The 122,507-nt window shown below is 49.2% G+C and overlaps 1 protein-coding gene and 1 long non-coding RNA gene across 4 annotated transcripts; one reads left to right on the forward strand and one right to left on the reverse strand.

The window, feature by feature from the left end:
- Window positions 1-6,209: 6,209 nt before the first annotated feature.
- NLRC5 (NLR family CARD domain containing 5) lies at window positions 6,210-99,718 on the reverse strand. 3 transcript variants are annotated; one of them, XM_027516488.1, is made up of 50 exons: window positions 99,515-99,716; window positions 66,633-66,742; window positions 66,195-66,518; window positions 64,315-64,621; window positions 63,433-63,492; window positions 57,288-57,356; window positions 54,423-56,097; window positions 53,089-53,172; window positions 52,860-52,943; window positions 51,433-51,516; window positions 51,214-51,303; window positions 50,490-50,549; window positions 48,813-48,878; window positions 48,244-48,327; window positions 45,870-45,953; window positions 44,812-44,901; window positions 42,866-42,934; window positions 42,006-42,074; window positions 41,071-41,154; window positions 40,567-40,650; window positions 38,681-38,770; window positions 37,433-37,477; window positions 36,297-36,383; window positions 35,406-35,489; window positions 33,018-33,101; window positions 30,211-30,300; window positions 29,957-30,019; window positions 27,058-27,141; window positions 25,195-25,278; window positions 24,288-24,377; window positions 23,838-23,903; window positions 21,811-21,894; window positions 21,653-21,736; window positions 19,068-19,154; window positions 18,261-18,338; window positions 17,374-17,457; window positions 16,985-17,068; window positions 15,354-15,437; window positions 14,619-14,702; window positions 13,868-13,951; window positions 12,419-12,502; window positions 11,950-12,033; window positions 11,589-11,672; window positions 11,372-11,449; window positions 10,573-10,656; window positions 10,414-10,485; window positions 10,076-10,159; window positions 8,586-8,669; window positions 8,180-8,263; window positions 6,210-7,233 (listed from the first exon to the last, which is right to left on the reverse strand). In XM_027516488.1, exons 4-50 carry the CDS (start codon window positions 64,607-64,609, stop codon window positions 7,119-7,121), a joined length of 5,604 nt encoding a protein of 1,867 aa, XP_027372289.1. In that variant the 5' UTR covers window positions 64,610-64,621; window positions 66,195-66,518; window positions 66,633-66,742; window positions 99,515-99,716; the 3' UTR covers window positions 6,210-7,118. The 3 variants fall into 3 exon arrangements, with proteins under 3 accessions (XP_027372289.1, XP_027372288.1, XP_027372290.1); XM_027516487.1 differs by having other exon boundaries at window positions 27,058-27,144; XM_027516489.1 differs by lacking the exon at window positions 8,180-8,263 and having other exon boundaries at window positions 27,058-27,144; window positions 99,515-99,718.
- Window positions 99,719-105,514: 5,796 nt separating this feature from the next.
- Window positions 105,515-108,551, forward strand: LOC113875771. The gene is made up of 3 exons (XR_003506345.1): window positions 105,515-106,194; window positions 106,511-106,741; window positions 107,219-108,551. It is a non-coding gene; the product is annotated as an uncharacterized LOC113875771 (long non-coding RNA).
- Window positions 108,552-122,507: the final 13,956 nt, after the last annotated feature.

The following is a 122,507-nucleotide window of genomic DNA, read 5'->3' on the forward strand; positions in this document are numbered from 1 at the left end:
GGGAACTTCCCTGGTGGTGCAGTGGCTAAGCCTCTGCACTCGAGTGCAGGGGGCCCCAGGTTCGATCCTCGGTCAGGGAACTAGATCCCACAAATAAGAATTCCTGTGCCTCAACTAAGGATCCCACATGCCACAAAGAAAATCAAAGATCCTGAGTGCTGCAACTAAGACCTGGCTTAGGCTAATTAGTTAAAAAGTATAAAATTATAGTGATGGTTACACATCTGTAGATATATTCAAAACCACTGACTTGTATACTTTAAAGAGGTGAATGTTATAACATGTGAATTATATCTCACTTTTTAAAAAAAATGTCAGGAATTAGGAGAGCATAGAGGTCAGTTGTTTAAGGCCAACTGTCCATCATGGTGGATTCTACAGTCTGTCTTTGATCCACACACAATGCAGGGCTGTTACTACAAAATGTTGAAGTCTTTTCTTGCCCTGATAGAGACTTCTCTGTGCATAGTTGGGAAGCCTCTATTTCCCTAAAAAGGGCTGATAGAAGGGGGGGTGTGTCCACGTGCACCTATGGCTCGTGGATTAGACTGACCTGAAGCAGCACCACCTGTGTCGGAGGCCCTGGCTGGCCTCAGGTGTGTGTAAGCAGGGTGAGAGCGTGTCCAGTAATCTACACTACCTCTTAAATCACCCCAGGCATCATCATCTCTCATGGCTCTGGAGGCCTGCTGGCTCAACTAGGGCAGTTCTTGCTCAGGATTTCTCACAGATTTGCAGTCAGGCCATGGCCAGGCCTGGAGTTACCTAGAAGTTTTCTTACACATTTATCTGGCAATCGATGCTGGCTGCCAGCTGGGACTGCAGCTGGAACACCTGCCTGTGACCCTTCCATGTGGCCTGGGCTTCCTCGTAGCATGGCAGCTGGGTTCCAAGTGCGAGTATCCAAGGGAACCAGGTGGAAGCCTTATTATCTTTTATACAATTCAGCTTTGGAATTCGTATAACGTCACTTCAACTATAGTCACTGGCTCCTTCCATAGGCCCCGCCTTGAGGTGAGAGGAGTTTTTAGGAATCATCTTTATCTTTAGGTAGAGTATGTGGGAGGGGAGATATTATGGTGACCATCTTTGGAAAATACCATCAGCCCACAAAGGGGGTTGATGTGGAGACACATTAGTTATAGAGACATCCCACTCCAGGATCTCATTGAGAGGTGGGTGTGGCTCACCCCACTCCTACATCTCAGGCACGGAGTTGTGGCCCCCGGTTTGAATTCCAGCCTGTCCAGTGACCGCCTAGGTGAGATCACTCAATCCTCTGGGCCTCAGTTTCCTCCTCTGTAAAATGGAAGGACAGAGTTAGTATCTGGTGTCTAGCCTGGTACCAGGCATGCCTGGACAACGGGGCTAGCCTGTTGTTATTACTACTTTTAAGATCCAGGGTTGTAGTCACTCTAATACAGAGATATCTCCTTCTAGGGTCAGGATGCCCAGGACTGCCCCCACTTCCTCGGGCTCGCCCTTTATTCGGTCCCAGACATGCCCATCAGCCCAGGTCTTGTCCTGCAGTGTGCAAGTGTGTGCAGGGGTGGGGACTACGGGCACCAAAGACTGAGGATTCTGGCCTCCAAGACTCAACCTGAGGACCCCATCTGGCCTTCCTTCTCTAGTGAAAGTTCCTCTTCTGTCACCTCCTCCTCAGGGCAAAGGTCAATTTCTGGGCAGCCAGGGCAGGGCTGGGGCTGGTGTGGGATGAGCAACAAGGTGTGGCTTCCAAAGGCCGAAGGGAGGGGTGGGGGGGGTGAGGGCCCCAGCTCTGGAGCACACTGGGTGGGGGTGGGCTGCTGCGCTGGGGTGGCTGAGGGAAGGAAGACCAGCTGCCCCGGGCCCAGTCCTGGGAGGATCTTTGCCAAACCAGCCACTGCAAGGTCTCATCCAGGAAGCTCCGGATGTGTCCAGATGGCACACACAGTTCTGTCTGGGGCCACCGCCCTCAGGCCTGGCCTTGGCCACATAAGGGTGCGGCTGAAGGCCAGAGGCAACGCTAGCAGGTCATAGAGCCCCCGTGCCTTCCTAGGGCCCTTCTCTTTGAGGAGCACACACAGACCCCAGCCAGGGCCGCCCCAAAGTCCTCCCTCCTTAAATGCTCCAAATTTGGAATTGGAGCTCCCCTAAATACTTGCTGTGTGACTTTGGGCACCTCTTGTGCGTCTCTGGGCCTCATGTGTAAAATGGAGGACATCGTCACGGAGACTGTGGCTAAGGGTCTAGAGGAGTTTCCAGAGGGTGAAGTCCTACAGAACTCTCACCAGGAGGGGCAGCCAGCCAAGGATTCAGACCCCACCTGAGGGGGTGCATCGAGGAGGCATCAGGTCATCTTGGCACCTGGAGAAAGTAGGCCCTTGTGCTTTGCCTCATTTTGCTCATGCCCTCACTAAACAGATGCAGAAACTGGGGCAGCGCCTGTGGGATTCAGAGTCACCAAATTTGAAAGTTGTGAAGAGAGTAGATCCTAAGAGTTCTCTCAAGGAAAAAACATTTTTTTCTTTTATTTGTATCTATAGGAAATGATGATGTTAATAAACTTAGCATGGTAATCATCTCACAATGTAGGTGTTCATAAGTCATTTTATCATATATTTTAAATTTATACAGGGCATGCGTGCTCAGTCGTGTCCGACTCTTTGCAACCCCATGGACCGTAGCCCACCAGGTTCCTGTGTCCATGGGATTTCTTGGACAGAGATTGGGTTGCCTGGAGTGGGTTGCCATTTCCTCCTCCAGGGGATCTTCCAGACCCAGGGATCGAACCTACATCTCCTGCATTAGCAGGCAGATTCTACCATTTACTAGCTTTCACACCCAATGCTTACTAGGCTGCCTTTGGGCAAACTAGGAAGAATCTCTGGGTCTCAGTGTCCTCTTCTGGGGAAGGAGGGTCACCAGGACCTAACAGGACAAGACAAGGAGCATACATGCAAAGGTTTACCTCGCCTGAGGGGCAGCGTACTCTAGTGGGTCGCCAATGTGGCTGCACATCAGAATCACCTGTGGAGCTTTCGAAGTACGGCTCCATTCTTAGGAGGGAGGCTAACAAGCTCCTCAGGTGATTCTAACATGCAGTCCGGCTCGAGATCCACTCACTGGTCTGTGGTTTTACTCAGTGCAGCCAGCAGCACTGACATCACTCAGGTGCTTCTTAGAAATGCAGAATCCCAGGCCCCGCCCCAGACCTGCTGAATCAGAATTTGCAAGTTACTGAACTCCTCAGACGGTTCAGTGCACACGACGGTGTCTGTAACAGTGATTTTGTTTTTAGCTCGAGAGGTACTGGCTTGTAGCGTGAACTTCAGACACGTGTTTAGCAGAAGGATGGAGGGGGCAATTTGGGAGGATTTGAGACCTAAGGGAGTGGGAAAGGGCGATTCTGTGACTCCCTTCAGAAAGGCAGTCTGTAAAACCATAGGATGGAGGCCAAGAGACAAAGTAGCAAAATGAGCTGATCCTAGCCTTGCAGTTAAACCTGGGAACTCACCAGCCTGGTCCATTCTTCATGAGAAGACTCAGGCACAGAAACGCGGAGCACCTTTTTAGTACATGTGCTCTGGAGTGAGCACATGGAGCACCATTTTGATTACTGGCCCAGAGCCTTAAGTTTCTTTGAGTTTTATCTGCTTTCATTTATCTGTTTAAACTGAGGCTTACTTTGGGAAGGAAAGAGACAGGGAGACTGGATCTCATCAGTGTGGGGTAGAAAAATAGTCCCAGCCGGGAAACAAGTTGGTTGCGGGAAAGGTAGTTTCTTTTTTTTAAACCAAGTGAGTGTGCTTCATCGCTCAGTCATGTCTGATTCTTTGCAACCCCATGGACTGCAGCCCACCAGGCTCCTCCATCCATGGGGATTCTCTAGGCAAGAACACTGAAGTTGCTATGCTCCAGGAAACCAAGTGTGGCCATTTTAAAAATATTTATTTATTTGGCTGCTTTGGGTCTTAGGTTGTGGCACGCGGGCTCAGTAATTGTGGTGCATGGGCTAAGTTGCCCCATGGCATATGGGATCCTAGTTCCCCAACCAGGGATGGCACCTGGGCCCCCTGCATTGGAAGGAAGATTCTTAACCACTGGACCACCAGGGAAGCCCCCGGAGAGTAAGTTTTTTAGTAAAATGAGCATCGTGACTGTCCCTGACGTCAGCCTGGGTAGCTCTTCAGGGCTGACAGTGCTGAGGTTTATTTCAGGGCATTTGCTGCAAGTTTCTTGGAGTTTAGAACTTGGACAGGGACACGACTGAGCGACTTCACTTTCACTTTTCACTTTCATGCGTTGGAGAAGGAAATGGCAACCCACTCCAGTGTTCTTGCCTGGAGACTCCTGGGGACGGAGGAGCCTGGTGGGCTGCTGTCTATGGGGTGGCACAGAGTCAGACACGACTGAAGCGACTTAGCAGCAGCAGCAAAGGGGAAAGAAGAAGGGAAAACGAGCAGCAAATGAAGAGTGGCTCTGAGCTCTGGTTTCTGCTTGGTGTGCAACCCACCTGGCCTGGAGCTTTCGATCCAGGCTGTTCCTTCCTCAGCTGTGACCTCCATGGTCAAGGGCTCCTCAGGCTTTGAGGAATTTATCCTCCAGTCTTGGACAAAAGGAGAAGGCAGTACAAACCCCCTCAGTGTGAAGGTGCACCATGATGGCCTTGGGGTCATTTCCCAGAAGGGAAAGACTAACTGGGGCTCAAGGTTTCCAGGTAAGCTTCTTGAATCTTCTACCTGCCCACCCTTTCCCCCATAAGCAGGCTGCTGGCCCCACTCCAAGCCAGGGTGCCCTGATCCTGGCCCTGCCCAGACTTCTTGTATTGACTGACTAATGCTGACTCCAGGCAAGTATTCTTGCCTGGAGTCCCAGTGTAAGGTCTGGGTGCTTGGCACTTTGGCCAGAGGACTTTCTCCTCCCACTTGGTGGGGGACCAAGGACAACATGACGGATGGCAAAGGTCCAGGACGGAGCCATCCAGGTGAATCACAAGCCGGCTGGGACATCTCAGGTTCCCAAGCCAGGCGGGAACAGCCTCCAGCATCACCACCTAACTTCTGGATACAGCGGTGAAGCACTCTCAGGACTTGCCAGTGGGCCAGCCTGCCCTCCAGTGGGGCTCATCAGTAACTGCACCCTCCCTGCTTCACTTTTGACAAGGGACTGCAGCTCTGGATGAAGGCTCCCCAGATATCAACTTGTTCAACCTACAGGTGGGTGATGGACAGGGGGTGCTCTCCACCTGCCACTTCAGACACCTCTCCACTTCATATGACATTCAGCCCTAAAGGGGGTATGTAATGAATGAGCATGTAACAGATACTTTCTTCATTCTAGGGACTCTGTGTTCTTGCTCCCTGATCCCTCCAAAAGTCCTGGGAGGCCAGGGGTGTTACTCACACGTAAAGGATCAGTTCCTGGCCTTGAGGGCTAGTGGCAAGGGGTCAAGTCACATTCCTTTCCATGCCCATCTGACTTCCAACGCCATATTCTTAATGTACCACCTGCCTGTGGAAACCTTTTAGCCAGGAGTTCCTAGGCTCTTACCAGGTCCAGGCAAGTAGCAAGAGGGAGGGGAGTGCTGGGCATGGTGACAAACTAAGGGACGTGCACCACATCTAAAGGACACACTCAGATGTCCCCAGCAGATTACTCTTGAGTAGGAATGCTGGACTAGCACCTAAGAGAAACTGAAAGGTAAATCGGGGGTATGAGTTCCCAATTTAAAATATCCACAAATCAGAGAAGAGTGTAGATATATCGCAAGCCAAACAAAGACTGTTTTTAACACTAGGAGCTTTTACAATAGCCTTATGGTACAGGTAAGCTTGGGCTTCCCTGGTAGCTCAGATGGTAAAGAATCGGCCTGCAATGTAGGAGACCGGGGTTCGATCTCTGGGTTGGGAAGATCCGCTGGAGAGGAAATGGCAACCCACTCCAGGGTTCTTGCCTGGAGAATTCCATGGACAGAGGAATCTGGCAGGCTACAGTCCATGGGGTCGCAAAGAGTCAGACACGACAGGTAAGCTCTGGAGAGAGGAGGTGACTTACCTGTGATCACATGACCATGACAGGGTCTGGACCTGACCCCGTGTCTCCTGACTCCTGGGCTCATCTCAGTGTGTTTCTCTGTGTTCTGGCTGCTCTCCAGGCCCCAGGGTGTGGTGTGAACCATTTCTGACTTTGGCTAGGTGGTAGAACACATCAGACTAGAGACTAGAGGCTGGAAGATCACCCACATTTATTGGTTGAACTAGGCTTACAGTGCAGCAGGACCACCCTTGGCCGCTCTTGGAAGTAATGCGGACGCATGTAGCCGGCAGCCCCTGGGCGCTTGTGCAGATTGCGCTGAGGTAGTGGCTGGATCCAGTGGTCTTTCCTGACGGTCTTGACAGTCCCTGCCCCCTGCACCCTTAGGCCTAGCTTCGTCCCTTACACCACACAGACTGGGCCCGCCCAAGGTCATGCTGGCACGACCTGGAGCTGAGCCCAAAGTCCTTGGAAATTAAGGGAGAGGGGGTGATCCAGTTTACAGATGGGAAAACTGAGACTTGAGGCAGGAAGACACTCATTCAGAAGCCTCATGGCTAAATCCCTGGCTTGTCAGTGCTTGGACAGTCTCCCCAGCCCATTCTGGGCAGAAGATGGTCCCTGGTTTAGCTGCTCTGGAAATGCAATTTATAAATACAGATTTGGTCTTAAAAAGTAATAAATTAGATCTTGTACCCGCCTGAGGGAATATATGGCACAAGACCTGGACATTTGTCACGTCTCATATATGCACCACCCATCACATGCAGTGCCGGGACGCATGCCATCGACCCCCAGGCCACGTTTCAGGTATCGTGCAAGGTCACATGGAATGTCGCCACGTGTGACCTTCCACATCACACACCACACCATGACACGCTCATTTTGCTTCATGTTCCTGACTGGTCATGCATGTCCCAAGGGATGTAGGGTAGTCATACTCCGCTCTTTGTCACCAAAAATGTCCTCCCTGAAGACTGTTGCAGGAAAAGTGTGTTTCTCCCTCTTGATCCAGGGACAGCCAGCTTTTTTCATGAGCCCTCTATCCTCATGGATGAAAACTGGCATCACTCGGCTGGATTCAAAGGGACTTGAGGGCACCATCAGGTACCCCGAGGGATGACCTGTGGCTGGTTGTCAAAGAAAGCAAAGTCCAGCCTGGGCTCCTGGTTCTGCAGATGCTGGGCCATGTCCGGGGGAATACGGTTATTCCAGAGGCTGCCGGACACAGAGACAGACACTTAGCACTGGGCGCTGCTCACTTACCCTCTTCTCTCTGCCCTCTGTCCTACCTACAGATGGGGAAACTGAGGCTCCAAAGAGGAAGAGCTGCTGTCAGAGTTAGGTGGCAGGCAAGAGCAGGTGGAAGGCCAGCATGGCTGCCTTCGGGAGATGGTATCCCCCACGCTCACCCTAACTTCTTCCACTCCATTTTTTTTTTTTTTTTTTTGCTGCACTTTGCAGCATGCAGGATCTTAGTTCCTGGACCAGGGATTGAACCTGTGCCCCCTGAAGTGGAAGCATGGAGCTGTAACTACTGGATTACCAGAGAAGTCCCCTCCACTTTCTTCCCCAGAAGCTAGCCTCTTCCCCAGAGCCATGCTCATATGACACATTGTATAAATGAGAAAAAAGCTCCCCTTCTTTATGACACCACTTCCATTGTCTGAAACTGTTGTAATATATTGAATTTTATAGACAGAGACACTTCACTACCACTAGGAATGTAATACTTCTACTACGTGAGTGGTGTCCCTTAGATGCTGTGCCCTGGTGCAGTACACAACCTGTACAACTGGCCCTGATTCCAGCTACCATGTTATGTGCTTACTATGTGCCTGGCATTGTGCTCGGGGCTTAATCTGATCATTTAGTCTGCAGAGCAGCTCTCGGAGGTAGATACTATCATTACTGCCATTTTACAAATGAGGAAACTGAAACTCAAAGAGGTTGAGTTATTGATGTGAAATTACACAGTTGGTAACTGACAGAGCTGGGGTTTGATCCAGGTCTGCTTGCTGCCAAATCCCTGATGAGTGGGTCCAAGTCTCCTTTGATAACCCCCAATCCAGGTCCTGCCTCCTCCTACAGGAAGTCCTCTTACACTGAAGGGCTGGTGTGCTCACCCCACCCCCACCAGCCCTGCCCCCACAAGCCCTGTTACCGAATGACTTGGATGCCAGATCCCTGTGCCAGCCCTTCAGCCAGGAGCCAGGCTCCATAAGCTGTGATCTGATTTTTCTCCAGGCTTCCGGATGGACAACAAAGGGAAAGAGATTGACATGAGATGGGGAGGGGATGGCCTAGGGGCCTTCTCTATGTCTCTTCCCCGGGGCAAGGCTGGGGGACACAGGCTCCCCACACATCTGCTTAGAGAACTCAACATTCAGCAGTCCAGTGGGAAGGCTGAAGACTGGGACACAGGAGAGCTAATGGACAAAGTGGGGAAGTCCAGGAGGGCTTCCTGGAGGCAGGGGCCTGACCCAGTGGCCTCCTGGCTTTCCCCAGGACACAGGGCCCGCTTTGGTCCTCTCACTCCTTTCTGGCTTCCCCAAATGTGCCCATCATACTCCATTCTCTTCAGCCGGCCCATCTGCGGCAGGACCCGGGCCAGCTCAGCAGCTGCCTCATCCCCGAGCAGATTCCAGGACAGCCTGCAGGGTGGGGAGGGGTCCAAAAGTCAGCAGAAGAAGAGCCGTGAGGGGGAGACAAGGTGGCAATGGGGAGGGCTAGGGGGTGCTGTGCAGGCACCAGAGAGGTGCCTGATGGGGACCTGTGTGCCCTCCCTGAAGACTGTACCAGGCACAGAGGGCTCCTCCCTACTCCCCCAACCCCATTCCCGAGCTGGTCATCCCACAGGAACCCAGACAGCTTAGGAGCTGGCTGTCCTGAGAGTTCAGGACACGTGACTGTGGAAACATCAGGATCTAAGCTTCCACCATGCACCTGCCTCCCTCCTGACTTTGCCACATCCATGCACCACCTGTATTATTATTTGTTTCACATTCTTCTTTAAATCAGTCCTCTATCCCCTCTTTTATTCACTTTAAGAAATTCATCTTCAGAAACATCTATCACTACTATGAATGAGAAGCCTGTGTTGGGGACCCTAAACAGAAAGTAGTCACAAGGATAGCAAGAGGGCAAACAATGGCATTCACTCCTAACTGGAACCTGGGTCCTTCCGGAAGTGCTGACCCTGTAGTCTGCCCCCTGCTGGCTAAAAGGGGCAATCACCCGTGTTGGGTGAGTTAGCACTGATCTGAGACTTTCTCTTTGTTGTATAAAGAAATGAGAAGAATTAAAATCTTCAGGATGCAAGCCTAAAATCTTATAAAATCTTATTTAAGGAAATCGCATTTTCTTCTGCCATGCTCAGGGGTCCAGGTTGGCCCTGGCAGTCTAGTTTATCTCTGAGGCAATACTGCCAGGCCCCAAGGTCCAAGCACCTCTGATTGCCAAGGGAGAGGTGGACACAGTCAGGGGGAAGGTCAGGGGGCCTGCTGGTTCAGTCACTCTTCACTACCAACAGGTGGTTTGAAAATCAAGACTCCATCAACCAGGTGGGGTGGTCCATCCAGATGCCTCCCAAAGGGAGAGTCAGGGGGAATGGTCCTGACCATCTAGCTCATCTCCATCTGGTCCACCTTCCCTTCCACCCTCCTTAGCTGGGGAAACAGGGGGAGAGGCTGAATGGCTTAGAGCAGGGGTCCCCAGCCTCCGGGATCTAATGCCTGATGATATGAGGTGGAGCTGATATCATAATACAAATAAAGTGTACAATACATGTAATGTGCTTGAATTATCCTGAAACCATCCCCTGCCAACCCCCACAGTCCATGGAAAACTTGTCTTCCAGAAAATTGGTCCCTGGAGCCAAAAAGGTTGGGGACCTTTGTCCCCAACAACACTTGCAGCTCAAGTGTTAAAGCTTCTTCGAGACGAGGTTTGAGCAAGAATGACCTTCCCCATGCAAGACGGGAAGGTCTCCAGGGAGGAAGGAACCAGGCCCCCAGGTGGCTGCTCTTCCCAGCTCTGGGCTAGCCCCCCAAGCACTCACGTGATTTCTTCCAGGGCCAGACAGAGCACGAAGCTGGCGGCGAGGGGCTTGGCGGTCTGGTTGTCAATCTCACACGACACCAGGCTAGAGAGAAGAAGGGGATGGGATGGAGGTGTCTGAGTCAGGGGTGCCCCAGCCTGCAATCAGAGCAGGAGGGAGCAGAGTGGCTAGGGGCTGGAACATGCTGGGAGTCTTAAGAAAGTGCCCCCCCCTTTTTTGTCCCAGGCTCCCCCTACACCTGAGGTCTCTGTCACTTCGAAAGCCTTCCCAGATGTCAAGTTCAGCCAAAGAAGGGCTGCCTGCCACAGCACCCCAGCTGGTCAGAGCAGGCTACTTACTCAAGCTTCCGGAGCACTGGGAACCCCTGATGGAAATGCGGGACCCCTCCAGCCAGGCTGTTCTCTGCCAAGCTGCAGGGCAGGGGAGATAGCCTTGAGAAGAAGCCCCAGACCCTCCCCGGCCTGTCCCTCTGCCCAGGTTCCAGGGCACCTACTCACCTGATCTCTTCCACGTGTGGGCATCCATCCAGGGCCTGGCCCAGACTCAGCACCCCCTCTGGGCTCAGATGGCTGGATGGCAGGCTGGGGAAAGGGAAGGGGTGAGGGCAGCCTGGAGGGGCAGGTATGGGGATTGGGAGGGGTTGGATCCCCCCAGCCTCAGCCTGTCTCAGGCTGCACTGCTAGACCTTAGACCCTCTCTGGGTAACTGCCACCCCAACCCCCCTCCCCCAACACAGGACATGGGTGGGTATCAAGGGGCCCTGGCTTTGGGATCTGAGATCCCAAGTTCAAGGCCTGGCTCCTCCATGTATGAATAGGGTAATAGGGTAAGCTTTCCATACTTCCCCTGGCTTTAGTTCCCTTGCCTGGAAAATGGAGCCGGTAGAAATCGCGGTCTCACAGGGCTCAGATGAGACCCTGGACATACACTGTAAAGTGCCGAGGCCATGCTGTGGGGTGCTTTGCTCCTGCATAGCCCTTTGCTGGCACTTCCTCCTTTACCCTCAGAGATTGGCTCACAGGGTACACCAAGCTGGGATCCTTGTTCTTTTACAGACGAGGAAACCGAGACGCAGAAAGGGCAGGGGCTTGGCCAAAGGCTGGTGGCTGAGTCTGGATTAGGCTGGGTCCCCTGATTTCCCGGCCTCAGAGGTAGGGCAGCTAGCCCCAGGACACATCCCAGTTTCTCCTACGGCAGGGCCGTTCAGCGATGGGGCCTTGATCCCCTAGTGCTCCTGGCGGGGGTGGGGAGAGCTTCCCGCTAACCCTGCACACACCACAGACAGGGGCCACTCACTGCAGGACCCTCAGGTGCTGGGGCAGCCCCTTGGCCAGACCCAGGGCTGTGCAGTCTCCCAGGGCATTGCAGCCAAGCCTGGAAAAAGAGAGGGGAGTAAATTGAGCACCAGGCTGGCCCGCTCCAGACCCCTGCCCTGTGCCTAGTGGGGGACCCGAGCGCCAGGTGGGCCACAAGGACAGAGGGCAGAGGGCAGCCCACCCGGGCAGACACTCACATCAGCTCCTCGAGGTGCCTGCAAAGGGTGAGAGATTCTGCCAACCGCGCTCCGCCTGCTGGGCCGATGCCATTTGCTGAGAGGCTGAACAGGGGCAGATGTCAGACTCTCGACTCCCTTATCCCTCACCCCACCACATCCGCTGGGCCCCCCACCACCCACAGCACCCCCATCACCCACTGATGTGGCAGAGAGACCCAGAGAGGAGCAGGGGCTTGGCTGGCTCAAGGTCCCTGAATCAGTAGTGCCAGGAGGTAACCAGCCCCACTGCCTGAACACTAGGGTTAGGGGAGGAAGCCACAGTCTCCCCAGACCATAGCGTGGTTGCCAAGGGCCCCTGTCTGGAGGGCTGGCCACTCACTCTATCTTCCTGAGCTCAGGGAGCCCCGGCAGGACAGCAGCTAAGTCCTGGGCACCGATGTTTCCGATCTGGTTGTGGCTCAAGCTTGGGGAGAGAACAGCAGGAGAACCGGAAGTGTTAGCTTGCCACCCATCTCATCTCCATCCCAGAAGAGGAGGCTGGAGTCTAGAGAAAGGGCCTCAAGCCACACTGGTAAGTCCCCTCACCCTGTGTTGGATGAGGATTCCAAACTCTTGTCTTCTGTTTAGGATGATCCCCCTGGTGTCTGACCTAAATCCTTCTCGCTGCAATCAATATCCTATATCCTATCTTTGGGTCTCCCAAGATCCTGGGTCTGGGGTTATGCAGTATAGAAGTGGGTGAAGGGGACAAGACTAAGAAGTGGAGAGTGTCCTCAAGGAGCCCCTTACTTTTGTCACCTGCCCCTGCCAAAGTTGTCTTCGGTCTGGGGGAGGGACAGGCAACTCACCTCAGCTCCTCCAAGCTGGTGGCAGCTCTGAGAGCCTTCGAAAGGTGGCAGCAGCCGACGTCATCGATGTTGCTCTTGCTCAGACTGGAGAAGCAGGGCCAAGAGGCCTCAGTCAGGAGTAAAGGCACTTGCAAGTGCTGTGCTAAGCACTCTACAGTCTGCAAAGCCTTTACACATCCAGGAACTCAAACACCAGTCATAAAACTTTCAGGGGATGGGAATGGGCAAGGTGGGCAGACTGTACCCAATATCCAGATGAGAAATCAGAGGCCCAGGGACGAGCTGTGATGGGCCAGACTCCCAGGGACTCACAGGCAAGGTGGAAATGGAAGCCCAGAGCCGTTGGCCTGGAACAGGAGCCTCATTTTTTGGTTTGGCCAGGCTTCGCCTCAGCACTCAAGTTGGGGATCTTGGCCTGAATGTCAATATCACGTGTCTCTCACAACTCACCCTACTCTAATCTATACAAATAGTGGGCTTTTCCTTTAACCCACTCAATTTATGGTCTTTTCTGCACTTGACCACACCCTGCCTCTGTTGAGTAGCAGGGGATGGGGGTCGGGGGTGGGGGAGGGTAGATGGGGGTGGGAGGGACAGTGGGGAACCAAACGAAACAGCTGACTCAAAGTATTAGTCTGAGGGTTGTTTTGCTGTCTTTTGTTTTGCAAATTTTTAGGGAGCCTCCTTTAGGTGAATTAATTTAGGGTGAAATGACCTGGTCCCCCAAACTCTCTGAGCTCATATCCTACGTGCTCCACCCTGTCTTGGGTTTGTTTAGAGTTACAATATTTCCTGTTTTGAAAGACTACACAAAAAGAACATGGGCTATTTGTTTATCAAAGTGGCCAGGGGCACAGGGTAGAATATCAAGGTCATCAGCTCTGAGACTAGACTGTCACTGCTCAAAGTGGGGTCAGTGGCCCCCAGAATGGGCATCCCCTGGGAGCTTAAAATGCAGAATCTAGGCCACCCACATCATGAATCAGAAACAAGAACAAGAACACAGGATGAATTTGTGCACATGGAGGGCTGTCCTAGGACTTGGGCCCAGCCCCTTCTGGCCATTCTCTAGGAGGAGGCTGAATGTGTGTGTGCTCAGCCGCTCAGTCATGTCCAACTCTTCGCAACCCCATGGACTGTTACCCGCCAGGCTCCTCTGTCCATGGGATTCTCCAGGTGAGAGTACTGGAGTGGGTTGTCATTTCCTCCTCCAGGGGAACTTCCCAACCCAGGGACCAAACCCACGTCTCCTGCATTGCAGGCGGGTTCTTTACTCATTGAGCCACCTGGGTAGTGAAAGGCTGTGACACTGACCTGGGAGGGTACAGGAATGTCCTGAGGACAGGAGCCATGGAGTTTCTCAGGAAGGTGCCCCAGGGCTTCCCTGGACGGGTGGTCCCAGCAAAGCTGGGCAGCATGCCCCCCACTCACTCCCGTGGGGTCACTTACCGGAGGCTCTGCAGGAGTGTCATGTGGCCTAGTCCTTGAGTGAGCACAGCCAGGGTGGAGCCGCCCAGTGGCAGGTGGCTGAGGCTGGAGGAGAGGAGGCCACAGGAGGACTTAGCATAGTGGGCTTGGGTCCCCAACATGGACCCCGAGTGCTCGGCAATGACCTGTGATCTCCAAGACAGCCACACAGTATTTAAAAAATAACTGTACAAACAAAACTGCACTGGGAAATTCAAATGCTGTTTCTCTGTACAAATGATTAAGGTCATCCAGGCAGCAGTTCTATGCTGAATCACACTGGACCCAGACTACTGATTGGTAAACAGAGCAACCACATATCGAGCACATACTAAGGGCCATGTAGAGATGATGTGATACACAATCATCTCCGTTTTACAGATGAGGAACACTGCCTGAGGATGAAGTCAAGGTGGGGAGACAGAGAAAGAAAGAAAAAGAGGAACAAATACAGAACCTGGATCCAGCCAAGCCTGAAGTCAGTTGCCTTGTCATTTTCCATGATATGAGTTAATATAGTTCTGGGTTGGGTTGCTTTGAGTGAGTGTTCTGTTTCTTATGAGCAAGTATTTTAGTTAACACTCAAGAGCCAGGTAAGGAAGTAAAAAGGGAGGGTGTTCAGCTCACCTGGGTCCATTGAGGACAGTGACAATCGTGTTCATAAGAGATACAACAGTTTTGAGGCACGCTCCCAACACCCCCGCCCCCACCCCCATTAACCAGCACCACTTACTCAAGTCTCTTCAGCCTGCACTTGCCCTCAAGAGCCCCCAACAACACCTTGGTGCCCTCGTCTCCAAGTTGATTGTTAGACAAGCTGGAGGGGACCAAGCATGAGATATGGGTTAGAAAAGCCTGCCCAGCCCCTGGAGCTGAGCTGTCTCATCAGCACCTCCACACCCTCTGAGTCACCCCTAGGAGACAAGCTCTGGGTCTGCAGGTCCCAGACCATGCTTCCTAGCCAGGCTCCATGGGGGCATTCCTGGCCCCAAGGGTCAGGCTTAGGGGTCCCCAAGGAGGGGCGCAGTGTAGTTATAGCTGACCCAACTGAGAAAGGGTGCTTTGGATGATGGCTGTACCAGAGGAAGAAGCCAGGGATGAGGGACACGTACACACACACATTCAATGATACCTTCTGCCTCTAAGCTCTCTCTGTACCCAACACCACTCTAGGCAGAGAAAGCTGATGAGCCCCAGTTTACAGATGAGGCTGTAGGTCTACTCTAGTCTAAGTCTAGTCCAAGTCTAAAGAGGCACAGTTACTCGTTCAAGGTCACTGAGTGACTGATAAAGTCGGGACCAAGAACGCAGTGCTCAGCCTTCCCTAAACCACACTCAGAGTTGCTGGCCTTCATCAGGGAAAAAAGTAATAGTCTGAAGTCCCACCACCTACTTTAGCAAAGGCCCAACTGTCCTCTCCACCCCTTCCCTCAGCTGGGTTCCCAGACCCTTCCAATCCGTGACTCACTCTAGCTCCTCCAGAAGGTGACAATGGCTCAGACCAGATGTCAGGAGGGCTAGCCCCTTGGAGCTCACACAGCTGGAGGTCAGCCTGGTGGAGGTCAAAAGGCAGCAGGTCAGAGAGGAGCTCTGGGTCTGGGAGCTCTGATGGTAGTGGCAGAGGGCAGGGAGGTAGGGGTGGGGAGTGGTTCCTGGGGCAGTGGGAGGGGACCCACCTTCCCTCCATAAACCTCTCCCATCAGGCAATCATTAAGTCAAGATACAGGTTGGAGGCAGGAACATAGACAAGTTGAATAGTTCTTTAAACCACAGTCATTCAAGTAGCAACTTCACAATGTCTGCCATAATCAGGCATAGCGTGTAAAATCTAGCTAGTTACCCTCACTTCCCACGAGCCCTGCATCTTTACTTAAACAACAAAAAAGCATAGCAAGTACTGGAGAGGGTGTTTAAAGGTATAGTGGCACCAACAGGAGAACTTCCCCTGATGCAGTTGGTTTAAAAGAGAACTGACAGTTAGAAAAGCTCCATTTTGCAACCATTATACTGATATTTGATTCAGGCAGGAATGATCAATGCTTGCCAAAATTTGTGAGTGAAAGTTTGAGGGAGAACCGGATATTTACATCGTCTTCAAGTGTCTTCCTACCAGACAATTGGTTAATTACAAAGGGGAAAACAGTAGCTTTGTGAGCGAAGAAACCTGGCAGACATCCCGCCTTAACCAGGCGATCACAGTTAACATCACGGGTAAGGAGACAAGCAGACATCATGTGCTTCACAATGTGGCACACGTGATATGTTCCTGAGACGAACACAGCAGCATCTCTGTGATATTCCTGCCCCGGAGGCAGGAACCGAAGCAGGAGGAAACAGCAGAGAAACCCAAGCACAAGGGCGTTCTGATACAAAACATTAATAACTGGCGTAGAAATGTCGTGACAGTATCATGAAACACAAAAAAGGGCTGAGAACACATTCCAAATTGGAGGAGACTAAAGAGAGATGACACAGTGTGTGACCCTGGATGGAATCTGGGACTGAAAAAAAAAAAAAAAGCAATAAACATGACTGGGACAAATTGGCAAAACTGGAATATGAACTGCAGTTTAGGTAACAGTAGGGTATCATGTTAAATTGCCTGAATTTCATACTTTTACTGGATTAGGGGAGAGAATGTTCTTGTTCTTAGGAAATTCACTGAAATATTAGGGGTCAAGAGGCATGATTATGCAACTTACTTTCAAATGGTTCAGATAAAGAAAGTGGAGGCGGGGCGGAGAGAGGGGAGGGGTGAGGAGGGAGGAAGAAAAGAGCAAACGTGAGAAAATAAAGATGGAAGGCGAAGTTCGGAAAAGGGCCTCCGGGGCTTCTTCTCAGTCTTCTTGCAAATTTTCTTTGAGTTTGCAATTACTTTGAAATAATAAAAGAAAAAGAAAGAGCACAGACAAGGCACTGCTCCTCGCCACGTGGCCATGTTGATGACCATGCACCCGAGCATCATCTCCAGGGCTGTGTGGAGTCCCAGGCCATGGGAGGGGGACACGGAGCTCCTTTGAGCCCAGGGTTGGAGGGAACAGGAAGTATGGGGGTGGGGGATGAAAGAGGTGTTCCTGAGTGAAAGTCTTGTCCACATACCTGAAGTTCTTCAGCTCAGAGAGGGACAGCAGGAGGCTTTGCAGCAGCAGAGAGCTGGCATCGCAGAGGTTCACCTGGGACAAACTGAAAAGGTCCAAGCATATTCCAGAAGATTTCAGGCTGAACACACTTCAGGGATCAACATAGGGATGGGGAGGCCAAGCGAGGGGAAAGGCCCCACCAAGGAGCTCCCAATGGGGCAGGACTCCCCTCTGACACCCTGGGGCTCTCCCCCACTGGCCCAACGAGAGAAGCAAGAATGCCGGGGTTAGCATGGCCCCAGGCTCTGTTCATCCCCATCCTGCCCTGGCCAACCTCTCACCTATGGCCTGAAGCAGGCACTGGGGTCGACCAGAGAACTCAGGGCCTCAGTGTTTCAGGGTACTGACCTGAGCTGCCGCAGCCGGGCACATGTCTCCATCAACTTCCTGGCGAGGAGGTTTTGTTGGGTTCCCAGGTCACAGTGAGCCAGCCTGGAGGTGGAGAGGGAAGCAGCTGTCTGTAAACACCTGGGTCAGTATTGAGGACTCAGTCCCTGCCTACAAGGAGTGTGTCTGAAGGTGGTAAATAAACGCTAATCAAATAAGGTCCCACAATTTGCCGGTCGACCATGGGAAGTACTGTGAAGGAGAGGTCCATATGGGGGCCCGGCACGGCTGTGCAGGTTGTTCACTGCACAAGGGGGGTCCAACCAAGGAAGTGAGTCGGGGCTGAGATCCAGGCATGGTCTATGCCTCACAGTGTACACATGCAGGGCTGCACTCACCCCAGAGAGGTGACTTTTTAGTTTCCATAAATGTGCTATATGGATCAGAGGAGCTGTGAGCCCAGGCGTCTATGAGAGTGGATAAAGGGAGGACTCGACTAAGTCTGGGTGGTTGCAGGGACCTCCCTGAGATGGTGGCATTCAAGCTGAAACCTGAAGGATGGGATTGAGTTAGCCAGAGGAAGAAGGATGAAGAAGGAAAGAGAGGAGAGAGCATGCTGAGTTGGGGGGAACAGCCTGTGCAAAGGCCCTGAGATCAAAGGGAGAAAGGTGGTGTTTGAGGACTGAAAGCTAGCGGGGATGGCTGGAGCCAAGACCAGGGTTTGGGGTGGGGATGGACAGCATGGAGAGGCAGGTCAGGCTAGGTCTCATAGGCCACGGAGAGACTTTAGGCATCAAAGAATTCTGAGTAGGGGTATGAGAAATATTGGTAAGAAGCAGCATTGTCCCTCCTCTCCCTCCCCATCACCATTCAACCTCTTTCTTGGGGTCCCAGGTACTGGGTCCCACCTGAGGGCCACGGCTTCTGGGTTCTCCTGATGGGGAAATTCCAGCTGGATACAGAGCTGTTTCTGGGTCTCGGAGATGCTGAGGAGGGAAGGGGTGGTCAGCATGAGGTCCACGGGAGCTTCCCCTGTAGGCTGTGCTGGGACTGGGCCACTCAGCCGACAGCTCCCAGACCCAGTGGGGATCCAGACATAGGCCAACGAGACACCAAAGCCTTTGCTCTTGGCTAATCCATGGGATTCTGGTGCCTCTGGTCATAGAGCCATGGTGTTCGTTGCTGTCACCAGGGGCCACTTCCAGACAACCAGCATGGACTCCCAGCAGTGTCCATCTGGGACCTAACAGCTCATTGTCTTGGATCTAGGGCTACCTTCCTCTCTCCAGCACTGCTGCCTAAATACTGCACAAGTCCCAGCAAGTATGTGTGGTGGTGTTGTTTAGTCGCTAAGTTGTGTCCAACTCTTTTGTGATCCCATGACTGTAGCCCATCACGCTCCTCTGTCTATGGGATTCTTCAGGCAAGAATAGTCCAGTGGGTTGCCATCTCCTTCTCCAGGGGAATCTTCTCAACCCAGGGATTGAAACCAAGTCTCCTGCATTGGCAGGCAGATTCTTTACTGCTGAGCCATCTGGGAATATGTGTAGCCCCTCACATAGGTCCCAGGAGCTCCTGCCATCTTGGGGACCCAGAGAACCCACTAGGGACCCAGCTATGACACCAGAGGACAAGAGACCAATGGCTACATAAGGGATGATCCCAGTGGTCATGAAAAGATGAAAGAACCTCAGGGGCCTCCTTCCTGAACTTACCTTATTCCAGTGATGTTGCCTGAGGCCTGGGCACAGACTTCCAGCAGCGTGAGCACCCCGACTCTGCCCACCCATGGCTCTTCCACCCTGTCAGAGAGGTGATGGTGACAGTTGCTCAGTCCTGTCTGACTCTGCAACCCCATGCACTGTAGCCCGCCAGGCTCCTCTGTCCATGGGATTCTCCAGTCCAGAATACTGGAGTGAGTTGCCATTCCCTTCTCCAGGAAATCTTCCCGAGACAGGGATCGAACCCAGGTCTCCTGCACTGCAGGCAGATTCTTTACCATCTGAACTACCAGGGAAGTCATAGAGGTGGACACAGAGGTGTCCCTTGTGGGGCAAAGGTTCCCCCAAGGTTAGTGTGGGAGGGGAGGAGAGGGTTGGAGGGTTGCGGCTAGAGGCTTTTTGGGTTTTGCTGAATAACAATAAAATAAATTTAAAAATTAGGCATAAGCATAAAACAGAAAATTAACATCCTTGTTCCAATCATTCAAAGAGAAATTTTTTTTTTAAATAGTACTTTTAGGTTTAGAAAAAGTCTATATAACATCACGTTGCAAAGATAAGGAAATTAGACTATATATAAGACATGATCCCAATTTTGTATTTCCAAAAAGGGAAAATATATATAGAAACACATATGGTGAGGAAGAGGGAGATAGAGCTATGAGAAAAATATATTAAATGTTAATGGTGATGGTATCAATTGCAGAATTCTCCTGGATGGTTTTCTTTTGTAGTTGTCAATATTTTCTGAACTTCGTACAATGTGCACAGATTAATTTAGAAGAAGGAAAAAAGAGAGTTATTTAAAATATTGCTGCTTTTAAAGTTATGTTGAATTTTTTTTTCAAAGTACTATTTTCTTATGTTCTTCTGGATTTTCCACAAACTTCTACGAGGAGTACATATTATTTTTAGAGTAAGGCAAGTTTTAAGTAAAAATATTATTTGGGGTGATTCAGTGCTTCTGGGTATATACCCCAAAGAACTGAAAGCAGAGATGCAAAGAGATACGTGCACAGATACATCAGAGCAGCTTATTCACAACAGCCAAAAGGTGGAGGCAACCCAAATGGCCACGGATGGATGAATGGGTGAAGAATGAATGGGTAAATGAATGTGGCTTATATACATGGTGGAGTATTATTCAGCCTTAAATAGAAAGGGGATTCTATAAGAAGGTACAATAAAGATGAACCCTGAGGATATTGTGCTAAATGAAACAGACCCATCACAAAAAGACAAATACTGTATGACTCCACTTGGTTAAGTCCGAGAGGGGTCGGATCCATAGAAACAGAGAGTAGAAAGGTGGTTGCTAGGGGTTGGGGGAGGAGGCACGGTGGGGGCCTTAACGGGCAGTGAGTTTCCGTTTTCATGAAGTGTTTCGGTTGTACAACGTGAATGTTACTTAACACTACTGAACTGTCCACTTACAAATGGTTAAGATGGTAAGCTTTGTTATGTGTATTCTACCAGGATTTTAAAAAATGTCATGCTGGGGAACAACCAGACTTCATGTGTCTCATCAGAGGCGGCGCTGGGAAGTGCACAGCCTTGGCCGCCAAGTAGGTATTTTGGGACACATATATGTAACTGAATCTCACGGAGCCTTTCCAGTTCTAGGAAAGTCAGGGGTTAAGAGGAACAAACTCACTGACCTCACAAGAAGCACCAGACAGAGCCAGAAAGTGTCCCAGGGGACCAGTTTTCTCAACAAAACCAGACCACCAGGGAAGTGCCTGGGTGTCGAAGTTTCCTTTTTTTCCTGAAGTCCCCAAGTACAGATCACCCATTAAAAAAGTCCAAAGAGCTGTCACCTCTTTGTCACAAAAATGTGGACCTTGATGGGATCCTGGATCCAAAGAGCCAGCTGTCCCATATCGGGGCAGTGGGAAATTTCAGGCTGGCTTGGCTAATACCCGACACTAAGGACTTGTTACTCATTTTTGTAGGGGTCCTAATTCAACTGTGGTTATGTAAATAATGTCCTTATTTTTTAAAGACTTGAGGTGAACTCTTTGGCGTGATAGTTTATGAGATCAATAATTTATCTTAGTTAAAAAATACAAAGCAAATATGGAAAAACATGAACTGTCAAACCTAGGTGATGAGGAGTTTTCAAAATTGCTTTTCTACTTTCTGGAATCTTCTCTGTTTTTCTGAAAGTTTTCAAAAGATCAGAGTGAACATATTTGTTACATGTTATTTCTGACCTTGGCTGAGTGTCTTTTATTTTTATGGCCATGTGGTGGGGTATGCGGATCTTAGTATCCTAACCAGGGATCACACCTGTGCCCCTGCAGAGGAAGTACGGGAAGTCCCCGGGTGTGCTTTTAAGTCTCCTTTTTTTCTGAAGTCCTCAAGTACAGGTCCTGCCTTGGGCAGGGGTGGGGGAGCTTTTCTGCACCTGAAGGGGTTTCTGGGACTAATGGGGTGGGGGGGCCTCTGCATCCAGATGGCAGGGTTCTGGATGCAGGAAATGGCTAAGACTGTGACCTTGGGGGAAACTCTTCTTCAGAGCCCACTTCTGCCCTCCATTCCTACCACAGTCCCCTCCCAGAGTCACGGGCAGGCAGTACCTGAGAGTGAGCACCCCCGTTGGCCACGTTAGCAGACCCAGGAGGACAGTCAGCTGCTCCAGGCCCGGGAAACACCAGGTCAGCCTGTGGACAGAGGTCATTCTGGAAGGGAGCCCCTACCCCTCAGCTGCCCCCACGGGCTGGGCCCAGTCACTCACGTGAGCTCCGTCAGCTGCAGGGCCTGGCTCAGGCTGGCGGCCAGTCTGGGCATGTGCTCTGGCTTGAAGTGGCACTCGCTCAGCCTGAGGGCAGAGGGCAAGGGGCAGAGCTTGGGCAAAGCCTGTCGGGACTACAGTCCTGCTGTCCCCCAGCCTCCCCCAGGACCCATGGGGGAGCCCCCACTGGGTGCAAAGGCCTGGACCAGGACCTGAAAAAAGGCCCAAGTGCAACCTGTGCTCTGGGAGCTTCTCTTTGGAGAGAACACCGCCCAAGAAAGTGCTAGAGTCATCACTCACTGAGCCCTGACTCTAAGGCCGGCCCTGGCCCAGCCTCTGGGTGCACCCCATGAGCAAGCAGGCATGCCTGCCTTATGTGTGGCATCTCACTGAACCCCAATAGCATCACCTACAGGCAAAGAGACTGACCGACCCAAGGACGCACAGTTGGAAAAAAGCAGCGACAGATTTGGGTTTCAATCCAAGTCAGCCTGACTCCAGCCCCTAAACCTGTAACCACTTCTCTAGTCTCCAGGCCCACCCTACTCCAGGCTCCCTTGGGTGTGGAGGGTGGGGGTGGGGCTGGGATTCTTGCTATGGCCCTGTCCTCCCAGGGCCCGGCCCGTGCGGCTGGCAGACAGGCCCCGGAGCACTGTCTCACAGACGGGCTGAAAAGAGAGCCCAGCATAGCACAAAAGGGCCACTCCCTCTCACAGGACAGGGGCCACCGGAGGCGTCCAGGAAGGGCTGACATGTGAGCTGGGTCATACAGCATTGGGAGAATTTGATCTCAGAAAAGGCAGGGAAGAGAATGCCAGGCTGAGTGCCCAGAAGCAGGGATGCTTCATCAGGCAGTGCGTGCTTGGTGAACAAAGATCCCTTGTGGCTGAATCTGTGTGCACACATGCGGTATATGAGTGGTGTGTGTGATGTGTGCCTGTTATGTGTGGTGTGTACAGGGGATATGTCTGGTGTGTGTGCATGAGTGTGATGTATTATGCTGCGTACGTGTGTGTGTGTCTGTGTGTGGTATGTATATATTTGGTGTGAGGGTGGTGTGTGTAGAGGGGTGGGAGAAGTGAGAGAGAACACGGCAGGAAGTGGCAACCAGATCAGCCTCTGCGAAGACCAGGCTAAGGATTTGAACTTTATCCTCAGGGCACTTGGGAGCTACTGCAGGGCTCAGAGCAGTGGAGTACCACGGTCAGACGTGCATGCTGGGAAAGTCCCTCTGGGGGCTGCGGGGGGATTGGAGGAGGCCTGGTCAGAGGCAGGGGACCAATGCAGAGGCCACGATCACAGGTGAAGCAAGACATGTAGAGAAACTCACCCAAGGCTGAGCAAGACAGAGCCTGAGGCTACCAGAGGGGGATTAAATAAAAAATCACTGATACAGCACTCAAATAAGGCAGGTCGTTTCCAGGCACTTGAAACACATTTACTCATTTAATCCTCACAACAACCCTCATTTTACAGGTGAGGAATTGAAACACAGAGCAGTCAAGTCACTGGTCCACGGTCACACAGCTATTAAGTGGTAGAGTGGAAGAAGGGAAAGTGTTAGTCGCTAACTCATGTCTGACTCTTTGCAACACCATAAACTATAGTCCGCCAGGCTCCTTGTCCACGGGGATCCTCCAGGCAAGAACACTGGAGGGGGTTGCCACTCCCCTCTCCAGGGGATCTTCCTGACCCAGGGATCAAAGCTGCGTCTCCTGCATTGGCAGGTGGATTCTTTGCTGAGATCTACCCCAAGAGGGTCCAGAGTCTGGTTGTTTAACTCAGAAGCCTCCAGACTCAGTTAGGCTGTGGCTAAGGCGCACAAACACCACTCGAAGGCCTGGTCCAGGGGCTGAAGGTATGGGGAGACTGGGGGCAGGTGTAGGAGAGACAAACCCAGGTGGTAGCTCCAGGCAGGGTGTGTGGAGGAGGAGGGGACCCTGGGAGGAAGGAGGCATGGAGGCCACCACAGGGTCATCTGCCTATCCCTGGTTCCCCTGCCTTTCCCGTCACCCCAGACCACAAATTACCTCAGTGTCTTCCCAGTCTCTTCCTGTCGGGAGAAGTGAATCCAGAAGCTCTGCTTGGAGCCCAGGCTGCAGAGAGAAGGGTGTATGGAAGCCCAAGGCCCAGCCTTGCCAGCGTCCCTAGGACCCAGGTGCCAGGGGGCACAGGGAGGGATGGGGGCTGGGTCCACAGGGGCACGGGAGGGTGGAAGCCACGGCAGAGACCCTTGCTGACCAGAGGAGACCCCCACCTCCTCCTTCGAGGATGCTAAATCTGGCGTTTCCCCACCCGGTGGCCTCCCTGGGCCCCATGCGTGCACACATGGGCCTCAGAAGATGGAAACTGTGATCCCACAATCAGTGAACTCGGAGACTCAGAGAGGCTCAGTTGCCCTAAGTCACACAGACAGAGGGCCACTGAGCATGTGAGTCTTGCTTCCCCATCATCAGCAAGTAGCACCAATGTTTCCTTACTTCACTGAGGCCTCCCGGAGACGTGGACAGGAGGGGAGCGCCTCCACCAGGCACAAGACGCTTTCCTGAGACATACTGTTGTGGCTTAGACTAGAAGAGAAAAGAGGTTCAGGATAAGGGGTGAGGCAAGACCTCAGTGGAGCCCTGCCCAGGTCCTCACCTCCTCCACTCCAGCTGTCATCTCCTAGAAGGGAGTCCTCAGTGCCCAAGTCTCCATCCTCAAGGTGGAGACACCGAGGTCCAGAGATAAGCCAGAGGGACGCTATCGCCACCCTGGCAGGCCAGGCAGCATACTCTGAAATCTTTGAGAGTCGCCCCCACTGCTGCCCCTGTGGTCTGAGACCAGGGGTGAGGGCAGTGATAAGGCCAGGCTGCCAGCTCCAGCTCCATGGGGGCCAGGGATGCCCAGAGTGCAAAGCTTAGTTGCCTAGCAACGGGCTGTATCCTGGGTCTGGACGTCAGTCTCGCAGGTCACTGGGGAGACTGAGTGACTGAAGATGAGTCCCCAGGGGCCCTCCCTGCTGTGGCAACATCTCCAAATCTGTGTCCCCTAACTCTGGTCAGAGGAGCTTCAGGGACAGGATGGACGGACCAAGAGCCAGGACAACTGAGATTTCTGCAGCTGATTGGGGATGAATTATTGCTCCCTGCCTGGAGTCAACTTGGGCCACCGAACACTAGTCACAGTCTCTTGTGGGTGTTTGGTGAGAGCTCTGCCAATAGTGGGCAATGAAGGAAGGACGAAAGGACCCAAGGTGGGTGGGTGGGGGGAATCAAGGTAAAGATCACCCCCTCCCCAGCCCTTGTCCCCTGGAGTTCTTCAGGGGTGCCTGAAAAGAAGCCCACTAACATTCTGGGCCCTGGGGAGTCTTCCTCCTAGTTGTCCTCGGGGCTGCTCATCACTTACTCAAGCGAACCGGAGATGGGCACCTTGGGGAGACATTCCAGGAGGCACCTGAGCCCATCATCACCCAGCAGGTTTGCTGAGAGGCTGCAAGAGGTACGAGGAGGAGGTGGTTGGTGATCTGACGTGCCTGCTCTTCAGTGAGCATCACTGCTACTCTACCCGCCCCGCACCGTCACCACCTCCACCATCACCTCCACCACTGTGCGCAACTTCTGTTCCAACAGCACCATCATCACCACCAGCACCATTCCATCCCTACTACTTGGCATCCCTGCCTGCATCCCCGTCACCTCCATCAGCACTAGCACGAGCACCCCCATCCCCTCACCAGCACCACAGTTAACCAGTCCTCATCTTCCCCTTCAGTATCTGGTGACCACTCCTGGGACTCCAGCAGGCTTTCAGCAATTAGAGAAAAAGCAATTATCTTTTTACTGTGCACTCGGCCTCTACCTGTTGGGAGCCGTCATTTTTGAACCAGAGTAAATTCAGGAAAAAGACAGACATTTGGAGGATGCATTTACCCAAAATATTTCTGCTTTTGATTTGGGAATGCAATATCAGAAACTGCACTTGAAGACTATTTCCCTTCATTTGTAGCATCCTATGGTTTTAGCTACAGTTTCAGGAACAAAATAATCAGTGTGCCTGGGAATATCTGATTTTTACCCTGCAATTTTGAACTCATTTTGCCCCTGATGATAAGACTTTTGAGGCTCATTTATTTCCATCTTTTCCTGAGACACTTTGAAAACGAAAAAATCTGTCTCAGGAAGCCACTTATTGAAATAATTTTTAGAATATGAGAAAGTTCCCTCTAGAATGAAAAAACTGAAAAACTCAAAAGACATCTTTGCTTATTCATCTTTCTTTAAAATCCATGATTTTCATCAGCCACATTTCTCTCCTTGGCCACACCACAAGGAATTGAAATTGTGGGGTTTTTTTGGTGGATAGCTCTCTGTATGTTCTGCTTGTCCTAAGCTGGAGTTCTAACAGTTCTGAGTAAAGGCTCTGCATTGAACTAAGTGCGTGACTTAACACAGATCTTTAAACTCTCTCAGTCCGCTCATCTATGATATCCAGGGTTGTTGAGAAGGAGGATAAAAAGGATATGTAAAGCACTTAGAATAGTGGAAAAAGTGCTCAAAGCTCTTTTTTCCCTACCCATGCAGGGCTGCGCTATTCAGGCACCCAAGACAGGCCACACTGATACCACTTCTCATCAGCCTGAGAGCCCGGGCACACATCCCTACGCTGGCTGGCTCCGGGCCCTCCGCAAGCAGAGGCATTGGCTATTCTTAACCACCTGCTCAGCACGTCAACGGACCCTTCATTTCAGGCTCCACCAGCCAGCAGAGCCCCAATGCCTTGAATAACAAGAGGCCAAGGGGCTCCTGTGGCCCTTTGTGAAGTGAAAGTAACTAAAAGTGTTAGTCTCAGTTGTGTTTGACTCTTTGCGACCCTGTGGACTGCAGCCCTCCAGGCTCCTCTGTCCGTGGGATTCTCCAGGCAAGAATACTGGAGTGGGTGGCCATTCCCTTCTCTAGGGGATCTTCCGGACCCAGGGATCGAACCGAAGTCTCTTGCATTGCAGGTGGATTCTTAACCATCTGAGCCACCAGGGAGGCCCAGTCCTTTGCAAAGGGCTCCCCTAAATTGATCAGGGGTACACCCTGAACTAGCTCTACATGGTAGCAGTGGAGGATGGGAGGGATAAGATGGGGACAGAAACTTTACAGATGTGACTGAGTCCCAGGCATCCTCTCCTCTGTTAGGTGGTCCTGAGAGCATGCATGGGTGTGTACACACAAACACACACACACATCCTTCAGGTGCCACGCAGAACATGCTCCAACTTACTCCAGCTGGTGGAGGTCTTCACACTTGCTCAGCAACCCGCACAGCGGCTCCACGTGCTCCTGGCGGAGGCCGCAGTCAGTGAACCTGCTGCAGGAAGGGAGATGGAGTCCCTAAGCTGGGTATAGCTTCGAAGCTCCAGCGGGGCTTCACTCAAGCTTGGACTCTCTAGAAACATCCAGCACCCACCCGTACCACCTGCCCCGCCCAGCAGATCCCACATATGTTTCCTCTTTGAGGGGATGGTTCTCAAAGTGGGGTCCCTGACCAGCCCCAATAGCACTCCTTTGGGAGCATGGTGAGAGGCACATGCTGGGAACACAACCCAGACCCGCTGAACAAGCAGCCTCTGGAACAAGGCTCTCCAGGGTGATTCTGATTCAGTCAAGGTGAACTATAGCTCTTAGGGTCACTTTAATGAGCAGACATGGGGGTGGAGTGGAGGAGACCCAGAGTGATGTCTCCTTATGCGGAGGATTATTCATACTGGAATCAAAGTAATAGTAAAGTCTGTCTTTGAGAGGCTTACACGGATACCACACAACAACAAGGTAAATGAATAGCTTATGGCCAGCTAGCAACTTAAAAAATAAACTTAGAATGATAAAGTACCTAAAACCAGTAACTCAAATTTTTATCAGTTACTTTCCATTTTTTTCAGTCCCAAATTCCTTATTATACTATTATTTATTTCTTATTTTTAAATCAGCTCATTCTTTTTATTTAATGCACTTACCAGAAAAGAAAACCTTGTATCACTTACTCCAATAGAAAACTAGCATTTCCTGCCCTAAACAGACCGTAAGGATAAGGATGCAGGAAATGAGGACAAAATATCATCATTATATTCAAGCCAGATATTGGCACCTGCTGAGGGCTCTCCTCCTACAGCTTAGCAGACGTGAAGAGGTGTTACAGACATGCTAAGAGGCAACTGACACTTCCTCTTGGCCTTGTGCGTGCTTGGTGCTTCAGTCATGTCTGACTCTTTGTGACCCCATGGACTGTAGCCCCCAGGCTCCTCTGTCCATGGAATTCTCCAGGCAAGAATACTGGAGTGGGTAGCCACTCTCTTCTCCAGGGGATCTTCCCGACCCAGGGATCTAACCCAGGAATCTCCTGCATTGCAGGCAGATTCTTTACTGTCTGAGCCACCAGGGCCTTAATCAAACACAGAAATTTTGAAAAAGGAAGAATCTGATGAAAGTGAACCAGTAGTCAAGTATGGATGTGAGAGTTGGACTATATAGAAAGCTGAGCGTGGGAGAATTGATGCTTTTGAATTGTGGTGGAGAAGACTCTTGAGAGTCCCTTGGACTGCAAGCAGATCAAACCAGTCAATCCTAAAGGAAATCAGCTCTGAATATTCACTCAAAGGACTGATGCTGAAGCTCCAATACTTTAGCTACCTGATATGAAGAACTGACTCATTGGAATAGACCCTGATGCTGGGAAAGATTGAGGACAGGAGGAGAAGGGGACAACAGGGGATGAGATGGTTGGATGGCCTCACCAACTTGATGGACTTGAGTTTGAGCAAGCTCTGGGAGTTGGTGATGGACAGGGAAGCCTGGCGTGCTGCAGTCCATGGGGTCACGACTGAGCGACTGAACTGAACTGAAGTACTCTACTATCAGCTCAACCTCCTAAAAATCATCCCATCCTGGTCTATGTCCTACATTTTGGAAATAAGATTTGGAAACTATGAAGGTATTCTAGAAGTCACCATCGTGCTGGGTTAGGATAGGAACTGGAAAAACTACCGCCCAAGGCCGCCTGTTTTATATGACCAGCACGCTAAGAATGGTCTATCCATTTTCAAATAGCTGAGAAAAAGAAAGTCAAAAGAAGAGTAACATTTCATGACATGTAAACATTACATGAATTCAAGTCTCAGCATTCACAACTCCAACTTTACTGGCACACAGACATGCCATTGTTTATATATTGTCTGTGCTGCTTTCAAACTTCTGATCTAACCCTTTACAGAGCACATTTGTTCACCCCTGGGCTAGGAGCGCTGTAGCACTGCTTGGATTCAAGTCCTAGCTGCACCCCAACCTGTGGCGTGACCACAGCTGAGAGGCTTCTAGGATGTAATGTGCATGAGGCTCTCAGAATGGTGTCCTGCAGATGCTCAACAAATATCAGCTCTTCATGTATTGTTATTTCACAGCTGAGAAGGCTGAGACACAGAGGAGAAAGGTCTGGTCCATGGTCACTTGGTGAGCCGGTGGCATCGGGTAGCTACCAGAAATGTCATCTGTGCGTTTAAAGGTTGCCCCCTCAGCCCATCATCCTGCCTCCTGTGCAATGCCTGCCCCCGGTCACCGAGACAACCACAAAGCATTGGTCCAGGAGTCAGGGGAGGGGGCTTTCGTAACCGTGAGTGCCGCTTGTGTTTTATATGTTGCCTTGTATCATCTTTGCCAACAGCCTGCAGTCTACCATCTGCCATCACCAGCTCCCTTCTCTCAGTGGAAGCTGAGGATCGGAGAGCTTAAGGAACCTGCCCAGGGTGCCAGATCCTGGTGAGGCTGGGATTTTTTTTTTTTTTTTTAAGATTTTATTTATTTATTTTTGACCATGCCACATGGCATGCCAGATCTTAGTTCTCTGACCAGTGATCAAACCCATACCCCACTGCAAGCGAAGTGCAGAGTCTTAGCCACTAGACCACCAGGGGAAGTTCCGGGGCTGTTAAAGCCTGGGGGCAGGAGTGGAGTGGAGTCCTTTTCCTCGGAGCAGTCCTTGAGCTCTAATCCAGTCTGCTGTGGACTCCTCATTTGCCCACGACAGTGCCTGGCCCTCTCAGTCTGTCCTCTGCTCTGGACATACGAGAACTGTCTGTCTGTCCCCGATAATCCCCTATCATACCAGGGCCCGGTTCCGGGGGACTTACCAACAGCACCTGTCTTCCTGCTCCTCACTAGACCTGAGATGCAGGGTCAAATGACGCAGGGACCTGGAACAGACAGCACCTTCGTCAGCCACCTTCGACCACAGCTTCAGGATGCCCCCAGGGGGCAGGTTCCCCTTCTTGAGCAGCTGAATCTCTGATTTGGGTCCCTCTGCCCTCACCCCCACCCTTCACATCCAACAACCTCCAGCACCACCCTCCCAGCTGAGTTCTGGTTGCCCCAGGGCAATGCCCACCTGAGATCCACCTTCTGAACCTGTGGGCACAGGCTGAAGAGGTCAGCTAGCAGGAGGGGGCTCTCTGGAGGCAGTTGCATCTGGCTCAGTCTGACAGGGAAAGAGGTGGGGTCCTATGTGAGCAAGTTGGAGCCAAGCAAGATCGGTGGGCAAGAAACCTGGACACAAAGGATGGGGGGCGCTAGCAGGTGAGCCAGGCAATAAGGAAGGAGGCAGCGACTCAGGAGGGAAAAATAGGAGCTTGGGGTCAACTGGGCTTAGGTTTGGCTCTAGTCCTGCTTGTAGGCTGTGTGTCCTTGGACAAGTCATTTAACCTCTCTGAGCCTCAGTTTCCTTATCTGAAAAACACGGACTACTTATGACATACCTTCCTCTAGGGTGTTGTGAGTACTGAAACATTAAGCTTGTGCACTGCCTAACACAATACCCCATGCGTGTTGTGTTGTTATTATTATACTGCTTTTATCCCAAGGACTAACAGGTGAGCCCTTGCTGACAGGGAGCGGGAAGATGCAAGCCATAAGAGTTTCTCAAGGTCAGCACTACCAAGATGATTCTTTGGCATTGGGGGCTGTCCGGTAGGAAGTTTAACAGCATCCCAGACCTTACTCACTAGATGCCAGGAAAGATTGAGGGCAGGAGGAGAAGGGGATGACAGAGGACGAGATGGTTGGATGGTATCATTGACTCAGTGGACATGAGTTTGAGCAGACTCTGGGAGATAGTGAAGGACGGGGAAGCCTGGCATGCAGCAGTCCATGGGGTCACAGAGTCAGACGTGACCAAGCGACTGAACAACTCCCTAGATGCCAGCAGGAGCACAACCTCCCACCCCCTCCACCAAAGACAACAAAAACGTCTCCATCCTGAGTGTCCCCTAAGGAGCAAAATCACCCACAGTTGGGAAGCATTGCCTTAGAGAAAGTGACTTGCCTCCATCTGCCTCGCTCTATCAGCCTTCCATCAGCGTGTCTTGTCAGTTCCACCTCCAAGGTCCACCCTGAATCTATATACTTCCCTCTCCCCTTCCCATTCCCAGCCCCCTCCTCTCTTATTCTGGCTGCAAAGCTCCTCCGTGCTCTGACTTCCATGCTTGTCCCGGGATCCCTTCTCCACCCAGCCGCCAGACTAAGCTTTTGAAAACACAAATCATTCCTCTCCTTTTCAGGTCTCCTTGGGCAAAATCCCAAACTCCTCCCCATGGCTACCAGGCCCTGTGTGACCGGGCCCAGGCTTGTTTCTCTACCTTCTCTCCTACAACTCTGCTGGCCACTATGCTCTGGCCACACTGGCCTTCTGCCTGTTCCTTGAACACTCAAAGCTCCACCCTGCCTCAGGGCCTCATGCATGCTGTTCCATCTCCTTGGCATGCTGTTCCCTGCTTTGCACAAGGCTGGATCCCTCTCCTCCCTCTGGCCATACCCCAGTGTCCCTCCTTAGAGGTGGTCCCTGACCACTCTCGCCATTGTCTAAATCACCTCCAATAATCACTCTTTACTATATTACCTAGAAAAATACATTATCACTGTCTGAATTCATCTTATTTGCTTTCACTCTGCTTATTGACCTCTCCTACTACAAGGTAAGCTCCAAGTAGACAAAGGTCTGGTCATTTTTTTTCCCTCTCCGTTGTGTCTCCAGCACCCCAAACAGTGCTTCAGAGCAGCGTACAAACAGTATGGACTGAGTAATACAAAGCTTAAGCACTGGTGAGTCAGGCTGGTCACCTCATTCCAAAGACAGATGAAGAGTCGGGCACTGGTGCTGTGTGACCTGGGCATAGAGAAGCCCCTCTCTGGTCTGAGGTTTCCTACTTATTTATTTTAACCTGCAACTTATGTGTCCCAAGGAACCCCCCCTTTCCTGGCAGGGAGGAACCATAGTGGGTTCTGTATTTTGACATGGGCTCTGCCACACTTGGGGCTTCCCTGGTGGCTCAGACGGTAAAGAATCTGCCTGCAATGCAGGAGACCCTGGGTCGGGAAGATCCCCTACAGAAAGGAATGGGCAACCACTCCACTATTCTTGCCTGGAGAATTCCATGGACAGGGGAGCCTGGCAGGCTACAGTCCAACACTTGCCCACCTCTGAGAAGTCACATGTCTCCTCCCTCTCCCATAGGACTCAGGGATAAGTAAGATCCTGGGTGTGACGAGAACCGTCTCAGGGCTGAGAGATCCTTAGCAGGAGTATTTAATGTTGCTGTTTTTAATGGTACAATTTAATTTTCTGCTGTATTTTTCCATCTCAGCTACAGATGCTTTTGCTCCCTGCTAGAGAAATATTTAAAGTAAATCCTTTTTAAATTCTAAGCAGTCTGAGCTGAAATTAGAAAACAGAGTTTTAAATACTTTGGGGAATGCTGTTTAAATTCCCCTTTTACAGAATTAGATGGTGACCTTTCAAAACAAGTGTGTGATGTATACATGACCTACAACTGTAAAGTCTCTTTAGAGGAGCAGGTGACCTTTCTGTGGGTAGGAAGAGGTAAATTGGCCCGGTTGTCACAGGCTTTCCATTCTTCAAGGTGCTTTTAAAGCAACTGTCTTGTCTGAATCCCAACCCTGGAGGGAGGGTGAAGACTACTAGTCCCATTTGTCAGATGAGGAAACTGAGGCTTAGAGGGGTCCAATAACTCCTCCGAGGTTGATAAAGTATTAGCGAAGAGCTGAAAGCAGACTTAAGCTCCAAATTGTGCCAGGAAAAATTATGAAACAGCTCAAGAGAAGGATGGAGGGACAGAAGGGAATGGCTTTCCAATGCAAGAGCCTCAGCTCTGCACGGGGAAACGGGGAAACCAGTCTTACTGCAGCAGGCTTAGCTGGGGGAGCTGCGGTAGGTGGTACAGCAGGGTCTCCAGGCTCTGGTCACTCAGCACCTCGCAGGACAATCTGAGAAACAAAGCATCTGAATGAGCTGGGGGACATCGGGAAAAGCTAGATGGGTTCTATACCAGGACTGCCCAAAACACCCCCTCTGAATACTGGGTCCTTGAGTTATCATTGAGGCTGGAGGAAAAGGAAGGTCGTACATGCTTGGAAAATGCTGGGTTAAGTCACATTAACTTTCTCGGCTGCAGGACTTCTCAGAGCCTTTAATCTGCCTTTGTGCCTTGTGAATTTCTAAGGGGCTATAGTAGGTATATTTTTCCCCAAAAGACATGGACAAGAAGGATCATTCTTTTGAGGGCCTTGAAAACTGGTACTCAGTGGAACATACTTGTTAAGAAGAGAATGCTGCCTTAACTCAAGGTAGTGAACAGACCAGTGGCAATTCAGGCATTTAATGGGTCAGCAAAGAAGAGACGCAAGGTAGCTCGGGTCTCTGATTGTCCATCAAAACCAGACCAACCAGCTGATAGCTTGTCTAGATAACTCATCAGAAGCCAGCCCTCTTAGGAGGAACTCCTGATACCCACCCTGTGATCTCTGCTCTGGCTGGAGGACTGTGTTGACCAGCATCTCCCAGCACTCTGGGATTTACATACAGCCCTCCCTGGGAGTTGGGAGCCACCACCTGACCCCCAGAGGCATTTGGACAGTGTTTTCCTTCTGCCTCCTCCCCTCTTGCTTCCCCTTCTTCTCTCTCTCCCTGTCCTTGGTCCCCTGAAGGCTGCCCTTTCCCCTTGCTGGGGTTGTCAGGAGCACCCCAACATGTGCTTTTCTGGCTGGAGGGGAACCCAGCTTGTGGGGAACAGTGGCAGGGGCCGCCTGTGGTTCTGGAGTTGGAAGCGAGGAGCCTGTCAGGACCCAGGCTGTAGGCTCAGCTATACCTCCTCTGTCCTAGGACTGGGCCTGGGGCTCAGGGCACAGGCAGTGGCTTTCATTGAGGGGTGGTCTGACCACAAACACCAGTGGCTTTCCACTGGACACCCAACAGACATAGTGCCATGGCCTCTGCTTGGGTCAATGCTGGGTTTACACACTGTTGTTGTTGTTTTTGAAGCAACAGAACCTTTACCCATTACAACATCTCACATGGAATGCTGAAACATACACGTCATGTACCATGATATAAACGATATTAACAAGCAGGGGTGAGTGGGTGAGGGAACTCTGGACTAGCTTTGCAGCTTTTCTATAAAGCAAGTCACCAACTGTTCTAAAATAAATGGTTTGTTTGAAAATTCATTGGTTCCACACGTCTCGATATTTCAGGAAAGCCACAGTGTTCTGTGATAGACAAAAGGTTGTTGCAGAGCTTGTTGAGATCCTGTGTCTGTTAACAACATCACACTCCCTCGTCCTCTGTGTTCATATGTATTTGAACAAGGAGAGAGGCATGAAAGGACACACCCCTGGTGTCAACATAAGGATATTGTTAACAATGATAATGTTAATAATAATGGATAATGAGCTTGTTGCAAGGGCCAGAAGGGCATTGGAAATGGGAGCCAGAACGCAAGGGAAAATAAAAAACCTAGCAAAATGGAAAAGAACATACAGGGCAATGTAAAGTGAAACTGCAGAATGTAGCTGGCCTGTGACTTCAAACAGGAAAAAGCTGTATACACAAATGGAGAGGGCCACCAGGACAAACAACGATGCTGAGTTGAAAAGGGAAGGGGTTATTTAGGTGAGGCAGGTTTGTCTTGGGTTTCTTTATTTTATGGTAATTATTATAAGAAAATGACAGCAATGATGATGAGGGCAGGAAAAGTCTGACTGACCACTTTGCAGATGACAAAGCTGAGAACCAAAGGGTTAAAGCCATTTGTTTGCCTTAAGTCATCCAGATGGTCGGTGGCTGAGCCAGGACTCCTGATTCTAAGCCCAGCCTCTGGTCACAGACCCAGGTATTCTGGGGTTAGCTGGTATCCGGGGTGGACGGGGTCCCCTGAGGAGGAGCCTTCAGAGTGACAGGTTCCAGCCACAGAGGCAGGCCCAGGTGGGAGCCAGGGTGGGGCTCCCAGGGTGGGGTGGGGGCAGACTGGGGCTCCCAGGTGCCCTGAGTTGAGCAGACGGGAGATGAAGCCCCAGGCCTGGCACAGCCTCTCTCGGGGGGAGGGGTGAGGTGCCTGAAGCTGGGGCCACTGGGAGGCACCGAGCCTCCAGGAACTCCCCTGAGGTCGGGCTGCGGGGTCTGGCAGGAAGGGACCAGGAAGGACTCACCTGGCCTCTAACCAGGCCACCCACACCCCAGGCCACTGGGCAGGTGCCCATGCTGTGGCCCTGGGCTGTGTCCTCAGTACTTACTGGACTTCCAGGGGCCCTGGGCACTTCTCCAGAGACTTGCAGAGGTAGGAGAGGCTCAGGGGCTCCAGCTGACATTCCTTGAGGCTGAAAAGGGGCCAGCAGGAATGATGAGGTCAGGGAGGGCTCAGGGACCCTGTGCAGCCCCCAAACCTGCAGGCCACCGGCCCCTCCCCTGACATGGAACACCCCACCCCCTACATGCCCCAGGCCCCCTACTCTGACAGTCACAATCAAGGCCCCCTGAGTGCTCAGCAGCTCTGATCCAGTCCCAAGTCCTCCTGGGACTCCTGCCTACATCCAGGCTACCACTTTCACTTACCAGCTTTACTTTAACATCCCCTGGGTTCCCCCTCTTGCCTCCCTGCAAGCCTCCACCCTGCTGGCATCTTATCTGTAACAGTATAAATCTGACCACCCTCTCCTGTGCTGAAAACCCTTTGTGGCTCCCCAGTATCCTTAGGGTAAAAGTGAAACGCCTTTCCCACGTCTCCACTCACCTCCACTCTCCCCATATAAGTTTTAGCCACCCAGAAATGCTCCCCGAGAGCCAAACCTTCACTCCCCGCCACCGCCTCCTCCCCACGAGGTGTTTATACCCTGCCTGCTTCCTGCCCCTCCCTGCTCCCTGATAACCCTGTTCAGGCACCAGCTATGAGCTACGGTGTCTCTCTTCTTAGGTGAGGAAATCAACCCCAGAGACAGGAGGGGCCCAACCAGGGTCTCACAGCCCCTCACGGTAGGGCTGGGAAGTCTTCCGAGAAAATAACATGGACTCCTCCACAAGGGGAATGTTGGATCCCGCAGCCCCATCAGCAGCCCTCCCAGACTCTCCACTCCCTCACCCTTCACCCCATTGTGGTTACCCCCAAACAAGAGGCGGTAAGACGGTACCAGAAGCTCCTGGGGACGTGGCGCTGACCAGATCCCAACCGGGCTCCAGCTCGGAACTCTGGCAAAGATCCAGCAGCCAACAGATCCCTGCAAGCGGGGAAACCATCTTGAGAGGAAAATTCCAAGCATCCATATCGGAAGACTCGACTCATTAGGGCTGGTAGGAGCCCTTGTCACAGTCAAGCCCCTCCCTGGACGGATGGGGCAACTGAGGCCCAGGGAAGGGAAGTCAGAGCGAGGATGCCCACAGCTTATACCTGTCCACGTGGGCAGCACCTGACCAGGTTGAGGGGTGCGAGGACAAGAGCCCTCCTCTTTCTGACCATCACTGTGGGCAGCATTCACATGACTTCCCCTCTCTGTGCCTTGATCCTTCTGGTTTCAAGAACCCAGAGAGTCCCTAGAAATGGAGACCCTAGCTCTGCAAGCAAGACCACCCTGGCTTCAGGCAGCCCACTTACTACCGTAAGGCTTTTCTCTAAGGCATTGTCTGGAAATGCACTCTGCCCAGCTGGCCCCACATGAGGCGCCCTTGTACCGGCCAAGGTGAGGCCAGGTGGCCTGCCTCCACTAGGGGGCAGCCCGGAGCCCTGGCACAGGAGGAACTTGTTTACCGCAAAGGCATGGAAACTTTTTCAGAGCACCAACGGTTCTTGGTTTCTCAAATGTGATACTCAGGGTGTGGAAGGGCAGTGATTCACAGGAAGGGAGGAGTCTGCTGCCGCTGCTGCTGCTAAGTCACTTCAGTCGTGTCCGACTCTGTGTGACCCCATAGACAGCAGGCAGCCCACCGTTCTACAAAGGTCTCCGGAGGCAGAGACAGGGCTGCTCCCCGCCACCCTCCAACACAGACGCTATCTGCTGGCACCTGTCTTGTGGTAGCATCATCCGTCGGCTCCGCCCTCCCTCCCACATGCAGGCCTTCTGAGAAAAGATTTAAGGCAGCTCATTACTGCACGTTAATATGGGGAAGAGGGTTACAGAAGTGATCCATTCCAGCCTGTCAGATATGGGTGGGTTACTCTATAGCTAACAGCGGTCAGTATGGGCCTGGGGGTGGGGGCACCTATAGGAAGTGGGGACCAGAGAGAGAGGGGACCATACCCTGTCCACACCTCAGAGCTTCCCCTCCTTACCTGCCTCTTTTGTCGCCTCTCAGGATGACGTGTTGGCTCGCAGAGCTGTAGACAGAGAGAAAGCAGTAGCGTAAGAAAGGGCCAAGGGCTCCCTACCCGGGCAGCGGCAAGGCAAGAGACCAGACATGCTGGGTTAATTAATGGTGGCCTGTTTTCTCAGCAAACGGGACAATAAACATACTACATACAAAGCACGCCACTGACAGGTCTTTGATGCTCACGATAAAATTGTCCACGTCACAGACGAGGAAACTGAGGTATAGAGAGACCTAGTGATCTGCTCAAAGCAACCCAGCCAGTGAGCAGTGAGCCTGGACTTTTGAACCTGGTCTTTCTGCTACTGCTCCACCTACTCTGGGAAGGGGGAGGGGAGGAACGGGCAGATTTTACCTGAAACCAGGGAAGATCTGCTTTGCCTGGCCCAGGGCTGCTTAGCTGGGTGCCTTCCCCCTTTTTTTTTTTTTAAACTTTAAGTTTTGTATTGGGCCATAGCCAATTAACAATGTTGTGAGAGCTTCAGGTGAACAAGGAAGGGACTCAGGCATACGTATACATATATCCATTTTCCTCCAAACATCCCCCCCATCCAGGCTGCCGCACAACATTGAGCAGAGTTCCCTGTGCTATCAGTAGGGCCTTGCTGGTTATACATTTTAAATATAGAAGAGTGTATCAGTCCATCCCAAACTCCCTAACTATCCCTTCCCCCTATCCTTCCCACCGGCAACCATAAGTTTGTTCTCTGTGAGTCTGTTTCTGCTGTGTAGGTTCATTTGTATCATTTCTCTTTAGATTCCACATATAAGGGATGTCATACAATATTTCTCCTCTTTGCCTGATTTACTTCACTCAGTGTGACAGTCTCTAGATCCATCCATGTTGCTGCCAGTGGCATAATTTCATTCTTTTTAATGGTGCCTTCCCTTCTACACTCTTATCAGCTCCAGAGACCCCACCACTGGGGCGGGTCCCTGAAAATTCAATGGCTACCGGAGAGCGCTCAGTTTCCTTAGAAGTCTCCCAGGGCAATCCAGAGAGTAAGTATGGGACAGTATACGGATTGTGTCCCATGGTGCATTTCGAGAAATTTGAGCATTCTGGAGCTATATTTTATCATTCATCTATTCAATCATTCCACAGACACACACCAGTTGTTCACTGGGCCTGGTATCACACCAGAGCCCTGAGGATGCTGTGTCATGAGTGGGACAGACGAGGGACAGGACAGGGTCCCAGGGGCACTCTCACCTGAATTCCAAATGTAGAAGCCACCGCAGAGTAGAGAAGCACTGGGTCAAACTGCACACACCCTCCAGGGACAAATGGTTCTCACTGAGGCTGGAGAATCAGAGGGATGTTGTGGACGAGGTCACTCAGGACTCAATAACACCCTCTTTGTGGTTAGAGCACAAGGTTGGGGAGGGCTGTCCCTCTCTGTACCAGACAATGGAACACTCTGAACCCCAGAGTTACTCAGAGTGTCTCTGCTAACTTCTTATTGTACAGATGGGGAAACTGAGGCCCAGAGAGCAGCAAGGTCTGGCCCAAGATTAAGAGACAAGTTGGTGACAGAGCTGAGATTAGAACTCAGTGGTTCCGTCTATCTATAATGAATCTGGGGTGACTTGTGCCTCGGTTTCCCCATTTGATCCAGGAGGGGCAGTGCCCAGTGCTAAGTGAAGATGTGAGGCCCCTTGGTGAAAAAGCAGAACAGAGCTTTTCCTCTTTCATGGCCTGTCAAGCCATCCTAGTGGTTTAATATTTGCCACTTAACGTAGCACTCCTCAGGCCCTGGGAGACTGGCAGGTGGTGCAGACCCTCACAGGCTGGAAGCCATACCAGCAGCCATTCCCAGTATTGACAAGGTCACAGGAGGATATTCTGGAAGGCTCCTTGATAGCTCAGCTGGTAAAGAATCCGCCTGCAATGCAGGAGACCCCGTTTTGATTCCTGGGTCAGGATCTTTTCAGGAGGGAAAAGATCCCAGGAGAAGGGATAGGCTACCCACTCCACTATTCCTGGGCTTCCCCTGTGGCTCAGCTGGTAAAGAATCCTCCTGCAATGCGGGAGACCTGGGTTTGATCCCTGGGTTGGGAAGATCTCCTGGAGAAGGAAAGGCTACCCACTCCAGTATTCTGGCCTAGAAAAATCCATGAACTGTATAGTCCATGGGGTCATAACAAGACACGACTGAGCAATTTTCACTTCACTTCATATCTGCATAACATTTGCCTCCATCAGTGAGGCTTTCCTCCCCACCCTCTGGAGGTTGTGAACAGGAACAGAAGCAACCTCTGCTTGTCCCAGCCTCCCAGAGAAAGGCGGGTGGAGTGGGCAGTGCTCTCAAGCCACAGCACGGGTTATAGTCCAAGCCACAGCCACCCGCTTCTGTGTTTCCGTGTGAACTGACTAGAACCAGGAGCTCAGAGAGGTGATGTAATTTGTCCAGGGACACTGGGAACCTAGGACCTATAACCAGGTTTCTGTGGCCAGGAAGGCTCTCCTTGAAGAGCCAGGGAGGAGGAGGAGCGGGGGGCGTGTGAGCCTGGAACACTTGGACCTTTAAGGGCCTAGAAACTCTGGTTGGCTGCAGGCAAAGTCTGGGGGTTCCCGGCCTCCTTCCAGGGCCCCTTCCCGTAGTGAACTTCTTCCCTCTCTTGGCAGGTGCTCAGGGCTCTCAAGTCTCCAGTCACACTGCTTTGGATGTCTTCTTTAGTTCAAACCGTCCCTGCCAACCCGGCCAGGGCCCCATCAAACAGCCCCTTCCCCAGGGCCAGAATGGCTGCCAGCTGTTACGTTAATCAGGAAAAACTCCCCAGACCTTCCTGCCTGGGCCTTCCTGAGAGCATGCACAGAGACAAGGAGCCAAGTTTGAGAAGTGAAACCTCAACTCAGAAGCTGGGTTGCAGAGTCATAGAATCCAGTTTCTCTTTTAGTGAGAATCACAGCAGTAGCTACCCTGTCCTGAATAGGACCACCTGTCTGATTTGATCTTTATGATAACCCCAGATGGGAATGAGATGGGACACAGACTATCCCACCCCTTCATCACCATCCCCTCTGCCCCTCCCCCCCCCCCCACGCTAATCCTGATGAGATCCCATCTCAGAGGCTTTGCCCAGAGGGCTACTCACTTCAAGGACTGCAGAGAACCCAGTCCGGGGAGCAGCCGAGCCAGCAGGGCCACACCTTCATCCCCCAGAGCATTGCCTGATAAGCTGGGAGGGGTGATGGGGAGGACAAGTCAGTGCAGGGTGCCAGGGGTGGAGATGGCAAAATTTCAAGTCTCTACCCCTGGTACTCAGCTACTCAGCGTCTCCCACAACTGGGATACGGTCTTGGGCTGCCAGGCTGGATCTCAGCACCCAGCACTGGGTCAGGTGGGGTCCCCCCAACCCCGGGGGTTCTCATCTTCAGGTTTGTGACCCCCAAGGAATCAGAGTTGGGCTTCAAAGTGTCAAATGTTGGGCGGTGGGCTATGTTTTAGGGGGATGAGTCACGACTTTGACCAGGTTCTCTAAGGGGATGCACTGGGGAACGAACACATGATCTAAATCTTAAGAAACAAAAAAACACACCACACTAAGACCTACCAACTGATGGCCCCACCCACCCACCCGCCAGCCACAACCACTTACTCAAGGTGACTGAGGCGGCAACTTCCTCCCAGCGCTTTGCAGAGCAGCTCCAGGCGCTGGGCTTGCAGGGCACAGTGCGTCAGCCTGAGAAGGGCAGAACCACAGCCCTGCAACGCCCACACCGCTCAGCAGACAGGCCCACCACCCCCAGACACACAGGTGGAGGGGCTGGTGGAAGGGTGTGTCTGGCACCCAGACAGACCAAGAGGGACCGACACATGGCACACAAGGATGTCACACGGGCCATAAGAGTCGGAGTCAGCAGGCGTGCTTAGCCGCTTCATGTCTGACTCTCGGCGACCCCATGGACTGTAGCCCTCCAGGCTTCTCCAGGCAAGAATACTGGAGTGGGTTGCCATGACCTCCTCCAGGTGATCCTCCCAACCCAGGGATTGAACCTAGGTCTCCTGTATTGGCAGGTGGATTCTTTACCCCTGAGCCACCAGGGAAGACACAGAGATAAGAGAAGGAGAGGAGAGAGAGAGAGATTGAGAGACAGACTGACAGCCAGAGGAGGACAGACGGACAGAGAGGGAAATTTGGATGGACACAGACACAGAGAGAAGGCTGGAAGAGTTGTGATGGGAGCCCTGTGGGGCTGAGCTGAGCCCTTAGGCCTAGGCCCCTGGATCAGGAAAGAAGGGGCTATGTGCTACCCATTCTCTGTATCCAGAGTTCCCATAACTCCTCAGCTACTGGAGGTCTGGAGGGCTAACAGGGGTGGGGACCTTGGGCAGGGAAGTGACTGAGGGGCTGCCCTGTGAGCCCCATGTAGGGTGGGCTGGGCAAGGGAGGCGACAGGCAGGAAAACCAGACTGTGACAGCAGGTCACGTCCTCTGAGAGCACCTGGGGCTGGGGCCCAGGGACAGACTCTGCACCCAGGAAGGGAGGAGGCTGGAGCCATGGAGGAGCCTGCAGGCAATCACGGTGGTACCTGATCCTCGGGGAGCGCAGAGATGGCTCAGAGGACATCTGGAACATAAGGCTGTCAGGAAACGTAGCCCTGGAGGGACACACACCAAGGCCAGCCTCAGCAAATGCCTTACCCACTATCTCAAACTCCAGCCTCAGTGCTACTCCCCACCATTCAGTCCCTATGTGAGGCCTGCGGACAGTCAGAGATCTTGGTTTCAACAGGTCCTCTTGACTTCCTGGCTGGGTAGCCTGGGACAAATCACTCAGCCTGGCACTGGGAGAATATAAGTGAATTGCCTTAGTTTGCTGCCTCTCAGTTAACCTTGGCTCTAGGTATCTTTGATCTCATCATCGTCTGTGCCTTCAAAGATGTCAGCCTCAGTGGCAAGCAAGCCTTCAAAAGCTCAGATCCTACAGAAGAAGACTGTAGTTGAGCACTGAGCTGAGTCTCTGCCTGTGTGCTGGGCTGGGCAAACCCAGGAAGGATCCCTGGAGGAGGCAAACACCCTCTAAACGGTCCTCACACCAAAGGGAGCCTGACGTTCTGACCAAAATCAGAGCTGCAGACCAGGGGTCCTCTGGGTTTAGGCTGCAGGGCCTTAGTCTCCCAGGAGGAGCTCTCTGGCTACTCCACCCTGTACCAGGCTGCATCTGGCACCCTAGGGCTCTCTTCAGGGACCACTTTGGGAAAGGGGGGAGGTGGTTCGTCCTCTGAGCCTCCCCTTTTGGGTAGCATCCCAGCCGAGCCTGCTGACTTCCTGCACCTTTGTGAATCTGTCGTCCCCACCCACCACCGCTGACTTGCACAGTCTAGCTGTGGAGCTCAAGGAGGGGATGGTCCGGGCTGAGGGCTGGGCCGGGATGACATCAGGGCCCTACCTCTTCTGGATCCCCTCCTGCTCCTCCAGCTCTGGGGCAAACGTGAAGACCACAGTTTTGTGCAGCAGGCTGCAGAGAGAAGAGAGGAGGGAGGAGGCAGGAGGTTTACGGGGTTCCCTGAAGTCATTTTTTCAGCTGGGCCTCTAAGGGGTCACCCCCCTGCCTCTAGCTGCAGCACTTCCTCTAATTTGCCCCAACATCCTCTGAGGTTTCTGGGGGCCTGGAGTCCTTCTACTGCAGAAATTTCATAAAGGTATGGGCCCTTATTTCCTGGTAAGTCTTTTCTTTCTCTGAAATCAAACTTCAGCTCTGCTTTCTCTGTGCCTCAGGCTGAAACCTCTCTTCCTCCTTCCTGCTCCTCTGTGCCTGGAGGCTGCGGGTGCTCGGCCCCACGTGGGGAGGCCACTGCCGGGCCCGGACAGGCACTGGCAGTCCACAGAAGGCTGTGACTGACAGTCAGCGCAGCCCTAACCTCACCTTCCCAACTGAATGTTATAGACACCAGGTTGTCCCAAAAGTTCATTCGGGTTTTTCCGTGTAATGGAAAAACATGCATGAACTTTTGGGCCAACCCAATATATTTCCAATTACAAAAGTCATTCTTCTTCCCTCTAGAGAACTTAGAAAACGAGTAAAGTAAAAAGAAAATAAAGAAAATTCACCCACAATCTCTTCCACATATCAATTACCACTGATGGTATTAATAACATGTGGAGTGGGCCCTTCAAGTCTTTTCTCTTCTTAATGCAGTTAACAGTCTTTCTTTTTCTTTCTTAAACAATGGATATATTTACAGGTTCTCTCTTAAAAATTAATATTTCAAAGGACAGATGAAGCAAGGGTTACATGATATAACAGTTATTGGTGGGGGCTGGGGAGTTCATTATACTATTCTCCCTTTCAGTGTGATTGAAAAGCTTTATTATATAAACAATGAATTAAAATTTTTATGTTTACTTAATAGGCCACAGTCTTCCCTCTGCACTAAAGCTGCAGCTGTATCATGGTTCCCTCGAGTTCTCTCTGGAGGCAACTTAGTCTATTTAACTAATAGCACTAATATCCTATTGTTAAAGATTTAAGTTATTTTCAGTTTTTCCTATTACAACCAAGACAGAGATGAACACCCCTGCAGGACTAAGTGTTTGCACCATCATGGTGACCTCTTCATTATAAATTCCTAGAAGTGAATACAGTGACATTTGCAACACCATAGGGGCCTTTACTCAATTATTATATACAGTGAACCAAGGTCCCCTAATTCCACCTCTTGGGTGAACTTGGTCTCCCTTTCCTCCTCTGAGGAATGTTTAAAGCAGGGCCTCCAAACTAAGTTGAGAGTCCCTGTGGGTGGGGACCATGTTGACATTTATTAACATCTGTCCTCAGCTGCCCAGATTGAACACAGAGACTTACAGAAATAAGGTTGGGCCCCGTCTAAGGTCAAGCCCCCTTAGAAGCAGAGTCCCTTGGTCACCGTGTACATGATGTCCTGAGGGTCTGATCTCAGGAGAAATCAATAAGGGACAGAGGGAAGCATAACAGGGCAGATCCTCAGCCAGATCCCTTGGGGTGCATGAATAGCACTAAATGTTTGCCTACCCTGAGGCAAAGGGGCTGGTAAGTTACACCTCTGCCTCCATCATTGGCTATTCCCGGTTGGGGGGACAGGGTGGAGGTGTACGCTCCCAGGCATCACTGGATCTTATCCGCCTGGGTCAGTTCTCCAGAAGAGGTATAAACTGTGAGCGGCCAACACCTTTAGTAGCTGGGAATGGGTGCCCAGCTGTAAAGGGGTCTGGGCAGGCAGCAGCAGCTTCTTCTATAGGACCCAAAGGCCCACGGCCAGAAAGAACGCCGAAAACTTGGAGAGGGATGATGGGAGAGCCTGGGAGCTCCACGCTGTGGGTCGCAGTGGGTGATGGTGGTCCGCTGGGAGTTCCTACCTGATATGTAGCTCTGTCAGGGTTTGGTACGTGTTCACCACACTCAGTACTCCCAGCACCCCGGCCACAGAAAGCTCATTGTCGCTGAGGCTGTGGACAGGAGGAGGGAGGCAGCCATCAGCAGGTGGTTGGAGTCCCGGCCCCAGACAGCTCCAGCTCCTCTTCCTGGCTCAGCAGCTGTCACTCCTGGAATGTCCTGGGTCCCTAACCAAGGGGTCTCAAAGGCTTCTGGCCCAGGTGGATGAGCCAAGAGGCATGTGACCCACACAGAGAATAAAGTTCTCCAGCTGGAGCAATAAGCGCTGACTTACTGTTTTTGCCTCTCTGATTCTGTTTTCCAATCTGAAAAAATAACCACTATTTTAATCCCATTTTTACCAGTGAGGGAAACTGAGGCCAAGAAACACTATGTTACTTTCCCAGGATCACAGAGCTACTGAGTGACAGAGCCAGGGTCTAAATCCAAGGCCAAGAATCCAAATCACTGCTAACCTCAACACCCTCCTCCACACATAACTCACACTTGATGCTAAGAACCCAAAACATCCCCCGCAAACAGCACCCTACCCCACCCCATGCATCACCACAGCACACCCAATAGCCCACTACCCTTTCTTTTCATCCCACCAACACCACAAGCCATCCTTTCACCCCCAAACCATACCCCCACCCTAACATACTACTTTCCACTCCAATATCCCAACCCAACACACCAGCACCCATCCACCCAATACCCTAAAGCTGCGCCAGTAAAACACTGCACCCCACCCACCACGGGGCGGCTGTCAGGGCAAACTGGAACACAAGCTACTGATGTACACTGAACATGCTCTTCGTGTACAAGCGGTTTTCATAACGGGACCTAGGTGGCGCATGCCAGAGGCAAGAGCAAGACGTGGCTGAACCACTCCAGCCACACTGGAGTTGGGAGAAAGCATGGGAGGTCATGGAGCAGCATCATTTCTGGCGACTGTGGGCACGGGGATCAGGGGTGGCAGGGACCAGCTGGGGCTCTGCTAGACCCTCCCTGGTACCCGACAGTGGGGCAGGCAACTCACTCCAGCTTCTTCGTGATGTGCAGTTGGGGAGCAGCCTCTGCCATCAGTTGACAGCCTTTATCTTTGAGCTGGTTCCCTGAGAGGCTGAGACAGAGGGGTCTGATGTCCTGTGCAGCTAGGGTGGGGTGCCCCCTCCACCCTCAGCATTCACACAGTCCCTCAATGACTTTAGTCAAAGCATCACCCCAATAAATGAGACTCAGTTATAAAGAACAGTGAAAGATTGTGTGCTATATGCCTGAAACTGTCCTAGGTGCTTTCATGATGTTGGATGTTGAATCCTCATAACAACCCTGTGCAGTAGGCACTATTATTATCCTCACTGTACTGATGAGTAAACTGACTTCCCGAGTGGTTGAAATATTCGATCAAAGCTGGACCTGGGATTTGAACTCAGGCAGCCTGACTTTAAGGCCCCACCCTTGACTGTTTCCTTATGCTACAACCTACATAATTACTTCTTATGATGAGCTCCATGCTTATAGGGGGATCTGATCTAATCTGGGGAAAAGAGAAGACTTCCCTGATGTTTGAGCTACTTGCTAGAAAAACTAGGAGTTCAACAGGTAAGGGGTGGGAGAGAGATGAGGGAGGGGGTTCCTGGTAGCAGGGAGAGCACAGTCAAAGACCCTGTGGCATAGCACATTCAAGGACCTGAACAAGAGCCAGTATGTCTAGGTTAAAGATTGAGTGGGGGCTTCCCTGGTGGCTCAGTGGTAAGCGATCCGCCTGCCAATGCAGGAGACATGGGTTTGATCCCTGGTCCAGGAAGATCCCACAAGCTGCGGAGCAGCTAAGCCTGGGCACCACAACTATTGAGTCTGTGCTCTAGAGCCTGGGAACTGAAATTATTGAAGCCTGTGTGCCTAGAGCCTGTGCTCTGCAACAAGAAAAGCCACTGCTATGAGAAGCCCGTGCACTGCAACTAGAGAGTAGTCTCCCACCTGCTGCAACTAGAGAAAAGCCTAGTTGAAAAAAAAGCTGCAACTAGAAAATCCTAGAAAAGTGCAGCAAGGAAGACCCAGCACAGCCACAAAAAAGTAAATAAACAAATTAAACAAAGAAATAGATAAATAAGATTGAGTGGGAAAGTGGGGTCAGATGGGGCTTGTGGGGTTGCGGGCTGGTTCTGGATCAGACAGTATTTAAGGATTTGGACTTTATCCTGAGCAAGGGGAAGGGGCAGGCAGCAATAAAAGGCAGTTCACTGCCAGGTGGAGGTGGCCAGGATGGAAGCAGGGAAACCTAGTGAGGACGCGTCCAAGTGGAAGGTGAGAGTGGTTTAGATTAGGGAGGTGGATGAAGAGGATGGAGAAAAGAGAATGGTCGTGTCATGCCACATGTGGGATCTTAGTCCCAGATCATGTGCGGTTTTAGCTCCCCTACCAGGGATCAAACTCATTCCCCCTCCAGTGGAAGTGTGGAGTCTTAACCACTAGACCACCAGGAAAATCTCAAGAGAATGTCCCAAGGGAACTATACAGGGGGAAGGACAACTCAGGATAGACTGGCTATAGGAGGAGGGCAAGGGGGCTATGCGGTTGTCTGATCTGTGTAACCAGGTGGGTGATGAGCCCCACCTGCGGGTGAGAACACGGGAGGGACAGGCCTGATGGTGGCTGGTGGAAGCTGGTGGGAGCTGGGTGGAAGTATGTGAGTTTGGTAAAAACCAGCTTTTAATCCTGTCTTGGTTCTTGCAATGGGACAACATCAAGGATGAAACTTTGGTCATCAAGGCTGCCTTCATCTGCCCATTCATCTTGCCCCAACCCAACTTCAAGCCCATTTGACTTTCTGGGATGATTCTGGCAGGGGTCCCTTCCTGGTGACATAACAGGACCTCCAGTGATCCCCAAACCACACTCTCAAAGGCATCACCCAGGAGTTGGACATCCTGAGAACTTTCTCCAGTCCCAAAGAGGTCATCTCATGCTACTCTGGGAGGAAGACAGGGTGAGGGACCCTGAGGGTTGTGGTTTAGAAGGTAAGACCTAAGTGCCATGAGCTTTCTGCTTTGCAAACCTCTGTGAGGATAAGGACAGGAGTCAGACTGAGCCTGAACCCTGGCCTGGAGTCTTCTTAGCTTTGTGACTGTGAGCAAATTTACCTTTCTGTGGCTAAATTTCCTCCACTATAAAATGCCCACAGTAGCAGTACTTACATCATAGAGATATAAGGATTAAATGAGAGGATGTATGTAAAAGTGCCTGGTACGTGACAGGTGCTAAATAATGGTAGCCGTTCTGATGATCTGATTCCCCCAAATTCTTAATGAAGAGTGTGCCCTTCCCCACACCATCCACCCAAAAGGCCTTGCCTACGCTGCCCTGTCCTCCCTCCCGCCTCCTGTCCCAGTGCTCCCCATGATACTCACTCCACTTCATCCAGTTGAGGGCCTTCCCGCAGCTGGGCTATGAGCACCTCCACATCATGGACCCCAAGCTGACACTTCTGGAGCCTGAAGTGGGGGTCAGAGCAGAGAAGCTCAAGGTTAGAAGCTACACTATGGCTCCTGTAGCTCTGAGTGTGGCTGCTGGGAGCTGGAGGAGCCAGGAGGCCAGCAGACCTGGGTTTAACCTCGGCCCTGTGTTTCAGTAGCCGAGTGACCTTAGACAGGGCACCTAACCTGTCTAAGACCCAGTTGCCTCCTCTACCAAATGGGGCTAATGTGTACTTTGCAGGTTTTCAAAACAATTAAAATGAGGTAATGGATATAAAATATTACAATGTCAAGCGCAAAGCAAAGGGCTGTTGAATAACAGATTTTAGTGTTGTTCTTATGACAGATGCTCCTGGTTCAGGCTAGGATGGGTTATTCATATCCTTTCCCTGCCACACATCTGCTTTTCCCTTTATCTTCCCTGCCCCTGCCATGACTCCTCTGGCAAGGTACCATCTCCCCACATCATATCCCTCCCCTCAGGGCAATGGATCCCACCGTACCTGAGTGCCAGGCTTCTTCTCTGAGCCTCTTTCCTCTGGTTGGCATTTCCCTGTAAGTCTGGGTCTCTGGCAAGAACAAATCCAGCATTAGCTCAGGAGACCCAGGCATGAAGGACCAAACCTTTCCCCTTAGTTTCTAGGAAATGATAACCCTACAGCATGACCCACAGTCAATGAGTAGCAAAGATGGGTGCTTGAATGTACTGAAGGTGCTATTCAACAAAGCAGCAGAAAACGAGGTCTGCAGTCAACTGGGGCCTTGATTCAAATTGTTTCTGCCATATTTAGCTGTGTGGCCTTGGGCAAGTCACTTCATCCATCTGAGGCTCCACTTTCTTTTTTTAAACTGGGGTGACAACATCCAACACATAAAGTGATTGAATGAGACAACATATGGTCAAGTGTCTGGCACAGGCATAAAACTGAAGCTTAGTAAAAAGAAGCTGTTATTGTTAAGATGTGATGGTCTTCACTTGTACCATCTGTGGTTCAGAAGGCTGGGAGAATGGATGGAATGGTACATAGGTGCATATGGTGGGAAACCAAGAAAGGACTGGGGGCTGCAGGGAAGCTGGGACATCACAGGTTTTCACCAACTTCTAGAGCGGTGCTGTCCAAAAGAACTTTCTGCAACGATGGAAATGTTTTCTATTTGTGGCATCCACTATGGGAGCCACTAGAGTCACTCATGGCCATTGAGCCCTTGAACAGTAGCTAAAGTGCTGATGAACTGAAATGTTCATTTTACTTAATGCTAATTAATATAAAATTAAATGGCCAGAGGGGCATCATAGCTCTATGCAGTCAGAGGGTAAAAACATATTGGTCCTCCCAAATCCTTACGAAAAAAGTAAAAGTGTTAATCACTCAGTGTGTCTGACTCTTTACAACTCCCTGGACTATAGCCCACCAGACTCCTCTGCCCATGAATTTTTCCAGGCAAGAATACTGGAGTGGGTAGCTATTCCCTTCTCCAGGGACTTCCCAACCCAGGGACTGAACCTGGGTCTCCTGCATTGCAGGCAGATTTTTTACCATCTGAGCCATCAGGGAAGGCCCCCAGATCCTTGAATAGGTGAGCAAATTGAGGCTCAGAGTCTTATGAGGACATACAACTTCATTCATCTCTTGAGTCTCACAAGGGGGAGGTGTGACAGAAACACATAAAAAAAAATTTAATGGGATGGTAACTTCCCTATTTCTGCCCAGCCAGGAATAGCCAAGCTGGAATCCACAAAGAGCTGAAACAGCCAGCATTTGCATGGCAACTGGATGCCAGCAGTGTTCTAAGCACTTTAAATGTGTTAATTTATTCAATTCTCAGAACAAGTCTAAGATGCTGAAACCATAATTGCCTTCCTTCTTTTTTAGTTGGAAGTGTTTCCCTGCCTAGCAATGCCAAACTCACTGTGTCTTCATGCCCTCCCTAAGGGTCTGATCACTCTGAGACTTCTGAGGATACCTTCTCATCACAGGAGCTGGATGTGGGCCAGAGACACTAGAGGAAGCTCAAACCTTGGCCAACTCTGAGAAGTAAGTCATTTCTCAGGGAAGCAGTAGCAAGAAAACCCGCCTGCATTCCAGTTCTTAAGTTCTTTTGCAATTTCCCCCACAGCTGCCTAAGGCCAGATTGCTTCTCAGAATGAGCCCAGACTAGCTCCATCCCTAGCTTCTTACCCTTGTAGCTCAGGATCTGTCTCTGTGGGCGGGGAGAGGAGGAAGATGAGGTCCGTCTCCCTGTAAGGTTGGACACTGAGCTGTGAAACCAGTACATCACCCCCACCTGTGCACCCCAGGCTGCCCCAAACCTCCAGAGAAAGCTGATTTGTAATTCACAGAGAAACAGCAGAACCGGTGAAAGTGCTCAAAATCAGACAATTGCGCAAATTGCTCAAAGTGCTCAAAATGTACAATTGTGACTATGACATTGCTAGATGAATCCTGAGTGGTTTAAAAAGTCAGGAAAACACTTTTTCTTTTTTTTTCTTTTTTTGCTAGAAAAACAAAAATTAGGACTGCTGAGAGTTTCTGCAGGAGTCAGTGTTTCAGGATTAAGAGGCATGACATTTGATCTACCCCGTGACCCAAACTGGCAATGCTAGTTCAGCACCATGGAGAGCGACATGCGACTCAGGATTCCTTCCACTCTGCCCATAGTTCCTAGATTTGCTGATTCATTCCCTCATTCATCCACCCATCCATTTATCTTTCCATTCATTCACTATTTATTGAGTACGAGGTGCCAGCCTGAGTTAGCCTCTGGAGATATCAATGTGAGTAAAACAGACTCACGCATATACACATAGGTCTTACAGACCAGTAGCCTCCTCCTTTTCCCATCCCCTACTTTCTCCTCCCCCTTTTTCAAGACCCTGAAGGCCAGGACCCCACTCCTGCTCACCTGACCTGCAGCATCCTGATGGTAGGGCACGTGACCGCCACCTTTGTCAAGGAGAGTAGTGTTGACACGGAGACATTGTTGCGGCTCAGGCTGCATGATTGTGGTAAGGGTGCCAGGAATGAATCCCCCTTCCCAGCCACCCCAGACTCTCTTTGTCTCCAAAGAATGGGTGGGTGGGGGGAGGGTGTCTTAGGCAGGGGCAGTAGAAAGACTGCTTACTCAAGTTTCTGGAGCCGTGGTAGGCAAGAGAGTACCTCCACGATGTTCAGCACTTCCCTGTCCTTGAGCTGATTGTCCTGGAAGCTGCAGAGAGACCAAGGCCCAGTCCCTCAGCTCTGGAGTTGGGAGACTTGGAAGCCCCAGTTGGCAGGTGACAGGCATGGCCATCATCAGGCAGGAGACACAAGACAGGAGCCCACAAGAAGTTCATGGTATCCAGCAGTTCTAAGTGGGAGGAGAGGCCCTCTGATGGCCTCACTTCTGTCCCTGTTCAGTCCTCCTGGGGGAGTTTCTGCCTGGTGGCCCAGGGGATGCAGATGATGGACAGTGAGTCTCATGAGGGGTGTAAAGACCCAGGGCCCTGTGCTCAGGGCTCTAACTCAGGATCTGCCTGAGACTTGAGTTCATCAGGGTCTCTAGGCTCCCAGGTGGTGAGCAGACTGGGACACAGCAGAAGTGGCTCCCGGCCTCATCTCTGGTTCTGATTCATCCAGAACCCTAGGCCAAGCACTGTCCTTTCTGACCTCACATTTCCCACCTGTCTACAACCAGCTCTGCCTGGATTCTGAGCTCAAGGGACAAAAGAGATGAAGAGTATAAGGGTGGCTCTGTGTGGAACCACTTGGTCAGGACAAAAGATTGGTGATAGTGAACTTGATGACATTTACTTTTCTTTTGTAATTATTGAGAGTGATCTTCATCTTTTCTCCAATCACCCAGAGTGACCGTGAACAAAGACACCCAGCAGAGGGGGCAGAGTAGAGCCCGGTCCAGCTAATGCTCCTCTCAACAAGCAGTGCACCCTGATGCTAGCTGCATCTGCCTGGACAAAGGGGTGACTTCTAAAGCTCATAAAGGTGCCATATAAGGTAGCAGAGGTCCTGCCAGGGAACTGCTGGAGAGGATCCCTGGCCCCACCCTTCTCAGGTCACACATCACAGATACAAGGCAGGAGTATATTCGTGCATATGTGTTTAGATGTGTATGTGGATCTAAGTGTGCAGGCATATTCTGCTGCATGTTTGCATGCAAGTGGGGCACGTACTTAAGTTAGCAGGTGAGTTTAAGTGTGTATAGACATATGTGCATGAATATGAAGGTGTGTGTATGCTTCGTGCCTTTATGTGTACCCACCCAGCACCTGCCTACACACTGCCATCCCTTCTCTCAGGGTCACAGAAAGAGGGGAGGGAGCCTCAAAACTCAAGCTCCTTCAAGATGGCCCAAAATATTAGCACTTCTCTGGGAGCCTTGAGTTTGGACCCAGTCCCACCTGTTTCTCAGGCTGATGCCTCCTCTCTCTGGGTCTCACTGAAGAAGTACTGGCCAGACCCTAACGGAATACATAGCACCCAGTCCAGGCCCAAGGAGGGCCCTGAGCAGTGAATTCTCTCCTCAACCAGCGAGCCCTCCTGGAGATCACTCACCTGACCTCCTCCAGCTGTGGGCAGAAGGGCAAAGCCTGCACCAGGTGGCTGATGCCTTGAGCAGTGATCTTACTTCCTGCTAACCTACAGGGGAAGCAAAGATGGCAGGAGGAATGGGGATGGGGAAGGGGGTAGACCAGGAATCTTCCCTGTGTAGGGCTGAGGGAAGGGAGGGGAGTTTCAAGCATCCCCAGCTGAGGATCTGTCTTGGTTCCAAGGTCTGACTCACCCCAGCTTCTTCAGGCTCCCCATCGTTGGCAAGCTCTTGGAGAGGGCTTCTGCAAAGGCGTCCCCACACTTCCGACTCTTAAAGCTGCCACAGGAAGAGGCAAAGTGGCAGAAGATCAAGGATGGGCAGGGCTTAGAGGAGGTCATCACTTACCCCTCCTCTGAGGGGAGGAATTTAATACAGTAATGACAGTAGTAGCAGCAGTAGTAGTTGTAATTGCTGCAGTAGTAACAAATACACATATGGCAAACAGCACTGACTTTCCACCAAAACCTACCCTCCACTACAGCTGTAACTGCGGACATAGTTTTCCAGACAGAGGTGGTGTTTCCCAGCCTCACCTGCAGCTCAGTATTGATCATACGACTCCAATTATGTTGTCACCACTGGAATGGGGGTGGAAAAGATGTGCCTAGTTCCAGGACCAGCTTTAACACATTGGGCATGACTAATCCATCTTTTCACTTTTCCCCCACGCCAGAGCACAGATATGTCCGTGCCCATGCAGATCAAGATACCCTAGGAGATGATGGAGCAACCATGGAAGGAACCTGGGTTCTTGCATGATCGTGGGAGCTGAGCCATCCCACTGACCTGGACCCTTTACTTCTGAGTCTTCTATAAGAATAATAATAATAAAAACTACATTATTTAACCCACTGTATTTGGCCAGGGAAGAGAGGGGTTCTTTGTTACTGTACCCTAACCTTTTTTTCTAGCTACTACACATATTGAGACTTTACTCCTGCTGGGAATTGTGTTAAGAAGTGTTTTCCATGCATTCTCACAACAACCCTATGCATTAGGTACAATTACTGATTCATCTGAGGGATAGGGAAACTCAGGTTGCAAAGTTAAAGAACCTGTCCAAACCCAATAGGCTCTAGTAGCACAGCCTGGATTGGTGTTCCAGCCCATTACTGAGGGAAAGGGAGGGAAAGACTGAATCCAGGAACCATGACTACAGGACATCTAACTAGACCCCAGAGTTCCTGGCAAGGCATGGAGCTTCCTCACTGTGTTACAAGCTACAGGGCAGTAAGGAGGGGCCCATCTGTCCTTTATATAATCAATTAGTTAATTAGATCATGCCATGTGGCTTCTGGGATCTTAATTCCCCAACCAGGGACTGAGCCTGTGCCCTTGTCATTGAAAGCATGGTGTCCTAACTGTTGGACAACCAGAGAAGTCCCTGCTACGATAGTCAAGATTCTTGCTCTGCTTCTCTCAGCAGGGGTCTGCCAGACTGGCTGGCCTCCACTGCCCCCAAAGTCCAGTTCTCTCCCAGGGATGTCCCCAGGTCCTCCCCAGAGCTCCCCTGTCCTCACTCTCACCTGAGATTCTCTACCTGCCCACAGCCTGCCAGGGTTTCAGGGCAGCGGGGCTCCAGGGGGCAGCCCTCAAAATCCAGGTGGATGGGGCCATCCCTGTGCCCCAGGATGCTGGTCAGGGAGGCCAGGTCGGCGTAGGTCAGCAGGAAGTTGTGGAAGGGCAGCTGCTGGGGGAGGCTGCGGGCCATGAAGCTGGCCAACTCAGGATCCTGCGTCTCACCCACACGGTGACACAGCTCTACAACCTTGGGCCCCGTGAGCCGACGGGTGGCCAACTTCTTCAGCGCCTGCAGGACTACCTCCTGCTTGGCAGCCACCCATTCCTCCTCCCGCTCAGCCAGGAGGCTGAGGAAGGAGCGGCAGGCACGGGATGCCAGGCCAGCCAGAAAGGTGGGCAGGTGGTCCGACAGGCCCAGTCTGGCTTTTGTCCGCTGCACCCAGCGAGAATGGAGGGTGACATGTTGGCTGAGGGCCTCTCTGTCCACCTGGGGGCTGGCCAGCAGGTGCAGGGCTGCGAAGAACTCCTGCAGGCTGAGGTGGGAGAAGGCGTAGCCTGTGTCCCGGTGCCCGGGCCCCAGGCACACGCAGAAGGAGGTCAGCAGACCGAGGGCAGCCCCAAAGTCTAGGGTGGATGCAGGGATGTCTCCTGCAGAGAAGATGACCTTCCCTGACTCCAGGCCGCTCAGGGCCACCTCCCCGAGACCCAGCAGGGGCTCAGCCCGCAGGACCCCTTGGGGGTTGAGGGTGAGGAGCATCTGCATGTAGTTCTGCGTCATGGTGGGCAGGAGGGCTGCAGACTGGCCTCGAGACCTGCCCGGGAGCAGGTGATGGAGGCAGAGGCAGGCGACTCGGCACAGCGCAGGCACTGCACACATGCTCCAGAGGTGTCTGTCCATCTGCAGCTCCGCCAGGGCCGCCTCCTGGGACGGCTGGTCGCTGAAGAAGTGGTTCACATACTCCTCCACCCGCGGGCCGTCGAAGCCCCACATGTGGACCGTGGCCGCCTCGGTGGGCAGGCAGGCGGGCAGCTTCCCTGGACGGGAGGTGGCCATCACCGAGCAGCCGGGCAGCAGGGTCCCACGGCAGAGGCGGGAGAAGAGGGTGAGGGCTGACGCTGGGTCCTCGGGGTCCTCGGTCTCCTTGTCAGAGCAGGGCTGGAGGATCTCGTCCAGCCCGTCGAAGATCAGCAGGATTCCCTCCGCGTTCTCCTTCAGGTGCTGGAAGACGGCCTCCGGGCTGGCCTCAGGCCTTAGGTACATGTCGAAAAGGAGCTGCGGCAGTGTCAAGGAACCTGTGATCAGGTTGAGCTGGCGGAATTCGAAAAGGAACACAGCCTGGAAGCGGTCCAGCTGACCATCGGCCCACTTCTGGCAGAGCCGGTGAGCCAGCGTGGTCTTGCCCATGCCCGCCTTCCCCAGAAGCACCGTCACTCTCGGGCCCTTGCTGGCCTTGGTACTGAAGAGGTCCCGAATGTTCACATCAGTGCCGTCTTCTGCCTTGGGGTTCCCTGTTGTGGCACCCTCCTGAGTGTGGAAGGGCGCCGAGGCCCGGCTCCATTTCAAGATTGGAGGGACGTAGGCTTGGTGGAAGGCCAATGGCTGTCCCGGCCCGGGGGTCCTGTTGCCATAGCGCTGCTGGGCAGAAGTTCTCAGTAGCTGCAGGTACCTCTTGGCCAACTCTGCAGGGGACAGGGAGATGGCATGAGAGCAGAATGCCTCCCTGCCCCCAGCTCCCCTTCCTCCCCTGAACCCCACTCCCCCTCATCAGGTGGTTGGGAGCCTGCAGCCTCAGCTCTGCGTGTGTGTGTGGGTGTGGGGGCAGAGATGGAAAGGGCACACATGTGGTCTTGTGCCACCCAAATTCCCAGAATTAACTGGCTGTACAGAAGCACAGGCTTTGGCTGCCATTTACACACAGAAATAATGAATGGGGACGTGTGGATCATGGCTCTTGTTTGTTTTGCAACAATGCAAGTGACATAAAGTTTTCAAAAAGATGGAGGAGAGGAAAGGGGGGCACTTCCTTTGCAATATCTCATTGGAACAAACTTTTACTATGATACCGGAGTAACCTGCCTTTGCCACCACCTCCCCCCGACAATGTTTCAGTTCTTCGAGGTCAAGGATGAGCACCAATCACCTATGGGCCCGGTTCTGACCAATCAGAACTTCCAAAACCAGTCAACAGTCAATGTCTACAGTGCCAGGTGTTGACTTTAACTGCTGAGTCATTTAGGAGATCTTTGGTAGTTCGGGGAGGGCTTGGGGTCTCAGGGAGGGCTCCAACGTTGAGGGACACTGGAGATGCCCACAAAGAGGGGGGACCCCTGACATAGTGTCCTATTTTATATTGATGCAAACCCTCTGACCAGCTTCAAATCCTCTGGCTATGCCTGGTGGGGCTGGGTATCACAGCTGGTGGGACAACTGGTAGAGAATGAGAGAAGCTTCTGCCTGTCCTGACTGGTTCTCAGTAGCCTCCATGTCTCCCTGGGGACCCCCGAGGCTTCTATCCTGGCATCCAGCTCAGCTCTAACCTGGTCATTGACAGCCCAGTTCTGAGGTCATGCTTGTCACATCCCTGGGGCTCCCTAAACCCTGAGGACCTGGAAGCATCCCCAGAAAAGCCTGGGTGATGGAGCTGAGACCTCCAGGATGCTTTGAGCTCCCTCATCTCTGCAGAAGCCCTACTCCTGGGGACTTGGCAAGGCCTCCCTGCCAGATCTACCTCCCTCCTCTGCCCACCCAGGACCTCCTGGGAGCCTGGAAGACAAGAGCCCCTGACCAGCTGGAAGCCTGTGATCAGGGGACAGAGTCCAGGGTCTGGGTCCCTGCCCCAAGGCAATCCACTTCCCACCTTGGTACCCACCTTGTTGCTGCTTCCTGAACTGTTTCGGGCGAGGTGAGGACCCACAGCTCTGATGAGTCCGCTTGAGGCCTGGAAGGAAAGAAAGGAGGAGTAAGGGGTGACGTTTGGGGGCCTGGGCTGAGGAGGTACCCAGCACTTTCAGGGAGCTCCAATCCACAGACAGGCAGCAGCCAGACAAATATATCTACACTCAAGGACTGAGTGAAGGCTGACAGCAAGCAAAGGCTGTGTCCACATAAGCTTCTGTCTGCAGAGGGGTCCCTGGGCCCAAGTGAGAGGGCTGGAGGCTCTGGGCCTGGGGACCTCCAAGCCCAGAATGCAGGGAGCCAAGCCCACAGCCAACAGCCTTAAGCACTAAACGGGTTGGAAAGGACCCAGCTCTGTCAAGGGCACTCCTGGTTAGAAAAGCAGAGCTTCCCCCAGGCTTGGTCAGGCCTGTGCCCTCCCTCCTGCACCCGTGTGCTTTATCCCTCTTAGTTCCCCTCTTCCACACGTCCTCACTGCTCTCACTAGTCTCCTGAGTTCTTGTCTGGGTGCATGGATTTTCAATAGCTAATAGTTTTCTGAAGAGGTTGGGTAAGGAAGGAGAACAAGAATGAAGGGGAGACAGAAAGGAAGGGAGGAAGAAAGAAAGAGGATGAAGAAAGGATTTTAAGAAGTAAAGCAGACTTCCCTGGTGATCCAGTAGTTAAGACTTCGCCTTCCAATGCAGGGGGTGCGGGATGGGTCCCTGGTAGGGGAGCTAAGATCTCACAAGACTCAGGACCAAAAAACCAAATGCAGAAGTTGTAACAAACTTAATAAAGACTTTAAAATGGTCCACATTAAAAAAAAAGTCTAAAATAAAATAAAAGAAAGGTGGATACTCCTAAAGCCAGGCTTTATTGATCAATCAGAATGGCCCTGAAGCAGGCCCCTTACCCTGCCAGATGTTAAATTTTTAGTTGCTGGTTTGCAGGGAAAGCCAGGGGTCCCAAAGAGGGGCTGCAATCAGTCTAAGAGCGTGTGCATATATATATGTAGCCAATGTGTATACTTGGCTACACTGCGTGGCTTGCAGGATCTTTGTTCCCCAACTAGGGACTAATCCTGGGCCCTTGGCAGTGACCGCACAGAGTCCTAACCACTGGACTGCCAGGGAATTGCCTTGTATTGCAATATTTTAATAAGTCTTGTACTAATAAGGGACTCATTAGCTAAATATCAACCAGACCTGGTTACAGCCAGGTGACAATTATGCCATCTCAGTGATAAGGGACAGAAGGACCAGGTATCAGTTTTGAGTTGTTGGGGAGCTAGGATGGGACTTCCCTGGTGGCTCAGTGGTAAAGAATCTGCCTATAATGCAGGGAACATGAGTTCGAACCCTGGGTTGGGAAGATCCCCTGGAGAAGTGAATGGCACCCCACTCCAGTATGCTTGCCTGGAGAATCCCATGGACAGAGGAGTCTGGTGGGCTATGGTCCAAAAGGATGTTTTCTGTTAAAGCCTGGTGATGTTACTACCATGTATGCTGCTGCTGCTAAGTCACTTCAGTCGTGTCCAACTCTGTGTGACCCTGTAGACGGCAGCCCACCAGGCTCCCCCGTCCCTCAGATTCTCCAGGCAAGAACACTGGAGTGGGTTGCCATTTCCTTCTCCAATGCATGAAGGTGAAAAGTGAAAGTGAAGTCGCTCAGTCGTGTCCGACTCTTCACGACCCCGTGGACTGCAGCCCACCAGGCTCCTCCATCCATGGGATTTTCCAGCAAGAGTACTGGAGTGGGTGCATTGCCTTCTCCAACTACCATGTATACCTGTAAGTAAAAAGTCAGTACTTCTATAGAAATAAAGGTTACAAAACCACAGAAACATCATACTCAACGGTCAAAGACTAAAAGTTTTTCCTCTAAGATCAGGGAAAAGGTATTCACCATGTCTATTCAACATAGAACTGGCAGTTCTAGCCAGAGCAATTAGGTGAGAAAAAGAGACAAAAGACGTCCAAATTGAAAAAGAGAAGTAAAATAATCTCTGTTTGCAAGTGATAGGATCTTATACATAGAGAACCCTAAAGACACCACAAAAAAAGCTGTTAGAACTAATAAATGAAACCAGCAAAGTAGCAGGAATAAAAAGTCAACACACAAAAGTCAGCTACATTTCTATACATGAACAATCTGAGAAAAAAACTACCAAAACAATTCCATTTACAATAGCATCAAAAAGAATCAGTACTTAGGAATTAACTTAACCAAGGAAGTGAAAGATTTGTACAATGAAAACTACAAAATGTTGCTGGAAGAAATGAAAGAAGACATAAATAAATGAAACGGTATCACATACTCATGGATTGGAAGACTTACTAACATTGAAAATATCAATACTATCCAAAGTGATCTATAGATTCAATGCCCTTATAATCCAAATGCCTGTTTTTTTTTTGTTTTTTGTTTTTTTGCAGAAATAGAAAAGTCCATTCTAAAATTCATGTGGAATCTCAAGGGAATCCAAATAGTCAAAACAATCCCCCAAAGAAAAAAATCTGGAAGATTCACACTTTCTGATTTCAAAACTTACTAAAAAGCTACAGTAATCAAAAACAGTGTGGTATCGGCATAAAGACAGACATACAGACCAATGGAATAGAGTCCAGAAGTAAACCCTCACACATACAGTGGAGTGATTTTTGACAAGGGTGCCAAGAGCATTCAGTTAGGGAGAGGACAGTCTTTTCAACAGTGCTGGGAAAACTGGGTATCCACAAACAGGCTATGGAATGAGGCTGGACCCTTCAGTTCAGTTCAGTTCAGTCACATCTGACTCTTTGCGACCCCATGAATTGCAGCACGCCAGGCCTCCCTGTCCATCACCAACTCCTGGAGTTCACCCAAACTCTTGTCCATTGAGTCGGTGATGCCATCCCACCATCTCATCCTCTGTCGTCCCCTTCTCCTCCTGCCCCCAATCCCTCCCAGCATCAGAGTCTTTTCCAATGAGTCAACTCTTTGCATGAAGTGGCCAAAGTATTGGAGTTTCAGCTTTAGCATCAGTCCTTCCAATGAACACCCAGGACTGATCTCCTTTAGAATGGACTGGTTGGATCTCCTTGCAGTCCAAGGGACTTTCAAGAGTCTTCTCCATCACCACAGTTCAAAAGCATCAATTCTTTGGCGCTCAGCTTTCTTCACTGTCCAACTCTCACATCCATACATGACCACTGGAAAAACCATAGCCGTGACTAGATGGACCTTTGTTGGCAAAGTAATGTCTTTGCTTTTGAATATGCTGTCTAGGTTGGTCATAACTTTCCTTCCAAGGAGTAAGCATCTTTTAATTTCATGGCTGCAATTACCATCTGCAGTGACTTTGGAGCCCCCCAAAAAATAAAGTCTGACACTGTTTCCACAATTCCCCATCTATTTATCATGAAGTGATGGGACCAGATGCCATGATCTTTGTTTTCTGAATGTTGAGCTTTAAGCCAACTTTTTCACTCTCCTCTTTCACTTTCATCAAGAGGCTTTTTAGTTCCTCTTCACTTTCTGCCATAAGGGTGGTGTCATCTGCATATCTGAGGTTACTGATATTTCTCCCAGCAATCTTGATTCCAGCTTGTGCTTCCTCCAGCCCAGCGTTTCTCATGATGTACTCTGCATATAAGTTAAATAAGCAGGGTGACAATATACACCCTTGACGTACTCCTTTCCCTATTTGGAACCAGTCTGTTGTTCCATGTCCAGTTCTAACTGTTGTTTTCTGACCTGCATGTAGGTTTCTCAAGAGGCAGGTCAGGTGGTCTGGTATTCCCATCTCTTTCAGAATTTTCCACAGTTTATTGTGATCCACACAGTCAAAGGCTTTGGCATAGTCAATAAAGCAGAAATAGATGTTTTTCTGGAACTCTCTTGCTTTTTACCTAACACCACATACAAAAACTAACTCAAAACAGATGAAAAACATAAATGTAAAACATAAATGTTTTTAAAACAATAAAACTCTTAGAAGCAAACATAAGATGAAAGCTTGTGACCTTGAAGATGACACCAAAGGCACAGATATCAAAAGAATTAATAGAAAAACTGGACTTCATAAAAAACTAAAAAATCATACATCTAAAGACCATTCCCACAGAGTAAAAAGGCAACCCACAGAATAGGAAAAATATTTGCAAAACATATATTTGATAAGGGGTTAATAACCAGAATACAGAGAGAACTCCTAAAACAACAACAAAATAAACAGAGAAGTCAATTCAAAAATAGATAAAGGACTTGAACAGACATTTCTCCAAAAAAGGAATATGAAGGCCAATAGGCACATGAAAGGATGCTCAGCATGACTGATCATTAAGGAAATGCTAACCAAAACGACAGTGAGATACCACCTCACACCCATTAGGATGGCAACTATCAGAAAAGAAAACAAAAAGGTGTTGGCGAGGATGTGGAGAAACTGGAAGCCTTGTGGACTGTTGGAAGGAATGTAAAATGGTGCAATTTCTGTGGAAAACACTATGGAGGTGTCTCAAAAAATTAAAGATAGGGTCGCCATATGAACCTGGATCCTGGACATATAGTCAAAAGAATTGAAACAGGGTCTTGAAGAGATATTTGTTTACCCATATTCATGGCAGCATTAGTCACAATAGCTAAAATATGGAAACAACCCAAAAGTCCACCAAAGGATGAATGGATAAGCAAAATGGGATTTATACATACAGTAGAATATTAGTCAGCCTTAAAAAGGAAGGAAATTCTGACATATGACACAACACAGATGAACCTTGAAAACATTATGCTAAGTGAAATAAGTCAGTCAAAAAAGACAAATATTGTATGAGTCCACTTATACAACGTACTTAGAGTAAAGTCATAGAGATGGAAAGTAAATGGTGGTTACCAGGGGCTGGGGGAGAGATGAATGGGGAGTTATTATTTGATGGGTATAGAATCTCAGTTTTGCAAGAAGAAAAGAGTATTGGAGATGGATGGTGGTCATGGGTTTCCCGGGTGGCGCTAGTGGAAAAGAACCCACTTGCAAATGCAGGAGACATAAGAGATGCAGGTTCTATCCCTGAGTCGGGAAGATTCCCTGGAGGAAGGTATGGCAACCCCCTCCAGTATTCTTGCCTGGAAAATCCCATGGACAGAGGAGCCTGGTGAATATAGTTCATGGGGTCCCAAAGAGTCGGACATGACTGAGTGCCTCTCATATGATGTGATGGCTGTGCAACAGTGTAAACGTGTTTAATACACTGAACTGTACACTTAAAGGAGAAGGCGATGGCACCCCACTCCAGTACTTTTGCCTAGAAAATCCCACGGACGGAGGAGCCTGGTAGGCTGCAGTCCGTGGGGTCGCTAGAGTCAGACACGACTGAGCGACTTCACTTTCACTTTTCACTTTCATGCATTGGAGAAGGAAATGGCAACCCACTCCAGCGTTCTTGCCTGGAGAATCCCAGGGACGGGGAAGCCTGGTGGGCTGTTGTCTATGGGGTTGCACAGAGTCGGACACGACTGAAGTGACTTAGCAGCAGTACACTTAAAAATGGTTAAGATGGTAAATTTGATGCTATGTAATTGACCATGGTTAAAAAAGAAAGATGGAACAAAAGGGAAAGAAAAGTTCTGAAAAGAGAGTGGTGAATCAGTGAAGTGGACCATCTGATCACTGACCTCTCTGTGCTCCACCAGAAAACCAGTCAGAGGCTCCCTGGGTGTGGACGCCAGACTGTGGGTCAGTGTCAGGCTTGAGGGTGTCTGAATGGTGAGAGGCCTGAGTCTGTGGGCTTGGAGCCTGAGGCCCTGAGGTTTGGGGACAGGGAAATGAGAACGGGCTTCCCCAAGTGAAACCAGGTGGGGGATTCCGGCAGTGGCTAAGGGCTGAAAACCTCAAACTCTCCCAGGAGGCTCCAGGTGAGACCCATGGGAAAAGCTATCAGACAAGCCAAAGCCTTGAGGGGCAGAAACGGGGTGCAGGCGAGGCTGGGAGCTCTAGTGAGGGGCATGGGAAAGGTGCAAATGGGTCCAAGCACGGGGAGGCTAGTTTATGGAAAATGGCTCTGACCAGCCACCACCAGCCTGTTCTGGGTTTGAGGTGGGGGACTTAGCATGCACCTACCCTCCACATCCCACCCCTACCCCCCAACCCCAGGCCTTACCAGGGTGGAGCTGAGAGTCTGATTGGCTTTCCTCGTCAATTTCCAGAAGACTGGAGAAGCCTGGAAGAGGGAAGGAGATGATATGCCATGAGGATGTGCTAGGATGCCCTGGGACCAGCTCTGGCCCTGTGTCTGGCTCAGGGCTCATCCCTCAGGGGGTGTTCCTAGCAAGCCAGAAATCTACACTTGGCGATCTGTGGAGGGCACAGCTGGTAGTGAGCCCTGAAGGCAGCTGGGGGCAGAAACACGTGCATATCTAAAGGTTTGTGCACATACAAGTATATGGGTGCGTGCACACGTGTTTATTCATGCCTGTGCACAAGTGCACGCCTGTGTATCCACGCATGTGCACACTGTGCACCCCCACCTGCCCCGTACTCTGCCTTGTAGAGTTATTGAGTGAGCTCTCACTTCCTCTCCATGAACACAATCAGTGTTCTGAGCTTCCCCACAGTGCTCTGTAAATGGAAGAGCCCAAGGGACATTCACTGAACAGGACAGAGTCCAATCAGCCTGCCCCTAAGTGGTGGCCAGAGGGCTCTCCCTAGGACTGTTTCTTTGCAAAAAGAAACCTCTTGGGCAGTATGGGCTATCAGGAATTTCCTGGCAGGAAGGAGTCACCTGGTCCTTTCTCTCTGCATCCTGCCTTTCTGGGCAACTGGGGTGGTACAAGGTGGAAGGAGGAGCCCTCCAGGTCCCCAGCAGACGTGGTGGCATTAGGGCATTTGCTCTGGGGGGTGCACAGAAACATGGAAGTTTGTTCCTGGCTGGGCCACACGTCTCTGTGTGACCCAGGCAAGTCCTGGTCTTGCCTGGGGCTCTCTGGCTCCCCAGGCCCCGGGCACTAGCTGGCAGCACTGCACCTCCCACGGCCACTCTTACCATCTTCGTGGCCCCAAGTGCTCATCAGCAGCACCTCCATGTCCATTGGCACATCCAGCTCCATGCACACGCACTGGATGAATGACTTCCAGGTGGTCGGACCCTGGGCATGCAGTTTTTGGAGTTGCAGGATGACCCTCTGTGTGGGGTCTAGGGCCTGATATCCGGAGCCCAGGTCCACGCTGGGGAGGAATAACTTCACCTTGGCGTCTAGCCATCCTAGGTTTCTGCTGAGCAGCCTCACGAGATATCCATGCAGGTTCTTGGTGCCCAGTTGGAGGCTAACGGGGTCCATGAGGAGCTGACCCTACAGGGACCAGGTAGGTGGGTGAGCTGCGAAGTAGGTGAGCTGGGGGACAGGTGAGCTGGGGGACAGGTGAGCTGGGGGGAAAGCCAGGAGGGGCAGTCAGAAACCACTCCCCACAGCTAAGGGGAAGAGAAGAGATGGACACAGAAGGTAGAGAAGTGGTCTCTCTGTAGTGTCTCGATGCCATTGCCCAGAGCTCAGGCCCAGAAATTAATCTCCTTCTGTATTCTCTGCCTATGTCATGGGTCCAGATGGTTTAGTTCATCCCCCTGTGGATAAGCCCTGATAATGCTTTATTTGTTCTTGTTTCCATGGACCCATTTGTGCTGCTTTCTGTCTGACCTAAGTTTTCTCTGGCAGAGACAACTAGCTATCCCCCTGTATTTGTTTTTCTCTTCTTTCTTAGCCCTAGAACCCCTAAATATTCCCTAGTTATCTGAAATAGACTATTTCCCAGCCTCCCTTGCAGCTAGATAGACTCATGTAATTAAATTTTGGCCAATGAGATGTCGGTGGAAATGTTGTATATCATTCTTAACCTCTTCTTGTTGGCTGGAATGCTGATGTGATGGCCAAACCTTGGGCAGCCACATTGGATTGTGAGGTAGAAGCCAGCACCGAGGAAGGTGGAGAGTAAAGCTTTCCTGTCCTGGACTCTCTGACTTCGAATTTCTAATACATGACAAGGCAATTCATTTCTATTCTGTTTAAACTACTGTTGCTTAGGCCCTTTTGCTATTCACAGTGAAATATAATCCTAGCTAATACAGACCCTCTCTTCTCTCTTAGCAAATTCTCCCTTTCTAAACTGGAACTCAAACAACTTGCTGGTAGGTGTATTAAAATGAGGCAAGGAGAACGTATTTTGTGAAAGTTTAAAAAGTCTGAAGGCCCTTTGATTCAGCAATTACATTTCTAATATGCTGGCCTTGGGACACAATCATGGACTTAAACAGAATTTTTAGTTACAAAGCTGTGCACTGCAAGAGTATTTTTAATAGTTAAAAATTGGAAGCAACCTAAATATCCAACAGCTAGAGATTAACTGGTTACCCATCACATGGTGGAATATGCTAGAACGTTTCCAAATGTACTTTCTGGCACTATTATCTTAATTATAGAGATAAATGCTCAGAAAGCACTTACTGTGTGTTAGGCTCTGTTTTATGTGCTTTATGTGTCTCATTGAATCCTCACAACTCCAGAGACTTCATTTCTAACACTGAAAAAGACAGGAGGCCCATGCAGGGGCCAGCCTTATCAACTCCCAGATGCTGGGGCCAATACCATGTGTTGTGGGGTTCAGACTCCAGCTTCTCCCTTGACCTCCAAGAGACCTACTGGGCACATGTCCCAAGCTCCTTCTGGTCACCCCTCTTCAACCAAACTAATAGCAACAACTCCTTGCTCAGGCACAGAGTTTGAGACTTCAAGAAATATGCTCACATCTATGGCATGGATCACCATCCCCACTCAACAGATGAAAATGCTAAGCTGGGGAAGGGTAAAGGACAGACCCAAGATCACCATTTCAGTCCATGGAGGACACATGCTCAGAACTGAGATTTCTTACCTCTCAGGCCAGTTAATTTCCAAGGCTTGGGAACCCTAGGTGGCACCAGACAAGGGCTAATCCCTGGCTTCTGTGTGATCTTGGCGCCTACGGCATGGCTTCTTTTCCAGGCTAGAGTGTCCAAAGTCCATGCGGCCCATAAAGAACTCATCCAGGGCAGCAAGGTGCCAGGCGGAAGTGAGGAGTGCCTGGATGGTATAATTTCGGGGAAAGTCCTTCAAATTCAAATTTCTCCCCCAGCCAGTCTAACATGATGCCTTTGTTTCCACCATGAGTGCTCTGTCCCCTTTGAGTAAGACATTAGCTCTTAAAAAACAACCAGCCCTGGAAGAAAAAACACACTATATCATTACTGGTCATTGTGAAAGTCAGTAGCAAACAGCCTTGGAGACAGAGGATTATAGTAGAAAGATCCTCAGTGAAGGGATGATCACTGACCTGGCTCCCTGGTTCATCATAGATGTTCTAGGATGTCCACAGAGAGGGTCTCCTGAGTTCTTGGGCCAAGTCCTGGAGCTGGATTTTCAGGTTCTTTCCATAGGAGGCTCCTAAGAGATAGGAGAAAGATGACTTTCTTATCATTGTTCCGCATTCCAAGAGGAACTCTGTAAAGAAGGCACCGACCCTCACTCCTAACTCCCCTGAGGACATCAACCCAGAAACAGCCTTCTCATCTTCATGTGCAGATCTTATTCTTCCCCAAGCAAGATTCTGCTTGTCCCCGAACTGTGCACAGCGCAACCCTCCTCGGCATCACTTCCCGCCACAACCGGCCCAGAGGATGCCCCTCTTACTCTTCCAATTTGAATATTCCCCTTACAGTGACTTGTTCCATCACTACATACCTCTCCAACCCAGTAGATCTATTACAGCTAATTTATTAAATGAAGATGGAATAACTCTTACCAAATATGTCAGCCTTCTTTCCTAATAAAACCTCAAAGAGGTTTGAATGTGCAGCTTTCTCTCTTCATACATCACGAAGTTTTTAAATAATTGAGAGTAAACATCCTTCTTAATGAGAAAACCCAGAGGCACTGATCACTGTCTCACCAAGAGAACAATAAAATGATGATCATTTAATCAGTTTTATTTTATTAGCTCCTTTATTATAAAAACTATAAATGAAGTGTGACCTGTAGAAATTGTGAATCACTATGTTGCATCCCTGTAATTTATATAATATTTTATATCAACCATATCTCAATAAAAAATAAAGTAAGGACATCCCTGGTGGTACAGTGAATAGGAATCCGCTTGCCAGTGCAGGGGATGCAGGTTTGATCCTTGGTCTGGGAAAATTCCACATGCCATGGAGCAACTAAGCCCATGTGCCACAACTCCTGAGCCTGCACTCCAGAACTCCTGAGCCCGAGTGCTACAACTACTGAAGCCCATGAGACTAGAACCTGTGCTCTGCTACAAGAGAGGCCACAGCAATGAGAAGCCCACACGCCTCGACTAGAGAGTAGCCCTGCTCACCACTTTCAGAGAAAGCCCATACACAGCACAGAAGATCCAGCATAACCAAAAATGGAAATGAACAAACAGCGCTTCCCTGGTGGCTTAGTGGGCAAAGAATCTGCCTGCGAATGCAGTAGGCACTGGTTCAATCCCTGATCTGGAAAAAGCCCACATGCTGTGGAGCAACGAAGCCTGTGGCCACAACCCTGAGCCTGTGCTCTAGAGCCCAGGAGCTGCAACTACCGAGCCCACGTGCCTCAACTACTGAAGCCTGTGCTCTGCAACGAGGGAAGCCACGGCAATGAGAGGCCCGAGCCCTGCAACTAGAGAGCAGCCCCTGGGCGCCACAACTAAAGAAAAGAGCCCAAGCAGTAATGAAGACCCAGAACAGCCACAGATAAATAAATAAGTATAAAATAAAATGACACTGGTACAAATGTCTGTGTAACACAGCTTCCGAGATCTTGTCTAACAATAAGGAACTGACAAAAGAAAAGATGGCTAAAAAGGATATGGAAGAATGGAAGAAAGGCAAAAGATCAAAGTATGCACTGATGGAGTAGCTAAGAAGTATGAGGAAGGTAACAACAAAGTTCCAGACTTCAGATCAATCCACGTCAAGAGGGCACATTTTATAGAGAGCCCAGAGATAAACTCACACAGCTACAGTCAACTAATCTTTGACAAAGGAGGCAAGAATACAATGTGGAAAAGACAGTCTCTTCAGCAAGTGCTACTGAAAAAGCTGGACAACTGTATGTAAATCAATGAAGTTGATTTACACCTCACACCATGCTAAGTTGCTTCAGTCGTGTCCGACTCTGTGCGACCCCATAGACGGCAGCCCACCAGGCTTCCCCGTCCCTGGGATTCTCCAGGCAAGAACACTGGAGTGGGCTGCCATTTCCTTCTCCAATGCGTGAAAGTGAAGTCGCTCAGTCGTGTCCGACTCTTAGCGACCCCATGGACTGCAGCATACCAGGCTCCTCCATCCATGGGATTTTCCAGGCAAGAGTGCTGGAGTGGGGTGCCATTGCCTTCTCCGACCTCACACAATGCACAGCAATAAACTCAAAATGGCCTAACAATTATGGGACATGACACCATAAAACTCCTAGAAGAGAACATAGGCAAAACATTCTCTGACATAATAGCACCAATATTTTTTTAGGTCAGTCTCCCAAGACAATAGAAATAAAACCAAAAATTAACAAACGAGACCTAGTCAAATGTACAAGCTTTTGTATAGCAAAGGAAAACATAAACAAAACTAGAAGACAACCTATTGACTGGGAGAAAATATCTGCAAATAATGCAATAGACAAGGGCTTAATTTCCAAAATATACAAACAGTTCAATCCAAAAATGGGCAAAAGATCTAGAGAGATATTTCTTCAAAGAAGACACATAGATGGCCAATAGGCATATAAAAATATGTTTAACATTGCTAATTATTAGAGAAATGCAAATCAAGACTACGATGAGGTACCACTTCACAGCAGTCAGAATGACCATCATTAAAAAGTCTACAAATAACAAATGCTGGAGAGAGTGTGAAGAAAAGGGAACCCTCTTAACATTGTTGTAAATCGGTGTAGCCACTACGGAGAACAGTATGGAAATTCTTCAAAAAACTAAAAATAGAGTTACCATGTGATTCAGCAATCCTACTCCTGGACAAAACCCAGACAAAACTATCATTCAAAAAGATACACGTACCGCTATGTTCATAGCAGCATTATTTACAATAGCCAAGACATGGATACAACCTAAATGTCCATTGACAGATGAATGGATAAAGAAGATGAGGTACATACATATAATGGAATACTACTCAGCCATTAAAAGAATGAAATGGTGCCATTTGCAGCAACATGAACTGAACTAGAGATTATCATACTAAGTGAAGTAGGTCAGAAAGAGAAAGACAAATACCATATGATATCACTTATATGTAGAATCTAAAATATGACACAAATGGCAATTATATCAGAGACTATTCATTGGGAAAGGCAGGCAATAATGGAGAGACTTCCAAACAAACGCATTTTATAAAGTAAATGTCATTAAAACCTGATGGTGCCAGATTTAAAATAGAACAGATTGATCTAAGGAATGGAAGAGAGTTCAAATTAGCTTCACACCCATTTAAAATCCACTATTTGATCAATGGTATTGAGAGGGAAAATATAGAAAAATACATAGTATTAAAACACATAGTAATACAAGTATTTTAAATGGAAAGAATTATTATTATTGGCTGTGCCACACTACTTATGGGATCTTAGTTCCTGGACCAGGTATTGAACAAAGGCCCTCGGCAGTGAGTGTACTGGGTCCTAACCACTGGACTGCCTGGGAATTCCTTTTTTTTTTTTTTTAAGAATTATTTTTAAATTAAGTAAGTAAAGTTTTCTTATTAAAACCACAACCAGATATCATTTCATACCCCCCTCAAATATCTACAATGAAAGAGAAGATAATACAACTGTTAATGAGGATGTGGAAAAATAGGAACCCTTATGTACTGCTGGTGGGAATGCAAAATGGTGCAGCCTCTTTGGAGAAGGTTGGCAGTTCTTCAAAATGTTAACCAGAGTTATAACTCAGCAATTTTCTACTCCTAGGTTTATACTCAAGAGAAATGAAATATATATACTTACACTAAAACATACACAAATGTTTATCATCCCTCATAGCCAAAAAGTGAAAAAAATCAAAATTTCCATAACTCACAGATGAGTAAGCAAAATATGGTATGTCACTACAACAGAATATTATTTAGCAACAAAAAGGAAAAAAGGAATATCGTGTTCAGTCACTTCAGTCATGTCCAGTGTTTGCGACCCTATGGACTGTAGCCTGCCAGGCTCCTCAGTCCATGGGATTCTCCAGGCAAGAATACTGGAGTGGGGTGCCATGCCCTCCTCCAGGCGGTCCTTCCGACCCAGGGATCAAACTCACATCTCCTGCATGTCCTGCATTGCAGACGAATTGTTTACTGCTGAGCCACTATTACATACTACAAGATGGATGAACAGTTAAAATATGCTAAGTGAAAAAAGCTCCAAAGTATATTAGTAAGTGAATTCAACTTTTAAAAGCTACAGCATATGTCTGTTTTAAATGTGCTGTGTGAATCTGCATACAGAGAGACCAACTCTAGGGCTACCCAAGAAAACTGGTGACAGGATTGCACGTGGGGAGTGGACGTGGGAGAAGCAGGCAAAGGAGAGCCCTTTACACTGTACAGTTCGCTCTCTGTATCTGTGGATCTGAATCTTCAAGGGTGGAACCCATAGATATGGAGTGCTGACTGTACTATGCCATCTTATATAAAGGACTTGAGCATCCAAGGATAGGGACACTGAGGGCCACTCGTACTCTTTGGACAACTGCATACATTAAAACTTTTCAGCAGGTACAACTGTTTCAAAGCCATAAAATGTTCATATTAAAAACTAGGGTTCGATCCCTGGGTCAGGAAGATTCCCTAGTAAATGTGTTACCTCTAAGAATCACCAATGCATTCCTGGGACATGGGGCTCAGAGAGCGGTAATGAAAAGCCAGCGTCACACAGTAAGACTCCCAAGGGAATCCAGGCATGTGGGTTTGTGGTCCCATGCTCCTGCCACTCCAGTCCGGGTCCAGACAGGAAGAGGGAAAAAGGCAGGGGGCCTTGTCGGGGCGCTGGTCTCACTGAGGGGTGGGCATAGGAGGCTTGCCCAGAGGGGAGCTCCATCCTGGCTTCCGTCGCCCTCATCACTGTGCTCTTGGGGAGTCTCTCTTGCTTTCCGGGGCATGCCGTGCTGTGGAGGTTAGGGGAGCCAGTTCCTTTGCCCAGTCCTTTGCTCTTGCTGCTCCCTATGCCTGGAGACTGCCGCCCCCACCCCCGCCCCTCGACCTCTAGTCCACACTCATGCACATGCGCACACATGCCAACATGCACTTCTCTGGCCAGAGTCATCTCTAAAACTCAGCTCTGGTCTGGTCTCATTTCTGTCTAAACCTCCTACAGTTTCCCGTCACCTGTAAGATGCAGTGCGGCACCACAGTTAGTGGGACTTCCACGAAGCAGGTCCACATCAGGTGCTCAAGAAAGGTTCAAAGGATGAGTAACAAATGGTCCTTCACCGTCTGGGTCCTGGCCACTTTCGGGCCCTCTCACGCCACCTCTGCTGCCTGCAACGTGACCACGCTCCCGGCCCCACCCAGCCATCCTCTTTCACAACTCCTCACCTTGCACACATGCCCTGCTCTGCCTCGAATGCCCTGCCCTTTCCCTTCCATCTTGCAAATTCCTCCTTCTTCTTACGGACTCAGCTCCAATCAACTCCTGCTCCCTACTCAGGGAAGTCCTGCTGGCTGCCTTCCCAGACTGAGTCACGCCGCCACCACTGGGCTTCCCTCCTTAGCAATGTCTCCTTCCTCCCCCACAGCAGGGCTTGTCATTCTGCACCGTCATTTCCTCTTGGTCAGTCCTTCCTTCAGCAGCTGGGAACACCACCTGATTCTGGACAAGAGCAAACGCCTTGGCAACAGGGCCCTGGATTGGAGTCTCTACTTGGTACCGGCTGTGTGGCTTTGGTTTGGTTACCCCATGGCTTGGTATTTCAGTGTCCTCATCTGTAAAAGGAGGATGTTTGAGGTCAGGCTGCTAAAAGCAGAACCCAAGATAGGGGTGTCTGTTGAAGTTATTTATTAAGGCTGAAAGGGAAGCAGGGTGGGGCAAGGGAAGAAGTTAGGCAAAGATGAGGTTTCAGGAGCGGTCTAGCTTCAGCCTGACCACAGGGAGCTCTGGAATGTGAGTGACAGGTCAACAGGCCTATCCTGCCAAGAGGCAAGGGGGCTGGGCTGCTATTTCCCGCCCCCCCGCAGTGGCCACATCCTCCAGACACTGGCTATGGGCCATATCAAAGTAGTGGAGGAGGGGCATTCCGATAGGCCAAGGGCAATCTTTAAGGGCAGGGTGCAGTGTGAGCAGCCTACACCCACAATGGATGGAGAATGGGAGTGGGGGACTGGCCCATGAAGGGGGGCCCAGTAGACTGGAGACCCGGAGCACCAGCAGGGTCAGCTTTTGGGGTAATAACAGTTAACTGGCAAGGGCATCGGGAGGTGAAGCAGGCAAATCCCCTGACACGGCATCTGGCACATTAGCTATTATTACCAGTGTTGTTCGCTCTGCAGCCCCGGCCCAGCACAGGGTAGATGGAAAAGAGGCAGGGAAGGAGGAGAGGATATGGTTGGAGTCACAGACCTCTGGCTGCTTCTTCCTTCTTCCTGCTTGGATTGAGAGGGAGGCCCTTCGAGGCTGGGGCTCAGCAGTCACAGGTGCTGGCCGCACCCCCAAACCTCACTTGTTGGGTTCTGTTTCCTCATCTCTACAGGGGGGGAATCACGGGCCGTCCCTGTTCCCCGGCCTGTCTGGGAGGGTCAAGCCGAGCATCAAGGCCCGTGGGTGGCTGGAAGCCCTATCCTCTGGCTGGTTCTGAGACCTGGGGTTCTGCCCCAGCTCCAGGGCCCTGGTGGGAGGAAAGAGGACAGAAGAGGGCCACTGAGGTCAGACAGTGGGAAGAGAGGACCAGAAATAAGAAGGCTAGAACCCCAACCTCAAGACAGGAAGGGTATGGCTGGTAGGGACAATAAGAAAAGCGTGGCCTGGGCCATGACAGCCACTCCAGACGTTCGGACCAAAATATCGGAAGGAGGGCAAACAAAGTGCTGCTGGAGTCGGTTTCTCAGGACCGAGTGGACAGGTCAGGCCTGGGGACCCCGGGGTGGACCAGAGTCCACAGAGGCCCTCAGGCCCTCTCACACCGAGTACTACAGGGCTGACAACAGAAAACTCAGGGCCTCTGCATCCCCCCAGGGTGGATGATCACAGTCCAAGGCTTTGGAGGACGCCTGAGCCCAGAAGCAAAGGCGAACCTAGCTGGAAGAATCCATGCCAGCTCCCCTCCCCAACTCCCTGGCCTTTTTTTCCCCTCTGGCCACACAGTTCCCTGACCAGGATCGAACCCCATGCCCCTTGCAGTGGGAGTGCGGAGTCCTAACCACCAGATGGCCAGGGATGTTCCCAGGCCCATTTTACAGATGGGGAAACTGAAGTCCCAAGAGGGGAAGGCCTTACTGACACTCATAGCAAGTAAGAAGTGAAAGTGAGACCAGACTATCAGGCTTTTTCTAGGGGGGGCTAATGCAGCCCCACCCCAGGAATCATCCTCTTTTCATGGGTCCCCACGACGGGCTACCTTCAGGGAGATGTGAGCAGCCATTTCTTCCCTCATCCATAAAAGTGGGCAGAGAGGGCAAGAGGGGTCCTTGACCCGGCACATTTCCATGGGGTGGGCGTGGGGGGAGGGTGTGCGATGGGGGTGATTTCTTTTGAAAGCCATCATCTTTATTGTCCCTCACAATGACAGGGTCCTGCAGGACTTAACACGCACCCCCATATGTCTTACCAAAGCAGAAACCGAGGCCCAAGGCTTCCCTGGTGGTCTAGTGGCCAAGACTCCCTGCTCCCAGTGCAGAGGGCCCGGGTTTGATACCTGGTCAGGGAACTGGATCCCACGTGCCACAACTAACAGCCCACCTGCCTCAACAAAGATCAAAAATCCCGAGTGCCACAACTAAGACCTGACACAGCCAAATTAACGAATTTAAAAAAGAAAAAGGAACCAAGGCTCCCAGCAGTGAGGGGCCCTCCCCACATCACCAGCTAGAAGGATACAGAGCTGGGAGTTGAGGAAGCATCTTCTTGTCTCAAAGTCTTTGAGGAGGGTGGCACGAGCCTGCACTCTGAGCCCCGGGCCTGGGTGGCCCCTGTTCTAAATCCAGCAGCGACTCTCTCTTCTTGTCACTAGAAACCAGGAATCTGGCTCCCAGCCCCCATTACTAGAACTGAAACTGCCTCCTTTATTCCGGCCGACTTCCTGCTCAGACAGCTCAGACTCTCCACCAAAAGACCGCCTGGGGTTTCCAGGTGCACCCTTCTCCGAAACGTGGACAGCAGGTGGCCAGGGAGGGATCTTGCCTTTTCCACTCAGCCCTGGCGGTTTGGGTCCAGCACCCACCAGAAGTGGCCGGTGAGAAGGCTCCTTCCCAACAGGGTCCTGGGCCTCCGGAGGGCCAGTGGGTCCCAAACCTGCCTACATGTTAGAGTCATCCGGGGTTTTAAAAATTCCAGTGGGCTGCACCCCAGATTAATCACAGCACAGTCTCTGAGGGTGGGACACAGGCACCTTTGGAAGCAACCCAGCTGAGCTTGAGGACTACTATTCTAGGCCATGCAGCCACCCAGCGCTCCACTCCAGGTGGGCAGAGAGGCTTCATGTTCCCTTGTACCCGGCACCTTGCTTCCCCAGCAGAGCCGAGGCTTCTTGCCTTCGAGAGGCTGGGGACAGGAAGGCCACCGAGATGGCCGCATTTAGATGGGACCCTGAGGGTGCCTGCTGAAAACTGCCGCTCCTCCTGCACTTCCGCCTCTGGCCTGCACCTTGGCACCTTGTGGCCCTGCCAACTCCTCCCATGTCCACACCAAACCGAAAATGAAGCTGAGATCTGGAAATCCCCTTTTCATCTCCAACCATGTGGTTGAAGAGGATCCCGGAGGAATTATGTGCTGGTTTGGGGGGCAAAGAAGGCTCAAGATGTAAAGCGGAGAAATTAGATCCTGAGGTTCAAATTCACAGCCTGGAGATTGGTCTGCCCACTTCCAAAGGCAAATTGGAGGCAATTTCTAAAACCTAAATGTGTCCACCCTTTGACTCTATAACCAAGCTGCTTGGCAGGAAGCCCAGGGAGAGCCACACAGCCTGGAATACGCAGAGCATACTGGATAAGGAAATCCTGCAGCCGTGTTTGACCAACTGATATCTCAATAAGGTTTGGTGTGACCACACCTCTGGGTTATGGGCATGAAGACCACTGACATGGCTGGATCCTTATATGTATTAACTGAATAAACAAGACACATGAATAATGATATGCATAATATGATACTATTTGTTTGAAGAATACATAGAAAACAAAGCACCAACACTGTATGTCTTCATCCAGGTCTGTAATCCCATGTTTTTATAACTTAGAGGTTAAGAGCATGAATTTTGGAGCCAGCTGTCTAGCTTGGAACTAAGCATTTCATCATCTGCAGGCTGTGCGGCATCAGGCAAATTGTACAGCCTCTCTAGGCTTCAGTGTTCTCATCCATAAAACAAGGATAGGACTTCCCTGGTGGTCCAGTAGTTAAGAGTCCGGCAGGCACTGCAGGGGATGCAGGTTCAGTGCCTGGTCTGTGAAGATGCACATACCTTGGGGCAACTAAGCCCAGGTACCACAACTACTGAACCCTTGAGCCCTAGAGCCCACACTCTGCAACAAGAGAAGCCACTGCAATGAGACACCCTCGGACCACAGTGAAGACTAGGCTCCACTCGCCGCAACCAGAGAAAGCCTGTGCGCACAGCAAAGACCCAGCACAGCCAAAAATAAAAAAAATAAATGAAAATAAATAAACCAAGGATAACTTCAGTATCTACCTCACAGGGTTGGGACTGTGTCAATACATGTAAAGTGCTTAAAACAAGGCCTTGCAGTTAGTGAGCCCAATAGAAGTGTTTTGGGTTTTTTTTTTTAATTGTTGGTTTTGGGTTGGTTTTTTTTTCGGTTGTACAACATGGCTTGTGGGATCTGCATTGAGAGCGCAGAGTCCTGACCACTGGACCTCCAGGGAATCCCCTTGTGTGTTTGTTTTTTAATGCAAAGCCTTAGATAAAGTTCTGGAAGGCAACACACCAAACTGTTTATCTCAAACTAGGAGAGGACTGGCCTGGGGCGGGAAGAAGTGAGTAATGGAGATATAGGCACCTGACATGGCATCCAGCTGTTCGCAAAGCGAATTTAATCATGTATTACCTGTGTGGTTTAAGCTGAAAACATTTTTTTGAAAGTGAAAGAAGACAGAAGATCAGTGACCAGAAAGCTGCACTCTTTGAAGTCAGAAGAGGAGTTCTACTTCTAGGCTGGATCAGCTGACCTATGTCCTCCCATGCCAAGTGGCAGTGCCCAGGCACACGAAATGTGGGCAGAAGAAAGGCTTGGGGAGAGGGCTGGAGGTTAGTGATCATTGGTTGGAGCCTCAGTTCTGAGCTTCACTGCCCCAAACTGATTTGCTGAGTGATACCAGGCAAGTCCCTGCCCTCTCTGAGCTGTAACTCACTTGTACCTCAAGTAGGGTTAATACCAGCCCGTCTTACAGGGACTGGTGGAGCTGATAAGGGGTCGGGAGGCTTGGGTGCAAATCCTGATTTCAACATGTGCTGCGCAACCTAGGGCAAGTTTCCTAACTCCTCTGTACCTCCAGTTCCTCATCTGCAAATGGGGTGATGACTCTGCATCCACTTCACATGGTCATTCTGAGGCTGGAAGACAATAATGAAGATTACAGCACGATGAGGGGGACTGCCCATCTGCAGCGGATGCTAGCTGATGCCAGTCTCATATACTGGGTTCTTAGCACAGGTCCGGGCAACATGCTACAGCATTCCACTTGCATTTCCTCAGCAGGTTCTCAGTCACCCTTTCAAGGCAGATGTTACAGATTCTGGGAAGTCAAGAAGCAAAGAGTGGATTAAAAACCTCTGCTGAGGGACTTCCCTGGTGGCCCAGCGGTTAGGACTCTGTGCTTCCAATGCAGGGGGCATGGGTTTGATCCCTCGTCAGGGAAATAAGATCCCATATGGTAAATGGCCCCCAATTTTTTTTTTTCCAAATTTTTTTTTAAAAAAGAAAAAAAGACATTAAAAGCTCTGCTGAGGACTTCGTTGGTGGTCCATTGGTTAAGAATTTGCCTGCCAATACAGGGGACAAGCGTTTGATCCCTGATCTGGGAAGATCCCACATGCCACGGAGCAACTAAGCTTGTGAGCCACAACTACTGATCCTGTGCCTTAGAACCCATGCTCTGCAGCAAGATAGAACACCAGAATGAGACACCTGTGCACCGCAACTAGAGAAAGCCCTCACATAGCAACAAAGACCCAGCATGGCCAAAAATTAAAAAAAAAAAAAAATTTTTTTTTAAATCTCTCCACTGAACTCAGAGGCGCTTTCCTAACTGAAGCACCACACTGCCTTCAACCAATGATCTTCTTTCTGAACAAAATAATCATTTCCATAGCTCTTGATTATTTTTCTGCTATAAAATATAATCTGCACTCATTTGAAAAGTTCCAAACATTTTAGAAATATATCATGTGAATTTTCTCACAATCTTACTCTTTAGGGAGAAGAATACAAGTGCCAAGACTTTTTTACCCATGTTGGAGAACATTTTTGGCTTATACGAGAATTAGAGTATCGTTTCCTTAAACATTTTCTAGAAATCATTTCACTTTGAACTTGATTTTCTAGTATCATTTGCCTTGCATGGAAGGTAACTCCTCCAAACAAACCCAAGGGAAACAAAACTAAAATGATGCCCACTGAAACTGCCCCCCTGGGGCTCTGGCCTGAGGCCTGGCCTCCAGTTGTTAAAAAGGTGGTCCTCAGTGTGAGAGGCATTACAGATATTAGCAGTCAACTGAGACTTTCTTCTTGATGAATCAGGAAGGATCAGAGAGAAGTGAAAACAGCACAGCTGCTCTCACTTTGTGATTCAACGAATGCCTTGTCCACGCACCACTTAACACTATCTGGCTGACTCTGCTGTGTAAGTCTGAGACAAAGCTTGACTTGTCCGTTTCAAGAAGAGAATTCTGTGGGTGCCAAATGCACAGGACACCTTCAAGAATGTAAGGAAAAGACTATTGTGAGACACGCAAAACAGAAAGCTATTTCTCTCTTCAAACAAGATGCTGTGACAAGACCTGAATGCCTCAGAATACAAGTTCCCCAGGGTCTGAGTCTTCCCTCCACTTGGCATGAAGAGCAGAAGCAACCTCTCAGGCAAGGAGTTAATGGGGGTTTGGGTTTTGCTGATGGTACAGGCTCCATGCCTCCCCTCAGAAGATGGATGTTGGGGGATCAAGCAGTTTTATAGCTGCCTGCAGCCTCTGTGTCCACACAGTCTTCTAGGAAAGACATTTAGCAACATGGTCTCAAATTTTTAAAATAATGGTTCATTCAGGGATACAGAGATCAGACTGTTGGTTGCCAAAGGGGAGAGGGCTGGAGGAAGGATGGAGTGGGAGGTTGGGGTTAGCAGATGTAAGCTTTTACGTGTGGAATGGATAAACAACAAGATCCAACTGTATAGCACAAAGAACTATATTCAGTATCCTATGATAAACCATAATGGAAAAGAATATTAAGAAAAAGAATGTATATAAAAAACAATGGTTCAGGACAGGATTCAGGAAAGATGGCAGAGTAGGAAACATTAGGATTCTGTCTCCTCATTTAGACAAAAATGGTGTGAGCAGAATCTGGTATAACTGTTTTGGAACTCTGGAGTCTGTTGAAAGCTTACAACTGCAAGGGGAAGTCTGGACTGTTAAATTTTGGTTAATTTTGGTCCATTTCAGCTCTTAACACAGTAATAGGTGCCTGTCCCTTCCCCCTCAGACTCATGGCAGTCAGCTGTGCACCGGAACAGCCTGCACACAGCTTGCAGGAGCTGGGTGGGTGGAAAGGGCCCTGTCCCCCAGATACTGGAGACTTGGGCCGTAACTGTTGACTGCTGCTTCTGATCTCAGAGGCAGCCATTGTTGATACACCCAACTCCCTCCATGTTGCAAGCCTCTTCTCAGCTGAACTGACCTCCAGGAGATTTAGGCAATGGCACCCCACTCCAGTACTCTTGCCTGAAGAATCCCAGGGACAGAGGAGCCTGATGGGCTGCAGTCCATGGGGTCGCTAAGAGTCGGACACGACTGAGTGACTTCACTTTCACTTTTCACTTTCATGCATCGGAGAAGGAAATGGCAACCCACTCCAGTGTTCTTGCCTGGAGAATCCCAGGGACGGGGGAGCCTGGTGGGCTGCCGTCTATGGGGTCGCACAGAGTTGGACATGACTGAAGTGACTTAGCAGCAGCAGCAGCAGTGGTAAAGAATCTGCCTGCAATTAGGGAGACCTAGGTTCAATCCCTGGGTTGGGAAGATCCCATGGAGAAGGGAATGGCAACCCTCTCCAGTATTGCCTGGAAAATTCCATGGCGAGAGGAGCCTGAAGGGCTACAGTCCATGGGGTCATAAAAAGTTGGACACGACTGTGCAACTTTCAGTTAATGCCCTTTGTTTCTTCCTTCAATTCTGCTTTTCCCCTTTTGGGAGCCAGACATTAAAGACAAGGACATTTAGAAACAACTGCACATATGGGGAAAATTATAAAGTGACTGCACATGCCTAAGAAAAGGTTCAGAAAAGACATAAGAAGACATTAAGTTTACATCTCAGGTTGACTCTAGGCCCAGAAACAGTTTACAACAATACAAAAAAATAACACCCAATAACCAAAACCAGCAACCCTGGAGAGGGGGAGATTCTGATTCCCAGATTTTACACATTATTAGATTCAAACGTCCAGTGTTCAACAAGAACAACAGCAACAACAAAATCACAAAGCATACACAGGAAACAACGGCCCACTGAAAGGAAAAAATATTCAATAGACTCCATCTCTGAAAAAAATTAGTGACGGATATATTAGACAAATACTTTAAAACAACTGCCTTAAAGAGTCCCAAAGAGCTAAAAAAAAAAAAAAAAAAAAGTTGTGCGGACAAAATGTAAATATCAATAAAGAGATAGAAAACCTAAAAAGAAACCAAGAAAAGATTCTGGAGCTGAAAAAATGTAATATTGAAAATGAAAAATTCATAGAGGGATTCAAAGGCAGATTTGAGTAGGCAGAAGAAAGAATCAGGGAACTTCAAGATAGAATAAAGGAAATTATAAAGGCTGAGAAACAGAAAAAGCCTGAAGAAAGTGAACAGAGTTTAAGGGATGTGTGAGACATGATTAAGTGGGCCACCATATGTACTATGGGAGCCCCAGAAGAAGGAAGAGAAAGGGACAGAGAGAAAAATTGAAGAAATAATGGCTGAAAAGTTCTCAAATTTGATGGAAGAGTTGAATATAAACATTCAAAAACCTCAACGAATTTCAAGTGAAATTAACTCAGAGACCCACATCAAAACACATTATAAGCAGACTTTCAAAAACAAAAGAGGGGCTTCCCTGGTTGCCCTTGTGGTAAAGAATCTGCCTGCCAATGCAGAAGACACAGGTTCAATCCCGGATCTGGGGAGATCCCACATGCTGCAGAGCAACTAAGCCTGTGCACCACAACTACCGAGCCAGTGCTTCAGAGCCTGGGAAGTGCAGCTACTGAGCTTGTGTGCCACAACTGCTGAAGCCCACGTGCCCTGAAGACCACGCTCTACAACAGAAGCCAATAGAATGAGAAGGCCACACAGTGCAGCTAGAGGGTAGTCTCCACTCTCTACCACTAGAGAAAAGCTCATGCAGCAACAAAGACCCAGCACAGCCAAAAATACATACAATTATGTTAAAAATGCCCAAATCTCAAAGATAAAGTTCAAGTCTTGAAGGCAGCAAGAGAGAAGTGAATCATCACATACACGGGCTCCTCAATATGATTATCTGCAAATTTCTCCTCTGAAACCTGAGGACGGTAGGCCCATACATTCAAAGTGCTAAAAGAAAAACTGCCAACCAAAAATCCTATATCCGGCAAAACTGTCCTGCAAAAGTAAGGGGGAAATCAAGACATTCCCAGATACACAAAAGCTGAGGGGGTTCATGATGTGCCCAGCAAGAAATGCTCAAGGTACTCCTGCAAAGGGAAATGAAAGGACTCTAGACAGTTGAAGCCATGTGAAAAATAAAGATATCAATAAAGGCAAGTATATGGACAGTTATAAAAGCTAGTATTATTGCAGTAATAGTTTGTATTTTTTGTTTTCTATAGGATTTATGTATACATGTAAAGAAAAACAATTATTAGTGTAAAGACTAGTACTGCTGTCACTGGTTTTTAATTCCAAATCTTGTCTTCTACAAACACTAGGAGACTAATGCATTTTTTAAAATTATTATTTTATATTTGAGGCACATAAAGTGTAAAGATGTAATTTTGTGACACCAACAACAGAAAACAGTGGGAATGGAGCTGTAAAATAGCAGTTTTTGTACATTACTGAAGTGAAATCACTATATTCAAATTAGAATGTTATATTAGGATGTTAAATGTAATCCTCATGCTAACCACAAGGAAACTAGCTATAGAATATACTCAAAAGAAAATTAAGAAAGAATTTAAACATTTCACTACAAAAAGTTAACTAAACACGAAAGAGGAATGCAAAAAGTGAGGGACCAAAAAGCTATAAGGCATACAAAAAGCAAAGAGCAAAATGACAGAAATAAGTCCCTCCTCATCAGTAGTAACCTAAATGCAAATGGATTAAACTCTCCAATCAAAAGACATTGGCTGAATGGATAAAACACTGATCTAACCATATGCTGTCTACAAGAGACATACTTGAAATTCAAGGGCAAAAACAGATTGAAAGTAAAGGGATGGAAAAAGATATCCCATGAAAATAGTAATCAAAGGAGAGAAGGAATGGGTAGACTAATGTGAAACGGATCGCCAGTCCAGGCTCGATGCATGATACAGGATGCTTGGGGCTAGTGCGCTGGGATGACCCAGAGGGATGGTACGGGAGGGAGGTGGGAGGGGGGTTCAGGATGGGGAGCACATGTACACCCCTGGCAGATTCATGTTGATGTATGGCAAGACCAATACAATATTGTAAAGTAATTAGCCTCCAATTAAAATAAATAAATTTATATTAAAAATAAAAAATTTAAAAAAAAGATAAAGTAGACTTTAAATTAGAAAAAAGGTTCTAAGAGACAAAGAAGGACTTTACATGTTAATAAAAGGTTAAATATATCAAGAAGATATACCAGTTATAACATTTACATGCCTAATAACAGACAACCAAAATGTACAATGCAAAAACTGATAGAATTGAAGTGAGACATAAGCATTTTTACAATAATATTTGGAGGCTTTAATACCCACTCGCAATAAGGGATAGAATAATCAAACAGAAGACAAGTGAAGAAATAGAGGACTTAAAGAGTACGATAAGTCAAAAAGATCTGACAGATATATACAGGATTCTCCACCCGCAACAACAGGATACACATTCTCAGTTGCACATGAGGTATTTTCCAGGATAGACTGTATGTAAGGGCACAAATGATGTCTCGATAGATTCTAAAAGATAAATATCATACAAAGTATAGTCTTTGAGCACAGTGGTGTTAGAAATCAATAACATAAAGGAAACTGGAAAACTCACAAAATCGTGGAAACAAGACTGCCCACAGTCAAGCAAATCAAAGAAGAAATCACAATGGAAATTACAAAATGTTTACAGATGAATGAAAACAAAACCAAAATTTATGGGACACAGCAAAAGCAGCGCTAAGGAGAAATTTTATAGGTATAAATGTTTACATTTGAAAACAAGAAAGATCTCAAATCAACAACCTAACTTTATAACTTAAGAAACTAGGAAAGAAAAGTAAATTAAATGCAAAACTAGCAGAAGGAATGAAATAATAACAATTCAGTTCAGTTCAGTCGCTCAGTCATGTCTGACTCTCTGCGACCCCATGAACCGCAGCACGCCAGGCCTCCCTGTCCATCACCAACTCCTGGAGTTCACCCAAACCCATGTCCATTGAGTCAGTGATGCCATCCAACCATCTCATCCTCTGTCGTCCCCTTCTCCTCCTGCCACCAATCCCTCCCAGCATCAGGGTCTTTTCAAATGAGTCACTCTTCGCATCAGATGGCCAAAATATTGGAGTTTCAGCTTCAGCATCAGTCCTTCCAATGAATATTCAGGACTGATCTCCTTCAGGATGGACTGGTTGGATCTCCTTGCAGTCCAAGGGACTCTCAAGAGTCTTCTCCAACACCACAGTGCAAAAGCACCAATTCTTTGGTGCTCAGCTTTCTTCACAGTCCAACTCTCACATCCATACATGACCACTGGAAAAACCATAGCCTTGACTAGACGGATCTTTGTTGGCAAAGTAATGTCTCTGCTTTTGAATATGCTATCTAGGTTGGTCAGAACTTTCCTTCCAAGGAGTAAGTGTCTTTTAATTTCATGGCTGCAATCACCATCTGCTGTGATTTTGGAGCCCAAAAAAATAAAGTCTGACACTGTTTCCACTGTTTCCCCATCTATTTGCCATGAAGTGATGGGACCAGATGCCATGATCTTCGTTTTCTGAATGTTGAGCTTTAAGCCAACTTTTTCACTCTCCTCTTTCACTTTCATCAAGAGGCTTTTTAGTTCCTCTTCACTTTCTGCCTGAAGGGTGGTGTCATCTTCATATCTGAGGTTATTGGTATTTCTCCCAGCAATCTTGATTCCAGCTTGTGCTTCATCCAGCCCAGAGTTTCTCACGATGTACTCTGCATATAAGTTAAATAAGCAGGGTGACAATACACAGCCTTGACATAATCCTTTTCCTATTTGGAACCAGTCTGTTGTTCCATGCCTAGTTCTAACTGTTGCTTCCTGACCTGCATACAAATTTCTCAAGAGGCAGGACAGGTGGTCTGGTATTCCCATCTCTTTCAGAATTTCCCACAGTTTATTGTGATCCACACAGTCAAAGGCTTTGGCATAGTCAATAAAGCAGAAATAGATGTTTTTCTGGAACTCTTTTGCTTTTTCCACAATCCAGCGGATGTTGGCAATTTGATCTCTGGTTCCTCTGCCTTTTCTAAAACCAGCTTGAACATCTGGAAGTTCACAGTTCACGTATTGCTGAAGCCTGGCTTGGAGAATTTTGAGCATTACTTTACTAGTGTGTGAGCTGAGTGCTATTGTGCGGTAGTTTGAGCATTCTTTGCATTGCCTTTCTTTGGGATTGGAATGAAAACTGACCTTTTCTAGTCCTGTGGCCACTGCTGAGTTTTCCAAATTTGCTGGCATATTGAGTGCAGCACTTCCACAGCATCATCTTTCAGGATTTGAAATAGCTCAACTGGAATTCCATCACCTCCACTAGCTTTGTTTGTAGTGATGCTTCCTAAGGCCCATTTGACTTCACACTCCAGGATGTCTGGCTCTAGGTGAATGATCATACCATCATGATTATCCGGGTCATGAAGATGTTTTTTGTACGGTTCTTCTGTGTATTCTTGCCACCTCTTCTTAACATCTTCTTAATATCCATACAATTTCTGTCCTTTATTGAGCCCATCTTTGCACGAAGTGTTCCCTTGGGATCTCTAATTTTCTTGACGAGATCTCTAGTCTTTCTCATTCTATTATTTTCCTCTATTACTTTGCACTGATCACTGAGGAAGGCTTTCTTATCTCTCCTTGCTATTCTTTGGAACTCTGCATTCAAATGGGTATATCTTTTCTTTTCTCCTTTGATTTTTGCTTCCCATCTTTTCACAGCTATTTGAAAGGCCTTCTCAGACAGCCATTTTGTTTTTTGGCATTTCTTTTTCTTGGGGATGGTCTTGATCCCTGTCTCCTGTACAATGTCACGAACCTCCATCCATAGTTCATCAGGCACTCTGTCTATCAGATCTAGCCCCTTAAATCTATTTCTCACTTCTACTGTATAGTCATAAGGGATTTGATTTAGGTCATATCTGAATGATCTAGTGGTTTCCCCTACTTTCTTCAATTTAAGTCTGAATTTGGCAATAAGGAGTTCATGATCTGAGCCACAGTCAGCTCCTGGTCTTGTTTTTGCTGACTGTATACAGCTTCTCCATCTTTGGCTGCAAAGAATATAATCAATCTGATTTCGGTGTTGACCATCTGGTGATGTCCACGTGTTGAGTCTTCTCTTGTGTTGTTGGAAGAGGGTGTTTGCTATGACCAGTGCATTCTTTTGGCAGAACTCTATTAGTCGTTGCCCTGCTTCATTCTGTGCTCCAAGACCAAATTTGCCTGTTACTCTAGGTGTTTCTTGACTTCCTACTTTTGCATTCCAGTCCCCTATAATGAAAAGGACATCTTTTTTGGGTGTTAGTTCTAGAAGGTCTTGTAGGTCTTCATAGAACTGTTCAAATTCAGCTTCTTCAGCGTTACTGGTCAGGGCATAGACTTGGATTACTGTGATATTGAATGGTTTGCCTAATAATAGCAATTAAAGTGTAAATAAAGGAAAAGGAGAATAGAAAAATAATAGAGAAAAGCTAATGAAACCAAAAGCTGGTTCTTCAAAACATCAACAAAATTGACGTGGCTTTTGGACTAAGAAAAAAAGAGAGAAGACTCAAATTACTAAAGTCAGAATGTGGGCACATCACTACCAATTCTACAGAAATAAAAAGAATTACAATACTATGAACGTCAACAAATTGAATAACCTACAAATCCCCAGGAACACAAAACCTTACAACATTAAGTTACAAAGAAGTAGAAAATCTGAATAGACTTATAACTAGTAAGTAAATACAAATGTATTTTAAATTTGTATTTACTTACTAGTAAATACAAAATTAAATTTGTATTTACAAATTTACAAATACAAAATTAAAATTGTATTTATTTGTATGACGTAAATACTATGTACATCAACAAATTGAATAACCTACACGAAATGGACAAATTCCCAGGAACACAAAACCTTACAACATTAAGTCACAAAGAAGTAGAAAATCTGAATAGACTTATAACTAGTAAGTAAATACATAAGCAATAATAAAAAAAAAATCTCCCAATAAAGAAAAGTCCTGGACTGGATGGCTTCACAGTGAATTCTACCTAAAAGTTAAAAAAGAACTAATATCAATCCTTTTCGATCTTTTCCCAAAAGTTGAAGAGGGGGAGCGCTTCCTAACTCATTCTTGGAGGCCAGCACTCTCTGATATCAAAGCCAGACAAAGACACTGCAAGAAAACTAGAGACTAATGTCCCTCATGAACAATTATGTAAATATTCCCAACAAAACACTGCTGCTAAGTTGTTTCAGTCATGTCCGACTCTGTGCGACCCCATAGACGGCAGCCCACCAGGCTCCCTCGTCCCTTGGGTTCTCCAGGCAAGAACACCGGAGTGGGTTGCTATTTCCTTCTCCAATGCATGAAAGTGAAAAGTGAAAGTGAAGTTGCTCAGTCGTGTCCGACTCTTAGCGACCGCATGGACTGCAGCCCACCAGGCTCCTCCTCCTCCATGGGATTTTCCAGGCAAGAGTACCGGAATGGGGTGCCATTGCCTTCTCCCAAACCAAATTCAGCAAATCAAAAGATTATGCACTGTAACCAAGTTAGATTTAGTCCTAGAATGCAAGGATAGTTCAACATATGAAAAATGATCAATGAAGTGTGTCACATCAACAAAATGAAGAGAAGAAACCACACAATCATGTCAATTGCTACAAAAAAAAAAAAACCTGACAAAATTAAACACCCATTTATGATAAAAATATTCAACAAACTAGGAATAGAAGGAAACTACCTCCACATAATAAAAGTTATACATGAAAAACACATAGCAAACATCATACTCAATGGTGAAAGACAGAAAACTTTTCCCCTAAGACCAGGAACAAAGTAAGGATGCTTGCTTTCACCACTTCTATACAACAGGGAACCAGCAGTTCTAGCCACTGAATTAGGCAAGAAAAAGAAATAAAAGGCATCCAAATTGGAAAGGAAGAAGTTAAATTATCTGTTTGCAGATGACAGGATCTTATATGTAGAAAACCCTAAAGATTCCACCAATAAAACTTGTTAGACTTAATAAGTAAATTCAGCAAGGCAGCAAGATACAAAGTCAACACAAACAGATCAGTTGTTTCTAAATATGAATGATGAGTAATCTGAAAAGGAAATGACCCAAACAATTCCATTTACAATGGCATCAAAAATAAATAAAACATTGGGTTGGCCAAAAAGCTTGTTCAGGTTTTTCCATATCTTACAAGAAAATCCGAACGAACTTTTTGGCCAACCCAATACTCAGAAGTTAACTCAACCAAGGAGGTGAAAGATTTGTACAATGTAACTACAAAATATTGCTGAAAGAGTAAGACATTAAATAATTAAATAAGACATAAATAAATGGAAACACATCTCATGTTCATGGATTGGAAAGCTTACAATTGTTAAAATGTCAGAATTACCCAGAGTGATCTACAGATTCAATGCAATCTCTGTCAAAACCGCAATGACCTCTTTTTTGCAAAGATTAAAAAAAAAATCCTAAAATTCAAACGGAATCTTAAGGGACCCCAAATAGTCAAAACAATCCTGAAAAAAAGAACAAGACTCGAGGAATCATATTTCCTGATTTCAAAACTTGCTACAGTTATCAAAACTGTGGTACTGGCGTAAAGGCAGATATACAGACCAATGGGATAGAAAAAGGAGTCTAGTCTTACTTTTGAGATAGTGCCAAGATCATTCAATGGGGGAAAGGACAATCTTTTCAACAAATGGTTCTGGGAAAACTGGATATCCACCTGTGAAGGGATGAAGCTGGCCCCTTACCTAACACCATATATAAAAACTAACTCAAAATGGATAAGGCCCTAAGTGTAAGACCTAAAAGAATAAAATTTTTAGAAGCAAACATGGAATGAAAGCTGTGACATCTGGTTTGGCAATGGTTTCTTGGAGATGACACTGAAAGCACAGACATCAAAAGAACAGAATAATCTGGACTTCATAAAAAAATTTTAAATCATACATCAAAAGATCCTACCCACAGAACAACACATAGAACAGGAGAATATCTGCAAAGTACCTATCTGATAAGGGGTTGATAACCAGCATACAGACAGAACTCCTGCAATTCAACAAGAGACCAAAGAAGTCAGTTAAAAACTGGGCAAAGGATCTGAAAACATATTTCTCCAAAGAGATATATGAATGGTCAACACACACATGGAAAGGCACTCAGCATTACTAACGGCTGCTGTTGCTGTTTAATCGCTAAGCTGTGTTCGACTCTTTTGCAACCCTATGGACTGTAGCCCGCAAGGCTCCTCTGTCCATGGAATTTCCAAAGCAAGAATACTGGAGTGGGCAGCCATTTCCTTCTCTAGGGAATCTTCCCGACCTAGGGGTCAAACCCACATATCCCACACTGGAGGCAGATTCTTTACCACTGAGCCATCAGAGAAGCCCTACTAATCGTTAGGGAAATGGGCTTCTGGTAACTCAGTGGTAAAGAATCTGCCTGCCAAAGCAGGAGATACAGGAGATGCGGGCTGAAACCCTGGTTGGAAAGATCCCCTAGAGTAGAAAATGGCAACCCACTCCAGTATTCTTGCTTGGAAAATTCCATGTACAGAGAAGCCTGGCAGGTTGCAGTCCATGGGGTCACAAACAATCAGATACAACGGAGCAACTACGCATACACACACACACAGTCAGAACTACAATGAGATATCACCTCACTTCCATTAGGATGGCAACTGAAACAAACAGAACAAACAGAAAACAAAAAGTGGTGGGGAGGCTGTGGAGAAACTGGAACCCTCGTGCATTGTTGGTAGGAAAGTAAAATAGTACAGCTGCTGTGGAAAACGGTAAGGAGGTGTTTCAAAAATCAAAAACAGAACTACACTATGACCCTGGATCCTGGATATGTACTCAAGAGAATTAAAAGCAGGGTCTTGAAGAGATATTTGTACTCCTGTGCTCACAGCAGCTTTGGTTATAATAGGTAAAACACAGAAGCAATCCAAGTGTCCATTGATGGATGAATCAGTAAGAAAAATATGATTATACATATAATGGAATATTACTCAGCCTTTAAAAGGAAGGAAATTCTGCAACATGTTACAAGATAAATGAACCTTGAGGACACCTAAGCTAAGTGATATGTCAGTCCCCCAAAGACAAATAATGTATGATTCACCTATATGAGATATTTAGAGTAATCAAATCCATACAGATAGGAGAATGACAGCTGCTAGGGGGTGAGGGGCACAAGATTCCAGTTTTACAAGATGAAAAGAGTTATGCAAATGGATAATGGTGATGGATTCACAACATGAATGTCCTTAAAAGTGCTGAACTGTGCACTTAAAAATGGTTGACAGAAGACTTCCCTGGTGGCACAGTGGATAAGTATTTGCCTGCCAATGCAGGGGACTTGGGTTCGAATCCCGGTCTGAGAGGATTCCACATGCATGGAGCAACTAAGTCATTTGCCACAACTACTGAGCCCATGCTGTAGAGCGTGTGAGCTACAACTACTGAGCCCCATGTGCTGCAACTATTGGAGCCCGAGCTCCACAACGAGAGAAGCCACTGCAATGAGAAGCCCATGCATTGTAACTAGAGAGTAGCCCCCACTCGCCGCAACAAAAGAAAGCCTGTGTAGCAACGAAGACGCAGTACAGCCAAAAATGAATAAATTTTAAAAACATTAAAAATGGTTGATGGAAACTTTTATGTGTATTTTAACACAACAATAGAATTAAAAATAAAGTCCATATATCCTTTCACAAGTCCACAGTGGAAACAGAGCTGAAGGAAACCATCCAGGCTGTGAGCAGCCCTCTGGTCACCAGAATGTTCACAGGGCTGGAAGTCAGCTGGGGCAGCCCCCTCTTTCCCGATACAGATGAACTGGCTCAGACACCCTGAAGTACCATGGCCTGGGGAAGCTTACAGCTCCCACACAGGCAGATCTCCTTGGACAGAGGGCTCCGACTCAGGTTCTGTTACATTACAGGCAAAAGGAGCTCAGTTGCCTTATCTCCTTCACCGTTACCTGACGTCTACTACACATCTTTGTATACTTGGGTACTGTCTGTGTCTACTGGCACATCAGCTCCCTGGGTGGGGACTCTGTTATGTCCCCAGCTAGAGCCCAGTACCTAGCACATGGCCCGGCACATTGCAGAATCCAAGCAGATGTGTGCTGAGTTAACGATCGCAGAGTGGAGCCAGTGCTAGACTCTGTTGTCGGTATCCACCTCGCATGAAGTATGTGCATCTCCTTAATGGAAGTGCACTTTGGGCATCCTATCCCGAGGAAGTCTGGGGGTCTTCTTCCTGTTTAGCCTTGCTCCCCCCCACCTTCTCCTCGTCCTCCCTTCTCTCCTATCCCCTCCTTCCTTCATTTCAGGAGCACATTTTGCACCCCTAGCCGTCGCACAAGCTCTGCTGACCTGCTGATCCCTGATGACCTCTTTGCACACAGGTTCCACTCACCCCAATCCCATCAAAGCATTTTTCCAGAAATACTTCCTTCCCTGAGAAGAATTCTGGTAAGGGTTATGGAAAGAATTAAACTGCCACATCTTGTTTTGGGTTTTTTTTCCCTTTTAATATAAAACAGAGGAAACAGTCCATGTATGCAGGAGAATACAAGATCCAATCTAAATGTCTAACAAATACAGTTCAACCATTCTTTGGACAAGTATGTAGCCACTTAAGATGATAGAATACTTACTGTACAGCATAGGGAACTCTGCTCAACGTTGTGTGGCAGCCTGGATGGGAAGGGCGTTTGGGGGAGAATGAATACATGTAGGTATATGGCTGAGTCCCTTCCCTGTTCACTTGAAACTATCACAACGTTGTTAATTGGCTTAATACAAAATAAAAAGCATAAAATATTTTTTAAATGATAGTATATTCCTAATACAAATATATATAGAACTGGACATGGAACAACAGACTGGTTCCAAATAGGGAAAGGAGTACGTCAAGGCTGTATATTGTCACTCTGCTTATTTAACTTCTATGCAGAGTACATCATGAGAAACGCTGGGCTGGAAGAAGCACAAGCTGGAATCAAGATTGCCAGGAGAAATATCAATAATCTCAGATATGCAGATGACACCACCCTTATGGCAGAAAGTGAAGAGGAACTCGAAAGCCTCTTGATGAAAGTGAAAGAGGAGAGTGAAAAAGTTGGCTTAAAGCTCAACATTCAGAAAACGAAGATCATGGCATCTGGTCCCATCACTTCATGGCAAATAGATGGGGAAACAGTGGAAACAGTGTCAGACTTTATTTTTTTGGGCTCCAAAATCACTGCGGATGGTGACTGCAGCCATGAAATTAAAAGACGCTTACTCCTTCGAAGGAAAGTTATGACCAACCTAGATAGTATGTTGAAAAGCAGAGATATTACTTTGCCAACAAAGGTCCGTCTAGTCAAGGCTATGGTTTTTCTAGTGGTCATGTATGGATGTGAGAGTTGGACTGTAATGAAAGCTGAGCACTGAAGAACTGATGCTTTTGAACTATGGTGTTGGAGAAGACTCTTGAGAGTCCCTTGGACTGTAAGGAGGTCCAACCAGTCCATCCTAAAGGAGATCAGTCCTGGGTGTTCACTGAAAGGACTGATGCTGAAGCTGAAACTCCAATACTTTGGCCACCTCATGCGAAGAGTTGACTCATTGGAAAAGACTCTGATGCTGGGAGGGATTGGGGGCAGGAGGAGAAGGGGACGACAGAGGATGAGATGGCGGGATGGCATCACTGACTTGATGGACATGAGTTTGAGTGAACTCCGGGAGTTGGTGATGTACAGGGAGGCCTGGTGTGCTGTGATTCACGGGGTTGCAAAGAGTTGGACACGACTGAGTGACTGAACTGAATACAAATAGATAATTTCATGTTAGGGAAAGTAAAATGGAGGAAGTCTTGTGCAGGCTTCAGGAGAGTGGGCCTCTGACCTGCTTCTGATCTGCCTAGACACCATGAGTCAGATGAGTCATCAGGAGTCTCATCTTACTTTAGACAAGAAAGGGAGTGGGTCTTGCAATTCTTGGACCTCTGAGGGTCTGGCCCAATCCCCTGGAGTCTAAGGAAATCTTATGACTCACAAGGTGAAACAAACAGCATTGTAAAAAGGTGAAAGTAAAAAAAGAGCTGAATTTGTGAATGCAAACTGATGATGATATTAATTCATAGCCTAGGATTATAAGCAGGAGCCCCTGAAACTGCAATTTGAAGTCTCCCTTGTGGGGGTGGATGCACCATCCGGGACCTTTTCCCAGCTGGGACTCCAGATTGCTGTTAACGAGGGACTTCCCAGCATGCTGTTTAAGTCTAGATGTTAGGCAGCCCAATTTGGTGATGTATGTGCTGTTACTTTTCCCTATTTTTTCTATTTCTCTTCTTTTAATGACTGTATGTTGAAATTAAGTCAATTAATACTCTATTAAATACTGAAATTTGCTTATTGTGTATGATGAGTCATTTGTTAATGAATCCTTTGAATCTGAAAGCAAAACTTTCAGCGAAACATCTCCTTAATATGTAAAGTGCATTCAAAACTCAATAGGAAAAAGACCAACAACCCAATGGAAAAGGAGGCAAAGGATATGAATAGTTTGTGAAAAGTGACCCTTAAATATTTGAAAAGATGCCTCAAATCATTCATAAGAGAACTGAAAAAAAAACCTGAGATACCATTATTTGTCTACCAGATCTGCAAATACGGAAAATCTGATAACATATGTATTGGGGAGGGGTGGGAAGTTGGCTCCCTCCACACATGGCTGGTGGGAGTGAAAATCAGTACAAGACTTAAGGAGGGTAATTTGCCAGATTTATCAAAGTCCAAACTGCAAATATACAGAAAACATTCCCCTTGACCTTGCAAATACACTCTTGGATGTTTTCCCTAAAGATTTATTCTCATACGGGTAAAACTGATGATTGCCCAAGGATATGTGCTACAGTGCTGATTAGAATAATAAGAGATGGGAAAAGGCCTAGTTGTCCAACAATAGTTAAATCAATTGTGGAACAAGCAGTGAAAAATACTATGTAGCTCTTAGAAAGGAAAAAGGCAGATTTTTTTTGTTTGTTTTGATGTGGAAAGATTTCCAAATTACAATTAAAATGAAAGCAAGATAGGACTTCCCTGGCGGCACAGTGGACAAGAATCCACCTGTCCATGCAGGGGGACACAGGTTCAACCCCTGGTCCAGGAAGATTTCACATGCTGAGAGCAGCTAAGCCCACGAGCCGCACCAACTGAGGGCACGCGTCACAACTGCTGCAGCCAGTGCTCCTGGAGCCGTGCTCCATAACAAGAGAAGCCACCACAATGGGAAGCCCACACACCTCAGCCAAGAGTCACCCCGCTCGCGGCACCTAGAAGGCCTGAGCAGCAGTGAAGGCCCAGCAGCAGTGAAGGCCCAGCAGCAGTGAAGGCCCAGCACAGTCAAAAAACAAATAAGCAATTTAAAAAATTTTTAATTAAAAAAAGCAAGATAAAAAATACTATATCCAGTATACTACCATTTCTGAGAAGGGGATTTATACACAAACATTATACATAGATATAGATATATATGTCTGTAAAGGCCCACCTAGACTATCTACGAAAGGAGACATAAGAATCTGATAAATGACTGTTTTCAGGAAGCGTTATCAGGTGGCTGGGAGACAGGGGAGAGGGGGAGACTGACTTTTCATTACATACTTTTTTGTGTGCTTTGTATTATTTTACTATGTGGATGTATCACTACTAGCCTCTAAAAACTAAACACCTGGGACATTCTCCGTCCCCCTTCTGATGTCTATGTCAGAAGCCTTCTCTGTCTCTTTTCACTTTAGCAAAATTCTGCAATATGAAAGCTCTTGAATGATCAAGGCTGGTCCCTGTTCCCAAAGTTAAATCTTCCTCTTTGGAGATCACGAATCCAACACTGTTCATCACTGTAAGCTATCATCTTGGGGGCTTGTCTAGAATCTTCAGGATAAACTTTCAGCTTTTCAACCTCCTCATCAGTTGAAGACTTCCCATGGTGGGTTTCTTCGCTTCAAGGAAAGGACTTTCTTCAACCCTGTGATGACATCTACCAATCCTAAGATGGACTGGTATAACATATTGTACCTTAACTATGGACATAATGTGACTTTTAATTTTGATTAGGTTTTAACTTGGTTTAATGACTATTTTTGGAGAAGGCAATGGCACCCCACTCCAGTACTCTTGCCTGGAAAATCCCATGGATGGAGGAGCCTGGTGGGCTGCAGTCCATGGGGTAGCTCGCTAAGAGTCAGACATGACTCAGTGACTTCGCTTTCACTTTTCACTTTCCTGCATTGGAGAAGGAAATGGCAACCCACTCCAGTATTCTTGCCTGGAGAATCCCAGGGATGGGGGAGCCTGGTGGGCTGCCGTCTATGGGGTCACACAGAGCTGGACACGACTGAAGTGACTTAGCAGCAGCAGCAGCAGCAGCAGCAATGACTATTTTGCCTTACATCATCTGTAACTGTAAAATGGGGTTTGTTTCTAACTGTCTGAAAGCTTTTAAGTTACAAAAGGTTGTCCAGGCTCCTACAAGTGCCACAGCATCCTCCAACTATTACTTGGGGCCCCTGGATCAGAGACCCTCCGTATGAGGGTTAGGAGAATATGTTGCCTCAACACGCCCCTCAATAGCAGGAAGTAGTTAATGGAATGAAAACGATGCCCCTTTCCCTTGGCAACATAATTCTCCTAAAAGAAAAGGGGGGAATGAGAGAGTCAATTCCTAGGCAGGTTGATAAGAAGTCTGGGATCCCCAAGGAGGAGAAAGCGGTCTAGGGTTCTTGGAGATAGAGGTCTGGAATTCTCGAGGAGGAGGAAAGGACAAACATCTTTTTCTCCTCTACATTCCTTAGTCTTAATTACATAAAATGTTTTTTTCTTTAAGTCCAGAACTGATGATTATATAACAAACAACTCAGTTTAAACTCTGTACTAAGGATTATATAACAATGTATCCTGCTTGAGGACAGTTTCTCCTTCCTGAAAACCTTCTGGCTAATCCTGTTATCTTATAATGTAAATTATGGGAGTCGGTCTAGTAAGATCTTTACAACCTGGAGACAATCTTTTGATTTACTGTAATAACTAATTAAAAAAGTATATAACTCCTTTGCTAATACTAGCAAGGGGGCATTCTCCGTCCCCCTTCTGATGTCTATGTCAGAAGCCTTCTCTGTCCCTTTCACTTTAATAAAACTCTGCTATAAAAAAAAATAAATGAACAATTAAAAATGATATCACATGGACTTTCCCGGTGGTCCAGTGGCTAAGACTCTGCTTCCAATGCAGGGGACCCAGGTTTGATCTCTGGTCAGGGAACTAGATCCCACATGTCACAACCAAGAGTTCACATGCCGCAACTAAAGATCCTGCATGCTGCAATTAAGACTTGTAGCCAAATAAATAAATTAATTTCAAAAAATGATATCACAGCATTTGGTTGTTGTTGCTAAGTTGTGTCCGACTCTTTTGCGACCCCATGGACCATAGCCCGCCAGGCTCCTCTGTCCATGGGATTTTCCAGGCAAGAATACTGGAGTGGGTTGCCATTGATTTTCCTTCAATATATAATTCTATGTTACTTAGTTGAAAAAGTGTAATTCCATTTTGGTTTTTATGAGTTCATTATTTAAAAAAAAAAAAAGGAATATACATATGCAGAAAAAAGACCCGAAGGAGGAAAACCAAACTGAGAAGACAGGTCACCTGAGTGTGAATACTGATATTCCCTCAAGTTCATTGAAATTCTCCTTTGCCAAATGTCAGAGGCATCCCAGCCAGAAGGGCTGCTAAAAACCTTTCTGGGAAATACTCCTGTGTCTGGGAATTTATCAGAAGACTCTGGAGTGACTCACAGGATGTAGCGCGAGTTCCATCCCAGAGAATGGAACTGGTAGGGTAGACAAATGAACTCAGGTTTCTCCAGGCCCACCATCTTTTCACCCCAGGAAACCTGGTTTCACGCCCTGGTCTAGTAGGCAGAGAGGATGACAGCAGAGTGGAAGAGTCTGGGGTCAGAGGTGGCCAGAAGAACTAAGCTCACATTCGTCTTCACCTTTCAGATCCACAAAGAGCTTGAGAATACTTAGGGCTTCTCAAAGGGGTATAAAGGGGTTTCATGACAATTTCACCCAGCTCTCAAGGATCTAGGAAACCCCAGATGGCATGGAGGTTACATAATCATGCTTATTTTATGAGTAACAAGTCCCAAATATATAACCAAGATGCTTGCCTGCCTCACCACTTCCACCTCGTTTCAAGGGGAGTGGATGGCAGAAACATGGTCTTTCAGGGTAGTCTCAGGGACCAAAAGCCTTCTCTTCTCCAGACACCTTGCACCAACCGCCAGCCTGATCAATTTTTCAGACTTGTTTTTTCCTACTCAAATCAACTGGGTGTTTGTCTTGCAGACTGAGTTTCAGTCAAGACTTTGGGCTACCAGCCAACATTCAAAAAACAGATTCGGTAAAGAAAACCAGTACTTTACATCTTTAGAATGCCTCCAAAAAGTTTTGTTTTGTTTTTTTGGCCATGCCGCATGGCATGTGGAATCTTAGTTCCTGGGACAGGGATTGAACCGTGCCCCCTGCACTGAAAGCACAGAGTCTTCACAAAGTTTTCACAAAGTATTTGCATATGTATTTAATTGGAAAGCAGAGGGGAGATTCTGGGATGGCAAATTAGTTTTCTAGTTTTGCTACAGCTGTAACAAAGGACCACAAAATGGGTGAATTAAAATGACGGAAGTTTATACTCTAATAGTTCTGGAGGCCAGACATCTGAAACCAAGGTGCGGGCAGGGCCACCCTCCCTCTGAAGCTTCAAGGCGTGGGCTCTGCCTGGCCCATTTTGGCTTCTGATGGTTTCGGGCAGTTCTTGAGCTTCCTTAGTCTGTTGATGTCTCATTCCAATCTCTGCCTCTGTGTCACATGGCTGTCTTCTCCCCCTGCATATCTCTATCTTCTATGCTGGCCTCCTTCTTATAAGGACACCAGTCATACTGAATTAAGGGCCCACCTACTCTCATATGACCTCATCTTAATTAATTACATCTGCTATGACCTTTTTTTCAAAGTAAAGTCACATTCTGAAATAGAGGGCTTAGAACTTCACCATTATCTTTTTCAGGGACACAATTCAACCCATAACAGACAGAGGAAGACATCCTAAGTGATTTGGCTGGATTTTCTCAGAGGGGAGGTAGGTGTGTGTAGGGAGTGTAGGGAGACAGACCGGTGCCACATCACCTCTGTATCTGTTGGAGGAATAAGGCCAAGCACATCGTCAGACTCTTCCAAAACACTTTCCCTTCTGCTTGTCTGCCTTCGTTAAGGACTCTCACCCCTCATGCTCGTGCCATACCTTGAGGTTGACCATGAACAGGGCACTCTCATCGAGCAACCCATAAAACACACTTGGAAGGACATATTGTCATCCCTATTTTACACGTGAGAGACCAAGGTTCTGAGAGATACAACAGCCGTGGTCATCAAGCAAGACCCTGATGCTGGGAAAGATGGAGGGCAGGAAGAGAAGGGGGCAACAGAGGATGAGATGGTTAGAGAGCAGTACCGACTCAATGGACATGAGTTTGAGCAAACTCCAGGAGACAGTGAAGGACAGGGAAGCCTGGCGTGCTGCAGTCCATGGGGTCGTAAAGAGTCGGACATGACTTATTGACTGAACACCACCACCACCAACAAGCAAATTCAAGGTGCTGAAAGCCCTGGTTTGTCTGCTTCCTGTGCTAGGTGCCAATCAAGCTGGTGCTATGCTTTGCAGGCAAGGCAGGTGGGCATAATCAATGACCAGCCCAGTGAATGCTATCTTTCATTAAGCTTTGAGAAAAGCGCCCTAGATGGGGAACCTGCACACACCATGAAATCATCAGCTTTGTTTCCCCTTCTGTTCTCTGGTAAGAGACTGGGCCTTGTGCTTTTCTGAGCTTACAGCTTCTTAGAGAGAAAGAAAACCAATTTGGAGAAAGGCGACTCCAGGTATTGACCCCGTATACACACCACCTTCTGCTATCCCCAGGTTTGGGAGGTTGGGAAGTACTGGTTTTCAAATTGCTTCAAGTCCTCCAACTTCTTAAAACATAAACTTAAGAACCCTAACTTATAAAATGGAGGGCCATTCCAGCAAACTTCAGATCTTGTCCCCCTCCCGTGCCCTCCATGAGAAAATGGCTGAAAACAACTTGAAAACACAAAAAGCAAGTAACAAAACGGCACCCATGTAACCAAAAGGCACCCATGTAAACAAAAAGCCACCCGTGTATTCACCTATTACTTATGAGGTTAAAATATTCATCAGGAATAGTCTGTGGAGATCTGACATGAAGGAATTACTGTTAAAAAATTTAAAGAGATGGTGCGGTGGCTACGTCTGTTTAACAACTCTTTGAGTACTTTGTGAAAATTTTTTCGGTTGAGGTGCTGTGATGTCTGTTTGCCATTTGTTTCAAAATGACGTGTGGCAGGGACGAAACTGGACTGGTCTGTTGAAGCTAACCACCGTGGTGGTTACACGGGCTTGGTTATATCAGAACAGGCATTATCTGTGGAGCTCAACCTAAATTCTAGGGCTACCTTTGCATGTGTTTGGAATTGTCCATCCTAAAAAGCTTTTTCGGCTAAAAAGTCTGAACTGCACCCCAGGAGCAGCGGGACTTCTGAATTTTTTACCAGGCAATTAGAAGTTGAAGCTCCAGGAGGTGACAGGAGCAGTGGGAAGGTGGAGAGGAGTGGGAGGGAGCAGGCACGCAGCCGCGTCCCGAAACCCAACCCGGGTGACCCGGACTCGCTTTCCTCTGCAGCTCGCCACTCGTCCCCCAAACTCCGCAGGGCGGCAGGCGCTCAGCCGCCCTGCCCACCGGCGCCCCAAGCTGTTTACCCGTTCTTCAGTCCAGCCGTCCGCCGGCCCGACCTCCCATACTTGACCATCTCTCTGCCTGGCCAGCCACCACGTGGCCGTGGGAACGCCGGGCTCCGGAGTCCTCCAGCAGCCGCGCCGCCTTGGCGCCCCAACCTCCCCGCGCCGCTCGCCCCGCGCCGCTCGCCCCGCGAAGCGCTGCGTACTCACCGGCTGCGCTCCCGACTTCGCCGCGCTCCACTTGAAACTGAAAGCAGGCGCGGAGTAGCCCGGCGGCGGGCTCTCGGAGCCGGCTGCCTCTGCTGGGAAATCACGTGGGTTCTCGGTGCCCGGGCGCGGGACGGGCGGGGCGGCACACCCGCTCCAGTGCCTCCTGCGCTCAGCCACCTGCGCGGACAGGACCCGGGGATGGCACCAAGGGAAAGCCCCTCCCGTGGATGTGAAACCGAGGCGCAGGGATGAGGATGGGCGCACCCGGGGGGCGCCGGTAGACCCCGGGCTGAGTTCCGCTTTCCCTGCCTCCCTGGAGACTAAGGAGGGGTGGGCAGGGTGGGAAGGGATGCCCGCTGGGTAGGAGGAGGAGACTTAGCCCCCAGGGGTCCAGCCTCCTGTTCCTCGTTGCTCTCCGGGATGAAGGGAGGGGAGAATCGAAACTGGTCTTACTGAGCCCTTGATCCTTTGGACGGTGCTTAAACACACTACCTACGAATTTAGGAGGGAGGTCAAGGAACTTGCCCAACTCACACAAGGGTCACAGGCAGAGACGAGGGAGGAGTGGGACAAAGGGGACTGGAGGAGAGGTAAGAGGGTGCGAAGGCGCCCCCCGGAAGGGTCAGCAGCAGTCCTGAATGGCCACTGGTCACTGCCCTTTCAGGACTGACTACAACCTCCCTGGCGTTTTGCATTCCTCTGGGGACAGGCGGTCCTGTCCTCCTGCAGAGGGTACATTCCCGGGACAGGTCTGCCTGCTAGGAAGACCATCTGCCCACCTCACCCTGGCATCTCCACAGTGAAGTAGCACGTACTCCCAGATCTGTCCTCCTGCCTCTCAAGCCAGGTGTGTAGGCGTCAGGGCACTGCCAAGTAGTGGTCAGAGCACAACCATCGGGGTCTGACATCCTTGGGTTCAAGTCCTGCCCTCAACTTCCTGGCCAAATGCCTTTACTTCTCTGAGCCTGAAGTTTGCTGTCTGTAGGGTGATGATCCCTCCACGTAGAGATCTTTAAAACGTGACCTCCTACAGTTAAGGCTGATGCAGCCTGTGCCTGAAGTGAGCGAGGCATCCTTCTGCCCATCCCACAGCCCTGTGAGAAGGGAGAAGGGAAGCTGCTGCCCTTCCAGCACCAGCTCTGATGACCAGATATCATGTGATGGCAGAGATTTGGCAGTCAAGTGCTTGTGGCTGATTCCCAGGCCCACCACTTCTAGCTATGTGGCCTCAGGCAAATGCCCTGTCCTCCCCAGGCCTCAGTTTCCTCCTCTGCTAAATGGGGTATTCCCAGCTTCGCCGGGTCACTGCAGGGCATGGTGGGAGATGGAAGAGAAAGTGCATGTGGGCTGTGACTGGATGCATGGATGGGGTTATGTCCCAAGATCAGGATGTGCACTTCAGTACCACTCGTGTTCACAGAACACCTCCTCCCTGCCCAGGCTGGGGAGAGTGGACGGACGCATGGACAGATAACCACAATCTGGAGAGACAAATGCAGACCATTTTCAGGTGCATTTAATTTCAAACAGCCCCTTGAGAAAGGCAGAAAAGTAATCCCATTAAGCAGATGAGGAAGCTGAAATTCAGAGAGGTCAGTGAGTTGCTGAAAGTCACACAGCACTTAGAAGCAGAGCTGGGTCTTGGGCCTGATATCCTTTCTACCCTCGAGGTACCTGGCCGGCTGATAAGGTTATCACTGAAAGACTCTGGGAGAGCTACCTTCCCAAGTGCCCCCTACCCTCAGCCTGGCTGGTGGCCTGAGAATCCACCATCAGCACATCGTTCTTTTGGCTGAATTTTTGACTGCTCCTCTGGTATAAATTAAATGACTACCAGTCATTTACACTTGAGTATGAACAAGGTAAAAACATTTTACAGATGGGAGATCAAAGGGAATCTTGTGTGTTTGAATTTGGGGGTAGGAAACACAAGACGTAACAATCAAGGGGACCAGAGGGTGGAGCCTACATTTACTGGGCAAGTACCATTTAGCTTGTGTGCCAAGTACCGTTTCCATGGAGTAAAACCAATACCTGACATTTGTGAGCACTGGTACCTACTCTAAGTACTTATGCTTGCCCCTTTAATCCTCATGGCAGCCTTTTAATCTCCATTTTTACAAGTGAGGAAACAGGGAGGTAACATGTCGAGATTACACAGCTAGCAGCGAAGAAGCTGGGGTTTGGACCCAAGCAGGGGCACTCCAGAACCCCTGCTCTTGGCCACCATGTTAGTCCCTCCAAACGAACTCAGTCCTTACCAGACCACTGTGTGGAAAGTATTATCATCATCCCATTTAACAGATGAGGGAACCAAGGCAGAGGAACTCCAAACTACTATTTCAAGATACTGGTATTTGGATGTAGATTTGAAGACCAAGCCTTCCCCCTGCATTCCCCATTGCCCAAGGCTGGTCCCACACAAGGGCCCTAACCTCTCCTGGGTCAGCAGCCCAGGTGGCAGGATGTGCGTCCACAGGACCTGGCCTTGGGCAGCCCTTGTTTCCTCCCTGGAGGAAGCAGCAGATGCCCCCAGCTGTGCTGGGGGACTTCCCAGTCTTTTGATGTAAGCCTAGGTCTGAGTCTCTGGGCTTGGAGGGAAGGGGCAGGAGTTAGGAGAGGTGTCCAGCAGGTTGGTGCTGTTCTGGCAAGCTCTGGGACTCCACATGTCCTGCTAACCACAGTGATGAGATGCTAACTGCATCTTTTGTGCAGAGATGCTCTCCCGGGGTGGTGAAAGAAGCTGAGGGGCTGCACTTTCCTGGAGTAGAAATGAGCCCCGGGGCCTTGTGGGCTTCTGGCTGGGCTGTGGTCCACATGAGGCAGAGCTCCAAGCAAGCTCTCTGGCACTTGTGATGGTGAAAGTTTCTGTTTTGGGGAAGGAGCTGCCTGGTTATCCTCATACTGTCCTTGGGGCATCAATGTGGGGGCCTGGGCTTCCCAACCCCCTCGGGGGTGCTGTCTCGGGTACAGTGAGTCTCCCAACTGGTGTCACTACCCACAGAGGCTTACATCCCAAGGCCTGTAATTTCCACGTTGGACTCAGGACTTGGGAACTGGTGAGACCACATTGACTCCTCTGCCAGGAGCCCTGCCTGCCAGCCTGCATGAGCGCTCCTGGTCAGCTTCCTGGGTCAGACCTTGCTTTGGACCCCAAGAGAAGAGAAACAGGCCCAAGAGAGCATTTGGAGGGGAGAGAGGAGGAAAGAACCTGGCTCAGAAGATGGTGCTGTCCCCTCAAGTCTTCCCAAACTCTAAGTAGTGTCCCTCTGCCAAGTTCCACTCTGGCCCTTGCCCCTGGCCATCTCTCCTGCTCATCAAAGTAAAGGCCAGGCCCCCTCTGCACCTTCACAGCGTGGACCCAGGCCTCCCCTCTCTCCCTCTCCTCCCTGCTACATCGACCTCCTTTCAGGTTCTTGACTCTTTCGTGTTCCCTTCTACCCCAGGGACTTTGCACATGCCAGTGTCTTCCTGTGCCATTTCCCCATTCCATTTGGCCAATGTGGCAGTGAGGGATTTTCTTCACACAGCTTCTCAGGAGCCTGGTACCTCCCAAGACTGAGATGGCAGAAAGAAACCTCTTGTATTCTAGCCTGAGGTGGGAAGAAGACATATGCTTTGAGCATCATAAAGTGGTCTGGCTGAGGCTCATCAGAGTTTCTCTTCCATGTTAAAGTCTGATTTGCTTTTTAGAGGCTCCACCCTCCCCCTCTTCCATGAGAAACTGGACCTTGGTGCCATCCCCTTACCCTCCCTGCTGTCGTCTGAATCTGAAGCCCCCACAGTCCCGTATTTCCTGCCCAACGCTGGAACCACATGGGACAGAAATGAGTGACAGCTCATGCAGGAAGCAGGTCAGGAAATGGGACTTCTGCTGGTAGCTGGGGAAGGGGGTCAAAGGCGGAGAGAAGAGAGATTGTCTGAGAGATGCTCTCTGCTGACCGAGGAGGAGGCTGGGAAACCCAGCCAGGGTAATTCTAGCTCCTGCTCCCTTCCTCTCTACCAAAGCCATATGCACAGGCAGATATTCAAAAAGACTGCAGGGCCAGCTCAACTTGTCCTGTGGGGAAGGCAGCAGAACGCGCTAGGCAGGGCCTTCTCCAAAATACCTCCTGCTCACCCCAGTAATGGTGCCTGAGATTCCGCCGTTAGAGTCATGTCATGTGGACAAATATCTTACAAGGTCAGCATCAAAAGGGAACTTGGGGATCATCAGGTCTAACCCTCTCATTTTACAGGAGGGGAAAATGAGGCCCAGGGCTGGGCAGGAACCAAGCCTCAGCCTCCCAGCCCAGGGCTCTTGCTGCCACTTGAAGTGCCATTGCAAGGCCTGTGTGGACTTCCTTGGTGGTCCAGTGGATTAGAATCCGCCTGCCAATGCAGGGGACACAGGTTTGATCCCTGGTCCAGGAAGGTCTCACATGCCGCGGGCAACCAAAGCCTGAGTGCCACAGCTGCTGGGCCAGCACTCTAGAGCCCCTCCACAAGAGAAGCCACCACAGTGAGAAGTCTGAGCACCGCAGCTGGAGAGTAGCCCCGGCTCACTGCAACTAGAGAGCCGGCACACGGCAGCGAAGACCCAGCACAACTGAAAAAAAAAAAAAAAAAAAGATGGGTTGAGCCAGACACGATATTCTCCACTGAACCAGGAGCCAGGGTCCGTGCTCTGGCCGGGTTGTGGGTGTGCATTGCCACCTGCGGGGAATGGCACCTTGAGAGTGGGGACCCAGGACCACTAAGCTTCGATGACTGAGAGTCAGGGGCACTTGCAGCTCTGTCTGGGAAGAGTCTAGAAGGTGAGCAAGAGCCTTGGTCTCAGGCATGTGTCCCCAAACCCTCCTCTAGACCACACGTTGGAGACGCGACCTCAAAGGGCACCCATAGTGGTGATGCTCATCCACAGGGAGTTCTGGGCAGACTCAATACTGCTCCGCAGGTCACAGGCCCACGGTGAACCTCCCCGGGCACAAAGTGACCCATGGGACAGACGGCCCCATGGCCTGCAGGGCATTCATCCACATGTCCACGAGAAACTACATCCTAACCCATCCTCTCTTCCTGTCCCCCACCCCCCAAGTGGTATATCTCCCAAGTGGTCCCTCCTAGGCCCTGGGGTGGGGGCGTATATGTGCTGGGACTATCGTCCCATCCACAGAGGGGATCCAAGGCCCAGAGAGCTCTCCTGCCCTCCCTACCCCCTTAATTGACATCACCAGGATCCCATTTCTCCAATCTCATTGTCTTCCCAACACAAACACAGGCAGAAGGGCCGTGAGATTAGGGAAGGATCATCTGATCCTATTGCAGACAGACATCAGGGCCCTTTGTTGTTGTTTTTTTTTTTTTTTTTTTTAAGACATGAGATACTTTGGGGCTTATTTCTCCAGGTCTGCCAAGACCACCTACCTTGGTCAATGTGGAAAAAAGTCAGTTTAATCCTGAAGTCAAAAAGAGATGCAGGGCTTTCCTGGTTGCTCAGTGGTATAGAATCCGCCTGCCAATGCAGGAGACATAGATAGGTTCCATCCAAGATCTGGGAAGATCCCATATGCCTCCGGGCAAACAAAGCCCATGTGCCACCACAATTGCACCTGTGCTCTAGAGCCCGGGATCCACAACAGGAGAAACCACCGCAATGAGAAGCCCACGCACCCTACCAGGGAGTAGGCCCCACTCACTGCAGCTAGAGAAAAGCCAGCATAGCAACGAAGACCCAGCACAACCAAAAATAAATAAATAAAAATCAGTTTTAAAATCACAATGATTTTTAAAAGTATACTTTAAAAAAAGGAGAGAGATGCAAATTTGGCCCTGTGCTCCCATCCCCCAGAAAAGAAACTCTAGGAATTATTCCAAGTGCTTCTGTCTATATTTAGGGCACTCTGCAGAGAGACTTTTTGAGCACTCTCAAGGGATTTGCCATGCCAGCTGCTAGACCTTTGCTCGGGCAGGCCCTTCCGGTTTATGCCCTCCCAACCCCCACCTCCCCTCACCCTTGCTTCCATCGTTCATGGTGCCTCTTCCTCCCAATCACGACTCTGGAGTCTTCTCCCTTACCAGAAGTCAGGTCACAAGTCCTGGAGGAAAGGAACAGCATTTCCCCCACCAATATTCTATGCTTGACATCAGAGGGACGAGGGTGGGATTTGCTGAGTCAACCAGTCACCCCACTGCAGAATCCAAGAGGTTTAAGAAAATCTCCTTCCTGGAGTAGGAGGCGTGGATGGTAGGGATGGTGTCTGATCAGGCTACTCTACAAGTTCACTTGCTCTTTGTACACCCCCCGTTCGAGGACTCTCTGCTTCACCTACCCCCAACTCACAGGAATACCTTTGCCCTGGGGCCCCCGGTTAGGGATTGACTGTTCTAATCCTGAGGTCAGAATGGCTCCACCTGCTAGTTTATTAAAGGGAAACACCTGCCCTCAAAGTGATTCAGATAGTCGTGGTCCTTAACCTGAAGGGTGGTGAGGGACACGCCCTAGCTGCTGGTTTCCCTGGTAACTGATGAGACCCACGTGATGTTAGTTATTCTATAAATAGTAGCCTCCTCCTCCCCTTCTGCCACATTCTGTCTAGGATAGCCAGTCACTCCAGGACCTCCTGCTTAAGATCTCCTGTCTAATAAACCATTGATGTCTCTGTTGCTGTTTCCTGGCCCTTCTTTGGTCTCAAGGCTGGGTAACTACAAGGCTCAGAGGCCTGCAGACAGCAGCCCAATAGATATATCTCCAGGGCAGTGGGGGTAGAGGGGAAGAAACCAGGTTCACTGTGAGAGGGGGCCCTCCTCAGAGCAGACAGCAACCCGCAAGCCCAGGACCCTTGACTCTCCATGCTGAGTGATGGGAGAGGTGTGCGGAGCAGTGGGCCCCAGGGACTCTTGGAGACAGCCTAGCACCAGTCATCTGAAAATGGAAGGGAGTTCCCCAGGACCTGCAGCTGGGGGATCACGTGGCTCTTCCTCTCCTGAATTCTCACTTATCCACATTCTCAACAGCTTCTTTCAGGTTTGAACGGGTATCAGGACTTCCCCGCATGGCTCACTTCCTCCACCTCTGAAATGAAACCATCAGCAAAGCCAAGTGATACGTCATCTGCTAGCCATGGATCTAACTGCATTTTTATACTCCGGAGACCAAGCGTGGCCCCTCAACCAGCAGCATTGGCACCACCTGGGAGAGAGCTTGTTGGAGATGCAGACCCTAGGCACCACGCTCGGCCCACCAAGGTAGAAACTGAGCATGAGCCAGGAATCTGTTTTAACCACCCCTGCAGGTGATTCTGATGTAGGCCAAAGTCCAAGACCCAGAGCACTAGATAACTTTCAAATAGCCTCCTAATTTGGGGTTATGAGTTGTATAAGCCCCTTCTCTGACCACCTGGCTTTAATTCATAGCTCCAGGCACAATGAGTGGTTACATAGTCTTTTGTTTGGCTAGTTAGGTATTATCTATCACTGTCCATGCCCTCTAAGCTTTATGATTCATGAAGTCAGGAGCTATGTGGGCCTGGCCCAGAGTAAGAACGAAACAGCTGTTGTTGGAAACCCATCCATACTTACATAAAAATGCTGGGGCCACAGTCACGGACTCTGATGTGAATGTGACCTGTGACCTTGAACAAGCATCCTGGTTCTCGGCCTCTGGAGCTCCCTGTGTGCAATGAAGGACGCTTGAGGGCCACTCCTCTTATCACTTTAACACAGGTTCAGGCTGACGCCTCCCCAGTCCAGCCATTCTGCACCAGTGGCAAACCAAGGAACGTCCTTCCACACCCCACGCCAAAGCCATCTTTGTGCTGCTACTCCTTTCTTCGGGCCTTTAAGTCTCCTTGACGTGATCTCGACCTAACTCCTGGCCTGATTTGCAAGTCCTTTACCCACCTCCCAGAAAACAACCCCTCCCTCAGCCAACCTGGGATTCCTCCCCCTGCAGGCTGCACCCACCCCCCCACTCCCACCCTGGTCCTGGAACTGCTCTTCCCTGGCCAGGACACATCTGCTTGGCACTCTCTCTGCCCCTGAAGAGTTGCTTCAAACTGATTTCTGGAAGCACTCCAGCACGCCCAAGTCTTGGTTAACAGTTTCCTAAAAAGCATGATGTCCATAGTTAGACTCAAATGCAAGAAGGGAAGTCCTCAGGAACCAGAAATAAGAGGGGGCTCCGAGAAAAGGCAGGGGAGGAGGAAAGAAGAAGGGCACTCCGGGAGACGGGGTTTATAGCTGGTTGTTAGAGGACTCTGAACTTTTCAGATTAAAAAAAAAAGTAAATAATATAAATTTTTTTAAGATTTTTTAAAAAAACCTAAAGGCAATGTGCTAACCTGGATTGGGTCCTAGGACAGAAAAAGTATATCAGTGAAAAAACTTGTGAAATTCAAAGTCTGGAATGTGGTTAATAGCAATGAACCCACATTGATCTCTTAGTTATGGCAAATGGGTGATGGCCGTGAATGAGCAGGGTGAGTTTTTTTCTTTATGCTTTTCTCTGTTTTCCACCATGTGCCTACATTACAGTTGGCTGTCATTTTCATGCATGAAGAGATATTGAAGGGACTTCCCTGGTGGTCCAGTGGCTAAGACTCTGTGCTCCGAATGGAGAGGGCCTGGGTTCAATCCCTGGTCAGGGCACCATACAGTGCTTGCCGCAACTAAAAGCTCCTTCACGCTGCAGTGAAGATCACAGATCTCACTTGCCACCACTAAGACTGTCAATCCCATTTGCAAGACAAAATCAAACAAGCTCTGAAGGCTGCAAGATTTTTTTACATTTTGTCAGCAAACGTGACCTCTTGGATGGAAGGCTGTTAATAATATTAACACAGTACTTATCTTGCTTCATGTGATCATTCATATGCTGAGAAATATCAGTGGGCTTGACTGCAGGGCATCACCGTGATCCCACGGGCGTGTCCTGTAACGTACCTAGTGTGCATGCACCCTGTACTACCTTCTAAAATCCACAGAATTCTGGATTTGGAAAGCCATGTGGCCCTAATAGAGACGGGCAGTGGTTTGGGGATCTGTGTTACAAACACCCCTGCCCTTCCACTCAGCTTAAGAAATCTAATATTACTAAAACTGTCAACTCCCCTCCCACCCCCTGCCAGGGGTACCCCATCCATAACTTGCACGATTTTGATGATCAAGAGGACAGCCATGTTTTAGAAACACAACCAGTCACAGCAGGGGCAGTGAGAAGAACTTGGAGGTTTCAGAGGCCCATCTGTGTGGGTGGAATTCCCACCCTCCAGCCTCCCCGCCTCCCTCTACCTCTACGCACCCACCTCAACTTTCCTGAAGTGAAAGCCACAAAAAGTTGCCTGCCTGGGTGTCGGGAGGGGACTTATGCAATCATGGTGGAACCATGATACTCTTCCTCTCATAGGAGAGCTTGAGCATCTGGAGGCTGAAGACAGCTACCTGGGCCGGTTTGACAGGACATTGTGGGAAAGTAGAGGGAGACTCAGAGGGGGTCCCATGGCCTGGATGGGGGCCCATCAGAACCACTGTGGTCATCTGCCTCTGGAGATGGAAGGGCCAAAGCTGACCCAGCGTTCCCAGGCTGAGAAAAAAGGAAGCTGCTGAGCAATGCCTGGGGCCCAGGTCACCCCATGGCTAATTTGCCAATGATGTGGGCACCCTCTTACTCTCTTTGGCCCTTGGTTTTCTCGCCTGTGTGATAGGGAAGTAATCCCTTGCCTTGTCCGCCTCTCTCATCTAGGAAAAGGCCTCCTGAGCCTCGCCTTCTTCATCTGTAAAATGGGGATGATAATATTGGCTACCTCCAAGGGTTGTGGCAAAGATTAGATGAGGAAATCCACATAAAGAGAAGGAATTGCGCTTGGTTACTCTCCAAAAGATGCTGCCATTGCTTTTGTCTAACAATATTCATGACGTGGTGACCATGCTTCATTCCTGGGAGAAGAGGTGGGGGACAGTGCAGAGCTCAATACACTTGGTTTCTACCTTCAAGAGGCTCAAGGTTTCTCAGATAATCCCAGACCTAAATGTAAAATGGCCCCTGAGGAGTGTCTTAAACGACAGATGCACCAGGCTGTGGTTTGGGAGTCTTAGAGAGAAAACCTCACCTAGTTAGGGTGTGGGGAGGCCCTCCCCGAGGAGAAGGAAAATCAGATGGAGCAAGGAAGAGGGAGAGGACTTCTGGACTGGGGGAACAGCATGTGCAAAAGCCCTGTGGTGGGAACAGGGCCAAGGCACGGGATGGGTAGGTGGCCAGGGACTGGGATGTCTGGGCTCAGGGAGATCTCTCCCCATCAAAAAATTGAACCAATAGGTACTTTTTTTTTAAGTGGCTCAGACAGTAAAGAATCCACCTGCAATGCAGGAGACCTGGATTCAATCCCTGAGTTGGGAAGATCACCTGGAGGAGGGCATGGCAACCCACTCCAGGATTCTTGCCTAGAGAATTCCATGGACAGAGGAGCCTGGCGGGCTACAGTCCATGGGGTCGCAAAGAGTTGGACATGACTGAGTGATAAGCATAGCACATAAAGTCTCTGTTGAATTTGTCAGGCTTCCATGGAGGCACAGCGGTAAAGAACTAGCTTGCAATGCAGGAGACACTGGTTTGATCCCTGGGTCAGGAAGATCCCCTGGAGGAGGGCAAGGCAACACACTAGTATTCTTGCCTGGAGAATCCCATGGACAGAGGAGTCTGGTGGGCTACAGTCCATGGGGTTGCAAAGAGCGACTTAGTGACCAAGAAACAATTGAATTTGTTACAATATTGCTTCTGTTTTGTATGGTGTTGTTTTTTTTTTTCCCCAGGAGGAATGTGGGATCTTAGTTCCCTGACCTCTTTATCTTTAGTATCTGTGATTATCCCTTTCTTTTGTTTGAACGCAGCTGTATATTAAATAAAACCATGGAACCTGTGCCCCTTTACTGGAAGGTGATGTCTTAACCACTGGACCACCAGGGAAATCCCAAACCAATAGGCACCTTGCAACAAAAGGTTTTATTTAATACACAGCTGAGCTCAAACAAAAGAAAGGGACAATCCCAGATACTAAAGATGAGGAGGGAAATGATAGCTAAAGCTGTAATTAAGATGACCCAAAGAGATGAGCATCAGGTTGTGGGTTTGAGAGCAAACTGGGTTGGGGTTTTAACACTATCTGAGGGAGAGAAGTGACACAAGATGGGGAGTGAAAATACTTCCTCTTGGTGAAGCGGAGACCAAATGACTTCATCCACCAAAGCAAGCCACAGGAAGTTTTGGGGTGGGTCTGAGCGGGAACAAATTGAGAACCTGAGCCCATGCACATGCCTTTCTGAAGCGTGTATGCATGTATATTACCAGCATGGTGCAGGACTTCCTGAGCTGAGAAATGGACCTACAAAGACAGGAATGAAAGAATGATGTAACCTTGGGGGTCCCTGGCAGGTCAAAGTGCAAAATTATTCTCCAAGGAAATGTAGGTGATTCAGGGAGCAGAGTCTGTCCACAGAAAAACCAAATTCCACTAAAGGTGAGCTTCTAAGAAAATAAATTTCACAAACAAAGGAAACCATTCACCCCAAGAGAGAACTAGCAAACACAGTTAATAAGAGGATTAGCACCCAAGGCTCTGATATAATAGAGCGACCTGGAAGACGCCACGCAGGAACTAACTGTTCAGTGATTAAAGAAATAGCGCCACATGAAATCATAGGACTCCACGGGGGGAGGCAAGGATGGATGGATTTGAAAAACGAAAATTTGGAAATGAACTCAAGGATGTGGAGAAAAGAGAGCCCTTGCACAGTGTGGTGGGAATGTAAATTGACATAGTTCAGTTCAGTTCGGCGGCCATTCGTGTCCAACTCTTTGCGACCCCATGGATTGCAGCATGCCAGGCTTCCCTGTCCATCACTGACTCCGGAGCTTGTTCAAACTCATGTCCATCGAGTCAGTGACACCATCCAACCATCCTAGCCTCTGTCATCCGCTTCTCCACTATGGAAAACAGTATGGAGATTCCTCTAAAGTTAAAAGTAGAACTACCATATGACCCAGCAATTCCATCTCTGGGTATTTTTTCCAAAGAAAAACACTAATTCAAAAAAATATGCACCCCCATGTTCGCTGTGGTGTTATCTGCAACAGCCAAGATATGGAAGAGGTTAACTGCCAATCGACTGTTGAATGGATGAAGAAGATGTGATTTGAATATTTTTTATTGCTTCTGTTCACTGAGCACCTACTGTGTGCCAGGGTCCAATGAGCCAGGCACATCTCTCAGCCTGGCCACCCCCTGCTCTGCCAGCCAACCATAGAGATTTCATGTGGGAGCAGTCATGATGTAGTAGGAACAGGGACCTGGAATATTTAGATGGTTCAGGCTCAAATTATGCTCTTCTGCTTTTCAGCTCAGGGTGAGGGAGTCCCCCTTGACTCTCTGAATTTTAGTTTCTTCAGCCATAAAATGGGGGTGTTGGCAGCAGCTTCTTTGCTGGGTGATTGTGAGGATTCCACAGTTAATCTAAGTCAAGTAGCTGATTAGTAGCAAGTTCCGCAAACATTGACTTGTATTTGTATTAGGATTGGGACAGGATAGTGCTTCCTACCTCTCCGATCACCTTCTCCTCCAGTCTTGGTGCTCAGTTGCTCAGTTCTGTCAGACTCTCTGTGACCCCATGGACTGTAGCTTGTCCTTGGAATTTTCCAGGTGAGAATACTGGAGCAAGTTGTCATTTCCTACTCCAGGAGAGCTTGCCGACGCAGGGATCTTAACTGCTTCTCTTGCACCTCCTGCATTGGCAGGTGGGTTCTTTACCACTGCACCATCTGGCCCAGGTTCTGAGTTCCTCTCAATGGCCTAGTGATGTCGCTGTTGGGCAGATGAGAAACTGAGTCCTGAGTAGTTTTTTCTTCACTGCACAGCCTTGTGGGTTCAGTTCAGTTCAGACGCTCAGTCATGTCCAACTCTTTGCGACCCTTTGGACTGCAGCACACCAGGCCTCCCTGTCCATCACCAACTCCCGGAGTTTACTCAAACTCATGTCCATTGAGTCGGTGATGCCATCCAACCATCTCATCCTCTGTCATCCCCTTCTCCTCCCGCCTTCAATCTTGAAGGCCTTGTGGGAGATCCATCCCCCTTAACCCAGGGCTGCATGGGAAGGAAGGGAAGTGACCCTAGGAAAGGTGGAGGAGTCCTAGATCTCCAAACCGCTTTCTTCCTTCTTAGCTTTCACTCGATGTTTGCTGCTGCTTGAAAAATACTTGAGTATGCTCATGCTGGGGGGTACCAGGGTGGTCACAGCAGTAGTAATAATAAGGACCAGCTGAGCCGAGTATAATCTTAAGAATTTTACACACAGTTTTTTCACTCAAATCTCACAACCACCATATGGGCCGGTTGCTATTATCACTCTCATCCTACAGATGAGAAAACTGAGATTCAGTGAGGTTAGGTGGAGTGCCCAAGGTCACACAGCCTGCCGGGCTGCAGCCCTGAGGGGAAGCTACTTGCCATAGCCTAACCATAACCAATCGCTAAATGTCAGAGCCACACAGTGGCCATGGAGTCCAGCCTCCCTGCCTTCACAGAGGGAGTAGGACACATATTCAGTTGTGTGTTGGTCAACAGAGGGGTCGATTTCAAAATCTATAGACTGATTAACTCAGCGTACAAAGAGCCAGGGACCTTCATTCTGCCCTCAGCCCAGAGAGGGCCAGGGAGCTCTGGTCAGCCTGGGAAAGCTTACCCCCCGGCACCTAGAGATCCCTTGAAGATCACAGACATGTTCTGAATGGAGACACCCATGGACTTGTTTTCCACCAGCTCTACCTGGCTGCTGGCGATGGGAGGTGGCTGCTCTGGATGCTGGGAGAACAAAGAGAAAAAAGGAAGGGTGTCATGGGGCTGGGATGAGGCCAGTGGGTGTCTTTGTCACCTCTCCACTCTTTGCCATCCTGCGCTGCTCAGGGATGCAGTGGGCAAAGCCCCGTCCTGTCCTCCCGGAGCTGAGTGCAGCTTCACCTAATATCAATCATGGTTAATTACATGTAAGCTCTGCTCCACCCATGTTTACTTTGGCTAGGTTGCATATTAACGAAATTTATTCTGTGGAAGTCTGGCCTTATTGAATTGCTTGTGATTTATTCCAGGTAATCTCTCTTAACATCTGTGGGCAACTTTGCCAGCTCTCACCCTTTGTGCTGTAGGTCTAGGATGCCTTTATCCTCCTTTTGCAGAAGGGAAACTGAAGCCCGAGGTCACACAGAGAATGAGGGGCTGGGGCAGCCCCGCTGGATCCCCCTCCCCACTAGGTCTGGGACACCCACCCCCTCTCCAACTGCTGGTGGCAGGTGCTTTCCTCACAAAAGACACAGCGGCATTCAGCATCGCCCCCTAGTGGTAGTAAAATGATCACACCGATTCCAGCACCTGGACATCCAGGTGCTGGTTTTCCGAATCCACCTTTGTTGAGCCTATTTTTGGCATGGGAGGGGCGGGGTTAGTTTTAGGACAAAACTAAGTCCTCAGAATAGTATCTTCCCCACCCCCTGAGGCCTCATACACACAGACGTGGACCCAAGCTCCAGTGTAGCCTGAGGGGCCCAGAAGGTGGATGTATTGTGTTCCAGGGGCCAAGTCTAGTGCTCAGACCTGGGTTAGAACCCAAACCTGCCACTGCCAGCCTTGCTGTGTGAGCTCCGAGCTGCTTAGCCTCTCTGAGCTCCTGTTTCTTTGTTCAGTAAGCAGGGCCAGCAGTGGGATGTGCTGAAGATAAAAGGAGGCGTCGTTTGTAAAGGTGCCTGGCCCAGAGCACACCCTCGGCCCAGGTAAATCTAGGAGACTCATTTTACCAAGAGATCTCACAACCCTGCCTCCTGCTACCCCCAAAAGACCCCGTCTGTAGGCGAGAGAAAGGGTCTTTCTAAGGTCTGAATCTTATTGGGTCTGTTGGAGAGATCAATACACTACAATATATCCGCATTAGGGGTACTTGAGGGGAGGGGTGGTGAATAGGTTGAAAAAGCTAGGTGGGGGTAGGGGATTGCAATTCCAAGCTTCTGCCCCCAAGTCGGGTGGGGAAGCCTGAGTTCTCCTGACTGCCCTTCCTCTCTGGGGGCTGGGGGCTAGTCTCAGGCTTCACCCCACCAATCCCCAACTGTGCACACCCCAGGTCTGATTCACTTGTGCAGACCTTACCTGACTTGGCCAAGGGTCGTCATGGCCCTTTGCCCTTGATATCTGGGCAGCTGGCTTGCTGGAGGCTGTCTGGACCCCCTTGGTGGTCTCCTCGTTCATGAGAAGGGATGGCAGTGGAGAGGGGTTACAGGGGGTTCTTGGCCATGGCTCAGCCTCTCTGGGATGAGGGTTTGGACTGGGCCCCACTCTGGCCTAAGTTAGATGGCTATGCTCAGGGCACGTAGAGAGAGCCCTGACCTCTGACCCTGGCCAGAGATCCTTGTCATACCCTAGCTTCAGGATCCCACACACTGGAACCCCATGATCCTAGTCAAATGCAGCCTCTGAATCAACCACGCACTGAGTCCAGCCTCACCTGTCCCTCCGCTGGGACACTCCCTGCCCGAAGTTCAAAGTCAATCTATAGTCTTGGGATGCAAACTTTAGAGATCATTGCATTTAGCCTCCTTATGCCTTTATTGTTTTGAGCAAGATGTTGAGGCCCAGAGAAGGTAGGGGAGCTGACCAAGGTCACACAGCAGTCAGTGACAGAGCGTCTCCAGCTTGGGCTCATGCCAACGCCTGATCCTACCAAATACACACTGACCTCCTAACCTTCACCCCCTAACCTGACCCTCCACTTGGCCCTGCTCCGAAATTCACTGGGAGCAAAACCCTGGGTTCCGGTCAAACACAAACTCCCACATCTGGCTGTTTACAGCCCCTAGGGGACCTTCTCACCAAAGAGCTTGACTTAAAAGTGAGGTCAGGAGAAAGAGGGCTGTCCTCTCTCTGGGCTACAGTATGGCAGCCCCTGCCTCGGAGCTGGGACTCTCCTTCTCAGTGGGTGACCCCCAGAGGAGCCCTGGATGGACAGACAGATGGGTGGACAGGCAGACGCAAGCACAGAGCAATGGTAGTGGCACTTACATCCCAAGAAAGCAGGCTTGCCAACTCGGCACATGATGCCCACCTGCAAAGTGCCTTTGGGCAGGTGCGGACACTGCACAGCAGAGCTGGCGGCAGGAGAGCAGCAGGAGCAGGCAGACCCACCTGGAGTTGGTGTCCACATAACGCCATGGGATGCGATGCGCTTCTGAAGCCGAGCCTCTTGACCTCCTCTCAGGTTCAGAGGCGGACCTCCACCCAGAGTCCCCACCTTCTGCTCGTTTCCCCATCTGCACTATGTCTCCCATCTCCTTTGTACCTGGATAACTGCTGTGGCTGTTCACTCACTCAGTCACGTCCGACTCTTCGCGACCCCATGGACTGCAGCACACCAGACTTCCCTGTTCTTCACCATCTCCCTGAGTTTACTCAAACTCATGCCCATTGAGTCAGGGATGCCATCCAACCATCTCATCCTCTCTCGTCCCCTTCTCCTGCCCTCAGTCTTTCCCAGCATCAGGGTCTTTTCCAATGAGCTGGCTTTTTGCATCAGGTGACCAAAGTATAGGAGCTTCAGCTTCAGCACCAGTCCTTCCAATAAATATTCAGGGTTGATTTCCTTTAGGATTGACTGGTTTGATCTCCTTGCAGTCCAAGGATAATTGCTTAATATTTTTTTTTAAAATCCATTCTTTTTTACTTAAATGTATGTAAAAATAAACTTTATCTCTTATTTGCAAAAAGGTCAACATATAATGACAATAAAGATATTTAATTCTTGCCAGATACTCTTGCTTGACAATGACCCTAGCTTTGAAGCATGCTATTGGATGTAAATTAAAACAGTTGAAAAAGTGAGACAGCTTCGTGGGTTTTCAAGATACTCTAGCACTGAGACCTTTTTCCTCGATGTAGTTGGAATGTGTTGTTGAGTCGCTAAGTCGTGTCTGACTCTTTGTGACCTCATGGGCTGTAGCCCGCCAGCCTCCTCTGCCCATCAGATTTCCCAGGCAAAATTACTGGAGTGGGTTGCCATTTCCTTCTCCAGGGGATCTTCCTGATCCAGGGATCAAAACCGGGTCTCCTGCATTGCCAGGAGGATTTTTAACCATCCGAGTCACCAGGAAAGACTGTGATTTGGAATATAGGGTATTTAATGCTGTATCTGTGTATCGGACGGCATTCTCTTGCATCCCCCCAGAGGTACGTGTCTCACACTTTGGTATTATGCTTTAGAGACCACAGTATTTAGCCTCCCTTATTGAATTCTGCAAGAAGCTGAGGCCCAGAGATGGGAGGCTCAAGGCCACACAGCAGCCAGTGGGAGGGCCTCCCCACCCCGGGCTCTTGCTTCACCCCCGCTGACCTGCCCTCCTTGGAGATTCCCAAACCTCCTCCATCACCGACAGCCTGTTTCTGGGGCAGGCGCTGTCCTGGAGTGGACCCCCATCCCCTTGCCTTGAAGGGTACCACCCTTCAAGTTCTCTTTGCCATTAGAGTAGCCTGGAATCAGGTTTTGGGGGGTGTCTGGACCACTCCTGCCAGTTGGGTTCCCATGTCCTTGGCTTCCAGAGGATTAAGAGATAGGAAGGGAACAAGTCTGAATGTTTTGAGTGAATACCTGCCACACCCAGGCCTGGCAGCACACCCATCATCCCAGTGCCCCCAGCCTCCACCGCCAGTAGCTCTATGGGCCCGTGAACACATGGAGGGAGGTGCTGGCACTCACCTGGCACCTTGCAGTTGCAGCTCAGAAAGTCTGGGATGTCTAGGTCCCGCGAGGACAGGAGGCCCGGGACACACTGAGAGAAGGGCGTTCTGCCCCACTGAGCTTAACCGCACATCCTCGATGGCAACAGGAGCCAGGGTGACAACAATCGGGGCTCCTCGTGCCAACATCTCAGTCTCCATGACCACCCTCTATAGGACGCCTTCCCGGGCGCCTCGTCCTTGCCAGCCCCTCCCCTTCTGAATTCTCACCTGCACCAGTCACTGGACACATAACAGCGTTCAGCATGGATGAGCTCTTGTGCCATTCAACTTTTCAATATTAATCACATTAATTTTATAAATATAGGGGCTTCTCTGGTGGTTCAGTGGCTAAGATTCTGTGCTCCCAATGCAGGGAGCCTGTGTTTGACCTCTGGTCAGGGAACTAGATCCCATATGCCTCAACTAAGAGTTCACACGGCACAGCTAAAGATCCTGCACGCTGCAAAGATCAAAGATCAAAGACCCTAAATGCCGCAACTAAGATCCAGTGCAGCCCAAATGGCTGTCTGAATAGTCAAAAGTCATAGAAAAGGAGATCACATCACTTGTTCATCCCCCCATCCTAGAGCAATCTTAGTGTTTGTGTTGGGGGGATGGGCTTTCCTCTCCCAAGTCTTTTTACCTTTGCACATTCATTCCACAATTATGTGCTGAGCATCTGGTCACCAGTGTGAGCCCTGGCAGGCACACAGAGTGTGGGGAACAAGATGCTGGCCACTCCTCTCACAGTTCCACGTTCCGCTGGGAGATACAGACTCCGGGGGAGACTTGGGTACAGCTGTCTCACCCCCACTTCGCAGAACCAGGAGGAGAGGTGACTATTTGCTGGATAATAACACCCGCATATCCTGAGCTCTTATTATGGATCTGCTAGGCTGTGAGCTCCCTGAGCCAGGACTGGCTGCACTGGATCTGCACATAGTAGGTGCTCGGCACACAGTAGGCCTGCAACAAGTGTTCTACTCTCTTGTTGAAGAGAGTAGAGAAGACAGGTGTTGTGCTGAGGTCTTTACATGCTTTATATTATTCAGTTCTTATGATAAACCTGTAAGGAGCTATCAAATATCTCCATTTTATAGGCAAGGGATCTGAGCTCAGAGAGGTACAGCAACATATTCTAGATGTTCAAACAGATGGACATCAGAGGCAGGACTTAAACAGTAAGGCCTGTATTCTTTTCACAGGGCTTTTACAAGTTCCCAAGCCCTGAGTGGGGGTGGGGTAGGAGCACACATCGGGAGTCAGAGAGGGGGTCCAGCTGGCCCCCGACTCACTCGGTGTCACCGTGGTGGTCACTAGCTCTCTCTGAACCTCAGTTTCCTCATCTGTCAAATGGGGGAGGGATGATTGTCGCCCTTTGCAGCCAAGGAGATAATGGCGGTGGACCCCATAAGGACCCCTGTATATCGGCTTTCACTTGATAGGCACAAATTACCTCTGCGTGGGTCACAAGATGCTAAAAACATGGGCTGCCTCTGGGAGGAACTGGGTGGCTGGGAGAAGAGGGTAGGGGAATTCCATGCCTCTTGAATTCTGAGTCACATGAATGTGTTTTCCAAAAAAGAAAACCTATAACACAGTGTTTTAATCAGAGCTGGGACCAAGAATTCCCCTTCGCACTTGAGACCAAATGACCAATTCCTCCTTCTCAGAGTCCTCAGGCAGGGAGCCAGGGCTGCAAGGATGTGATGGGACCCTGTCCCCAAAGGGAGGGCTTGCCCGGCCCCCTTCTCAGGCCTTACTGATTCCCAAGGCATCTCTCTCCCTTGGGCATCAGGCCCTTGGGGGTACATACCCACAGTCACCATTAGAGTATGATGAGGAGTCGTGTGCCAGACTCACCAGACTCACCCTCACTGGCCTCACCAGAGCAGGGTCAGAGGGCAGAGATTTTGCCCAGGACACCCCAGCGCCCCAAACACGGCTGGGCCCGGGGAGCTGCATTAATTGGCTCCATTTCCCAGGAAGGGAAGACTTCCTGGTGTGCTATTGTTCTGGCTGATGCTCATTTTCCATTCCTGGGGTGGGTGGAGGGCAGTGACCGCTGGCCTGGGTGGTGACAGCTGAGGCTGTGCCTGCAGTGGAGAGAGAGGCGTGCCCATCTCTAGGGCAGCCGGCTGCTGAGGGGCCTGGCAGGGGAGCGTGAGAGGCCCGGAGATAACGGATGAGAAAGCAAAATAAAACAAATGGAACCAACCAACCAACACCAAAACCAAAGCCAAAAAAAAAAAAATCTGTCTTTGAAGGAGAGGGATTAAATTAGGAATTTGGGATTCACACATTTTTGGTTACCTGATGCGAAGAACTGACTCCTTAGAAAAGACCCTGATGCTGGGAAAGATTGAAGGCGGAAGGAGAAGGGGACATCAGAGGATGAGATGGTTGGATGGCATCACTGACTCTATGGACATGAGTTTGAGCAAGCTCCGGGAGCTGGTGATGGACAGGGAAGCCTGGCATGCTGCAGTCCATGGGGTCCCAGAGTTGAACATGACTGAGCGAATGAATTGACTGACTACTCACAGTACTATATATATAGAATGGGCTTCCCTGGTTGCTCAGCTGATTATCTACCTGCAATACAGGATACCCCGGTTCGATTCCTGGGTTGGGAAGATCCCCTGGAGAAGGGATAGGCTACCCACTCCAGTATTTTTGCCTGGAGAATCCACATGGACAGAGGAGCTGGTGGGCTATAGTCCATGGGGTCATAAAGAGTTGGACACGACTGAATGACTAAGACATATAAAATAGATAGGACTTTCCTGACGGCCCACTGGTTAAGAATCTGCCTGCCAATGCAAAGGACATGGGTTTGATCCCTGGTTCAGGAAGATTCCATGTTGCCATGGAGCAACTAAGCCTGTGCCACAACTACTGAGTCTGTGCTCTTGAACAAGAGAAGACGCCACAATGAGAAATCCAGGCACCCCAGTGAAGAGTAGCCCCCACTCACCGCAACTAGAGAAAGCCTATGCATAGCAGTGAAGACCCAGCACAGCCAAAAATAAATAAATAAAATAATAATAAACAACAAGGACCTACTGTATAGCACAGGGAACTATACTCAATATTTTGTAATAACATATAAAGGAAAAGAATCTGAAAAATAATATACGTCAATATACACATATATGTAATACATATATATGTAAAGGTAACTGAATCACTGTGCTGTACACCTGAACTCACACAGCATTTTAAGTCAACTATATTTTAATTGGAAAAATCTAGCCCTTCAAACTTAGAATCCTGCATCTTAAACTCTTAATAATCATCATAATACCAGCTATATTTTTGAGTTATATGCTTTTTTGCATGATCTCACTTAATCCTCCTTGTTTTTATCCTATAAAACACACACCATTTTGAAACGTACAGTTCAAGGATGTTCAGAACCATCACAGTGTTGGGTTTGCAAACATCACATTGCGGACCATTTTTAGCAACACACCCAATACGCAGTCGGCCCCCCAGCCCCTGGAAGCACAGATGTGCTCTGGGCCTTCTGTATAAATGGAATCATGCGTCGTGCTGATTGTGTCAGTGCAAAAAGTCAGCCCGGGGTTAGGACGGGAATATTTTTTTGGTGGAGAGAAGGGGGCGGGGGGCTTTACTGTTTGTCACAGTGTCATTGAGGGAGAAAAGTGTCTATAAACCAGACATGATGACAGCCCCGGACCTTGATTATGTATGGATATATGTAGGTCCATATGGGATTATTGGAAGGACACACACGAGATTGTTAACTTGGTCACTTGTGGTAGGGTCAAGGGCAAGGACGGGGGAGACAGTCACCCTTGAGTCCCGGGAGAATGACTCGCTCCTTCATATTCCATCACAAAGTCTGTGTCTACAGGGATGCCTAAAGAAACGGAACTTCTGAACGTGAGCAAACTACTTGAATGTGGCTCCCAGGGTGGGCTACTCATCATTGTGCAACTTGGGTAAATCACTCACCCTCTCAAAGCCTCAGTTTCTTCAACCATAAAATGGGCACATTGCACCTACCTCCTAGAGTTGGTGGGAGAATTAGAGGCGGTACTGCTTGCCTGGCCCACAGTCGGCTGTTTTCTCATCACGGCTCCTCCTCTTCCTCGTCAGGCTGGGAGGAAAGCTGCTGGGCATGAATACACTCTGGTCCAGCGAGGTCTCAGTCCTCAGGGCTGGTAGGGAAGAAGCCGCCCATCACTAGGAGGTGTCTCTGAAGCTGTGCCCAGCACATAGTAGGACCTCACTACATATCTGTGGACAGAAGGACTGTGAGGAGGATGGGGGATTTGGGTTAGTCACTGCCACCACTGGGCTGACCTGGGCTGCTCTTCCTGTTAGTGAGGGTGGTGGCCCTGGATGCGGGGCAGAGCTGAAGGGCTCTAGGGTCCAGTCGCCCCTGTGATGCCCACGTGGAAGCCTCAGAATGACCTACTCCCCACAAAGCCAGGGGCAAGCCCAAGGATTAAACAGTAGCTGAACAAGCTTGGGGCTGAAAATAGGAGAGACAGCTACAGAGCACCCCTGAAAGAGACCAGAGCCCAGACTGCAGAAGAGCCAGCTGTGCCCCCAGAAATTGGATGCCAGCCACTCAGGGACCCAGGCCAGCTGGGTCCCTTCCCCTATGACCCCACGAGTCCCACACCACCCACAACAGCTCTCCTTTCTGAGTCCTAGTCTTTCAGAAAGCCTCTGCACCAGGGCCACTGGGGCTATCAGGGGACGTGGGGACAGGGCAGAGAAGGACTTCAGAGGACCTCACGTGCCAGACAGAGGGGACCCGGCCTGACGAAGGCCCTGTCTGGCTACCTGCTGCCCCCTGGTGGCTGCTGGCCAGCCAGCCCCAGGCTTCCGGCCCAGCCCAGTGCCGCAACTGTTAACTCGATGTGCACACATTTGTACACTTGAATCCACACACCCACCCAGATAAATCAATCTGCTGGCACACGAAAATAACCATGTGTGCATGCGCACGTGGCTGTGAACACCCCAGCCACCTACACGCAGGCTGATACCACCCCCAGCTACATCCTCCTCTGAGATGCACACGCACCCATGGGAGCCACCCAATACAGACAAACGCATGTGCTGGGATTCAAGTCTTTTCTTTTTTTTAATATTTTTTTAAACATTAAAAAAATATTTTTTTTTCCTTAAAAACATTTTTTTTTTCCCATGGGCTATATGTCACAAAGCTT

The sequence above is a fragment of the Bos indicus x Bos taurus genome, chromosome 18 (assembly GCF_003369695.1).
Source record: "Bos indicus x Bos taurus breed Angus x Brahman F1 hybrid chromosome 18, Bos_hybrid_MaternalHap_v2.0, whole genome shotgun sequence".
Taxonomy (NCBI): domain Eukaryota; kingdom Metazoa; phylum Chordata; class Mammalia; order Artiodactyla; family Bovidae; genus Bos; species Bos indicus x Bos taurus.

What these genes read in the sequence shown, in the direction of transcription:
- NLRC5 (XM_027516487.1), bottom strand. Translation starts at nt 64,609, where the DNA reads ATGGACCCCGTTAGCCTCCAACTGGGCACCAAGAACCTGCATGGATAT. An exon ending in ACAGATCCTGAGCTACAAGG is followed by an intron (nt 48,879 to 50,489) that starts GTAAGAAGCTAG and finishes TGTTCTTGCCAG; the next exon opens with AGACCCAGACTTACAGGGAA. An exon ending in ACGGGGGTGCTCACTCTCAG is followed by an intron (nt 19,155 to 21,652) that starts GTACTGCCTGCC and finishes CCTCTCTGACAG; the next exon opens with GGTGGAAGAGCCATGGGTGG.